Below are 125,424 nucleotides of genomic sequence, written 5' to 3' on the forward strand. Positions count from 1 at the left end.
GAAAGAAATTCAAAGCAAATGTGTTTTCAGTTGTTTCAATCACTTATCTTATGAGATTGGAAATGCATTACATTAGACAAAGGGTTCCCAAACTTTCGTTACTCATGACAGTAGACATCCTGCAGTGACTGAAGATCCCCACCCAATGAGTCCCTAAAAAGTTTTTTTTGTGTAACAGTACTTACTGTTAGCTAATGATGGAACAATTGATACTACTATAGAATCTGATGGGATTAAACTGCCTTTCATATATATATATATATATATTGTAAGAAAGAAGTAACGTCGCCTTTAAGGAATGGCGGCGCTACTACAGAAAATGAAGCAAACAGCACCCAGGAACCGGAGCACTAATTTGTAGGGCGGGGTTCCTGGGGTATATAAGGAAGTAGGGTAGGACAGGACGGGGGTGATCTTGGGGAGCACCGCCGGATTGTCCTGCAGGAAATACCCAGAGAGTAGAGAGTGTTGTAAAACTTCGCAAGGTAAAGCGAACGTGTTTTGTTTGGCGAACAAGAGTTTTGTTTTGTGTAAATTGTGAGCGTTTTTCCTCTTGGTGAGGTAGCCTTTTGTTTTACTAGGATAATTTGTTTGATTTAAATGTTTGTACGAATGCCGCTCGTCAGTATTAATTAAAACAGTTCCGCAGCTTCCGTGTCGGTTGAGAACCGTCACGGCGGCCGTCTGTGTGTTTGTGTGAAGTATCTGGGACCTGGAAAGGGATTGTATGAGTACGCGCTGCAGGAGCAGCGGGTAGAAATAAAGGAAAAGAAAGCGGACTGAAACAACAGTTTGGTTTGCAGGACACAGTTTATTGTAACAGGAAATCAGCACGTTTTACACAGGGGTGCTCTGGAACCTCCCAGGACACTGGCTGCCGGGGTTCTTCCCCACAGTCTGGATATAGTCATCAACGCCGTTGGGCACGTCTTGCTCGGGAGGTGGGACACAGGAGTGTTCATCCAGGAGCTCTTATTCAGGGCCCATTACATACTCCAGCCAAGAGTCTTCCCGGTGTTCGTTACCTGTGTTACAGCGAGATTCCAGCAGAGGGAGTCGGTGCTGTACTTATCTGTTACCTGTGTTACAGCGAGATCCCAGCAGAGGGGGTTCGGCGAAGTACTTAACCACGTTAGACCTCACAAAGGGGTATTGGCAAATTCCCCTCAGCCCTAAGTCTAGGGAAAAAACTGCATTTGCCACACCCCTAGGACTATTCCAATATAAGGTAATGCCGTTTGGATTGCATGGCGCACCCGCCACCTTCCAACGGCTTATGGACATCATATTAAGACCTCATGCACAGTATGCTTCGGCTTACATCGACGACATTGTGATATATACCGATTCGTGGGAGACACATCTCGAGAAAGTGAATGCTGTATTACAGTCTTTACGGGAAGCAGCATTAACTGCAAACCCGGAGAAATGTTTTGTGGGCTTACAGGAAGCGCAATACTTGGGGTTTGTCGTAGGGGGCGGTAAAGTCAAACCCCAAACGAGCAAGGTAGAGGCAATTACAAATTGGCCGATACCAAGAGATAAGAAACAAGTACGAGCCTTCTTGGGGTTAGCAGGATAATATAGACGGTTTGTGCCGGAGTTTTCCTCCATTGCCACACCCCTTACAGATTTGATAAAAAAATCGGCCCCGGTCCGTGTTAAGTGGAGCCCCGAGGCTGATAAAGCGTTTAAAGCTATTAAACAGGTACTGTGTAACAGCCCGGTGTTGAAGGTACCCGATTTTTCCCAGCCTTTCATATTACAGACAGATGCATCGGAAGTAGGTTTGGGGGCAGTGTTGTCGCAGATAGTTGAGGGAGAGGAACACCCCATAGGGTACTTGAGCCGAAAACTTCTACCACGAGAAAGAAGGTATGCCGTGGTTGGAAAAGAATGCTTGGCAGTGAAGTGGGCAATTGAGGCGTTGAAATATTATCTGTTAGGCAGAGAATTTACCCTAGTGACAGATCATGCACCCCTAAAATTCATGAAAGAGAATAAGGAGAAAAATGCTAGGGTAACCCGCTGGTTTTTAGCTTTGCAGCCATATAAGTTCAGGATTGAACATAGACGGGGGATTCAAAATGCAAACGCGGATGGGCTGTCGAGAAAACACGGGGTTAGTTGGGCCGCTCTAACCGATAGGTTGGAGCTGGGGAAGAGGATATGTAAGAAAGAAGTAACGTCGCCTTTAAGGAATGGCGGCGCTACTACAGAAAATGAAGCAAACAGCACCCAGGAACCGGAGCACTAATTGGTAGGGCGGGGTTCCTGGGGTATATAAGGAAGTAGGGTAGGACAGGACGGGGGTGATCGTGGGGAGCACCGCCGGATTGTCCTGCAGGAAATACCCAGAGAGTAGAGAGTGTTGTAAAACTTCGCAAGGTAAAGCGAACGGGTTTTGTTTGGTGAACAAGAGTTTTGTTTTGTGTAAATTGTGAGCGTTTTTCCTCTTGGTGAGGTAGCCTTTTGTTTTACTAGGATAATTTGTTTGATTTAAATGTTTGTATGAATGCCGCTCGTCAGTATTAAGTAAAACAGTTCCGCAGCTTCCGTGTCGGTTGAGAACCGTCACGGCGGCCGTCTGTGTGTCTGAGTGAAGTATCTGGGACCTGGAAAGGGATTGTATGAGTACGCGCTGCAGGAGCAGCGGGTAGAAATAAAAGGAAAAGAAAGCGGACTGAAACAACAGTTTGGTTTGCAGGACACAGTTTATTGTAACAGGAAATCAGCACGTTTTACACAGGGGTGCTCTGGAACCTCCCAGGACACTGGCTGCCGGGGTTCTTCCCCACAGTCTGGATATAGTCATCAACGCCGTTGGGCACGTCTTGCTCGGGAGGTGGGACACAGGAGTGTTCATCCAGGAGCTCTTATTCAGGGCCCCGTTACATACTCCAGCCAAGAGTCTTCCCGGTGTTTGTTACCTGTGTTGCAGCGAGATTCCAGCAGAGGGAGTCGGCGCTGTACTTACCTGTTACCTGTGTTACAGCGTGACTCCAGCAGAGGGAGTCGGCGCTGTACTTACCTGTTACCTGTGTTACAGCGAGATTCCAGCAGAGGGAGTCGGCGCTGTACTTACCTGTTTCCTGGGTTGCAGCGAGACTCCAGCAGAGGGAGTCGGCGCGGTACTTGTCTGTTACCTGTGTTGCAGCGAGACTCCAGCAGAGGGAGTCGGCGCTGTCCTTACCTGTTCCTGTGTTGCAGCGAGGCTCCAGCAGAGGGAGTCGGCGCTGTCCTTGCCTGTGCTGCAGCGAGACTCCAGCAGAGGGAGTCGGTGCGGTCCTTACCTCTGTGTCAGAGAGACAGCAGCGAGTGAGGAGTCTGTGGATACTTACCCGTGTTGCAGGACTACCCCAGCAGAGGTAGCGGGTGGACTACGTGGATTACAAAGCTCATACCACAGGGAGAGTCTACGCGGACCCTTCCTCGGGAGCGGACTTCTACAGGCTCCGACCTGTAGGACTTGGTATTCTATACTAGATAGAGAGGGGCGAAGAAGTGAGACAGTTAGTGTCCCGTACAGGGCATTCAGTGATTTAAAGAGTCTCTTGTGTGTGAATATTGTAAATAAAAGTTACTTGCCTGCAATCTCTACGTGTCTGTGCTCGTCGGTGGAAGCCGTGGAAAGGAGTATCCCGCAGGGTACCCCTCCAGTTTGTTACAATATATATATATATATATATAACAGTATTAAAATAGGTAAAATGAAGAAGGACCAGAATGCATTGTACAGATAACGTTGACATTTAACAAAAACAATGTTATTTTGATTCTTGCACCCTTGCATGTATAGATGTTATCCTTTGGGCACCCTCTGCTGCAGCAAACCGCAACTCAACTGTCGCTATTTATTTGAATAATGTTGCATGACTCTAGCAATGTATGCTAGAGATCTCGCTAAGAAGATGCAACAAATATTTAAATTAGTATATTGTGTCTCTTTTCATTAACATATTTTCTCTTAGTACATACAACAAAATGTATACTTTACGAATTGTCACAAAGAAAATGCATATTACAGTATGTTTGCGCTGCGACTGGCCCATCTTAATACATCTATCCCAATATGTCAAAAGGAAATTCTTTTAACACTACATCTGGAAATAATGTGTACAGTCTGTTCTTGATGCCATCATATTTAACCAAAACAGGAATTGACAAATCTCAGTCACCTTCTAAGAAAAGAAAGCCTCTGTGTCATAAATACAATCCAGAATATTTAACACTAGTATTTACATTTACTGGATCCGAGGACGACCCAAAGCCCCGGTGCGTTATTTGTCAGGAGGCTTTTGTCAAACGAAGCTCTTAAGCTTGCAAAATTGAGATGCTATTTCTCTACAAAGCATTAAGAATGTGAACGTAAGCAAAAGAACGGGAACTTTGCCATCAGCAGCTTTCAAAATGCAACATGACATCATTGCTTGATGAACTGCAAACATGAATACGTGAATACTTTACTCTCTATATGTACTTATACATATGCACATAAAAATGAGTTTACAAATGCATGGCAAGTGCTCCATGGGAAAAAAACACCAAGGTGATCCCTACATTGAAAAAGGTTGGGAACCACTGGCCAAGTTTATTGAAACATACTTCTGTTGATTTAGATTTAAGTCATGAGTTGTTTTATTATATGTGTTCACGGGTATGTATCCTTTTATTCACTTTATATATGTATTGTTATTTCTTTATATGTTTTGATTCTATTTTATTAGTTCTATTCTGTAGTTTGGATTGAATCTATAATAGCTTAATTGAGTTCCATTGTATAAAACCAAGTGTGTAAAACTGTGTTGTGACAACTGTTATACCAGTGAAACATTTTAAACTGCATTTATGGATTAAAACACTTTTATTTGTTTCTGATTTTATTTAAAGAAAAGTACATGATATAATTCTGTAAAAAGGCTGTGACATGACAAGCAGAAAGGTAAAGACAAAACACCAGGACATATATCCAGCACATTCAGATTTGCTGAATATATTCAGTATTAAATTCAGTATTAACGCTCTTAAATAAAATATCAGGCTAGTTAACAAATCTTCCAAACATGGCTTATTTTCATTAATGATTCATATTGGACCTGGAAATAGCCATTCTTGGATACTGTAACATTAGCGTTTTGACGGTTAATGGCTAGCACCATGTATCAGATGTGTTAGTACCTCAATTGGACAGGTATAAAGTTGTTAATGCATTCATATTGATTGTGGATTCAATATTTGCATTTGTCATTACTGCTATTTTTCTATTGTTTTAAGCCATCCGGTAGAGAAGCTCTACTTTTAGTATTATGCATTTCAGCATTGTAGATTGTTTTTTATTAATTCCATTCCCCCTTAATACCTGAGCCATCTGTTCATATGATATTAAGTATAAACCAACGTCAGTTGTATATCTGGATTAACATGTTAATCATTTTCCATGGGTAAACATCATCAGTATAATCCAGCATGATTACATACTTCCTGCCTTTATAGACTGTTTAATCTCATTACTAGAAATATTTTATCAACATTATATTTTCTGCATGTTTGGCCAAATTGTAAAAATAACTTAAAAAAAAAAAAAAAAAACATTAACACACATCCTTAACATCAAACTATACAGTTTTGAGAACTAGATTGGAGAGTGAAAATTATAATGGAGATCTTAAAAGGCATTGTAGGGAGTCATGCTATGCGGACCTTGATGTAGCAGAAAACTGGAAAATCCCAACATGCTGGCCCCTGCGTATGAACTCCATAACCAGATGAATGCAAGGAGGTTAGTCTGAGAGAAGGTAGTGTGCTGCATCTCACAGGAATGACTCGACACACATGATACGTTTTTAGGGCATTTGGCCCATCAATGCTCATTTGGTTCCTTGTAGCTGATTGATCCCAACATGCCTAGATAACCCCAGGTAGGAATCCAACTGAGCACTGCTCCAAGTGTTAGCAATTGAAACTGACCATTTGAGAACAGATGCAAAATACATCATTAGAAGCAACAACTGAGCCAAAATGAAGGCATATTGATAAACAGTACATTGTGATTGAGGTGATTATTGTTAACTGTTGGTAAAGATATATATGAATGAGCATTGTCTTTATTTATTTGTTCAATTAAGAACATAAGATCATGTCAAATTTCTGAATGAGAGAAGGCTATTCGGCTCATCTACTGTAGGCTCATCCAATGTCTAGGGAATGCTTGATCTCTGTCAAGTTAGGTCTTAGAGGATCCAAGTGATTCAGCTTCAACAACATGGCTAGGTAACCCATTCCATACCCTCACCACTCTCTATCTCCACTTAATTTCCAGCTGTGTCCTCTGGTCCTGGTTTCTGTGCTGTGCTTAATGTATTGGTTAGGGTAAACTATGTCAACTCCTTTTAAGATTTTAAAGACTTCAATCAATAATTACTTAAATGGTATACACCGGTACGTAATGTTTACAAAAGCCTAGAGTATGTATAAGCTACAGTATGCGCTGTATAGCTACAGTATGTACAGTATATACAATAGTTTTATTTAGATTGTATTTCCTCATTCTATTCATGTAAAACTTCTCAATTTAAATAACAATTTAAATGTTTGTTCTTAAACTTTCAGGGCTTAAACATTGTTAGATTTTTTTTATACCGGCAGCATTTTACTTATTTTGGTTTAACTATTTCTTTTTTTTTTTTTTTTTAATCTTTTTACTTATATGAAAAACAAGAATCTGCCTTTGTATAATGAGTGTTTTTTTTCTGGAAACTGACTGTTCTTTAAGCATTTGTCGATTGTCTTTCTGCATGAACATTAAGGTTAAATAAGGTTAAATAAAGATGATCTTTATCTCAGAGGTCTGCAAAGAGTATAGCGTCACATTTCAGTTGAGGTTGCTAAAGATATGGCACAAAAGCATCACTGCTCAGTGTAATGTAACTCCTAGAAATATATACAAGGTTATGAACCTTAACTGATGTTTCATACACACTAACCCCCTAAAATTCTTAGATAAGTGTAACATTTTTGCATTAGAAGTATTAAACCCAAGCACACAACTTGCACTGAAATAAAGTAAGCACTCTGTGTGGTGAAATAGTAAGGGCAAACATGCTTGTTTGCAATGCAATTACCAACTTAAACACATTAATTGTAAAAGATGCTGTAGTTGGCACAGCTCCATATCCCTCATTGGAATAGATCTGCTCTCACATGGTTTTCCTTGGTCTCATCTAGCTCCAGGTACTCGATACTGGCTTCCGCTATAATTGTTTTCAAAAAACAATGTGGAAAATATTTTGCTGGCTAACCTGAAAAGATGCATTTCCAATGAAGAAAAGAACTCTAAACTTTCAGTGTCTTTGGCTACATTTACAAAAACCTTTGGCACCTAGTGGAACATTGTTTTTCTAGATTTGTGATATCATCATACCATCGTTGTACCCTACTTTTCTAGATTTTGGAAATGCTCGTTCCGAACGTGGAATGCATCGAAATGTGACAGATTCAAGGAACAAATTGCAGAATCTTCATCTTACTGAAACAGAAATACACCTCCTTATCTCCTGTAATACTGTTCTTGTGATAAGAAAGGCATATCATCAAAACAAATAATGCAAGGGCCAACCAGGGACACGGTACAGAGCTACATCAGAGGAGCCTTTCCCCAATACTGGGACATTCATAACCATTATCGGTTAACTTCAGTGTGTAAAGAGAACTCCCTTGAAATACTCAAAACTGTATTTGGTATAGATCACCACTGCCTTGTATGATTAATACTAGTTAATCAATATACTTCTTGGGTCTAATGAGGCACTGACTGCATCAAAGCAGCAGTTTGTTCATTTTCACTATTCTTAGAATGTGAAGTATGGTCATGTGACCCTCTGACCCACAGAACGTGCTAACAGCTCAACATCCCTCGACTCAGAATAGACACCTTTTTTCCTCTTGTGTTCCTGGCTTTTACTTATTGTGATTATGACCTGAATTATATTTATATATTTTATTCTATAATTTACTTCTTTGCACTACAAACACCAGCCTTGTTGTAAAAATGATTATTATTTTATGTTTTCAGTAGATAAACAACACCTGAACTGAACAAATACAGAAGTAATTAACAAAACAATTTGACATCTTTTAAACTTGTTATATATTCATTGTAAAAAAAAAAAAAAAAAAAAAAATTCTAACGTCAGATTCTTGAGCTCATTACATTTATGTGATGCTTTAAGCAAGCTAATTGTGTCTGAGCATTTAAAACTGCCCATATTTTGCCTATTTTCACATAAGCCCCCATTAGACACCTTTGTTTATTACAGGTGAATCAATCCTTAAAACAATTACAGTGTGTGAGGGAAATAAAATACATTTTAATTAAGTACAACAGCATCTTTAAATCAAATATAATTCATAGTGATATTACTGTCACATTTTATGTATATGTTGTATTTCGAGAAGTGAGACTATGCCTTTAAGCCAGCATCAATTAACAGGCACAGTTCAGAGAAAAAATACAAAATGATTCCTGACATATAGCAGCATGGTGAATGAATGTGGAAGGACCTGTCGAGATTCCACCCCTGTGGTGAATAAAGGATGGTGTGATCCAGGAAGCTGAGCTCCTACTGAATTAAATCAGCTGACAGACTCTATCTCCCTCTATTCAGATGGAATGAGCCTTTGGAGGTGGTTGCCCAGGCATTGATACTTGAGCAGGCATTCTGAGGGCTGGAGTGCCAGAGTGGCTTAAGAAAGACTCTCAGCAGAAAAAGGGGACTTATCTTGGCAGTGAAGGATAGCACTGACTATGGCCTCCAACTTTAATGATATAGTGAAGCAAGGATATGTGAAAATCCGCAGCAGAAAGCTGGGGGTGAGTAGCACTTGCTGTCAGTTTGGCAAGTAATTGCTTAAACAGTTGGATTAAAACGATTGTAATTGCTCTGTAGCGTGCTGTTCTGCTGGGTGTGCTGAGAACTAGATAGGAATTGAGGAATGGGTAAACTTTTTAGAAGAACAATCTTATGTACTGTGTTGTTTTTTTTCATTGTGGTTTTGGACATTTCATGTTGAAAAACATTAAACAAAAAGGTTTATTCATATATTGAAAATGTATGGTTTGGTGAGTTAGGTATGGCATTTAAGATCTATAAATGTAGTTATAATATATATTAGGGCCCAATTGAAGCTATGTATTAAGCATCACAATATAAAGATAGTAATGTACTGTATGCGTATCCTGTGTACTGTTTCAGGAGTATGCATTTTGATACCACTTTTCCATTTTCCATCCAGGTCAATGCAAAATGTTATTGGCCTGAAGCATACTGTATGTAAATTTTCAGTTAGCTGTCTCCAGAGATTTGTAAAGCTAAAAGTTCTGAAACTAAAACTGCTTCTGTCTGTCTTCACCCAGTCAGAACTGCAGTTAAGGTCTAACAATACATTCACTTCAAGAAACAGAAAAGCACAAACCCATCTGTGCATTAAAACAGTTGGCTTTTAAATTGAATTAACTGATTGCAGCAGAGGCTTGATAAAACTGCTGCTCTGTGGTGTGTTGTAAATTTTTATGTGAGGCAGGCTCAATAGAAATGAGGCACTTGAAATAGCTATTTGGCTAGATAGCAAGCTTTTTGTGTGTTTGTGGATTGTGTTAAGTGCAGTGATGCATAATGCAATCCTGCAGGTGTAAAAACTGGAAAAAAATATATATGATACTGTGCTGAGTATACTGTTGTATTCAGGCTTCCCGCTACAGTAATACTTATTATGACCCTCATTATAACATGCACCTTATTATAGTACACAAAATGCTTGGATCCCAAGGACATTGTTTTAATGAGCATTCAGTATGTGTTTAAATGTGTGCTTTTTGTATATCGTCAAACTAGCTTTTCCTTCATAAGACCCTTTTAAAGTGAATTCTGAGCTTAATTTTTGATAATCAATATTCATACATGGCTGGAAAATGAATGTAAAGTAGAGAATTCAAAACAATGAAACAGCTAAATACAGAAACTAGGCTGTTGTCCCAGAAGCCCGAGAATGTACCACACCAATGCACAAAGCAATCTATATTGTGGTTCAAGGAGAGCGGTCTAATAAAAATTCAAAAACACTGAAGGAGCTGTCAGAAATGGCTAATGTGATGTAAAAGACATGTTAATTTAGACTTAGTTATATATACCAGTTTTACAGTAACAATCTACAATGCATTTGATTGTAATTACTAATTGATTAACATAGTATTTACACTGTTACTGTTGTTAATGATAAAACCAATAAGAATAATCATGATAGAAGCTGTAATGAAATAGCATTGTGAGCTGCATATCACATGCAGCACAGTACAGAAGTACTTTTTTTAACACCTCCTCAGGGAATTCTCTGTTTATAAGACTGCAGGTAAGAGTTCACACTGCACTGCCTCTAGCCTTAGGCAAGAGGGAGGATGAACCACCATGGAATAAACAGGTAGAGATAGGATCTTTCCCATCCAGTAAGCATTAATGCTAGTCTTTCAGTGTACTGATATGTGCGATTTCTATCAGGCTGGAAACACAAATCCATTTAATATAAAGTGTTGTGTATGTACTGTACTACTATTGTTGCAATGCAAATGTATTTGAACCATCGAAGACAGGCATGAACCCTATCACACTTAAGCCTTTCTTGCTGTTAACATATTGCGTGTTGTATTTGGGTAACGGTGTACAGTTGGTAAAGTAATACTATTAAAATGGTGTCTAATAAGGCATAATTTTGAATTAATCTGAGCCAAGCAAAGTCCTTTTGTTACTTTATGGGATATTACGTTTCATTGAGTTATTAAGCAAAAGTGCATCAGATTAGGAAACTAATGTGCAGGATTGGTAATCACAGTGACATTACACCATGAGAATAAGGTCAATTATATATTGCTTTTTTGCACTATACAATTAATACAAGCCCTATTCAGATCTAAATAAATAAAACTGATTATCCATAGTTCCTGTACTCTAGTGTAATTAAGAGGCTGACATTAGGAACTTTTAAAATTAATTTTATTTCTGAATTAGCAGCACTTAAGACTGTAGTCCTCATGTATACATCAGATGTGCTCTGGAGAAACTGTGAAGATGCAATTCAGTACATACCCATCCAATCATTGACCTGCTAGTACCAGCGATGACCAATGAAGAGCACCTGGCTAATCCCAAGGCCTAAAGGAATGAGCTGTGAAGAAAGGCTGAGGGAACTTCATTTATCTGATCTAAAACAAAGAAGAATTAGGGGGGACTTGATTACAGCTTGTAAAGGCTAAAAGGAGTTTACAAAGTTAACTCTATCCCACACTTTAAGTGCAGTACTTTAAGTGCAGTAAGAGGACACAAACATTAAGTGGAGATGCAGAGGGTGGTGACAGTATGGAATGAGTTATCTAGCCATGTTGTGGGTGTTGAATCATTGCAATCCTTTCAGACCCACCTTGACAAAGTATTAAGATCAATCAGATGGCCTTCTCCCTTTCAGAAACCAGCTTATGTTCTTATGGTGTTTTGTCCACTCAGGGCCAAGTTAATTTGATTCTGAACCAGGCTTCCATTAGTGAAGAACTAACCTTTTCAATTAATATAGGCTACTTCAGTTGTATTACTACGTATTTGAAGCATCATCAAACAGTATTACACATGCAGAAGGCTTAGCTTGCCTACAGATTCTAATGAAAATATGCAATTGCAAAACCACACTGTGACTCAAATCTCTAGAGATTTGACTGTCTGTTCTAGGAACTCACACTATCACTGTTGTGATGCAGTTTATATCTATAATAGCACATGAAAGACAAAGCTTGCTTGAGAGCTGTTATGTTTGACACAGGTAACCTTTATTTGAAAGAAATGAGATTGTAATTGAATCTTGTGTTTGGTACATTGTAGTTATTTAAAGCAATCAGCATATGCTTCCTTTTATTGGCTTATGTAAGATATAATTGCACAAATTGTGACTTTCTGTTTCAAAAGGCATCTATTAATTAAATGTTGGATTTGAAAACATGGTTGTCAGTCAGTCCCAGTAAATAGTTTAAACATTTGAGACATTCCACCCTTAATTGCATTTTAACATTTTGTCAAGCATATTCTTTCTTGTTTTCCTTTGTTCTGGGCAGCAAGGTAGGCATCTTTTAAAATACTTATATCTACCCATATACCACCTGCATAAACAGCAGAAAATAAGTTGAATGCTAAGCTGTATGTGTTCAAAAGGATGGATGTCCTACACTTTATAAGGTAATATGTGTAAGGCAGGATTTGGAGATACAGTAAGTGTAATGTGTTTTATATTACTTTTTGCATAGATAATTCTAGAGTAAAAGTATCCATAACATAAAAAAAACATAAATTATAAGGTAAAACAATACATTTTATTACACAAATGTTTAGATTATACAGTTCTCTGATCAAGGCATTCGCTGAAACATTTGTCTACTTGACTTACATTTGACACCGTCATTTTGGAAAACAAATAGCCACTTCTGAATACAGCTATTCATAATGATGTGTTCTTGCTTGATGTGGGTGAAAACTAGCCACCATTATTTTAAGTTAAAAAAAAACAAAAAACAAACATAGGTATCATAAACACAAAAGTGTTTTATCTAATAGGTGTTTTTGTAAAAGGGAAGTAATAAGAAATGAGAGAAATGGTGTAAAAAGTAAACCAGGTTGTATTTGTTTGTTATTTTCAGCTATTTTCTTAGTATTTTTGCTATCTAAACAAGCTTACTTTGATCTACTTGTAAAAACTAGTTGTAAAAACCCATACTAAATTGGTATAAAAATAACCAATTGGACATTTCTGAAATGTCCTACAGCGTGAAGAGGCAATACCATACAGTATAGATTTAAGATGAGTTTTGATTAGTTTTTACCATTTTTGCCAGGTCTCTGATGACTGGATGCGAGTGAAATCGGAGCATTATTACTGTAATGTCTGTATGGTGCTGGGAAGAGTCAGCCATCTCAGCTCAGCCTGTTGTATTAAAGATATAACTAATTAACTAATTTTTCTATCTGCAAATTATGAGAGGCCTGGAGGGGGTATTACCACTAACAAGCTCCGACTGTTTTTCTATATATTGTCCTTTTGACCTGCAAAATTGAGAAGACAAATTGTGCATGCATTTCAAACATTTCATTAACTAAATAATGTGGTCTTTGTTCATCCTCTAAGATGAGAAACTATCATCTAAGAGTAGAAACCAAACACAGAGAGACAGGTAAAGAAAATTAGGAATCCAGTTCTACAAATGTCAGTTAAGTTCAGCCTGGGTGAGTTCCGATCTGACTCCACCATTGTTGATCGGGGGTGTCCCTCAGGGCTCTGTTCTGGGTCCAATGCTTTTCTCCATTTACATGCTGCCTCTAGATCCATTTTCAGAAGGTTTGAGATTGACTTTGCCTTCTCCGCAGATGATACTCAGATTTATTTCTATGCGGACCCAAAGCTTGGACTTTCCAGGATAAATGACTTCAGTCATGGATGTCAAGTAACTTTTTGAAGCTCAGCTCGGACAAGACTGAAATCTTTCTTCTCTGTACTCAACAGATGCTTCAGTCAATTTCTCCTCTTGCAATTTGAAAGAGACCTCCATTTTAAATAGAACAGTAATAATACTGTAAAAATGTCCAATTACCATCTTAAAAATACAGCAAGACATCAACCTATGCTGTCACAAGGAGATGTTGAAATGCTTGTCCATGCATTCATCATGTCAAGAGTGGATTATTGCAATTCTCTCTTTTACGGTGTTAGCGACTGCACCTTGAAAACAATTCAACTGCTTCAAAACGCTGCAGCTAGAGTTCTTACAAGGACAAAATCAGCTGAGCACATCACCCCTGTCCTGAAGTCTCTACACTAGCTCCCTGTGAAGTCCTAAGTGACTATAAAATTATTCTACAGGTGTATAAATCATTGCATGATCTGACCCCAAACTATGTCCGACCTAATTGTTCCTCATGCTCCAAATCACACTTTGCGATCGTCTAGCGCAGGAATGTTACAGATGTTACAGGAGGCTGTGTGGTCCAGTGGTTAAAGAAAAGAGCTTATAACCAGAAGGTCCCCAGTTCAAATCCCACCTCAGCCACTGACTCATTGTGTGACCCTGAGCAAGTCACTTAACCTCCTTGTGCTCCGTCTTTCACATGAGATGTAGTTGTAAGTGACTCTGCAGCTGATGCACAGTTCACACACCTGAGTCTCTGTAAGTTGCCTTGGATAAAGGCATCTGCTAAATAAACAAATAATAATAAATAAACAAATAATAATAATCCCTCAAGCTAATCCCAAAACATTCAGCTCAACAGCTTTCTGCTGTTATGCCCCAAATGCCCTCCCAGATGAAATCCGACATGCACTCAACTTTTTCTTTTGGACGGTGTAGCAGGGCAAGGTTTGTGCTGGCTGTCTAACGCATGCATGATCCTGCGGGGCGGGGGCGGGGTTGTCTGGAGCCCTGTGGGATCCGCCTGTCAATCATGGCAATGACACAGAGAGGTTGGGTGAGGGTGTGTCGTCTCTCTCTTTCTTTCTGAGTGGTCAGGAGGCGGGTCTTGGTGGGGGGGAGGGGGTCGCTCGACCAATAAAAGTGAAGCTTTGCTGTTCCCTTGGTTTTGCCCTTTCTAGGAGAAACAACAGTGGGAGCTCTGTTTGGAAATCTGGATTGCAAATAATAACAGTGTCAGTGTCTGGAGAAAGAGAGAGGGTGGAACAAGCATTTGAGAAGCATTTTGATAGCTTAATCCAGAGCTTTTCAACCAGAATAGCACTTGGGCAGTAACCAAATTCAAAATCCCTTCAAAACACTGTCCTAATTGTTTTTTTTTTTAATCTTCTGAAACAAGACCTGTTATTTCTTGTTTCAGAAGTTACTACTTTTCTGATACTGACCCTCAGAGAACAGTTTTTAACTTGCAGTTCTGTTCTGGAATTATTTGTATGTATTTATATACCCCATTATCAGGAAAGCCTCAGACTAATTCACCTAAAAAGGTCCACTGAATGTAGCTCAGATCTGAAATATTCCTCCAAAGGAAAGGTTCTTGATAAGCCTAATTTGTTACTAAAGCCAAAAGGTTTGTGTAACCATGAAACTGTTTTATTATGTGATAGTCACTGGCTTGTCTTACATATAGCAAATAATAATAATAATAATATCTTTATTTTTATATAGCGCCTTTCATAGTGGACCACCACCACAAAGCGCTTTACAGACGGTAGATTGTGAACTGTGCATTAAATGCAGAGTCACTTAAAATAGGACATTGTTTTAACATCTCATCCGCAGGATGGAGCACAAAGAGGTTACGTGACTTGCTCAGGGTCACACAGTGAGTCAGTCAGTGGCAGAGGTGGGATTTGAACTGGTGACCTTGTGGTTACAGCCCTGGACTTTAACCACTGGACCACACTGCCTCCTATAAGGTCCTAAATGTAATCACCGTTGAAAATGTACCCGTACTTACTTCTACCATGGTATGTTGTACCTGTAAACTTGTGGGGTCTGATAATTTTAGAAACAAACTATCGTATTTGGAATTTTGTTTTTCAACTTCAGAATTCAGCACTACATGGCAAAGTCTAGAAATTGGAATAATGGCAGGATGCACCATTTCTCCACTGGCTTTTACCATGGCAATGGAAGTAATTATTAGGACGTCAAAATGGGTAGTGGGAGGAGAGCGCTTGGCTTCTGGAATGTGACTGCCACCAATTAGAGCATACATGGATGACATGACAATCATGACTACAACAGTAGCCTGCACTAATCGGTTATTGAGCAAACTAATCAATAACTGTGAGGCGTGTGAGTAATAATGGAATTTCCAGACAGTAATTTACGTGTAAAATAAAAATTTTATTAATATTTACACGCAAAAACAAGTAAACAAACGAAGGATGTGAGGGAGGGAGTGCTGGAAAAACAAAACGAAAGGAACGGAAGCTTCTCAGTCCTCTTCTTGATATGCTGAACAAAAACAAAAGATCAGAACAAAAAGAACGTTAGTAAAGCTTCCGTCCGTGATAATAAAAACAAAGAGAACCTGGCACTGCTTCTCTCCCTCCAGCCTTTCCTCCGCCTTTACTTTGTTGGACCAACCCGGGACACAGTAGCACGTTCCCTTTAGTATGCAAAGCCCCGCCCCGGTAGTCAGTGGAACACCAATTCCAAACTAACAAGTGTCCTTGAACCTCACTTGACTGCAGTGGCTGGAATTTACATACTCGTACTTCCGCCCCTCACCAAGGTGCCGCCACTCATAAAGATGACTTTCGTCATGGTCACGAGATCTTGGTAAGGGAAGTCCCGAGTTGGTTTGATGCCTTCTACTGTTGGGAGGCTGAATTACAGACCGAAACCCCTTCGACTCATCACAATAACATTGAATGGGCACGAATGCAATTCAAGCCCACTAAGTCAAGGAGCAGCTCTATAATTAAAGGTAAAGTAGTGAATAAGAGGTTCTACATTAACGGTGAGGCAATACCAACTATGTCTGAGAAGCCTGTGAAGAGTCTTGGGAGATGGTATGATGGGGACCTTAAGGGCATAGTTTGTGTGGTAGAACTGAGACAACAAGCAGTGCAAGGGTTGAAGAGCATAGACAGCAGCGCTTTACCAGGCAAACTTAAACTCTGGTGATTTCAGTTTGGTCTACTGCCAAGACTTCTGTGGCCACTCACTGTGTATGAGGATCAACAGTAGAGAAGCTGGAAGTGTTAATCAGTTCATATGTCAGGAAATGGTTAGGAGTACCATGCTGCCTCGGCAGAGTGGAACTGTATGGTAAAGGGATACTGCAGCTGCCAGTCTCAGCTCTAACCGAGGAGTTTGAGAGCGCCAAGGTTCGATTGGAAATGACATTGGTAGAGTCACACAACGAATGTGCGAGGGAGGCAGCACCTGTGTTGAAAACTGGAAGAAAGTGGGCTGCAAATGAAGCTGTAGAAGATGCAAAGGCTGCCCTTCGTATCGGTGATATCATGGGTCAAGAACAGCATGGAAGAGGAGTCTCAGTTCAGCTCCTCCTACATGGCACAAAGTAGCCCCAGCTCAATGAAGCTGGTAGTCAATGAGGTGCAAAAGCAGGAGGAGAGGACGCAGGGAGAATGGACAAGATGGGAGAGTGTGGAACAACGCAAGATCAGCTGGCGAAATCTATGGACAATGGAACAGAGCAGGATCAGTTTCCTCATCAGGTCAACATATGATGTTCTCCCATTACCACAGAACCTTAAACTATGGGTAGGAGAGGATCCGTGGTGTCCTTTGTGTTCATCGGCAGCTACATTAAGACACATTTTGATAGGTCTTAACCAAGGACGGTTTACTTGGCGTCATGACCAGGTGCTGCGATGTTTGGCCTTAGCATTGGAAGACAAGTGCAGCATGACCAACAGGTTGCCACCGATGCCAGCAATATATGACACACAAAGAACAACATTCTTCCATTTAGGGGAACAACCTCAAGAAAAGATATTAAAACCAAATCTTGTCCAGGACAACTGGAAGCTGCTAGTGTCTGGAAAATGCTGGCAGATGTTGGACAATGGCTTATTTTCCCACCTGAGATTGCCATCACTAACCTTCGACCAGATATTGTCTTGTGGTCTGGATCAGCACGCCTTGTTCACCTGGTAGAGCTAACAGTGCCATGGCAGGATGCTGTGGATGAGTCGTATAAAAGGAAGAAACTTCTGTACGCTCAACTAGCTGCTGAAGAGGAACAGTGAGGATGGAGAGTCCAGGTTTACCCAGTGGAGGTGGGTTGTCTAGGATTTGTGGCACGCTCCACAACCTGGTTTCTTAGAGACATCGAATTCAGTGGTCAAGAGTTGCGATGCATAGTGAAGAACTTATCTGAAGCAGCAGAGAGAAGCAGCAGCTGGCTCTGGTTGAGACGTAAAGATTCTGGTTGGGGATCTCAAGCACAGTAGAAAAAAAATGTTGGTGTAAAGGAAGGTAAGTAAACTGAGCTTAGCTGAGTGGGAGATGGGGGGGGGGGGTGATGCTGGGATGCCAGAATGACTGTCAAGCCCTCTTAAGGAGTCATGGGCTAGTCAACGAAACACCAAGGTGCCCATTTGAAGACCCCAGAGAAGTACCCTACTCAGCTCAGTCCAAACGGTTGCCAGGGAGGCAAAATAGGCTGATCCCTGGAGGCAGCATTACACTTCAGCATTCAATACTAGGCAGAAGGATATTTACATCATCAGATGGAATGAAATACAGATGGATCATATTCGTTTACAGTAAAAGAAGCTATGTCTTAGTTGGTGCTTAACTTGGCAAGGGCTGAGTTCTATATCAGCATGAAGTTTTAAAACCTACTCTCATGTAATGGAAATCCATGATTTTGTCTTTAAAAGTTATTGATACCATACTGGTAGTTATATGTAATTGTAAATATATTATTCAGTGTTTGTGTAAATATTTTAAAAACAAATGGGCGTTAAATAGGCACTATCAGTTAATAGTTCATTCAGTTTACTTAGTTGTAATGGCTACTCATCAATGTAACATATTACAAATTATTCATTTGGTTTGTGTTGAAATATCAATGCAGTGATGTGATCTTGTTTGAAAACCTCAATTTTGTATAGAACTGTGTGGCAAGAACTGAAATGATTTACTTTTGTTTAGTAGGGCACAGATATTAAAAACTCCACTGGTATTATTACTATTATTATTATTATTTATTTATTAGCAGACGCCCTTATCCAGGGCAACTTACAATTGTTACAAGATATCACATTATTTTTACATACAATTACCCATTTATACAGTTGGGTTTTTACTAGAGCAATCTAGGTAAAGTACCTTGTTCAAGGGTACAGCAGCAGTGTCACCCACCAGGGATTGAACCCACGACCCTCTGGTCAAGAGTCCAGAGCCCTAACCACTACTCCACACTGCTATCCAGAGCCCTAACCACTTCTCCACACTGGTATATTTCACTGTTGGTCAGGCTTTGGTACTGTAAAAACCTTGTACACCTATACATATGTATGAGATGTCTAGATTTTGCAATATTCATTAACATGGAACACTATCCTTTTTTTATTAATTATGGAAAGCCAGTGTGTTTTCATACCTGTACCAGTTATATGCCCAAATAATGTAAAACACACTACAATAAAAATATTCAATTTCTATGACAGCCGACAGACAGCTCTAAAACTCAGCAGTTGAATGCATAAAGAATTACTGAAATGCCTTTCTACTGTTAAGAAGTGTCTTAAGTCTCTGTCTATTTAACAGCTTGAATTGCTTTTTAATGGCTGACACCTTGGTTGAGCTTTCAGAGGAAACACAGCATACAGATGAGTCTCCGGAGGACTGGAATGATCAGATATAAAATACTGAGTGTTTATCACTGTTATAAACCATTTTTAAAAATTGTTAAGTTGATTGTAACGTTTGTTAGACATGCATTTTTTTAAAAGTATACTGTATACATAACCCCCTAATAAATAATGGAGTAACGAAGAATGAAAACAAAAACTGGAATGTGTTGTATAATGTGGGTCTGTTTCAAACGGACTCGGTCTGGATCGTTTCATTTGAAACAATGTATCAATGTGCTTGCTGTTTACACATATTTGCATGCAAAGGGAAAGTGTTCGTTTGGATGCGAACTAAAGTTGTTGTTTTTTTTGGTCTTTTCCATTTTTTTTCAGGACCGATTGCGTTTGTGTTCACAATGCAGTTTTCAAGCGAACTCGGTTCGTTTATATGGTGTGTGAATCAGATGTTTACAATATCCTGCAAGGCATATTGAAAGATGGCAGCTATTGATGTATAGCTCCAGTTTTTAATATAGCCTGTTTTAGATTCTTACATATTGCTGTGGAAGAAAGCACTGGGGGAGCACTTCTTGAATTTAATTAATACATGTTGAATGCCTACAGTAGGAGATAATGCACTTTACGCAATTCTGCACGGTTCTTCTAACGTCTGCATTAAACAAAGTCATTTAAGAAAAGACTGAATATATTTTACAATTTGTGTTAGTTTTGTCCAATTCAGCTTGGATTTTGGTGTCAGACCTTCAGTTTCTCCCACTGTCCAGATTTCCACGTGAAAAACGGGGACGTTTTTTTTCTTCTTCAATTCACCGATGCCTAGCAACTCTGAAGCCGTTAAAATAACAGTATATAATAACACAATAACGAGCACCAAATGAGCAAGATGGGCTGAATGGCCTCCTCTCGTTTGTAAACTTTCTTATGTTCTTATGTTCTTAATAATAGTTTAGAAATTAAACATCGGGTGAATTCATTGTAGATCATAACACAATCATCTAGTCAACACATGTTAAATGTACAAAAAGACAGATTTAAAAAATAGATCATCTATTACCATTTAAACATATGCACATAATCAGAATGAATAAACAAATAATCCATATAATTGTTTTATTTTTGAATGGCACTAACACAACCTAACACATTGCTCTGTTATTAATCTGTAGAGCACACTGATGCAGTTTTGTACTTAATAATAAAAAAAATACAATAGCAAAACCGGGACGATAAACAATTTTACTGTTTTCTGACCGGGACAACAAATAAGGCTCAAAACTCTGACAATCCAGTTTTCACGGGTAAGTAGCTTAACCCTAATGTAGTTCTGTGGCAATGTGCCCCGCCCCTGTGTGCATATTATGTGTTGTATGGTGCGTGCGTGTGTTAATGTTGGTGTATAGTCATTGGTACACGGGATATAAACGGGTCTGTGTTTCACATGTATTTAAAAAGTGTAGATTTGTATTTAGGCACGAGGAGGGCACAAATCACTTCACGTGCTGGTTAAATGTAATATGTGAGCACGGGGTTGCACAGAATTAATTCACGTGCAGGGATTCAAGTGAATAATTAATTAGTAATTGAATCCCAGCACAACAGTATATATAGACACACGTTTCTTTCACTCGAGGTTGGGTGTTCGGTGAGTGGAGAACGGGATTGGAGATGGAGGTAATTGTGAATTATATAAAAGTGAATAGTTAAAGTTTCACTCACCGTGTTTGTTTTGTTTGTCTATTTATTTTGGCCTCAAGTGCCGTGCCCTGTGTTTTGTCTGTTCAAACCTTTTATTTTCTGTTCTGTTTATTAAATGCTGAGCGAAAGCATTCGCTCAGCTTCACCAAACCACACCTCTCTGTCTGTTTATTTCCTGCTTCTGGTCTGACGCCACCCACTCCTGCCGTCTTTGTGACACGTGGTGTCCTGCGTGGGATCTACAGCGCCGCCAGGACTCAGGCCAGAGCAGGAACCGCATTTTTGGATTAAAAAAAAGAGGAAAAAAAAATGCCAGAAGACGCCATCAAAGTGCGGGACTGGATCCTGGAAAATGCTGGGCTGGAGGCCCAGTCTATACCAGTAGCCGTCCGGTTCCTGCGGTTGATGGACAGCGAGCGATGGGAGGCGTATGCAAGGGAACACACTCTAAGCACCTGGGAGGAAGGTGTGGAGTTGGTCCTCAGCTACCTGGAGGCAGTTATAAGTGGAACAGCAGCCCAGGTAGCAGGTCCACCAGCAGAGGAAGAATGCCTGCTGTCCCCGTCTCCACCAGCAGAGGAAGAATGCCTGCTGGTTTTGCCTCCACAGCCCAAGCGGGAGGAGCCAGAGCGTCCACAGCCCGAGCGGGAGGAGCCAGAGCATCCACAGCCCGAGCGGGAGGAGCCAGAGCGTCCACAGCCCAAGCGGGAGGAGCCTGAGCGTCCACAGCCCAAGCAGGAGGAGCCTGAGCGTCCACAGCCCAAGCGGGAGGAGCCTGAGCATCCACAGCCCAAGCGGGAGGAGCCAGAGCGTCCACAGCCCAAGCCGGAGGAGCCCGAACGTCCTACGTCTGAGTGGGAGGAGCCCGAACGTCCTACGCCTGAGTGGGGGGAGCCCGAACGTCCTACGCCTGAGTGGGAGGAGCCCGAACGTCCTACGCCTGAGTGGGGGGAGCCCGAACGTCCTACGCCTGAGTGGGGGGAGCTCGAACGTCCTACGCCTGAGTGGGGGAAGCCCGAACGTCCACAGCCCAAGAGGGGGGAGTCGTGCATCCACAGCCCAAAAGGGAGGAGTCGGTGCGTCCACAGCCCAAAAGGGAGGAGTCGGTGCGTCCACAGCCCAAAAGGGAGGAGTCGGTGCGTCCACAGCCCAAAAGGGAGGAGTCGGTGCGTCCACAGCCCGAAGAGAGGGAAGTCGGGGCTTCCACAGCCCTAGGACCCAAGCTGCCAGCAGAGGGAGAATACCTGCTGGTTCCACCTCCACCAGCAGAAGAACAATGCCTGCTGTCCCCATCTACACCAGCAGAGGAAGCATGCCTGTTGGTTCACCTGCTGCTGCCATCCCGAGAGCTAAAGGGGGAGGAGCCATCGCTGCCGTCCCAAGAGCCAGAAGGGGAGGAATTACAGGCTCAACCCCCTGAATTTTTCTGGGGGGGAGAAGGGCAGGATGCTGGTGTCCCCCAGCAGCCTCTATTTATGCTGCTGAAGGGAGCACGACACACACCAGCCCAGCCGCCACAGCAGAGGGAGCCAGCACCGCCACAGCCTCCCTCTGAGTGGCCAGTCATTGGTACACGGGATATAAACGGGTCTATGTTTCACATGTATTTAAAAAGTGTAGATTTGTATTTAGGCACGAGGAGGGCACAAATCACTTCACGTGCTGGTTAAATGTAATATGTGAGCATGGGGTTGCACAGAATTAATTCACGTGCTGGGATTCAAGTGAATAATTAATTAGTAATTGAATCCCAGCACAACAGTATATATAGATGCACGTTTCTTTCACTCGAGGTTGGGTGTTCGGTGAGTGGAGAACGGGATTGGAGATGGAGGTAATTGTGAATTATATAAAAGTGAATAGTTAAAGTTTCACTCACCGTGTTTGTTTTGTTTGTCTATTTATTTTGGCCTCAAGTGCCGTGCCCTGTGTTTTGTCTGTTCAAACCTTTTATTTTCTGTTCTGTTTATTAAATGCTGAGCGAAAGCATTCGCTCAGCTTCACCAAACCACACCTCTCTGTCTGTTTATTTCCTGCTTCTGGTCTGACGCCACCCACTCCGGCCGTCTTTGTGACAAGTTCCCAAAGACATTTTTAGTTTTTTGCTCAACTTGTTTCCTCAGAATATGAACTAAACTACATGCAAAATGTTTACTTCCTAGTCAGGTTACCTTGTATAGTTTGTTTCCTATGTGCAAAAGGACCGAGTCCAGCAGTTGTTCACATTGACGTTTAACAAGCGAACCAGACTCTTTAGGTGGACTCGGTACGGTTAGTTTTCCAAGCAGACTTTGTTGTTCACACTTCACAGCAAACGGACCCGGTGTGAACACAGCCTTAGTCACCTTTGAAAATGTACTTGTTTCACAGTGCATCACTTCACTTACTGCTACTGGCACTGCTACAGTATACTTTATCATGGTATTCAGTACCACTGTAAACTTCATTACATTATTTTGAAGAAACATATGTAAAAGAACTTTAAAGTTTATTTATTCGTATCTTTTGTGTTTTAAAGTTATGGATACTATACCTGTATGTCATTGTAAATATATTATTCTCTATGACCATTTCTCTGTGTTTTTATTTGTTGACTCCTCAGTATCAGCGATACAACCTGGGCACCACTGCAAAATATTTATTTATGCATTTTTTTATCATGTTAAGCTAGCAAGACGTACAAGTGATTTTGCTTACCAAATTTTTTCCAATAGCTATCAGATGGTTCTGTGCTAATGCGCAATTGGAAGAGACATTTTTAGAGCCCATTTTTATTACAATAATAATGCATGGACCTGCACACACTGCTAATTCAATCGCAATTGCTACCTGCGTTGTTCCAGCTAACACACTGGCAATACACTAATATTACAAATGTATATCTTTTTTAACTTTTAGAACAGGTTATACTCCCCAAGAACATTTAAAGCACTGAAACTGAATAATAAAAAAAAGGTTTCTAGTTGGAGGGCCCTGGATTCATGTTTTGGTTGCTAAGAGCCTAGGGGCATAATTTAATTCTCATAAATTCTTACAAAGCTATCAAGGCGGCATTTAGATGCACAAGTCATGACAGTTTTCTTCACAATCTGTTTGCCGTACTTTTTAGGAAATGCGTTGCTATGCAGTTCTGAGTCAGGAAAAAAAATTGGCCATACCAATGCAGATTACTGAATTCATAGTCATTTAGGGGAGGGGATATTTAAATGCATGTGTCTTCTTACTAGTAGAAAAAGAACTACTCTGAATATCATGAGGAGAGCTTCATGCGTTGCCATGAAGATAAAAACATTTAACAAGAGAAATGAATCCACGTGTTGTCACGCATTCTGAATTATGCCGCACATTAGCTACTTGTTTGTCTGGTTACCTTTCCAACACACACACACACACACACACACAATTATATAAAATATAATTTCTACTAAGTACAAGTTTTACTACTTAGAATTTATATTTGTGTGTGTGTGTGTGTGTTTGTGGAACATCTAAAAGTTACATTTCATTAACACTAGAACTGCCTTTTACAATACATGTTTTTATTTTGAATATAAACTACAATATTCTTTATATATATATATATATATATATATGCAAGTCTGTTGTTATCTCTACTGGACCTGGCAGCCATCAGTTCCTTCGTTGTGTACAAGGAATTAATTGGGGAAAATATCAGTGGAGACATTTCGATCATGAAACTGCAAAGCTGCAGGCTGCAGCAGCTCAACCTAGATTCTGTGCTGCGAGCGACACGCACGCAAGAGAAATCATATGTTACTTTTGTTTTAGATTAAAAACTACTTTTGTTTTTACAGTTTTGTATGTACATAAACCTGTTTACACACTAGTTTTTTTTAAAATGTTTATTTTATTATAGTTTTTCATTTTTTGAAGTAGTGCTTTATATGTGGTAAGTTAAAAAATAAACCCTTTTATGTTTGATTGTTCATTTAAATACTGTGTTTCGGCTGTGCAGATGTTTGATATGATGTGCTAAAATAAAACTTTTGAGTTTTATCTGATAGTTTGTCTTTCATTTTAATGTTGATGTTGTTTAAAATGTACTGTCATAATGACTGCCGTCGGTGGTTGTAGGTAGGAGTATAACTGCAGCGGTTCTAGTGTTAAAGTAGTCCATAAATGCACATTTTGTGTGAGTGTGTGTGTGTGTGTGTGTGTGTGTGTGTGTTGGGGGGGGGGGGTATGTTTTGTACGGCCTTTCTGATGGAGATTACGTGAGATTAAGTCAGTAGAACGGGATCTTGACTGCTGAAATCTTGTGAGCCACAAGCACGTGTCCTGCTCCGATTTACATGGGTTTTTACAGCTATTTTTATAGTGGAAAGCGATTGACCCTGCCCTTAAAGTTGCACTGCCAAAAGGACGTTCTTTTGCTGTTTCACCATGTATTCGCATGACAACGTCATACAGTCATGACTGTAGAGTAGATTTTCATATGCATGTAAACCATGCCGTTGTCTCCTTTTTTATCTGTCTGATTGTAACCCCATCAGGTGAAATTATAAAGGGAGTCTAATGTATTCTAATTAATTAAATAGTGCCACTGGGAGCCTCTGTTCAATTAAATAGATAGTGTTTTTTTTATTATTATTTAATTGTTTGTGTTAGGGTTCAGAGGAATAAGTAGAAAAAAATACTGACTGTAAAACTGTTTATGAAATGTTAATTTAATAATGGATTTAAATCAAAGCAAGGCATTAACAGAATAATCCCATCTCCCTGCAAGATTATACAACCGCAAAATCGGGGCAAAATTAATCCAATCCAGATTAGAAGCTTTTAGGATTTTGGAAGTGGAAATATCAAGTAGTTTCGGAAATTGGTCTGACCAAAATCAAAGATGTGAATAGATTAAATCTTACTACTGCCCCACAGTTTTCAGTGTATTATTAGTGTGTACACTTGCTGTTATACTTCAAAAAATAACGTGTATTGTTTTTGTTTTAGTGGACAGAAAATGAGAACATGTAAAAACACATTAAATACGTTTTTAATTGTCCTTTTATCTGGTGTGTTATTCAGTTATCTTACTGTTTTCTTTCAGAATTTTGATTTAGCTAGCAATATGTGTGCTGTCAATTTACTAAACAGTACTATGTGTGTTGGGGCTAAATCGATCGAAATCAGTCAGATGTACTCCTTTGTTCTGATTCACTATATGCCAGCAACACAGCTTGATATGTTATTGTGATGGTTGCCATTATTTGGTGGGTATATCATTCCATGAGGAAGGGAAGTATAATAATAATAATAATAATAATAATAATAATAATAATAATAATAATAATAATAATAATAATAATAAAAGAACAACATATTGAGGGGTTGTTGAATTTTTGGGACTAAATTCATATTGACTGATGTTTTGTCTTGGGGGGGGGTTGAAGCTGCTGGTCCATAATGCATATTGGATGAATATTTTATGTCCTTTTTGAACTTTGCTATATTCATTTAAATTTAGCTGACAGGCATTTTCTTTTAGGATACATTTTTAAGCTGCTGGTACAGTATAGCATTTATATTAAGTTCATCAGTGTCATAGATTGTCAAGACTGTGGCAGGTCATTCGTGAGCCATTATGGGAATACATTTTGTCATTTGGCGGCGAAACTTTAGAACTTACTGGGTGGTATTTTTTTTCTTACAATTAAACTTTAATTTTCTTTTCTTCTATAACAAGAACACAAGCATATCTTGAGCAAGTCAGAACTAATATGTGTTTTCCCCAAAAGTTTTACATCTGTTTGTATCTGTGCCCAATAACAAGAAGGAAAACATAGAAGCAGGGAAATATTGCATTACTGCATGGGCAGAAGCAGATGGTTTTTGTTAAAAACAGGTTTTGTAATGGAGACTTTAGAGCAAATGTGAGTAGTTCTTATAATCAATAGGGCATGGGGAGAGATTAGGGGCCCCGATTTTCGGAAGGGGTTTCATTTTCAGTGGAAATGGCAAAATTGGCATTGGCAAAATTTTTCCTCCTGTTAATCTGTTAAAAAATATCTGCCTATTTTCTATGGTTCTAAATGAATAAGCAATGAGCATTTAAGCGATTTTATCCCCCAAAATAATACTTACTGTTTAGTTGTGTTAGGAAATGCTATATAAACACAATAAAAAAGTGTACCAAACCATGGCAAAATTAGTCAAAACGCAAATGCAAACATGAGGGCAAACTCTTATTTCCATTCAGTCTTACCAATCACTTGTTTAATTAGTACAACATGAAACAAACAAACATGATCGGAAAGCAAATTATGGGAGTTGTAGATTTGAAAGGAGGTATAATTGCAGTGTACAAAAATGAAAATAAATGAAAACTTTTTTGGATGTACACAAAAGGTTTAAATTAATCATTTATTGGGGCTCCCGAGTGGCGCATCCAGTAAAGGCGCTCCACATGGAGTGCAGGATGCGCTCTATAGTCTGGACGTCGCGAGTTCGAGTCCAGGCAGTGTGAAAAAAAGCGGTCGGCTGACGGCACACGCTTCCGAGGACAGTGTGTGTTTGTCTTCGCCCTCCCGAGTCAGCGCAGGGGTGGTAGCAGTGAGTTGAGCTTAAAAAATAATTGGCCATTCTGAATTGGGAGAAAATAATAAAAATAATTGGCAACAACTAAATTTATAAAAAAAAAAAAAAAAAAAATCATTTTTTTCAGGGCGCTTAATTTTTTTCTCTCTACACAGGTGAAGACGGGCTTTAGTCTAATATGTCCTGAAGTAAATATTTTTTTAAGTGTGTAAACTAGACAAGATAACAAAGGAAAGCAAATTCCATGTTAGACAGGGAAGAATACATATGGATCACACACAGGGTTTCCATTTCTGGATCCCTACTTTGAAATGCTGCACTAAACCCGATGTCAATATTGCTAAGTGTGCCATGTTTGCCCGCTGTTCTTGTACCAAAATCTGTTTTACGCCAGAATAAATACAAAATCTGTTTTACGCCAGAATAAATACATATAGATGACGTAGAGGGGTTCTGCTGTGTTTGTATTAAGTTTGAAATGAGCAGCCCGAGGAGATTTATCCCCTGAAATACTCCAGTTACTTATTCAATTATAGTTACATTTGTGCATATTAGCGAATAAGAAGCTGTGATGTGCATAAGAAGCTGGCATAATAAGAAGCCAACTTCAGCATTGTCGCAATGTGGATCTAAAATAGGATCCACGTTGAATTTCATGGAGACTCGATGTGACTTGCTGTCAATGTTTTTTACTGGAGGAGAGTCGTATTGGTGGTGCTGAAGCAGGCAGAAAGCTAACTGGTGAAAGTTTAAATTATCCACCACACAGATTCTTAGATTGTTACGTATTCAACCAAAAGAACCGTCAGAATAACAAATGAACCAAACTAGCGGATGGAGTCCCGCTGTGTCTTCCGCAGCTTTAGAAAATACTGAATTTGTGGGAAAACCAGGGTGCAGAAAAAAACGGTCGAAATAATGTGATCCTCCAGCAGATCTCCTTTGAAAATAACCCCCTAAGTGTCACACCCTGGTATACCTGGCATACAGTAGTACATATTTCAGACATGATTCTGAGAGATCTATGGGTCTTTTATTGTTTTTAAAAAGCAGTTCAAAACACCAAACTTTCTTGTCCACTCAACAGGAAAGCTTCTGTGCAAGTTCTATGCATTTTATTCATGGTGTTCAAATGACTGTGCCCTTTTGCACCAACCAACTACTCATTTCTTACTTCTCTACCTTATCTGGTAGCCTGGGTATATTTTTGGTTTATTTAAGTTTGGGATATGTATCACGGGGGAGTTAATGTATATTGGTATGTGAGCACAGGGATGTGGGTTTGTGTGTGTGTGTGTGTGTGTGGGGGGGGGGGGGGGGGGGGGGTGTGCGGGTGTGTGGAATAGTGTTGACAGGGAGGCAGTTATAATACTCCCTGTAAAAACACGTGGGAATGTGGCTGGAACGTGTCCATGAATTGAATAAATGATTAAATGATTAATTAAGGCTCCAGCCACAAGTATATAAATAGGGTGATCACGGGTGAGAAAGGGGTAGAGTGTTCAGAGGTGGAATGCGAAAGCGAAACAGTAAAAAATAGAAACAAATATAAGCAATTGCTACTCGTGCTGGCTTTAAACCAGCATGATACTTGTTTTATTTAGTGCTCGCTTTATTTTGTGTTTTGTCTGTTTGTAATGGCCAACATGCCTTTTATTTTGTGAACTGTTTTGTTTAAAATTTGTATTTATTAATTAAACCGTGCAAGCAGCGCATTCATACCCCAGTCTGCTGTTGTTTTTCATTCATTTCCTGGTGTGACGTCATCCACAAAGCCACATTTCCTTGCCATCAGTTGTTTCCGACAGCCACACTTGATAGAATTGGTAGCAAACATTACACCTCCCTGACCTTCACTGATAACGTCTCTGCCAGCTGTCTGTGTCTCTGCTTGAGCTCTCACTCAATTGAAATACATATGAAGCCACTCTGTTCTTATTTTCTAAACCACATTGCTTGTTTGTTTAGCTTCTTTAAAGTATCTAAATGCTTTCTAATTACATCATGCCACAGGTCCTTTGCAGCGATAAGCATGTTGAAATCACTCAGTATTCTGTAATTGCATTATTTCTCAAGAGAGACCCCAGTAGAATTTCACTTGGACAAAGGCACTTTGACAAATGCCCTGGCAATGTGAATCATCCCCCAAGCACATGCCTGCAGTTTCATGATGACATTATGAATTCCATAAATTGAACAAAATGTAAAATGTCAGCAGGGAGTTCTCAGTGCTAATGAAAATGAGCTGAGTCAATTAAAATTTGACATGGAAGACTGTGAATACCGTTGCAGGAATTAGGAACGCTATTTTGAAAAAAATTGATTGAGACACCTTTTATGTGTTGCAGTACACTGTACCAATGCATAGCGCCAGGACAAAGATTCTAGGCAGGAACAAAAATGCTCCTATGCTCTGAAATATTGAAGTGGTTCAAGGAGAGCAGACTTTATACTTGGATGGGTCTCATGCCAGGCAGTACTAGAAAGCAATGTATAAGGGAATATCTACTTTTCATGTGTGTATTCACATACTATAGAATATCTATCCATTGACTATTTGTGATTAACTACTGGAATCAGAATGCTGTATGTCTTTATGCTCAGTACATGTACACTCATTAATTCCTCGTTATCTACAGTAAGTTGTCCAGCTATGGACAGAGGTTTTGCATCACCTAGAAATTTAGGATTGAGACAATAACTAAATAAAAAAAATAATAATCTGAACATAATTGAGATCTTTTATTTAACATCATGTAGTCAATGATATCACAAAAGTCTACCAGAAGCCACAATAGTAGTATATTATTTCATGTTGAAATGACACTGTGACAGGAATGGCTGAGGGGTCTGACGTCACGGCAGAAGAAGGGACAACCAAAAACAAAAAGGTAAGGTGCAGTGGCGCGGGCGCCATTTTATTTAAATAATCCAAAAATAAAATATTTAAACAAAAATAAACACTCGCTCACAGAGCAAAATAAATAGTTAACCAAAACAAAATCACAAACACAAAAATAATAAACAAAACCCAGGTCAGGCTGAGCAGTCGCTGTCACTGTTCCTGTATTTTATAAATTTAGTTTCTCGCTCTCGCTCTCTCCTTCCAACACCCCACCCTGAGTTGGCGAGCTGCAGGCTTTTTATAGCAGGTGACCATCTCCCGATTAGCAACAAATTAAATCACCTAATTAATTCGGGAGATGGCCACCTTCTGCACGAGTTTTATTTATTACTCCTGGCAGAGGACGAGCACCGATCTCGCCTCTGCCAGGACACGTTTTAAATAAACAAAACAATAACACATACGGCGCTCGCCGTCATGTATACAATAATACAATAAAAATAATACAAAATAAAAACACACTGCACAGGGGCGGAGGGGGAGACCCCGATCTAAAAATAAATAAACAATGTACAGGGCTGCTCGCCCTGTTACAGACACATTTTTCAATTGGTCAGTTTTTTGTTAAGTATATGGAAAACTACAATGTGGTATGTAGTTCAGTATATGTTAACGTAACACTATTCAGCATGTTTCATTCGACTTTATGAAGCAAAATGAGTTAATTATGTCGGGTGATGCAAAACTTTTGGCCATAGCTGTATATGTACTATAGTTTACTAATGTAAGGACTCCTTAATATTCTTTTTTTTTTTGTGAAATATTTTCTTGTGAAATTCATAAACACTGTAATATGTAATATTTAAAATATAACTTGTATCTATGCTTCATATTTTTAGAGCCTTCTGTTAACATAATCTTAACTAAAAAAAACACTCTGGGGTAGATTCAAGTAGACTGAAGTGTTGCTGCTATCGCAAGAGTCGCAAACAAGTCGGAAGTCTAGGGTGAAATGTACTAAACAAGCGCAGTGCTGTTATTATTAGTTTATTTAGCAGACGCCTTTATCCAAGGCGACTTACAGAGACTAGGGTGTGTGAACTATGCATCAGCTGCAGAGTCACTTACAATTACGTCTCACCTGAAAGACGGAGCACAAGGAGGTTAAGTGACTTGCTCAGGGTCACACAATGAGTCAGTGGCTGAACTGGGATTTGAACCGGGGACCTCCTAGTTATAAGCCCGTTTTTTTAACCACTGGACCACACAGCCTCCTAATGTTAGCAACATTTTAGGGAATGCTTTGCGGCAGCAGTTTTTCTTTGCGTTTCAGCCTTTGATGAATATGTAATTATGGGCGTTCTTGCATAAATTCACAAAAATTGGGTGGAGATAGTGGAAATGAGTGTTCTAAAATATTGTAATGAGATGTACTAAAGCTGCCGGCAAGTGCGACACTTACAATTGCATCAATTTGTTGCAAAGAACTTTTGACAGCACGTTTTAAATAATCGCAATTAGCAAACCTTTAAAAGGCAGTATGAAAAACACTATCCCCTAACCATGGCCACTGTGATTGCAGCAGGAAGGGGATATGCCATACAGTGATTTGTAGGATTAGAAGAGAAAGGTTATTTCGTATCCACATGTGGCAATGTGCCCCGCCCCTGTGTGCATTTCTGTCTTATATGTTGCGTGTGGTGTGTTAATGTTGGTGTGCTGCATGGGATATAAATGGGTGTGTGTAGCACGAGTTATTTAAAATGTATAATTGTATTTAGGCACGGGGATTGCACTTCACTTCACGTGCATTTGAAGTAGTTAATAATATGTGAGCACAGGGTTGCACAGATTTAGTTCACGTGCTGGGATTCAAGTGAATAATTAACTGGTAATTGAATCCCAGCACAATTGTATATATAGATGCACGTTTCACTCACTCGGGGTTGTGTTTTCAGTGAGTGGAGAACGGGTGTGGAGAGGAGAGAAAGTAAAGTAAAGTAAAATAAACTAAAATAATAATTGTTATAAGTATTTGTACTCACCATGTTTGTTTGTCTGTTAGTCCACGGTTTGTTTAAGTGTTAATCCGTTTTGTTTGTCTATTTATTTTGGCCTCAAGTGCCATGTCCTGTTTTCTCTTTAAACCTTTTATTTTGCAATAAACGTACTGAGTGCAGCCATTGCGGCTCAGTTTCACTCATCACTACTGCCTGTCTGTGTTCTCCTTTCTGGTCTGACGTCACCACTACAGCCTGCTTGTCACACCGCATTACCCTCTTCAATTTTAATGAAGACCAAATTAGGGACAGGTACAGGCTCGGCAGCCACATAATTCTTGAGCTGCTGTCTGATTTAAAAGTTGACTTGGATCCTGTCACCCAGAGAAGCCATGCTATCCCTGCAGGGATAAAATTATTGTCCACCCTGCAGTATTTTGCCTATTGGTCTTGCCAGGGGACTGGGGCAGCTGTTGCTGGCATTTCCCAGTCCACTTTTTCTCGTGCGTTGCCACTTGTGCTCAATGCATTTAAGGCAAACACCCAAATACCTATTTTTCCCTAAAAGCAGGGTGTATCTACAAGCCTTGAAAACAAATTTCTATGACATTACTGGTTTCCCCAACGTGTTGGGAGCAATAGACTGCACACATGTGCTGCTAACCCCTCCAGCTCATTACGAGCATCTGTATAGGAATAGGAAACACACCCATTCTATTAATGTGCAGGTGGTTTGTAATTGTGCATAATTTAGTGCTGCACCACTGACTAACTTGAATAAAAACTGACAGTATATATTTGGCTTATAGGCCAATGATAATACGAATTAGTGGTATATAATTTGTTGCTGGTCCCTTGAAATTCGTATTAACAAGAATTGACTGTCCTCCTGTAAGTAGCATAACTTGTCAATGCGGCACCATTATCTACTTTGTGTATTTTATAGACTACTAAGTAGGCCAAATTAAAAATAATATTAGTAAGATTTGCAGACAGAACATTTTTATATTTCTGAATGTAATGTATCATGTGTGTGTTTATATGAGAAGCAATGTGCTGCCAAATACACCCTGCTTTGGCAGCAATACTCAGCAATGTATAACTAGCTTTACATTACAGTTATACAGTGTTTACCTTTTGCTTGTATCCCAGTGATATATTCCTACATCATGTCTTTTATTATATTTTTATTCAAACAAAACACATGCCACTAATTATTCTTGGAAGTGCTTGTGAAAAGATACCAAGATACAATCTGTAAGGATACCTGTAATATTCTGCAAAAATTAAACAGAGCCTAGTATGTGCAGAAGGTAATAAATAGAATTCTGTTTTTGTCCCCTGTTTCCCATGCCATTTTTCACCTGGAATTTCCACAAGGGATTATAAACTGAATGTCAATTGCAGCCTCTGGGACCAAAATGAAATTCATTCGGATTTTGAATCTTAATACCTCATCCCATAATGAAAAGAGTTTAAAACAAAGTATTCTACCCATGGGGCATTGATCAGGTAATGATGGAGAAGAATTCTGCTTTATCATTGTCATCAGTTCACCTTACCTGAGCACTCCAGTCTGAGATCCCAAGGACTAAAAGCACACACAAACTGGTGCCCTACTTAAGTAGAACAAATTTAACTTGCATTGGATGTATTTTTCAACTCATGCAATATGTTTGAGAGTTGATAGCACTAATGAAATGGACCACTAGTGCATTTTAGTGCTTTTGCATCAAATTGCATGGTATTAACGAAGAATGGAATGACATTGCTTGAGACATCTGTCTGCATCATGTGGAGTCTATGCTACACTGTGTCAAGGCTGTAATCAGGGAAAATGGTTGGCAAAGTAATCCAAGCTCAGTGATTGGTATTTACTGTATTGTTGTGAACTATGTATTATTGTAATATTTCATTGGTATTAGAAAATTCCAGAATTACAATGCATTATGTATTATAATGTATTATGTATTTTCATTATTTTAGCATTTCTATGTAATAAATGTATGCAATACACTATGGGATACGTTTTCAAAGGTGACTCAGTTTTGGATAGGCTTTGCTGAGGCTTCTATAGACCAGGGCCCGTTTCATAAAAGTTCTGTGATTGCGATGTGCTTGCGAGGACGCTGAGGTCGTTGCTATGTGTGTTTCATAAAACACATAGCAAGTGCTGTTGCTTGCGACCACTGTTTTGTGGTCTGCATTGAGAAAAATAAATGAATACAATTATTGAAATGTTTGGTCAACACAAATCCATTATATTCGGCAAGTTGTCAGGAAGTTTAGTCACAAACAAAAGAAAAAAGTGGCAGATGATAACGGATGCAGTAAACATTGTCGGGGTGGAGCAGAGAGCATAGATCCAATGAGCAGAATGAAATGAAAAGATGAAGGGAGATGAAAAATACCTCAATGAGGAAGAAAACAATGTCTAAATAGAATTGGTGAAGTAGCTGTTGCTGGTAATTGGTATTGAGAGAGGGTGGAATAAGCAAAAAAAGACAAGCAAGACAAGTAAGTAAACACGTCTTTTGTTATCCATCTAAGTAAGCAATAATGAAAATAGATAAATAGTTAAAAGTTACACAACTTGTTAATGCACATTATTATTATTATTATTATTATTATTATTATTATTATTATTATTATTATTATTATTACTATTATCTTACTCACTGTCTCCCAAAAGCCATCCATCAACAATATCTCCACTGGCAAAGCGATCAGCAATATCACAATTTGTCCAAATGACAGCATCTAACAGACAAGATGGCTTGAATATTAACAGAATTAATACCTTTCCTGTATTTGCTTACGATTGTAAGTTGCCCTGGATAAGGGCGTCTGCTAAGAAATAAATAATAATAATAATAATAATAATAATAATAATAATAATAATAATTTCCTGCATATGTACAGCTGCTCATTCAAAGCAGGGCGACAACATTGGTATTTTAGATCCATCTATGGCAAATGGCTTGATCTAATAAATCGCACAGATTACAAAGTGCAGCACTGCAAGTGGTGTGGGGAACAAAGTGAATGTCCAGACAGTAATTTCTCCCAAAACAATCTGTGTTTTTATTAAATAAACAAAAGAATCCGCCCCTCTACCAGCAATGGTATTGAGGGGGAGGGGGTACATGGCGGGCTTGCAAACCCCAAATAATAATAACAAAATGACTTTGTCCGTCCTGCGTCCTCCGTGCACAAAAGTGTGCATGTTCAACTCCGGGGGATCGTGGTGCGCGTGTGTGTTGTGCTGTGAAAGGAAGTGCTCAGGGTTGACTGCTGGCTCTGAAGCGACAGCTCCTGGGTGCTCACTCCTCTTCTACGAAACACAAAAAGAACACACATAACAAAACAACAAACAATACACTCAAACAACAATACTCACACAGCTGCGTCCCCTTTGTACTGCCCAACTCCTCCCTGCAATCAGCTTGGCGCCCCGGTGTAACCAGTCACTGCCTGGCCCGCAGCTGATCGCATGGGAATCGTTTTGAGTATGCACAGCTACGTGCTTCCTCCAGATGGGGAAATGCACTACCAACCTTACACAACACCCTTTCTGGTCGGGAGGGAGATTTACAGCATCGATTCTTTCTCTCTTTATCACATACCTCACCCCTCAGAGTGATGCCGAAGGAACACTCGGCCAACTCTACATTACCCAATGGTCCCCCCTCCCTTTAAAAAAAATCAGCGTTTTGATGCGCCTTACCCGCACGATGTTCCACTGTGTAATGGAAGGGTTGCAATGCCAGGTACCACTGAATTATCCGGGTGTTGTTGTCCTTCATCGTGTGTAACCATCTTAAAAGAGCATAATCAGTGACGAGAGAGAAAGAACACCCCAAAAAGTAATAGCGAAGAGCGTGAGTAGCCCATTTGATGGCTAAACACTCCTTCTCAATGACGGAGTAGTTAATCTCCCTAGGAGCCATTTCTTTTCTCAAATAAATGATAAGGTGTTCTACCCTGTCAGCTTGTTGGGTCAGGACTGCTCCCAGACCAATCTGGGAGGCATCAGTCTGAAGGATGAACTCTTTGCTGAAATCTGGTGAAATCAGTGCCGGTGATTTCACCAGATGCATGTTTTAATTTGACACCTTCAAAGATTGGTAATATGCTTTAGCTATGCATTATAACAGTTTTAGTAACTACCGGTAGTTCAGAGTTGATAACTATTAATAACTGTTGAAAACTTATCAGTCGTGCATTCCATTGATGATACAGTCGACTCCCATTTATCCAACCCCTCCCATCACAGGTTCTCCTGATGGATACATGAGAGTGACAGTTTTATTTAACGTCACCATTTTACCAGAAATAATGAGAATGTAACTTCCAAACATACAGTTTGCATACCCCACTCAAACACAACCACACACTTCATTATCACTAGTAGACACTCTAGTTGACAACATGAAAAATTATAGGACTGTGTTTGATTTTGTGTAGAAATTGGTAAACCAGGGGCTCCTGAATGGCACATCCGGTAAAAGTGGCTCGACGTGGAGTGCAGGATGCGCCCTGTAGCCTGGAGGTCGCCGATTCGAGTCTATTCCACTGCCGACCGTGGATGGCAGCTCCCAGGGGGTGCACACAATTGGCCGACCGCCGCCCGGTGGGGGGAGGGCTTAGGTCAGCCAGGGTGTCCTCAGCTCACCGTGCACCAGCGACCCCTGTAGTCTGGCCGGGTACCTGCGGGCTTGCCTGTAAGCTGCCCAGAGCTGCATTGCCCTCCGACGCTGTAGCTCTGGGTTGGCTGCATGGCGGGCCTGCAGATGTTAAAGTAAGCAGTCGGCTGATGGCACACGTTTCGGAGGACAGCGTGTGTCCGTCTTCTTCTCTCCCGAGTCAGTGCAGGGGTGGTAGCGATGAGCTGAGCTTAAAATACAATTGGATATGTCAAATTGGGAGAAAAGCGGGGTAAAATTAATTGGCGACTACTAAATTAAAAAAAAAAAGAAAGAAATTGGTACACCATTAGGCAGTATTTGTGAGCTGATGGCTGTCTTAAAAAAACTCTTCCAATGTTGTCGCTTATTAAATCCTAGGAGCCTGCATGTTAGGGTGGAGTGTTTTTTAATTGCTGACACTAATTGCACTAAAGATTTTCTTTGAAGGCAAACATTTGGCATACAGTGATGTTCTGAATGCAAATCATAAAAACGGGCCTTCTTTGAAGTATTTAAAATACGAATAACTAGGGACGTGTTCATTTATTGTCCTTGTTGTGTTTGTGTGCGTGTGTTCAATTTACCAGTAATCAGGGGATATGGTAATGGGGTTTAACCTTTTCAGTGTCACGGCACAAATACCACATTTTTATTGTTCTATATTAGAGTATTACAATCACTGTTAAAGCTTTACAAGCACTCATTGTCAATTTGTTGATACCGTACATATGTAAGAGAAAAAAACTTGGGTTCAGTGATATTATAAAGATTTGAATGGGAGTGTTCTTCAATCAGTCAATTAAATCATTTGTAGATAGCAGCTTTCATGGCAAGCCATCGCAAAGTGCTTCAGTCAAATAAAGTCTTCACTGCTTTGTATCGGTAGTTTCAGAAGCAGTATAAGAAATTACAACTAAGATTACATTTTATAGATGTACATGGGTTATACTTATTTTAGTTTATATAGTTTATTTTAAGCCTGCATCCATTCACCTCTTACAAGACAGTTTTCATTTAGGATACAGAGAAGCAGGTAGGCGTTTTTGTAACCATTTCCTGACCAACTGTAACTTATAGTTGACTACGATATTATGTGATATTATTGTAAGGATGCATTACTCCTCACCAGCTACAATAATTCACAAAAGACAAAGCCTCAAGTAAAAAAAAATATATTATAATAATAATCTTTACCACTTTTCACCCAGCTGCAAAACATTCAATTTGTACTGTAATAGTAACTAAGAACGAAAGAAATCACTCACGTTCTATGGCAGGCTGGAAGTACATTTTAGAAATAAAATCCATTATTACTGTAGGATAGCTAATCAGTAAGCAGAAGAGATCTCATGAAAACAATTATTGACTTTCAGATTCTGTTATTATTATTATTATTTATTTCTTAGCAGATGCCCTCATCCAGAGCGACTTACAATTGTTACAAGATATCACGTTATTTTTACATACAATTACCCATTTATACAGTTGGGTTTTTACTAGGGCAATCTAGGTAAAGTACCTTGCTCAAGGGTACAGCAGCAGTGTCTCCCACCTGGGACTGAACCCACGACCCTCCGGTCAAGAGTCCAGAGCCCTAACCACTACTCCACACTGTTGCTATGGAAGCACATATGACACAATATTGTGTCCTTTTCAGGACTTGATATATTTTTTTAATCATATTTTACCAAATTCGAATGTCGCCTCACCACTGTGATCCACTTACCAATCAATGGTCAACCATTTTTTCCTGCTGTCCAGCCAATCAACTTTTTGCACCCGCTGAACCTAAGAATCAGATTCTGGAGTCTCTGACTTTCCTCCCAAACCCATCTCCTTGTGCCAAAGCCAGTATTTAAAGCATTCCCACACAACCCACCCTGAACTCAAACAGTGTTTTAATTGCTCATTTGCAATTTATCAACCCATTTTTGAATAGGTTAACAGCATCAAGTGGTGGTAATCATTAAACTCTGTATGACTGTTTTTTTTTTTTTTCATTAACTTAGATTTCATATAAAGAAAGTACTGTTCAACAGCATTGCTGCCCACAATACATTTCATATAAAGAAAGTACTGTTCAACAGCATTGCTGCCCACAATACATTTCATATAAAGAAAGTACTGTTTAACAGCATTGCTGCCCACAATACATTTCATATAAAGAAAGTACTATTCAACAGCATTGCTGCCCACAATACATTTCATATAAAGAAAGTACTGTTCAACAGCATTGCTGCCCACAATACATTTCATATAAAGAAAGTACTGTTTAACAGCATTGCTGCCCACAATACATTTCATATAAAGAAAATACTGTTCAACAGCATTGCTGCCCACAATACATTTCATATAAAGAAAGTACTGTTCAACAGCATTGCTGCCCACAATACATTTCATATAAAGAAAGTACTGTTCAACAGCATTGCTGCCCACAATACATTTCATATAAAGAAAGTACTGTTTAACAGCATTGCTGCGCACAATACATTTCATATAAAGAAAGTACTGTTCAACAGCATTGCTGCCCACAATACATTTCATATAAAGAAAGTACTGTTTAACAGCATTGCTGCCCACAATACATTTCATATAAAGAAAATACTGTTCAACAGCATTGCTGCCCACAATACATTTCATATAAAGAAAATACTGTTTAATAGCATTGCTGCCCACAATACATTTCATATAAAGAAAATACTGTTCAACAGCATTGCTGCCCACAATACATTTCATATAAAGAAAGTACTGTTCAACAGCATTGCTGCCCACAATACATTTCATATAAAGAAAGTACTGTTTAACAGCATTGCTGCCCACAATACATTTCATATAAAGAAAGTACTGTTCAACAGCATTGCTGCCCACAATACATTTCATATAAAGAAAGTACTGTTCAACAGCATTGCTGCCCACAATACATTTCATATAAAGAAAGTACTGTTTAACAGCATTGCTGCCCACAATACATTTCATATAAAGAAAGTACTGTTTAACAGCATTGCTGCCCACAATACATTTCATATAAAGAAAGTACTGTTCAACAGCATTGCTGCCCACAATACATTTCATATAAAGAAAATACTGTTTAATAGCATTGCTGCCCACAACAGATTTGTTGTACTGCTTGTTCTATATTTCTCTGTCTCCTCCCGCAACACATACAGCTCTTCCTTTATCTCTTTCATCTGCTTTTGGAACCGGAACCCTCTGGACTTCTTCTATCCCTCACTGAAACTTTTACCTCCTGCTGGATCACCTTCCCCAAACTTTGCCTTATTTCATGATTGAACTGCCTTTGGCGGCTTTGATGGCTTTCCAGAAACTTTCTATCAAGATTTAATTGATTTTCTTTCATCTTCCTTCAATTTTCCTGAAGCTCCTTTCGATTTACTTAAAACTTCTTTTTGAGACTCCCCTGACACTCGAGCATGGTTTATTTGAGCAAACGTAACATCTCCAAAGCTGGATTCCAAATCTTCGGTTTAGTTGAAATTGTGTTATGATAAATAAGTGTTCAATGGACTATATAAAGTGCCCCCGGTACTCTTTGGTACATCATGTAAACATTGTCTAAAATAGCAAGGCGATCAATAAGTGGAGCGCTGAGTCTATGTAAAATATTTTTTTAAATAACACAAAAATGCTAGTTGCATTATGACAATGTTATGATTTTATAATTATTAAAAATAGATAGTACTACTGCTTACCCAGTTCTTCTAAGAAAGAAAGTAATACGGAACATGAAAGTAGTTTCACTGTTCTCTCTGTGTTCTGTATTTGTGAGTACAATAAATAACTTCCAGGAGTGCAGAAAGGCTAATTAATACATTAATGATGCTGCATAGTTCAGGGGGATTGGAAACCTTTGATAAAATACACCAGAAACAGGTGCTATCCTAAGCATGCATTAGCTTGTCGCAGAGAGCAAATAAATCCATGTTTGATAAATTGGGCCCATTGAAATACAGTAATGGGATAGCTAGAGTGGGGCCATGAATACTGGAAAATTGTGATTGCAGACCATCTTGTACACAAACCAATTCAATTGTAGGTGACATTTTCTATAATTCTCTACAAAGCTTTGCTATTGTAATAAAACTATAACAATATGGATAAAAAAAAAAACGTTTTACCCTATAGTAGTTCATTTAAAATATAAAGCCATTGTAAACTAACACACTGCTGCTGTGTTGATTAAATACAATTTATAGTAGAAAACAATAATAGCAATAGCTCCATACCAGAAAAATATTACTGTCCATGCTGATTATTTTATGACATACTTGACATGCATACCCAATATTGTAGATGTATTACATTACCAATATCAAGACCTTGTGACCTGCCAGGTGAATCTGTTTATCATTTCTTGTTTGATATCAAAGGTCTGATTAATTCTTCTCCAGCAAAATAATGGGTCTTGGTTTGGCTTTGTATCTGGAGGGTATTGTTGATAATGTGCTATAATGATCTCTTGAATATACTCGTGCCCTGTATGTTCCCATTTCCGTGATATTTTGCCATGAAAGAAAAACATAACGATTTAATAAAATAGATGCCAAAGTGATATACCGTATATCTGAAAACATCATTACAAATACACATTGATAATTCTTTAAAAAATACCATTTAAATAATTTATGATTTTAAGTATTGTACTTGACTTAGATTTTACAGAAAGTATTTCATGAAAGCAATTGATGGGACCATAGTAAACTTTTAGATGCAGCTTAACATTTGACTTTAGCAGTGTATTTCCATAGAGGATTGAGGGTATGCATCCTATTTTAATGAACTTATATTTTCAGGAATCAAGTACATTTTATGCAATCAATAAAGGAAGTTGATGGGGTTCCCGAGTGGCGTATCTGGTAAACGCACTCTGCCCGGAGTGAAGGATGCACCCTATAGCTTGGAGATCACCAATTCAAATCCAAGCTATGCCACTGCTAACCATGGACGGGAGTTCCCAGGGGGCGGCGCACAATTGGCCTCTGTTGGTTCCACCTTCTCTGTATTGTTTGCTATGCTGTAGCCTACTAAATACTATACCATGGAGACGACAGTGTCAAAAGAATCACAGAAGCACAAATGATAAGGTAACAATAATAAATTTAAGTTTATAAATAATATTAAACTGATAAAGGCACTAGCCCAAGCTAGGTTTTAATTAAGTTGTATTTGGTGAAAGGCATTTTAGGGAAATGTAAACTGGGTTTTATGAAAAAGTTCTCTCATATTTATACAATTTGGAATATTCAAGGCAACATTATAAATTAAAATATTGTGCTACTTCCTGATTACTAATCACTTCATAGTTCAAACTCACAGCATTGGACAATTTGTTTCTGGAATGATACTATATTTGTCATCTTTTTGTCCTTCAGCATCGTTGGTCTGTTCATTGTAATAGTAAGGGTAAGACAGCAGGGGTGTAGTGGCAAATACTGGAGCTGTTTAAATTGAATACCAACTGTCAACTGAGTGCAAGTTTGTCCCGTCATCAAAATTGTGCCCCTTGTGTTGATTAGAGTACATAAAAGGGCAGCAGTGTGGAATAGTGGTTAGGGGCTCTGGACTCTTGACTGGAGGGTCGTGGGTTCAATCCCAGGTGGGGGACATTGCTGCTGTACCCTTGAGCAAGGTACTTTACCTAGATTGCTCCAGTAAAAACCCAACTGTATAAATGGGTAATTGTATGTAAAAATAATGTGTAAAAAAAATAATGTAATTGTATATAAAAATAATGTGATATCTTGTGACAATTGTAAGTTGCCCTGGATAAGGGCATCTGCTAAGAAAATAAATAATAATAAAGATTGATTTTTAGATGAAAAACATCAATTTCATACGATTTAACCAGTTATTTTCCAAAAGCCTAGCTGCATTTGTACTTCCATTTAATCAGTTAATTAGTCAGTGATCATATCTTCACCCTCACTCCACCTCCTTCTCATTGTGATGTAGTATGTAAATATTCTTGTTGTGTTGTATGTTGTATTATCTAGGATTTTTAGATGGCCGACCCAAGTTATAGGACTGGAATATTGTTAACGTTTTAAAGACTGCTGCTGTCAGGCTGGGTTTTTGGAGGATAACATCACATTACCAGCTGAAGATTCTTAAGGTCTGAGTATTGTTGAATAGGCTGACTTTTGTTGCCAGATTAAGGTTTTTTTGGTGTAAGTGTGTACTCAGCATAGCATTTGGGGAAGGCTGTCTAGTATTATCAGGCAGATGTGCTAGATGTATGACTGGTGTTATCTGTATGAGACTTCAGGAAAGTATGGTGAATCACACCATTTGAGAAGAACTGACTCAATGCTGAACTGCAGGACTGATAAGTGTTGCTAGAATGTCATTTTTGAGAGGGAGTGGTGCACTATACAGACTGCAAGATAGCTGAGAAATGCAGTATTGGCAATGGATTGATGTGTCATAGCCAATCAAGCCAAGTAATAGAAGGACAACAGAGGATACAAAGTTGCACAGTCCATATAAAGCCCATGCAAATGTGGGATAGATAAAGATGTGTTTCACAGGAGTTGTGCAGGAAAGATAATAGGACTTTTCTTTCAACCTTTTTTCAAGAGCAAGGTTTTATTCAGGTAAATAAACTTTATAAAGTGAATGTCAGTGACATGCATGTTTAAAATATAGAACGTGGTAATAGAATTATAATGGAAACTTTAGCTGAATCGTAATTGCTGCTTCAGTTGTGAGGTTAAGGGGAAATAAGGGGAAAACGAAAACATGCATTTTTTCCCCAGAGGTAGCGCGTTGTTTGGACATTTGTGGATTGGGTTTTATTTTATATTTCTGGTAATACAGAGTAGATTTTAAAGGGCTGGTGTATACTTACATAAAGACACATCGGTTGATTCAGCACATGTTACATATAGTATTACTCTGGCTAGTAACTGAAACTGAAAAGTAACTCATGAACTAATTTATATACACTTTAACACATCAAAATTAAATTGGTATAATAAAGAACAAAAAAATTAGGAATTGCTTAGGACCAATCAATATGGGTTATATCAGCTATAAATAAAAAAGGCTTTGAAGATATTACGCTGTTATAGTAACATAAATTTCCTGCAGCTAACGTGAGACAAAAATACAATTATTACACTCCTAGGTTTGTGAGAGAATTGTCTTTGGTACTTGTGCAATAGCTTTATGCAGAATGCATTTCTTCTGTGATATCTATATTTTTTATTTATCATGACAAGCAGCCCCTAAATCAGTAATTACGCTCAGTGAACAAGGGCTGTTTTTCCTGCATGCTGGAGCACTGATAACCTTCCTGCTGCTGAGGTGGCTTGTAAAACATGCTGCAGTCTTTCTGGTGTGAAAGTAAATCTGATTGTTGAAGGCAGTGGGGTGTCGGCTAGCGTCTTATGGAAGTAATGAGATAACCTTCACCCCCAGCAGGCAGGGATGATTTTTTTTCAGCAGAAAATGAATTTAAGAGGTGAAGAATCAGTCTTTGTGCCTACTTTGGATTCATATTGAAAATAATATGCCTAGAACAAGAAACTAGGCAGGGAATAAGAAAGCAATAACCAAGAACAGGGCATTCAAATATGGTCCAATTTCCTTGTTAAACAGCCTAGGTCTTTGGATATTAGACCATATTTGAATATCCTGGAATCTGTTATTACACCTTCATCATAATAATACTAATAAAATAATATTAATGGATTATAATAATATAGTATATTTCATACAGCTTTTTTAGTTTATAGTGTGAAAGATATTGGCCATTTTTATGGGAGACTGCAGACTGCAATGGGATTAGTTGCACTTTGTACATTGTGAATGGCTTGCAAGTTTGTGTTTGATGTGCTGTGAAACAGGCACACCAACCTGTGGTGCTCCCTGGGTGTTCTTCCTGTATTAACACGCACAAGGAATCTTGTGAAATCGATGCATTCAAAGCTTGAAGCGTTACTGAACAGGTTGTAGGGTTTATAATAAAATGCATTACTTGCCGTTGAGGCCTGCCGTTTTGTATGTTTTCCTACAACATTATTTTATGTTTACATTCTGTTTATTTTTATATTCATCTCAATTTGGGTCGCTGCAATTAAAATGTCTTTTGAAAGAACTGACCTTGTCTGGTCCATGCACTCTAATATTCATTTCAGTTTGCATGTTATTGTGCCTGACTCATGTTTTTTTTTTTTTTTTTTTTTACTATATGTCCTAACACAAAATGTAGTGTTATAAAGTGTTTTTAACACTTATTGTTGTTTCAAATAGGCTCCTTACCATGAAAATGTCTTGATACATGTGCCCTTGGTTACTGACCTTATTATAAACGACAGACTGGCAGGTACCTTCATATAATGAAACAAACACTCAAGATACATGTTCAAATATATAGCATACAGACATACAGCTGGACAGACAGCTGCCATATTCCACAACAGTATGAGCACTGGATCATTTGTGCTGAAGTCCTAACAAGATTTGTCTCATGTATACCCGCTTACACAAAATTCAGTAGAGGAAAATATACTAAAGAAGCTAGGATAAGCAAGTAAAAACAACAAAAACAGCTATAGGAGAAACTGACAAAAACATTATGAATCACCAGTTCCTAATAAAACATTATATTGAGTTACCACAATTAGTTATTTTCAAAGAAAACTATTCATGTTATTTTTTATTAAGTAGCTGATTGAATTATATTATATTAAAAAAAAAGCTAATGAAAAGCAGTTCTGGTTCCAAGCAATTGCAAAGAACATTGTGTTCAGACTATTAATTAACTAGTCGGCTGCAAAAATAAGCAACATTCTCTCCATTAATCAGGCCTGGAGTTTTAGTCTTACTAAAGCAATCAGGTTGCATTAGGCACTGCAGCAGTCCATCTCCATCACTCACTTCCCTCTTGATGAATAATACCCATTTAGTAAATAAAATAAACCGTCATTGTTCAGCAGCAGAGGCTCTACAATAGTGCACTGCACTGCACCCATGAACCACATATAAAGTGGTGTCCATCAGTATTTGCACCTTATAGTTTCAGATACTTAATCAATGATTTAGTTGTCTCAATGTACTGATACTATTTAATGAAACGTCAGCACCTAACTGACTTTTAAAAGATATTGTTTTTTAATATTTTGGAGTGGTCAAAACCTATTGAATTTTGCTGGCATCAGCCTGAACCCTCAAAAAAATATGATCTTTTTCACATCTTTGGGTTCTGAAGAAAGTTTGAGTGTTATGACTAACATGGGACTTACAATTGCTAATCTAATGCTGTACTTTTCTTTGTTAACCGTCTGAACCCGTTCCGGAATGCTACAACCTAGGAAGGCTGAGGTGATGGACCAGATTTTTTAAACACTATCATGGAATTTACTTCAGTGATAATAAGTTCTTGTCCTTCCACTACAGTAGCACATATTCATTGGTTACTATGTTTTCATAATGAGTTTACTTCAGTGGTGTAGAGGTGAGTAAAAATGTGGCTAAAGGCCTGTTTGGTGGAGTTGAACAGATAGATTGAACAGATAAACATGAGCAGGTACCAGAGCCCTCACATACAGTCATGTCCCCTCTCAGGTGCTGTTCACGTGTGAACATTCACAGACCCGACGGCACTTAAATAGTTCTATGAGCGTCCTTTCACGGGCTAGGATGAAGGCTACTATTACCGCCCTGCAGGTCCAGTGTGCCTAACAAAACATAAACAACCAATCACAGAACACGTGCACACACACACAAACACACACAAAGATAACACACAGTCCAGTGGCCACGCCCCCTTTCTCGTGCCACAGTTCTCACTGAGAGCTCTCAGCTGTCAGTCTCACACGCAGCAACACAACACAGACCCTCACTGTTAAAATATCTTGTCTTTAACGCAGGATTTGCATATCACAGAGTAGAAACGAGTAAACTCTGTATCCCTTATATGAGAAGTGGGTAAACGCTATATTGCCCAAATTAAAAGTGGGTAAACGCTGTTTACCTGCATATACCATCGACTACACCACTGGTTTACTTTTATTTTCCATAGTGTGTTATTTCTGTGTCTTTTCACTAGTCCCATCAGATAGAGAAAAGATAGTTACAGGACTGTATTGATCAATTAGTGTAAACCATGGATTATACCACATGGTATTACCCTTGTGTTAATATATAGATCATGTCACATAATCACACCATCACTTACAAGAATAAGGGGCTTAGATTGGCTTTAATAAAAGTATTATGTGACATGCAGGCATTGCACCTAATATACAGGATGAAAACTAATGCTGCTCCATTAAACAGCTCCCATTAGTAAACACACATGTTCTTGGAATCCATATTGAGAGGAACTCAGCAAAATAGCACTCAGTCAGAGCATCAGTTTTGCACAGCCCCACAATCCATTTGCTGGGATTATTAGTCACATTCTGCTCTTTAAAAGCTAAATAGTATGTTCTCTCAAAGCCCACCCACATGTTGTATTCCTTTTCAGATTTGATGAGTCCTAGGTTGCTAACCAGAAATATAATAATTTTTTTTTTCTTTTTTGTATTGTACACTACAAGATTCAGCAAGTGCAAAGGCAAACAAATCCATTTCCGTGGTATGCAGTAAAACTAGCTAAAGAAACAACTTTATGACAGCTTGGAGAACGGAAATATTGCTCTGAGCAATTTCTGGCTAGTTTGATACTGTTATAATTGTGCAGTTCCTTTCAGAAGCCTTGCCTTTGCCCTTGCACTTCTTAAAAAGGTTTCATGTTGTTATATTTACTGACGCAGGATGCATTTGTTGAAACAGAAATAAAAGGTTGGTTGATTTTATATCTATCTATCTATCTATATATATATATATATATATATATATATATATATATATATATATATATATATATATAGTAGTTGATTTCAACAATAGGCTGGAGACATCAGTAATGGAGAGAGGAGAGAAGGAAGAGAGAGCAGGAGGGGCAATCGAAGGGGAGTCAAGGTGGTCAAGTATTATACTGGGTTTGTGGCAGGAGAATAAATGGTGTCGATTTTGTTTCGAAGGAAAGAGGAGAAATCATGGCAGGTAAAAGAGGAGGATGGATGGGAGGTGGATTTATCGATGCTGGATGCAGGATTTGTTCAATGGTCTTGAAGTGAATAACAGTATCAGTAGTAGCTGAAGGTGCAGGAAGATTAATATTAGCAGTGATTAAGGAATGGTCAAAGAGAGAGAGATCTGAGAGACTCAGAGATTGGAGATATCAAGACCCCTGGTGATGAGCAGATCCAGGGTATGTCCACGGGTGTGAATGGAAACGTTGACAAATCCAGGAGCGTGACAAAGTCGGTCACTAGAGGGGAAGAAGGAAAATCGACATGGATGTTGAAATCACTTAGGAGTAGAATTTTGTCAGTTGAAGAGCAGATTAGGGAGAGGAATTGTGAGAACTCTGCAATAAAAGCAGTTATTCTTTGGTGGACGATAGATAACAGCAAGGGTGAGGGGAGCTTGATAGCGAGATGCTCAAACGAAGAGAAGGCTGGCATAGAAAGAGTTCAGGTGGCAAGCACAGAGTTAGCAATAACAGCAGTGCCCCCACCTCTACCCATGACGCGTGGCTTGTCAAAGAGTGAGTAGCCATTTGGGGTGGATAGATGTAGTGAGTGCCTATCATTTACAGAGTGCCAGGTTTCTGCTAGACAGAGAAGATTAAGATCAGTATCAGTTATAAGTTTGTAGAGAATCAGGAGATTTGTTAGTCAGAGAACAGCAATTTAGGAAGGCTAATCTACAGTCTGTTTATACACTTGCTATTGAACTCAATGCACTCTTGTTAAAGTAGCACTGTACTGCAATCATATATATACTGTATATATATACACTTCATTGGTGGTGCTTGATTATAGATTAATCAGAGTCACTGTCTGTGTCAAAGATCACTTGTGGTCTGCGACAATGCTTGATTGTAGATTTGGACCGTAACTGCCTGGTTGAAAGTACAATTGGGCCCGAAGATGGTTTGCATGCTGTGTGTAGAATATTTTATCGCAGTCCTGGATACGTTGTGAGGCACAAGACCATTTGAATTGCATACGGTTATATTTAATTTGTTAGTGTTTGACTAATAATAATTAGAAAATGCTGACTATTTAAGGGTCCTGAAGTTCTTAACTGTCAGTATGGCGGCAACCCAGATGTGCTTTGTTCTTCAGAGGTGATTAGCCCTTTGCTGTGCAGTAAGACCATTGTTACTGCATGGGCATGTGATCTTATTCAGCCAATCTTGATGTTTTATTTACCGAAGCCAGACTTATTTTATACTAAATAATGAATATTTAATATTTTTCAGGAACTAATTTACTGCCACTGTGACACAGAGATTTCTTTTAAAGGCTGGTAAAATGGGTTACATAAGTAACGTCATGTGTTTATACATCAATTGGTAGTGGTTAGTGGTGGGCTGAAGGGTCTAAAGTATTGATATATATGTTTAAGTTTGTCGTTGGAATTTTTATCATAGGCAGCAGTGATCTATAACGCTTTTGATGAATTTTGTTTTTTGATTTTGCATTTCAAGTATACAATCTCTAAAATGTCTACTGCAGGCTTTAATGGAATGTAATATTGTAAAGATTTTACACTAAAGTAAGCCTGCTTGAAACCTCAATAATTGCATTTTTAGTTGTAAGACATTTCGCTTTGCTGTAACAAGAAAGGAGGAATGCGAGTATGGGATAAAATCAGATTCACGTTTGCAATTATGATGCAACATTGACATCATTAAACGCCTGTTCTGAGATAAGCTCTATAAGCAGTAGCAATAATGTGACATTTTATATCAAACTGTTACATCGAAGGGATAATTAGGTTATGCCCCCATTATAAGTAATGTAAAAACTAGTATTGGCTCAATTATACACCATGTTGAAACATTGCCAGTGATTCATTCTAGTCTATTTTTATCTGATATCAAGGGGAACAGCATCTCCTCATACTCTGTGACTAAGAACTGACACACAGCTATACTGCTAAGTTAGCTTCAGCATTCAACAAAGGTTTAAGAAAGTAAAAAAAAATCTGTGCAGTTTCAATTGAATATAAGATGTCTTGTAAACAAGGTTAAAGGTTAACTGTTACATCAAGAAGAATAGCAGGGACAGCAGAAACGATCATGAATCAGTTATTGAAATGCCACCTTTTTATGTTTTGCATTTTTCTAGGCTATGAAGGGTTTCAGCTGAGTAAACAACATCTATCTTGTCTGTGGAAAGGAAACCAATTGAATAGCTTCAGTCATTAAATATACATCATACAAATGGAGGCACACAGAGGAAGCGATTGTGGTTTCTAAAATGCATATTACATTTTTTGTATTAAATCACGCACTGGTTGTTCAAGAATCCACACGTTTATAATTGCCTTGACAAACAATTCTGACTGGAACCTCAGATTATTTTTAAACTGTAAATGGAATATGGGCTCTTTCAGCTGATTAAGTCCAGTAAGTATGCTGAATAGATTGGCAGGTTTCAGGTACAACACAAATGAAAATAGGGTGCCCCAGGAAATTTCACAGAGGATGTTTTAAAGTCAAACTTTATTAAAATAAGAATACACAAGTACATTGTCAACACTGAAGCTACTTATACTTACAGTATTCATTATAATGATACATACAATTCAATCATATGTTTGGGGGGATAACTTAAATACATTCTGTTAATGTATAGAGTTCCATCTTCACATTACTTAATTGTGTGCTGTAGTAAACACATGTAGTAAATGTTAGTAAACGGTAGGTAAAGTGTACTGTAACTACACCTGTTCTTAGATTAATTTAGTGTGTCAGTTTATCTACCCCAAAAATGTTTTGTAAAAAAAAATGTTTCAAGTATGATACACACAAAATTGGGAAGACTATAATAAATGATTACTTTCAAGTACACTGTGAAATGTATTGATCAGTCATTCATTCAAATAAATACTCTCATGAAACACACATTAATATACTGGAGTTCATGTAGGCCGTAATCAATTTCTTAATGATCATTTCTTAGTAAAGATTTCTTAATTATATTTACTAGGAAATGTTATGTTGGGTGATCCCAAAAACACTCTACGGTTATGAATCAAAAACCATAGTCAAACTGTGTTTAGGTAAAAACATGCCATTGATTGCCTTGACATTGCTCGATACACTATTGTGCAGTGTCAGCTCAACACAGCATATAAAACAGGATCTGAGACATATTACAAAAACTAAAGCTTCTCTCAGTGGCATGCCCACATTTTGTGTAATGCAGTTTCACTGGGAAAAACTACATTAGAATCGCAATCTGAGGCCAGTCCAGCCTGATGGACTATGCCAGAACTTTCACTGAGAAAATTAATCCTTTATATACCAGGAACCAATACATAGAAACAAACTGGATTTTACAATGTTGTAATGCATATTGCTCTTTCCTTTTTATTTCATTACAGTTCTGATGACCATGCTGAAACATTTCTAATGGCATTTTTTCATTCCATTGACAGATTTTTAGACGTTGCTGGTTGGTGTTTAAGAAGGCATCCAGTAAAGGTCCACGACGGTTAGAGAAATTTCCAGACGAGAAGGCAGCATACTTCAGAAACTTTCACAAGGTGTGTGGGATGCATCCAAGTTATATATATATATATATATATATATATATATATATATATATATATATATATATATATATATTTCTGAAGTACGTCCACATGCACTCCTGATGAAATGAGTGGTGAATTTTATTTTTCCTCCAGACACACTTTATTTATGTTAAATAAATTTTAAAAAAATAAAAATAAAATGAAAATCCATAATTTATAAGGCAGTTTCACTGATGTTTTCATCCTGAATTTGCTTCCTGTATGTATGTCGCTGGGGCTTCTGAGTCAATCCATTTGGATAATTCAGAGCATTTAGACTGAAGGATACCCAAATTAAGTCCACAGGAGACTTGTTAGCCTTTAAGATCCAAGCGTATTATAATATACTGCTTGGTGTGCTCAAGAGGAATCCTGCCAAGAAACACTCTATGTGGAAACATGTCCTGAACTCAACCACACTTAGGTTCTGTGTTATCTGTCAGTGCTCTGAGATAAAAACAAATAAGTTTGCTTTGTTTGTTAAAGCATAAATTAAATCAGCATTTATTCATTAGTATTATCGTTATTATTAACCAGGGAAATAATTTGATACTTTTCCCTAGAAAGCCAATTTCTTGAATTTCTGGTGCTTATATTTCTTTAGCCCTTTGCAGTCCATTTATTAAGTGCGTGACAGGCGCGTCAGGTCCAATTTATTTTCACACGCGTAGTTAATTTTAGACGCGCTGTTTAAAAGTATTTTTTTTTCCCCAGTCAAACGGGTTTAAAAGGCCCTGCATATCAACAAAGCACTCACTAGGCATCTCCAGCCCCGCCCCACCCTTTCGTTCGCTGTTGCTTTCACATATGCTGAGAAATAAATAATAATATTAATAGTCGTACATACCGATCAATCATCTCCTGATCATTCGTTTTATCACCAAACACCTCAATAATGCGATCCAAGTCATTATTTTATTACTATAACATCTGAAAAAAGCTCTGCAAATGTCCATGATGATCTCAGAGCGCTGATGCAGTCACAGCCAGCTTGTTTCCTTATGGCCGCCGTTATCAGATGCCAGGGGCAAGTATGACTATTCAGGGCCACAAAGGGTTAGACATGATTGGCTTTGTGACAGTTTTGCCAGGCTGGCTTGAAAAGCTACAACAGCTTGTTCTGCAGATCGGTAATAAAAGCAGCAGGTGTTCAGGAGATAGCAGTAGATGCTGGGTTTGAACTGATGGTCAGCCAGCGTACTGTAAATCAAGCCTCCCTAATGTTTATTAGAAAAATCGACGTATATATTTAGTACTGCTGTGAACCAGGGCCGGATTAATGCATAGGCAAACTGTGCCTAGAGCCCGAACTCAGGGGGGCGGGGCCCAAAACGGAATGTGTTTTTTTTTTTTTTGGCTTGTTTTGTTTTTTGTTGTTTTGTTTTTTTACATATACAGATTTGACTGGAAAAACTTCACTCACTGACATTCGAACCGAGGCGCGTATCTCAAAAGCAAATTGTTCTGACAGGTGTTACACGGATTTCTGTAATGTTACCCCATAGAATTGTGTATCCCCTCATTATTCCATGCTTGTGCATGTGCAGTTTTTAAAAGATCACTAGACGTGCACACGCGATATTCCTGTGCCCGAGCCCCATTGTGTTCTCCATGAGTTCTGCTGCAGCTTGCAACAAATATTGTAAGCAAGACAAAACTAATTCTGTGGCAAAATAAAACAGCACATTTAACACCACTGCTTTTCTAGATATACAGTAAGTTCAGCCTCCTGAGTTGCTCAGTACACAAAACCCTTGATTAAGGTAACCTTATACAACTTTGTTTTTCTTTTTAAACACATTTTCATTGTATTACATGTGAATACTGTTCAGAAACATCAAGCGTTCACGTCCAGCGGTCTTTAAAAAAATACAGCTGTGTCGGTGTGGAATCATCAAGGGTACAGAATTCTATAGGGTACCGACATCTACCATATGTAACACCTGCACTTACTTGTATGACAAAACATTGGCGATTTCTGTGCTCTTGAGAAAAGGACATTTTCTTTAATGAAGCAAGTCAAAACCCACCCAATCAATAAAAAAAAACAAGGAAACACTGATGATTTTGCGTGCAGTAAACTGTAACATATTTGATTACACAACAATGTACAGGCATGTTTGTTTTTTACTATTTATTTTCGTGGACTATTGTGGAGCTACTGTTAGCGAAAAAAACTTTGAGCACCCTTCTATATATTACCTTTTTCAACTTCATATGGTGTTCCTTGTTTGTTTGAACTGTTGCCTTTTTATTCAGTAAATTAGGAAAAGTCCTTGTCGAGTTGTGCTACAGGATTTAACGTAGGCTTCAGTTTCTTCCAGTTTTATTTTGAAATGTATTTAGCACACCCCCTACAGTTTAATTTTCTGTCAGATTCATTCATAATAACTTCAAACTGTTGTAAAAGGGTGGAGGGCTAGTTATAAAGGCTGTAATGTATATAGAGGTGTGTGTGTGTGTGTGTGTGTGTATGTGTGTGTGTGTGTGTGGCTGTTTGTTCAGCGTTAGGGGGCCCACAAGTGTATGCTTGCCTAGGGTCCAATGATGGGTTAATCCGGCCCTGACACAAACTGCACTTATGCAAGGCGCTTGTCCAATTCACTCCCTCTGGTGGGCAGCAATGTTCACAAGTTGGCCCTTTAGCGTTTAGTTAAAGCGTTCAACCATACCATCGTCTTGAGGAGGAGATGGTGAGGTCTTGGTCTACTTAACCATCAGAATGCACAGCTGCTGGATCAGGTCTGATTCAAGCTGCTGTCCCTGGTCAGTGTGGATAGCTTCAGGGAGGCTGTGTTCTTACACATACAGTAGTTCTTAAATAAGCATCAGACACCTGTTATGTCTCTCTGTACTTGAACAGTGAATAAGCTAACACATTAGTAGTCCAGCACTACTAATACGTACCGGTTGCCCCTGGTAGTCACAGGCAGCTCTTAGAAGCTCTTTGACCCCAAGTCAGATTACTCCATCAAGCCTGCAAGCAGCTGTGCTATAGCTGGAACTGTTCTTTTCTCCCCTGAAAACACGTGGTTGCCCTGATGGGAGTGGTAAGCATAATAAGAGTGCCTTCTTGAACGTGCATATTCACCCTCTGCATAATAAGGGTCAGCAGGTCACCCTGCATTCGCTCATAAGAGGGGCTGTGCTGGTACTATACTCCCTCAACTCGTTCCACGTCTGTACAAAGCTTGGCCACCCGGTCTGTTAACTCCTCCATTTTATCCAACAATATTTGTGGCACAGGTGTGTCATCAATGTGCCGTGTTTGACAGAGATTGTTGCAGGCATAGCCTGTGGATGTGCTGTAGGGGATAGTGGTAAACTGACATCACTAATTGTGGCTGCTATCAACTTGGACTGCTATGCTCTTTCATACTGGTTTGCTATTCGCACTGCATCTTCACCAGTCTCTGCCCCCAATTCTTGCTTTTTAAATTGCAGTGTAGGGCTGAGCCCTGAAATAAAATGGAAGAAGATTGCCCCTGTACAGCTTCTATTACCTTAGTTTCAATATTAATTGTAATAGTAATAAAATAATCCCCTTCCAACTCTAACAAAAACACACACAATTGAACTCAGCACACAGATAGAGGCATCAGTAAACATGTGTTTACTTAGCTTGGTTTTTAATAGCTTTACCTCTGAAATGATGATTCGGTGTATAAAGTCATTGTTAAAATGTAATCAGTAAGGATATTTATTAAGTGCATGATACAATATGTGGACATTTCACCTCAAGGTTGAATCGATGAGTGATGAAAGTCTCATAAGCCTTAAGATAAATGAAATAACTTCAATTTTAATACTATTAATTACCAGATTGGTTCTTTTGGTTAAAAAAATGTCTCTGACATTTTTGCCATTAGTATTTGATCAGTATGTATATGTGCAGTTTTTGTGACCTAAGATTTCATATTTTAAAGTGACTTTTGGATTCCTGATGATAAAGATGGAGAGATACAGTATTGACTTTATATTAGTTGCAAGATGTATTACATGATTCGATGGTTTGATGGTACCATTTTCTCAATTGTTTTCTTACTTTTACTTCATGATTATAAATTACAATATTCCATCAGAGATGCCATTCCCCTTACAGTATGCCTCAGGATTGCTTTGATTTTTGTTCACAAAAACCCTCAATTTAATTTTTTTGACTTTAATAGTAACAATATGAACAATTAAGTCTTATAAGCAATGTTTGGAAAACACACAATAATCTATTTTTTTTATTGCTGTGTAAAATAAAAAAATTTGGCTCAGTAAAGCTGTAATTTGACACAGGACTGAGTGAGTGAGTTGCGATTCCCAGGCTTTACAACATTCCCAGGGCCTTTGATTAGGAATAGATGGAGGCCAATATTAGCATTTCTAAAGAGTACAGATTCTCAAAACATAGGCCAAGACAGAAAAATTAACTACATGGTAAATAGTTTCACTAATTTCAAGCCATTTTAAGACAAATACGTAATACACAGAATAATAAAGAAATTAGTGTCAAGAATACATCTGGAAAATGTGTAATCCTCTATGTTCATGCGGACAGATTCCTGTTTTTTAATAGTTATATATTTTGTTGATTATTTGATTTTTTTATCAGTCAACCCAAATGAATAATGAATAAACAACAAGCTAATCCAATTAACCAATGTAATAATTTGTTTCTAAATGTACCTTGCATTTACTTAAAGAGGTTCTGCCTTAACCCCAGCATGTTTAAAATCTCATAACTCTTTGAAGATTGTGGGATATCTCTACATGTGATCAAATGTTAATCGATTACCTTTATTTTGATGCAAAGCATGTCCTTATCTGACCTAGGAAATGGGAGTAATCCTTCTTAAAGTGCACATGGTACATTTCTGGGGTACATTTGCACCCCTTTCCACCTTCTGAGGGTTGCAAAAAATTTACATTTTCACATCCAACAATCACAGGTCCTTCTTACTTGCAGAGTAGATTGTTGAGAGCTGCGGGAGAGCTGCGGGAGAGCTGCGGGAGATGTAGAAATGGTGTATCACTTGTAAAATTATTGATTTATCCTTAAATACTGATTTATTTGAGCCTATGGTCACTTTCATGAAACTGTGTGCCAATATGTGTATAAAACATATGTTTTCAGCACTGTATTTGATTGCTGCAGTCTTTACAGTAGCCTGCTTAATGCCTCCTAGAGTACATCTTTAAAAAAATACGATTTTATTCCGTCAGTTGCAAAAAAAAAGGTTTTATATTTAAACTAAGCTACCACTAATGCACCGTCCCTGTTGACTTAGAACCGATGCCTGTGAGACTTGACAGGCAATTCACAGTAAACGTGCCCCCATTTACAGGACTTTGAAACTTTGATGACGGCGCTATTTGGATTGGCATTTTTTTCCAGGGATGAAGACTATCTTTCTTTTTTGTTATGTACTATGCAAACTGCTTTTTTATGCACAATGTGACATCATATTGAAGCACATGTATGTTTTGGCAAATGTTTTTTTTTTTTTTACTGTATTTTGTACATGTTGAGCTTCCAAGTATAATATAATATTTATGTTTGTAGTTTATATTTGTGTTTGTGGCATTTAAAACTGGAATAGGGGTTGAGGTTCAGGCTTCAATGGTATGCACACCTGACCTTGGTGTCTGGACCTCCCATCGCTGGGCCTGGGTCCCAGGTTGCAGCATCAGCAGGCACGGTTGTTCGCCTAGACTCCTGTTTTGCTCCCCCTGGTGAAGCAGACATCGCTGCACTGTTGCCGAGGCTCTCACCTCCCGGTCACCAGCCTGCGCTCCGGTCGCCCTGTCAATGCCGGTCGCTGACCCACCCGCTGACCCCCCAAACAAAAGAGGAACCAGCCGGAGATATATCAAATGGACCGGTGGTGCCGTTCTGATGGGGAGGATATGTGACAGGGAGCCCTATCGCTGGTTCCTGCGCAAGTGTGTGTAGCTGAGACACGTTGTTAGGCAACCAATTGGGCAGTTAGGCTCGCCAGCGCTGAGCAGATCAGGAGGTCCGAATTGGCGAGACGGGCCCAAGTAAGCTGCACGGTGTTAAAAAAAAGCATGTGCACCACAGTTCAAGGCTGCTGCAAAGCCAAAGCCGACGGGCTGAAGATTGTCCATGCTACCCAGACATAAAGACCGAAATACCTCTGATCGCTGCGATGGTGAACTGGGATCGGCGTCAAAAGAAGAAGCCAAAACCGCCGACGGCTGGAGTCAGTTTGTGTTAATAAATTAAAGATTAGTTCAGGGATGGTAGATCCCCATAAAGTATAGCTAGGTGTGCAAGCGGGACCTCCATGCATTAGGGAGTAGCACACACTGTTTTCACGCACCTTTTATTTTATAGTTTTTGTACAGTGTTTTTGTTTTGCTTTATGTACATTCTTCTGTATGTCCTCATTGTGTTACCTTTGTGTAGTGTCACGTGATCTGTTCACTGTCTAGGATGCTGTGTAGTCCAGTGGTTAAAGGAAATGGCTTGTAACCAGGAGGTCCCTGGTTCAAATCCCACCTCAGCCACTGACTCATTGTGTGACCCTGAGCAAGTCACTTAACCTCCTTGTGCTCTGTCTTTCAGGTGAGACGTTGTTGTAAGTGACTTTGCAGCTCATGCATAGTTCACACACCCTAGTCTCTGTAAGTCGCCTTGGATAAAGGCGTCTGCTAAATAAACAAATAATAAAAAATAATAATAAATAAATCCTGCTCGCCTGTGGGGCGTATCAGTTTCAATCTCGATCTCCTGCCTGTCAACAGAGAATGCACGCACCCACACGCCAGCAGCCTGTCACAGGGGTGTTTGACTGTTTTTCATCAGTTAAAACCGAAAATCAGAAGCCCTAAATATACCTTACAATCATGGCCGTAACTAACTATGAGGACACTGAGGTTGATTTTTTGCATCATCAACACTGATGCTCATTTAAAATTCTGGTAAAATACACCTTCATTTTCTCTGTTGGTTTCCAGTGTAACAGATTTGGAGGTTGTATAGTAAATACCAAGCAGTCATATAAATACTGCCAGCTATAGCTTGAAACCTAAGTTTGACCTCGGTAGAATGTCAGTTCTGGTGACGACACTGCTTACAATAGATCATTATGCACATTATTGTGCAACAGATTCATGGTACAGTTGTATATTCTGCTTTAGAACATGCAACACTGGTGGTGTTTAAGCTAGGGGGTTGAATTGGTGTTACAAGCTGGTACAACCAACCAAAGTCAGCTACTGTGGGCAAGCTGGCACATTAGAACTGAAAAGCAAGTGCATTAATCTAGAGACCTTGCTTTTAAATTTGTCTCAAAAGAGGTTGGTGATAATTAGAGTTTAGCAATCTGGAGATCTAAAACAACCTAATGCTATCTGTTTCGGGAGGTTATTAGCCCTGTGGTTTATTCATGGGATGAGTCTCGGTACACAATGACGATTCCGTACATAACCTCTATGTCTCCTTTGCTTGATTGTCTTTATATCTTTAAATGAAAGCCAACTGTTGTCAAATTATTGAAAATATGAGACCTGCACATATATACAGTAGGCCAGAAAACACTTTAGCATCAGCATACTATACATTTAAAAACACCAACAGTAACAAAGGACATAATCTGCAAACCTTCAACCTTGAAGTTAATAACAGATCGACGAAACTGACAAATAGCTTACAACCCTCGAGAAAATGGGATTGGTTTGCTTAGATCTCTTCTCGGGGAAATTGCTTGACAGTTTCAATTTTGTTTAATTATCTTAGACCACAAAATGTAAACAGCAAGGACAATTTGTTGATCTATTTAGGTGTTTAGCATATTTTAAAACAACTGAAGCATGGTTTGTAAATGAACAACATGTCATGACAATTCTTGGAATAAACTGTGATTTAATATATTAGTGTGACAAGTTAGATGTGGTTTTGTTTCTGGAGTGAACGATACAATTAAATTTGATTTTTTTATTGTTAAATGTCAAGCTACATTCTTTTGACATTAACTGACTATGCATTAAATATATTGCATTATTTTTAATAGATGCTGTAGTGCTGCCAATGATTACAAAATAACAAACACTGCAGCATCAATTACAATAAACCGAGAGATACAACGGAGGACAACGGAAAGATTCATCACATTGTAGGTGTTAATCTCATTAATCTGTAGTTGGTCACCTATTTAATATCCTAGGATGTGTGTTCATACCATTCTCTACTGCAGCGTATGTTTAAATCAATATTTTTCATGTTTAAAGTAAGGTGTTATTGTGTTTACAATTGTTTTAATGTTTGCATTCACGTGATGTTAGTCATAAATCATTTTCGAATACTTATTGCTGTTTCGCATCAGGTTCTTACCAAGAAAATGTCTTGAGGTATCCCAGTTTGATTGGTTTGTCTGTCAGCCATCTTTGCCAGGACTCATTTGCTGGTTTTATCATATAGTAAGATGTATGTTGATTGAGTCAGTTTTACAACTGAGGAGTAGAATTTCCCAATGGTTACAAACTTAAAAGAGTGGTCATTTTTCATTTAGCACATTTTAGCATCTGTCTTTTTGTAGTAGGACAATGTGCAAACTACAAACTGCTAACTAGCATGACAGTACATGGTAACTGCAAAATAATGTTATCCATGAAATGTTTTTATATAGTGCCTTTCATGGCAGAGCCATCGCAAAGTTCTTCACAATAAAAAAAGGCCAGTAAACTAAGACCAAACTACAAAAGAACTAAAAGTAAAATAAAACAAAAAATAAAAACACATGATCCCTGGCAAAGCATTCCAAAAAGCTGGGGCATGATGGGAAGACCTGCTATCTAAATACCTAGTCATTGGTATGTCACAATAGTTAGATTTAATCTGCCCCCCAAGTGTCTTTACAGTTGGTACATGGCTATTTTCTATGATTCTTTCAGTCAAATTCCTATACCTCTGTTGTCCAGTGAACATTAACCATTGCATTTTTTAAACCTGTGGTCGAAGACCACCTCTTTTAGATACACCATGCTTTTAGATACTCTACTGACTTTATAGCTGGTACACAGCTGTTTTCTATTATTTAAGTCGGGTTCCACGACTAAAATCGTGTGGTATAAGCTTGTAGAGGTTTCTCATCAATTGAGTGCCCCATCTGGGCAGGTCTGTCTCAGTCTGTGAGCATTTTGACTGATTAAAAAAAAATATGAAAATCTAATTATTTTTAATATATAGACTATAGTAACTGAGTAATTGTGTGCTATAGTTTTTAAGATATCTGGTTATTTTTATATATGTCCAGTATATTAAACTAAGGCTTTCAGTTAGATTATACTTGTATTTCAGTAGTAATCTGTAATAAATCCATTTCTAATCAGATAATGCCATCTATACTAAACTTCATATCCTATTGACCTCAATTTTATTGTGAAGCATATCGCGCCATACTTCGCCATTTTTAGAGCTCGCCATAGCAACCACTGTATGTCACACTTACATTTTTGCATATATATGGATTTCAAGAGCTTTCTTTGAAATTCAATACTACATATGAATAAAACAAGTATCGCAACCATCACATCACAACACAATTATCAGCAGGGAAGCTCAGACAGTTGTTAATGGTCATCATAAAATCTCTTTCTCTCACATGGTCCAGAATCAAATGTACAAAAAGCCCTTGTGGGGTACTGAGGTTTCTTGAAATGGTCTTCCACAGGGAAGCATGTTGCTATAAGCTGTGCTGATCTTAAATGGAAACAAGAGAACAATTGGAAATCAAATAGCATGAGACATTTTATAAACCTTTGGCTGCATGAATGAGGATGCTCAATAACCCAAACGGTAGATGCATCTTTGTTTGGTTTCCAATTCTTGTTTTGTTTTGCATCACATCATTGAAACTTTTTACATTTTATTTAGTTTCATAGTAAAATACTTTATTGCTAAAGACCATTTCGAGAAGCCTTAGCTCACTTTAGCTTTGTTGATCCAGATGGACAATGTAAGAGTAGTTAATTGTATTCTGTTTAGGCTGTAATAAACATGATGTATGCATTGTTGTAGTTTATGATATAAAAGTTACAGAAGTTATGTGCCACCTTGCAAAACAGAATAGCTTAACCCCAACACCTGCAATATTAAAAAAAGACAATGCATGTAGCAAACAATCTGTATAGACCAGTGGGACATCTCCCTAAATGTATTTTACTAATATTGTGATCAAATCTAAAATATTTTAGATACCTCCATCAGGTGAACATACTGTACTCACACACACACACACACACACACACACACACACACACACATCCGCAGGGAGCAACTGTGTTGATTCATGTTTCTCAAACAATATTGCCTGTGATAATTGAAAACCAAATGATCCTTACAAAAATGTCTGAATAAATAAACTGAGGCTTGTTGTAAACGCACTTGAAGATTAATCAGAACTGGTTGCACCTAACTCGAATAATAATCTTGTTATCAGGAAAGGGCCCCCTGAACATCATGCAGGGAGATATGGATGATGGATTTTAACCAAGGAACAACCCCTTCCTAATAAAGTGGCCAGATCCAGTACAGTATTTCACATGGACAAATGATCATAAAAGACATGATTTGTCCTAAAACCTACAAAAAAGAAAGCCGTTAATGAAGACATGGTTATAGTAATTTTCCGAGTTTAAAAAACTATTAAAATTGTTTACTTTGAAAATAAAATAAAATAAAATAACGATATTGTATGGTTTCTTTTTTGTAAAACACACATCACCTGAGAGAATATGTTTCCAATGCCATTCGGTATTATTCAAATTCTTTAACTGAAATGTTAAAATAAGAAGAAACGTACTGGTAGTCTTGCAGTCAACAATTTGGCTAACATCTGCATGGTTTTTACTACTCCTCCACTAACAATTTATTTGTCTTCGTGCTGAATTTAATTGACATTCCTATCACCTCTTTCAGTTCACTACTTTGTGTTCAATCTGGCCACTTTATGCTTCTGTGTGCTTCATGCAACTTTACCTTTATTGTCAACACACACAGAATCACCTTATTTGCATATCACTTACTAATGAGAGTTCTGTCTGGGGATGATGGCTGTTATCCAAGTTTTCTTTTGTTTTGCAACACTAAAGCTGAAAAAAAAGCAAAGCTGTAAAGCTTGGCACGACACATTTGGAATTAAACAAGTTTACAAAAGTTATAGCAGTCATATATTTATACTCATGCCCTAAAGATATGTCTACAGATATGTACATGTACTAGCAGCGGCTTAGCTTTTATAACTGCATTCACTGATATGTTTTACAGGCTTACAATATTTTACCACAACTTATGCTTATTGGCACTGTGGTTCTAAACAACATTGAGGAAGTGAATGTTTTCCCCAGATAACAGCCATCAACCAAAATGTTTTTTGTTTTGTTTTCCCCTCCCCAATATCTTTATAAGAAAAAACATAATTGAAAGGTTTAGCGAAAATCTAAAGAGTTCACCTTGGAGTGTTGCTTTGCTCTTGAAACAATTCACTCTGCTGTTCAGACACAAACACAGCTGGCTGTCACAGACAGAGGCCCAACCTGTCAGTAAACAGGCTTTGACAGTGCCATTTGCACAATTTACCTTTAACATTAGATTGTACTTTTCCAGATCTTTCCAAAAAAAATGGTGTCACTGGCAACACAAAAGTTACGTAAAACATTAAAAGATCTATAGAGTCAGTCAGATGTTTCTGAATATGGAGGAAGAGGAGGTGGTTTGAATGCTGTTCAGTTATGGATAGGAAAGTATTTCTTTCATGGTTTATTTCACGGTCCAAAAATAGGCATTTCACGATGAAACACACTGTAAATGATAACTCCAGCTAATTAACAAATCGGCATGTAGCACTGATTTTGATTTTTTTTCAAGCGGTCGTTATGCCTATTTTGTTATTAAATAATCGTGCTGATGTGATTTCTGAAATGATGTTGATATCTTAACGAGCAGAGCTTCTTGCGACTATTTCTTTTGTTTGCGTGGGAATTTAAACACAGGTGAGCAACTGAAAGGTCATCTTTCTCAGTTTCTATCAACTTTTAAGACCACAGTTGAAGACCTCCAAAACAACAAAACTGGTTTTCTATCACTTTCTGGTGTAAGGTAATGTGCTGTATGTCAATAAAATCAATCCCAATAATTGTTAAGTATGGTTTATTGGCTAGGTTCAGAAGAACATTAGAACATTTTCAAATGAGAGGAGACACATTCATGAGTGTTTAAATACAAGGCTTAAATCACCCATGGGGGAAACAGCAACACGATTTATAAAGAGTTAAAGGGCAGTGGCATTTAGATCCCTCATTGTTTAGATCAAGGCTGTCAAACGCCAGTCCTCGAGGGCTGCAGGATATTTTGGTTTCCAACGTAATCTCTCAATTAACTTCATTGATCTAATTATTTGTTCAATTGGACATATTTAATAGATTTTCAAGGCCTTTTAGAGTTGATGATTTTAAAAAATGCACTTGATTCAAGGTACACGACTTATGAAACATTCTGAGGCCTGGAGAGAAGTTAAAGCTGTCCAATTAATCAAATAATTAGACCAATTAAGTAATTGAGAGCTAGGATGGAATGAAAGCCAGACGGCACTGTGGCCCTCCAGGAACTGAGTTTGACACCCCTGGTTTAGATCATTAAAATAGACCATATATATATATATATATATATATATATATATATATATATATATATATATATATATTGTTCTTACTGTTAGTTATAACATTTAGCTATTTCTTAAGATTAAGACTACTTCCAAGCTTTATTTGTAAATCATTTTCTAATGTGTTACTAAGGAACCCGATTATAAACCATCAAACTTATTCTGTGTAGTGAGTCTGAATAATTGTCAATCATTAAGTAATTATTTTGGTCTGTTCAGCTGATATTAATGACTGGGCTGAAACAATAGAGTCCTTCAATCAGCTGTTCTCAATAAAGCCGTAAAAAATAACAAATACATGCTATTCACTGAATGTGCTGAAATTCAATTAAATGTATATCTCCAGTTGAAGAAGGACTGAAACATTATTATTTATTTCTTAGCAGACACCCTTATCCAGGGTGACTTACAATTGTTACAAGATATCACATTATTTTTTATATACAATTACATTATATTTTTTTTACATACAATTACCCATTTATACAGTTGGGTTTTTACTGGAACAATCTAGGTAAAGTACCTTGCTCAAGGGTGCAGCAGCAGTGTCCCCCAGCTGGGATTGAACCCACAACCCTCTGGGCAAGAGCCCAGAGCCCTAACCACTACTCTACACTGCTGCCTGATATAACTCATTTTTTTAAAAGCATCCTGGTTATTTATATTGAATGAAAATTATACTCAGAAATTATGACAACACAGATTTCCTTTTAAATGAGGTTCTTGGCACAGAAATAGTATTACATGATGATTCCGATATTCTGTCTAACAGTTTAATTATAATGTCTGCACCATTCAAGACATAAAAATGATTGTTTAAAAATTAACCTGTTTAACAGGTAAAGTTTTAGATAGCATTTGTTTTAGTTTTAGTTGTAAGTTTTGGTTATTGTGTAAAGCCTAACATCCAACAACAGCCTACACTAAATATGTTACTGTACAATGATAGCCCTTAATGGAAAAACAAAGTAATGCTTTATTGCCAAGGTAAATATTTAAACAGTATTTTACTTTTGGCCAAGGTCTTTACAAAAATGAGTTTTTCTTTCTCTCACAAAAATAATGCAAGTTGCTTTGTATGCACACCACTTCATATAGAAGAGGCACTTTTTTTTTTAGAACCTAAATAGAAATTATATTTTTGAGAAACATCACAGTTAATGTATACAACACCATTTGTTATCTTAATTTCTAGATAACTGAGCTTCATACCACCAAGAACATTACCAGGCTGCCCCGGGAGACAAAGAAACATGCCGTGGCAATCATCTTCTATGACGAGACGTCAAAGACATTTGCCTGTGAGTCAGGTAAGCAGTTACTATAGTCTATAGTTCTTTAGGAGCTTTAGGGTATATATGAGGGGCGCCAATTGGGGGGGGGGGCTGGGTTGGGCAACCGCCCCCCCATGCCTCGAAGCATTTAAAAAAAAAATACACATGAGTTATTTACGAGGTTTGCAACCGCCCCAAACCCCTCCCCCCCCAACCCCCCCTGCCGCCAAGCCTCGAAGCGTTAAAAAAATAATAATACAAGAGTTATTTACGAGGTTTAAATTCCTATGTTTATGGGAAACTAATAATAATATATGCAATTGCTTTTTTGTTTGTTTTTTTTTGTTTTTTATGACCCTCGAGCGATACCATAGTTAAGTTATGCCAGGAGCAAGCAACGTCAAAGCATTCAGTGAACTTAATGCGCCACAGCCGAGGTAAAACTTCACTGCCGTTAAAAGAAAATATATAATTATAATTTTTGCTTATAATAATTATAAGTCTTTATGATCTTGCATAAATTGTTTTGTTTGAGAAGACTTGGATCGGATTTATTTTTGTTCGTTTTATTAAACATTGGTGTTCGTGCGGTGTATTGGGGATTTGTTGTTACTGTTTTGTTATTCGCGTGTCTTGTCTGAAGTGTTTACCGTATTTAGGTGCTTAAGATGAACACAACATGAGTTAGCACTGATAAAACCCAACCAGTTTCATGACAATGAACACCAGTAATTAATTAATCAGGTTTCAGGTTTCAGCTTTGCCCCCCCCCCCCCCCCCCCCCCAGGTTTTGCTGAATCGGTGCCACCGGTATATATTAGGGTTATGTGCTGGAAATCAAGCAAGAAAGAGGGTTTTGTAAAACGTCTATATAAAGAACTGTTTATAATGCAGCTCAGCCCAATTCTACCTCCTAGCAATTGAAATCACTTGAGATTTACATACAGGTTTTCCAAAATTGTTTAAATTGGGCATTTGGGATGAACATGATTGGATTGCAGCTTTAGCTAGATATAACCAAAGGCACTTGGTACTGTGCAAACAGTATTATGAAAAAAGTAAATGCTACTCATAGTGTTAAATGTGAAACTGAAGGCCAGTTCTGTGGAGAATGCACTATAGCAGCGTATATTACAGCTACCTTTTGATATTTGTTTTGTTTCCCGAGGGATCTATAAGTACCAAGAGAAATTTAATTATTATCAAATAATACTCTTAAACTTCTCCAGGCATGTCAATCCTTAGAAAACGAAAATGTATCATAATCCCTGTGAAGCATCTTTAGCACCTCTTAGTGCTCCTTTATTTGTCCATAGTAGATCCATAAGGGAAAACAAAGCATAATCTGCATCAAGGTAGAGGTGGCAAAACAGCACAGATTTCCCCCTTAAAGTCTTAAGGAACACCCTGAAAAGTTTACAAGAAACACATTATGTTGTGCTGTGTCTCGCATTGTCTGTATTGCAGTGTTATATTTGTAAGCATATTGCCGGCTCTTCTGAAATATTTGATTGCACATTGTGGTTCATAAATCAACTGGGCATGATATTTCTCAACATTTACTTGGAAGTGTTCTCACCAGGAGAAATAAAAAAAAGTCTAAGGATTGTACTGTATCCAGATCACGCTCTCCCAACAACTATTCTGGTTTTCTGTTTCCACACACTACACCACTCATTTCAATCAGCATGAACTGGATACACTGCTATGTTTAGAAGAAAAAGTTGAGTAAAAGTTAAAAAAAAAAAAAATCTAATGTATTTACCTACGATATGTGAATACAAAATATTAAAACAATCTGGAATAGTTTGAAAACAAATACTTCAATATGCAATATGGACAACACGGGACACAGCAGGGTAATGTGTTTTACACTGCCAAGGGGTTCTGTAAGACATTAATACTGACGACATTTGACCTTTGATCATTGGGCAATTATGACTCCTAACAACAGACAAAATATTCATTAGAGAAAGGCTCTGTCAGCATGTTTGAACGTGGCTAGCTTGCAATTAAGGTGACCACCTTTTCAAAATGCAAAAACAGGACACCTGCCATTTTTTATAATAACAGTATTTCAAAATTAAATATCAACTTACCAAGTTTGAATGCTTCTTAACAACGTTTTCACCTCAGTATCCAATTCTAAAATATTTTCTACATAATGTATAAAAAAAAACTCTTGTTGAGTCATTTCCACTTCTCCTAATCCACGTGTGACCGTTCTAACCCATTCCTCTCTGAATTTGCACAGGTGCTTACTTTTTTTTCTTTGGTGGAGTAGGCCTTCCTTTACTGATGTATCCCTATCAGTATCACTTCAGCTTTTAGAGTCAGTCAGTTCACATAAACACAGAAAACATTTTAATTCAAATATTCTACTAATTGCATTTTGTTTGCTATCGCCAATGCAGATCAGTGTCAGGCTGTTGGGGAACACGTGATGTGAGTGTAAAAAGTCACAGGATAGTGGGATTGTATAGTTGTATGTCTTAGATTGGCTATCCATTGTGTGAATCATTCTGTGTAAGGCATTGCAAAATGATACTGTGGTTTGACTGTGGCGCTAAACTGTAAGATTGCACTGTGTCTAGGAATTTGGGACAAATTCCATCCTGGAGGCATTTAGTCTGGGACTGGGATTTGATCTTCACATTTAGGGACTGTTCCGTCCCGTTAGGGACGGGTGGTCACCGGGAGTGTTCTGTCCCGTTAGGGATGGGTGGTCACCCTACTTGTTCAAATATCTGCTCTGTAGCTGTTGCAGTGTCTTTAAAATGTGAACCTTGGAAATCAATACATTTCTGTCAGCATATTTGTGTAAGATATTGAGGTACATAGGACTACAATTTTGAACAACTCCCATCACATACACTGTAATCTGTTTTGATCCACCAATGTTTATGTTAACAAAATGTTTATAGAGCTACACATAGATTTTAAAATAATCTTCAAAATGATTCAGCAATTTTCCTTGAGAAGAATTGCAGAAACAGCTGGCAGAAATCTATGTCGTGCGCTTACTACAGCACTGATCCATTTTTCATTTCTGTTTTTATTGCTACTCGCAGTTATTATTATATATATATAGGCCTATATATTTTTTGTACAGCATAAAAAAAAGATTAACCACTTTTTCTGACATGCAGCATCTGTCATGAAAGCCATGGCCTATTTTAACAGACATTTGTTCAGGATAAAACCACGTGATAGCTGGATTAATGGGATATTTTTAAAATCCTAGAATAGTTTGATTTTAAAGATTAAATGTGTAAAAGCACCATTTTCAAAAATACATTTAAAAGCATTATATAAAAGATACATGGCAGTCATTGGGATTGCTATGAAAAATGTTTTTGCTGAGAACCAGTTTTAAAATATAGTAGCGTGCACGAGGGAAAGCAGCAGTAGGTGACGTAATCACACACAAAGACATAAGCCCGATATACGCTCCTTGCAAGGGAGCCGGCTCTCTTGTACAGCGGTATTGGCGCTATGCTTTAGTGCGAGAGGTCCCGGGTTCGAGCCCACCCTCTGCCTGTGTGTGGATTGCTGCGCCTGCCTGCGGGAACCAAGATCGCTACAATATAGTTTGTGTATGATCTTTTTAAACGCACCCTCTAGTGCTCACAGATGTCAGGGTGAGAACTCACAAGGACAAGCCTGTGGTTAAACAGTCCTTTTGCTAGCCGTGGGAGGATCCAAGTCATTACAATATTGGTTTACTAATGCTGCAAACTCACAGGACGGTGCAGGACTGACAAACAAAAGTTGCATTTCAATGAATCTGGGGAGAGGAGAGCTCTTTAATTTTTCATAACAGAAACTCTTCTTAATAAACTGTAATAATATTACGAAAAATCTTTGTCAATAGTATGCCGAAAAAAGTTCCAGATGAATGTAGCATAGGTGTGTAAAATAATACAGTGTTTCCGCCCGTCACATATCCGCCCTAACCGTTTATCCGTCATGATCAACCTCTTCAGCAACGTTAGTTTATTATGGAACAGAGAAGATTAGTTCAGAGACTGGAGATCCTACCAAAGTTTTCGTACACTGTGTTGTATGTGCTCCGTGCGCTGCCATTGCTGGTAGTGGCACGTGAGCTGATCAGTGTGTTGATATGTAAATAAATCCTATCAACTTCAGCCTCCATCTCGATCTCCTGCCTGTCACTCAGCAGTGAATGAACGCATCCACATGGCAGACGGCTACCCTGTCACAAGCATTCATACCCTGTATCTTTCTAAACAAGGGATTTAGGGGAGCTCCTTAATAAAAGCTGCATCTCAAAACAATAATTGTGTGAATATAGTAATTGTTACAGCTGTGCATAATGGTATTTAAAACAGGATTCATTCATCCGACTTTTTACATATCCGCCCTGACTCTGGTCCCACCGCAGTCAGATACACGACTGATTACTGTATTACATTTCACTGCAATATCGAACTCATATTTCTAACACAACCCACACATGTGCTTCCCAGAGTTATAGCACAGTGTCTGTTTTGTACCTTTCACAATTACAGATTTAAGTTTGCAGATATTTCCATTGTGGTTGTGTAAAAGCATAAATACATCAAGCATATTAACACAGGTAAATGCAGGTACACTATATACTGATTTTGAAAATTAATGTGTCTTTTCCACTTCTAGCACTAAAATAACCACTCACGTGCAGTCCAGTAGTTTTCTTGAAATGATGCCGCTAGGTACATGGTTAATTGAATGCTGTACTTTTACATTAAATAGGAAAAATAAAGACACCCTCTCTGTTTATCTCTCTGTTTAGATTATGTTTATAACTTTTACATACCGTTATCCAGCATTGCCCATCTTGTAACTCACATCAGATTGCAGTAGGCTAGGGTTTACAGCACTAATTTACTGTATCATGGTTCATGTGCTTAAGAAAGCAAAATGTTGGCATTACGTTTAGAGCATGAGAAGGACTTAGATCTCTAAAAACAGGCTTGGGGGGAGAACATGCAGCTGTCAATTGTAATTGTCTCTGTTCTATACTACTGTGAGAAACTGCACATGTTTCATATCTACCTACATTTTTTGTTTAGTAAGTTTGTTATAGCCATGGCCCGAGATCCCAATACATGTTAATTTAATATAATAATGAATATGCAGAATGAAAGCAGCACCTACTGAAGTAAGCACACAAAATGATTTTCCCAAAATGAATACTTAAACTACCTTGCTTGTTTAGAAGCAGGCTGACCTGCTCACAGAAAAACACAGTATGTCAGCCTAGATAACAAAAACAAGCAACACAAAATCCTACCAAAATAACCTGAACTTTCTCTTTAATAGTCATTCCTGCAACACAGTTTTGATGCATCCTACAGTACGTGTCCAGGCTTATACTGTAGCCTTGTACTGTACATATAGCTCTGTAGTGTGACAAGCCATATAAACAGTGCTGTTCTGGAAAGGAAACATTGTTTATTGAACGATTTAAAGCTCATTCTTAATACCTGTGTGAAGTAATTCATTAAACTGACTTATTTTATTATAACATATGCATTTTAATATGCTTGGCAGTCTCAAAAAAATGGACATTAAAATAATAACAGCATTAACAAAATTAAACTGCTTAGCAATAAACTATTCTAGTAATTATGAAGTATGTTTTTGTTTCATAAAAAAACCCATAATAATTAAAGAAATAATAAAGTTTATTAGGTCATGTTCCATAGCATATAGCTATAAGATCTCGAAGTGGAATATTTACTATAATGGAAATACAATCACAGAAAACGCTTGCACAGTAAGTAATATATAATGCTAATATAATCTTATATATTTAAATAAATGCATTACGTTTTATTAAAAATATTTAACAGGTCTGTTCTATGACCGTTTGAATCAGGCTTGCAAAATAATGTCACAACAACCAGTCATGTCAATACGGCTGAACCGTCATATGGATAAAATCAAACTGTAAAGAAGAACAAATACACTTTGAATTAATGTAAATTGGAATTGATGTATTTTATGTTAACTCAGATAAATTGTTATGTTACCCTTACTGTATGTAGCTTCTCTAACATTAGCTGTACAGACTGCATCAAGCTTTTCAAAAATAATCTTTAATGTAATGTGCCTTGTCACCATTGATACTAAATCCTTTTAACTTTTGAAATTATAGTCTGTTTTAATTATGTATAACATTTATACAAGTTGTGTTACATTTTGCATTTCATTTACAGCTAACGTACCCTTGCTGTACAAAAATGACCTGACGTTTATTCTCTGTCATATACCGGTATGTTCATTCTCTGTGATTGATCGCAGCAGTTCTTATACAGTCTCCACTGTGTTCCACTTAAATGTTATAAAGGTTTTCTTGGCTTTGTCTACAGTTATAACTAGAAGGCAGACACATTTCTGACCTTAATACAGATTTGAAGTTAATATTATAAGGCATATAAAAATGTAGTTGCTGATGGAAAACTGATTGCTGACCTTAATACATCAATGTCCTTGATTACAAGGAATGTTACTTGTATTTTAAAAAGAAAAAAAAAACCTGTTTAGTTTAGTTTAGTATAGCTGCTTCATGCTGGTAAGGTTAAACAAAGCAATGTAAGAAATGAGAGGTGGAAATCACAGGCTGGACAAAGTGAACGTCCGCACTTGCTGTTGTTATGTCATTATTTTCAATGTGACTTTCAAAATGTGGGTTTACAAAATACAGAACCCCCCTCCCACTGTTACATTTGAAAACACAGTGATATGGTTCTGTCCATGATATTTGTTATGTCCCCACACCAAGCATACTTTGTTTATTTATTCACTTCCCTCAGTTCCATGCACAGTACTGCTGTGGTGCTTTGTTTGTCATCTTTTCATTACTAATTTAGTATGCATGGTCTACAGATCTCATAAACCCCAGGCTTTTCATCTGCTGTAACAATTCAAATGGATGTTGGGAAATTTCATTTATAAATTATGAACTATACATTTTTTGGTGCTGAGAACAAGAAGGCACAGTGGCTCCTCTTAAAATTCCATTTCTGATTTATAATAAAAACTCCAATATTAGTACCAGGCCAAGCAGGGAGAATGAATGCAATGGGAGAGTGTGGAACAATGCAAGATCGGCTGGCAAGACCTATGGACAATGGAACAGAGCAGGATCAGTTTCCTCATCAGGTCAACATATGATGTTCTCCCATCACCACAGAACCTAAACCTCTGGGTAGGAGAGGATCCCTCATGTCCTTTGTGTTCATCACCTGCAACATTAAGGCACATTTTGACAGGATGTAAGGTTGGTCTTAGCCAAGGATGGTTTACTTGGTGCCATGACCAGATGCTGCGATGCTTGGCCTTAGCATTGGAAGACAATCATAACATGACCAATAAGTTGCCACCTGTTCCATCAAAATATTATGCACAAGAGACAACATTCCTCCGCCTAGGAGAGCAACCGCCAAGAAAAGGTGTTAAAACCAAACCTCGCCCAGGACAACTGGAAGCTGCTAGATTGGAAAATGCTGGCAGATGTTGGTCAACGGCTTATTTTTCCATCTGAGATTGCCACCACTAACCTTCGACCAGATATTGTCTTTTTGGTCTGGATCAGCACGCCTTGTTCACCTGGTAGAGTTAACAGTGCCATGGGAGGATTCTGGAAATGAGGCGTATGAGAGGAAGAAACTTCGGTACGCTTAACTAGCCGCTGAAGCAGAACAACCAGGATGGAGAGTCTGGGTTTACCCAGTGGAGGTGGGTTGTCGAGGATTTGTGGCACACTCTACAACCTGGTTTCTCAGAGACGTCAAATTCAGTGGCCAAGAGTTGCATTGCACAGTGAAGAACATATCTGAAGCAGCAGAGAGGAGCAGCAACTGGCTGTGGTCGAGACAGAAATATTCTGGTTGGGGGGCTCAAGCACAATAGAAAGAAAGAAACGCTGATGTACAGGTAAGTAAGCTGGGCTGAGTTGAGTGGGGGACGGAGGGGGGTGATGCTGGGACGCCAGAATCACCATTGAGCCCTCTTGTGTGTCATGGGCTAGTCGACGAAACACTGAAGATGGAAGGTGCCCACTTGAAGACCCCAGAGATGTACCCTACTTAGCTCAATCCAGACAGTTGTCATGCTGATACGCTGGGGAGACCGCACTATGGTTGATCCCTGGAGCCAGCATCGCAGTCGTTGTGTGTGCTGATGCGCTAGGGAGGCAAAATAAGCTGATCCCTGGAGCCAGCATTACACTTCAGCCATCAACACCAGACAGAAGGATATCTACATCATCATATGGAAGGAAACGCAAATGGATGGAGGCACATATGGATCACATTAGTTTACTGTAAAGCTATGTCTTAGTTGGGGCTTATCTTGGAGAGAGCCGAGTTCAAATCAGCATGAAGTTTTAGCATCTACTCTCATGTAATGGAAATCAGGGATTTACCCTAGATTTGCTGTAGTGAAACAAGGGGGTGCTATGAGTTGCACATATGTAGCTCATTGATCAATCAAACCTTCATTGGGGAGCCAGCCTTTTTATTTTAAGCAGGGTCTGCTTATAAATGTCCCCCCCATGATCCCTTGTACTGAACCATTTTCATATCAGGGGCACAGGCTAAACAGTTTCGAGGTGCCCTTTTCGAGGTGCATTTCCCAGTTTCAATCTTGCTTGATATTGAAAAGGAAAGAGGAAATTACTGACTTAATAAAATACATTTTTTGCTTTTATCCTTCAATATTAATTTAAGTCACCACCAACCTCACATTTACAGTGGCACTGAAAAGGTTGAAGGTATACTTATCATCATCAACATTTTCTTAACGGGTTCTGAAACAAGCGCTCGGCCTTTAGGGATCTAGCCATTGTCTCTGAGCATTCATGAGCTAAGTAATCACATGACGCGTCATGTCAAATTAGTGACTGAAGTGGTCCATAGGGATGTGTTTCATTTGTGCTTATCTTTGCACACAGCGCTCTACATAAATAAATCTGTGAAGCAAGTTTTATCATATGTCTGACTCTAGCGAACCTGGGGTTGGTGTTGCCAACTTGAAGTAAGCACGATAAAGTATTTGACATATCTATTTACAAGTGTAGTATAGCCTGAGGCTCAGCATTTATGAATATTGCGCTGGCGTTTCTAAACTGTCTTTTTTTTTTTTTTTTTAACTGCGTTTCAATGTAAGTTTAACGATACTTCCTGTACTAAAAACATTAAAAGTTAGGAATTTCATGAAAATTAATGTCTGCAAGTTCTTATCCTATATAATTTCTTACAAATATAATAAGCTAAATTAATAATAATAAAAAAAAAAACCACAACACTATCAATAGCAATAAGCCAGTCGTTATGGACCATGTATACATTGTGCTGCTCTCAATAGAAGCAGAAGACTGTATAAATGACTGAATAGTCTTCCAAACAGTAATAAATTAGCAATGCTAATATGTTTATAATGGGTTTTTCTGAGAGGCATTATTAAAAAAAAAATAACACCCTAAATGGAAATTGCTTCCCCATATTATTATAACTCATTGTTCTTCTGTCTACAAAATATTGCTTCAGGGTTGCTCGATCACCAGATAGCACCATGCTGTGCTATGGAAGATAATGAGCATTTGTAATTAAAAGCAATTGTGGTGATTCATAAATTGTTATAAGATGATGTTGTTTGTGCCATATTGTGCTTCAGAAAAGATATATTAATATATTTTGCAGTAAGTGTGTATGTTGCTAAAAACATAAGTATGTCAGCCCATTTTAAAAAGATTTATATTGGTGTTTGAAAGTAACATAAAACAATTTATTTTCTGTTGTTCAGGGAATCTACTCTTCTGGCTCTAATTTACAGAATACACTTAAAGGGAACCAGACAAGGACGTAACAGGTCAATTGCAGCGCAGCAGTGATCTAATCCACATAAAGTGGACTAAAATGTGGACTATAAAACCCTGCAAATCTTTACTAGCTTAATCCTGATTGCAGCGTACCAAACAGATGATTGGTTTAACTGATCAGAACAAGTGGAACAAGTTAGACTGATAATAGGGACTAACCTATAGCTATGGACAAAAGTTTTGCATCACCTTATAGAATTAACACATTTTGTTTCATAAAGTCGAGTGAATTTTGTTAAAATAGATTACGTTAATATATTAAATGACATACCGCTTTGTAGTTTTCCATATACTTAAAAAACTGACAAATTGAAAAATGTGGCATTTTGAAATCTACCATGAAACACTGTATTACTATTATGGCTTCCGGTAGACTTTTGCCATATCATTTTGTAGTTTCTTTGACGACATGATGTTAAATAAAAGATCTAAATTATGTTCATATATATATATATTTTTAATTATGTCTCAAACGTAAATTTCTAGGTGATGCAAAACATTTGGTCATAGCTGTATAAACCCTTCTTTTTCAAGTTTTTATTACATCAAACATATTTAATAAAAATAAATGTCATGTCTTTTTCGTGCTGCCCGAACGTGATGGACATAAGAAATGTACAGAATAAAGTTTTCAATGTACTGGTCATTTCAGAAGAAAAATGCAGCTGTGTCTGCAAAAAAAAGTGTAAGCAGTAAATGCTTCGGACTAGCAAGCGTACTAAGATAGTCTTATCCTTCACAGTACTATAAATGAATCCACTTGAACAGGATCATCACGAATCTGATTTGGTTCACTACAATCAGGATCTTGTTTAGTCTGATTTAGCAGGTGATCTTCCTGTGATTAACTTCTGCTACGCAGCAATCAGGATTAGCAGGTGTACTAACTTTAGTCCAATAAAGTGGACTAAACCTGCTTAATCCACTAGTTAGACACATCAAGTGGACTACATTTCAAATCAAATCAAAGTGTATTTATATAGCGCCCTTCATACAGGTGTATCTCAAAGCACTTTATTTGGTACGCTGCAATTCACCCAATTTGATATCCAGTCCCACTATGTGTCAATGCACTCAACTTGCACCTGCTCTTCTGGGATATCCAGAATTTGATATTCGCAAAATTCTGCATCACTAGTTCCACAATATTATCAATGTCACAAAAATTTGCCTTTGGTTAGGATCCAAGAACACAGCATCTTTTGATTATTTTGTCATTCAAGGGCAAGTTATTTTTAACATGTTACACTGTGGGAGGGTGTGGGTGATTCACTGAACACACGGGAGTCTTTGAACGCGTCTTTGAAAACGCTGCGCATGGGCACAGGTTTTATTTATACCCCGGCGGGGTGGCATCAGGGATATACTCAGGGTTGCTACCGGCTGTTGTGTCATCCTGAGTTCATGGTACACATTTATTTACAGAAATAATCAAAAGGGGAAATAAAAAGAGAAAAATAAACACTGTAATAACTACAAAGAAAGGTTCTGCTTCCAGCAGAGTCTTGCAGCCTCCGCTATTCTGTGAGGCGCACAAATTCATTTCAAGTACATTTCAGTTGTGGGGTTACAAAGAAGGTCCCTCGGTGTCTTTGCATTTCCGTCACAGCCTTCTGAAGTAAAAAATGACTTCAGAAGAGGCCGTTTCTGAAGCAAACGATCAAGGGCTCTCCCCAATGACAGCCACCTTGTTGGTACGTGTTTTAAGATCTTTCTGTATTTCACTTCTGCTTCCTTTCTTTACGCTTTGAGCTGCAGGTGGAATACATGTATGTTAAACTGACTAGTCTGTCAATGTCAGCACTTTGTCACCTGTATCTTGTCCTGATGCATTGCTGAATGTTAGCCGATGCTGAGAAGGATAATTTAACACTTTTGAAGCTGAAACATGCTTTGAAGTATTCACGTGTGCTGTACATTTTCCAAGTCCTTTAGGTGTATGTCGGCATTTGTAAGCACATTTTGCCTACACATTTTGGCAAAAGCTAAGTTACAATCTGCAACAGGTAGAGTCTTTAAAGAAATTGCCACAAAAATCAACCCCATTCTACTGACTTCCAAATACTGCACTGTAATGCAAAAACTGTTGCCAAAAACAAAAATTGGTGGCTACCTTTTTAGCAAAACCCTGAAATCAGCATTAGCATTGTTTAGTAAATGTTGAAGCAGGTGAAATTTGTTCTGAGTTTTTTAACCTAACAGAAATATCTGAATGTTGTAATGCAGAAAACCTGAGTGTAGCCATATTCAATTGTTTGGAAAATAATTATCTATTATAAAAAATTGTGGGCTTTACATTGGACGTAATGCTAGCACAGATATGTTTATTTTATATTTATAATGAAATGTATGTAATATTATATAGAAAGGTATACTTTTCTTCCCTTTTTCTTCCCTTTCAAATCTGTATGGAAATGTATGTTTTACTATTAACTTTACATCTGCTACATCTGTTTGTAAAATATTAGGTCACTAGACAAAACCCTGGCTTGCCATGGCCCAGTTAAGAATATTGCCTTTCCTTATTACATTTCCAAAGCATGCACTTGTATTTCTCTCCATTATTGCTTTATTAGCCATAAAAAAAATTACTTCAATAAAGTACACTGCATCCAAATAATAAGACGTATAGTTATGCCACTCTTTTTAAGGGCACTATTTCATGGTGGTATTGAATCCTCCTTAAAACCAAATTTATTAACCTTCATTTATTATAACTAGGGCTTCTGTTTTTCAGGTTTTATTAATTGTATTTTTCGGTGCTTATTTTTAGCTATTTTTGAGTTTTATGCAAATCGTTTTTTTCGGGGTTTCGATTTTTGATATACTGTATACTGATATACTGAAATTAGTGTTTTCGGTTACTTTCCAAAATGCTTGAGCACTTTTTTTTGTGTGTGTATCAAAATATGTATAGTAACTCGACAGTACTTGCACACTTAAGTTGTACCTTCTTTCCTTTGCTGTCTTCCACAACGAAATCCCTATGGTCATGGGCACATTCTTCTAGGGTTTTTGTGTGTACACATTTTTGTACGTTTCGCCACAATTCTGTTTTAAATCCTCTGTGTTTTAACTATAATACAGCTTTAAATCCAGCTAACAAGCCTCTATCCTGATTGTAATCTCGTTTTAAATCTTGCAAGCTGAGTTTAAGAAAAAGGGCCAAAACTTCTTAGATAATGGGATATTTGTATTTTAAATACTGTAAATTATATTTTCATTTGGAACCTGCTGCAAACAGCCAGCGGATCATCAAGTGTAGATATTTCTTGCAATTTCAGCTTGAGGCAAGCTCTGTTTGCCTGTTGTATTAACTCCTGGGACAAATTCATTATCGAGAGAACTGTAGTAAAATAAATAATTTAAATCCACCCACTTATTGCCATTAAATTTTATATATGAATACGCTAGTTGCAAAACATCCTATGATTTAACATCGCTTACTGTTGTTCCCTCTTTATAACCACAGTTGTGCTTAACCCATCAGGGGGTTGTGTTACTTTAGAGAACAAACTGTCTTCAGTATATTCTTTGTCTAAAACTAGCAGCAGGAGGTTATGGATGTCATGTTTTTGTTACACTGATTACGTTTTTGCAGGAAATACATACAAATGTAAAATGTTTACCGTGAATTAATATTAGTGAAACGTGTAAAAACAATTTTTAAACTATATATGCATCTTCAAAAATGACTTTGTGAGCTTGAGGTTGTATAAATGTTAAATATTACACATAAAAGACAATCTTAAGCCAATGATAAGTACAACAAAATTAGGAAAACATAAATGTACTTCAACAGTACTTATGCCCTTAATATCGAAGGTTTTGTAGCGTCCCATTCGGCTCAGTGTTTCTGTCTTCATTATACAGACATTTAGACAAATGGAGCTTTCTAGAATAATAAACTGTGCATGTCATCAACAGAAATGCATTTATTTGTTCATTGTATTAAGATACTCATCCACGGATTAAACACATTTCAGGCATGGATTTACAGTACTCATGAACTCGTGTAAAATTAATTTACTTAAATGCCTTGCTGCATTAGTTTTGATCCGAGAGGATTAAAGAAAATTAATATAACTTTATTATGATAGAGCATATTTCTGCATTAAGTTATTGTAAGCGTGTATTATTTTTGAATACCAGTGTTGATCTTCATGCAAAACAAGGCATCACTTCATTACAGCAATGCAAACCAGAATATCTGAAATTTTTTAGACATTTTTTAATCAGTTGAAATAAGTGCATCATCATATTTACAGGTTAAGCAGGGATAGAAACTAACAATTTTGAAACTTGCTAGCCCTGATGTAAATTTACTAGTCCTTATGTTGGAATCAACAACAACAGTTGGGGTCCTTAAAAACAGCCTTCAATTTTATTTTCCTAAAAAATAAACATTGTTAAAAATATAGATTTTTTTAACAAGGGCACCTTAGTAAATGTTTAAACTGACACTGACAGCATCTGACGGGATGACAGAGGAAAAATATTCTCTCAGCCGTGATACCTTGCTGACCACGAAGATCCACCTGAGATACTTTGCTGACCACGAAGCTCCACCTGATATTGTCACCGATGACACAAATAAAATGTTTATTTTATTGTTCATTACATGTGTTGCTATTTACAAAATGTTGGCTGATTTGTGGAGTTGGGGGTTACAGCCTGTGAGTGATTAAATAACTATGAATTACTACCTACAATAATTAATGTACTCACATACTAGTAGGAAATAACCGCTTCAACAAGTACAGTAGAATCTGCCAGAACTGAACGCCAGTGACTGTTTTACTTTTTAAACGCTGCAATAACAGTTCTGATTGTGAAGCATCCACACTATAATTTGACAGAACAGGTGAATTATTTGTACTATGTGGGACCTTTTTTTTTTCCGCATTGGTGCTTGAGTCCCGGAGCACCGATGGAATTGCCGCCAATGCACCTATTATCAGCAATTAAAGCCTGGTTTTCAACTAATTATCACCAGTACTGTACTGGTATAAGAAAAGTCTGTTTTAAAAAAGTAATTTCAGCTTCCAATCTTAACATTTTCTCGTTACAGTACAACCTCAGAGCTATGAACCCCTTGGGAGTAGAGGTTGTTTGTAAGTCTGAAATGCCCGTAACTCTGAAAATGAGTTTTCAATGGTTTTAATAAATGTGTAAACCTGCTATCTACACCCTCAATCTGAAGAATAATACAAGGATACAGCACAGTAATGCAATACTCATATTGTTATGGTTCTAAAGTCTTTAAAACAGTACTTTAAATGGAAAATGGCTAAATTGAAGTTACCATTGAAATTGTAACTGTAGCAAAAACAGTTTTAAACATCCAGGAAAACCTGGGTTAACATTGTGCTTGTTTTTAAACAAAATGCATTCATGCAGCTTGCTCTGTCATTCAGCCTCCTTTGGCTTGAAAATAAACCCTGTGTTTTGTTTAAAACTAAAATGTCCCACTAAAATTGCCCGTACTTGCTTTGCAATCTGCCTCCCCTTTCTGAATGCATTTGTTGCTACAGTAATTTTGCCTTCTCCATGACCAACACACCACTTATATAGGAGCGCCTATCTGGTTGCATTGCACGCATGAGTGAGTGATTGCATGCTTCTGTTTGAAAGTGGAGGTTTGGTAGACCAATCAGTTCATAAGTTTGGTGTTCCTAACTCTGGGGTTCTACTGTATTTAGTAAGCGTAATTATCCAAATGTTGTTAAAAGTGTGTCAATTATAGAAAGTTAAGGACCTGTCTATTTTTTGAGAGGGTATTCTGATTTTATGTTCAGTGAGGGCCCAACTGAGTTAACTTTTTAGCTATGGGAGAAATTAAAAGTTAATCCAATAAGCAAAGCAAACATGGATAACTATTTGTTTTGGTTCTTACTGCTTGCGATTGTAAGTCGCCCTGGATAAGGGCGTCTGCTAAGAAATAAATAATAATAATAATAATAATAACACAATATTGATGGTGTGTTAATTGAATACAAACATCATGTAATAGATTGTGTTTGACTTGGGATTTAGACCCAGGATGTCCTAGTTTTTAAATATTTACTCTAACAATTAGACTGTTTCAAAGAGGATATTAATTTATATATCTAGATATGTCTGATGTCACATGGAGGGTTACCACGCTGACTAACACAATTATGTCTGAAGTCACGAGGAGGGTATGTGGTCCAGTGGTTAAAGAAAAGTGCTTGTAACCAAGAGGTCCCCGGTTCAAATCCCACCTCAGCCACTGACTCATTGTGTGACCCTGAGCAAGTCACTTAACCCCCTTGTGCTCCGTCTTTCGGGTGAGACGTAGTTGTAAGTGACTGCAGCTGATGCATAGTTCACACACCCTAGTCTCTGTAAGTCGCCTTGGATAAAGGCGTCTGCTAAATAAACTAATAATAATTCCCTAGAAGGTCCCAAAGGTGTTCTATGGGATTAAGGTCTAGACTTCTTGCTGGCCACTCCATAAACTCTATAGTCCCCTGCTCAAGATAACCCATGACAATCCTAATATGACAACAGGCATTATTTTGCATCAGAACAATCTCAGTTGCAACAGTAAATGGTCTTTTAGATCAGGACCTAAGACTGTAGAGCTATAAATCTGCCCATTGGAAGCACAATAAAATCCAGGCCACCACAAATGCAGATGCCTCCCTACACCATAACTGAGCTTCCTCAAATGGTCATATTCAACAATGTTGCATTGAGCAAACCATTCTCCTTAAGCTCTCCATACTCAAACACGTTGTTAATTTGTAGACAGATAAAATCTTGTGAACAGAACAGTTGCCCACAGATGATGGCTGCCAGTTCTGGTGATCAAGGCAGTAATCAGCGGCCTCTTCGGTGTTGTGGGTTCAGATGAGGATTTATAGCTGGTCTTCTTGACTTCAAACTTGACTCATGCAATCTGTTTCTCAAAGTTTGGTCGCTTATAGTCAGTTCAATTGCTGTCCTGAAGTGCATTTCAATAGCTGTTGCAATTTATTGAAGAACACTTAAAATATCTACCTGACGAATGTCTTAACAATTTTTTTGACTATGTGTTCATGTCAGCTCATTTAAATGTTTTTGTTCAGAGCTGGAGGCAGAGGAATGGTGCAAACTGCTCTGCATGGAGTGTCTCGGCACCAGACTAAATGATATCAGTCTTGGAGAGCCTGACCTACTTGCAGCTGGTGTGCAGAGAGAACAAAAGGGTAAGTGCAAATTGAGTTTATCCTCTACAATATTACTGCATATGGACTTTATCGTTATATAACATTATAATAATAAAAACAAATGTATAATCCTGTTCTCAAAGATCTTACAAATCTTAAATTATTGCCATTGTCTGTATATAGTTTCCAGAATTTGAAATGAAGATATGATGCTTTTTATTCAATATTAACATGTGTCAGTGAAATGATGTCCCCATGCTGTATAAGTGGTATCAATGGCTTGGTTTACATGCAGTTTAGAAATTCTCTCTCCATTGTCGTGACAAAGTGACGTAGCACACACATATCATGCACATTCCTCACGCTATAGCAAGAGCTCTGCCAAAACATGGTAAGGCTAAAAAAGGTGGATAAATCACCTTCTCACACTAAAAAGCCATGCAAATTGACTAAAAAGTAAGGTTTGTTTGCATGGCAATAAGTTTGAAAGCCATACCATATGTTCACAAGACCGAAGCAGTGAAGATCCCATTTGCGACGAAATCTCACACAACTTTTTACTATAAAGGCTGTATCAAGGAATTCTTCAATAACCACTGAGATCCGCTGAAAGTAGCCCTGGCAAGCTTCTTTGACCCAACAGAAAAACAAGGATACAGTACAATGGGTTTAGAGACCTCTTCATTCAATATTATTTTTATGTGATACCATTTATTAATTGTTTCAAATTATTGCCATTTGCAGGTGACTCATAAAATATGAGTTCTTTATAATTTAGTTGTTTTGTAACAAGTTTTGCAAAAAAAATAAAAAAATAACTCGTCCCTTTGCAAAGCATAGAAATATATTTTTATCCTTTAATACGTTTGTTATATTCATGTCTGGTGATTGGATTGCTGATTGCTTTAGGTTTAGACTTTTCTGCCCCTTAGATAAGATGCAATTCATGTTGTTAGTCTTAAGGGTACGAAGAACAAAAAATTCACATTTGTACCCCAAAATGTATTAAATTAGCATAGTTTGGAATTAGTGCTAGTGGTCTCCTATATTATTGCTTTGGGCTATCCACCATCAAGACACGTTGGTAAAGTATAACTGATTTATTCAACAAGTCGATAACACTCGCGGTACCAGCTCTTACTCTGTACTGTGTATATCTTTCCTCTTTTTCCCTACATCCCCTGCTTATATCACTACAGCACAAGCCTAGTCACAGCGACATCTGTTGACACTTTTAAGGTAGAACACCACACAAGAACAAAAACATGAAAAAAAAAAGTTGAATTTGTTCAAAAAGACAAATAAGGGGCTTAACATCAAGACACATAATTAGTTTAGAAAAATGCCCCGGTGGATTAGCATCTACTGAGGAATTTGTTGCATGTATACTGGATCCCCAATTAAAGAAAAAGCCTAGCACTGTCCCTGCGGAATTCGGATTGAGGTATATATGTATGTATGTATGTATGTATGTATGTATGTATGTATTATTATTATTATTATTATTATTATTATTATTATAAGAACATTATGTAGTGGAAGATAGGGTAGCCTATTGTAGATTTACTACCAGTATTTTGAAAATGTACTGTTGGTATTTAGTTTTTTGTATTTGTGTAACACTATGTCTGGGTTTTTGTTTTGTTTCCCTCGTTTCTTTCATTATTTTTGGAGGCAGGCTGCACTTGTGATTCTTCAACACAACACAATTTAAGAAAGCTGCACAGTATCAGTCCTTGTTAAATATCTGTATGGGACTCAAAAAGAGGGTGCTAACAAAGACAGATATTTAACACATTTTAAAGAAAAAACGTTTAAAAAAGCACTGTAAATTTAATATTTAATTTTAAAAGTGAATCAAAAAGGACAGTACGGAGGACGCCATTTAGAGCCCATTAGCTGACAATGTCCATCATGTAACCAGCGGACTCTGTATTGGTGTCCTCCAAAATAACCCTGGATTGGACCAGGGCCCTGAACATGGTTCCAAAGTCAAAGAGACCTTCCCCAGTAATCTTGCACTTCCTGGTCTTGTAAATGGCCAATTTACCAGGACCCAGGAGCAGATTTACCAGGAGGTCTCTCGCCTTTGTGGCACCATGAACAGGGTGCTCGAAAATAAACAGGATGGGGTGATGACCACTGTGGAGGATAGTAATTCTATCATAAACCAAGTTTTTGTGTTTGAAGACCTCAGCACACATGTCGATTTAGTGAGACAAAAGCAGACTTGGATGTGATTTCCCCGCCTGAAGATCTGTCTTATTTAGAGTGCTTTAATGGTGTTAGTGTTTCGCCTTATACTTGCATACCAAATGTGGACGTTGGAATTAGAAAACGACTACATAAATCAGGATGCTTGATTTAGCAACTTTCCATGGTTTGAGATAATTAATAAGCCTAAGCTAATCTGCTGACTTTTAGAAATGGAAGTGCTACAAAGGACTCCTCCTGTACTTTGTAATTTTCAATGTTTATCCATAAACTTTTATAAACCCTACAATGAATTGCCATGAAAACCCAATGTCCATTCGAATTCAGTAATCTGGTCCCATGGTAAAGAAACAGACTGATCCTCATTCATTCAGCTGTGAAATTTACCATAGAAACAGAAAAAAGAGTGCTACTTCTCTTAATGGCTGTATTAGTCACCAAGGACTGAAGCAGTGAATAAGAGGTGAACTGAGACAAACTCCTCTTTACGAACATCAGATTCCTGCATCACAATTCCAGCGTGCTTGTTGGCCACAATAAATAAGTCATTAGATACAAAAATCACCCAAGCTCCTTGTAACTTCACCATTACAACTAGGCCAGTGGGCAGTTACCTAGCATGGTGATGAGCACTGTGGAGGATAATAATGCTATTGTAAAATGGGGATCCTTATGCAGTGATCGTGTCTGTTCATCTGTCTGTCACACTCTACATGGTGAGCATAACTTACAGTTTGTGCACCAATCTTCACCATACTCCTATAGATGCTTCAGATTGCATTGGCTATATACATATACCAATAAACGAATGTGCATCAAGGTACTGTGCAATAATTATGCATTCATGAGGGCCCTCTGGGCAGGATTTTCAAAAGGTCGTAAATGATAACTCCAGCGTTAATCAAGAAATTGGTATGTAGCATTGATTTTGGCATTTCCAAGCGGTTGTTATGCCTATTCCGTTATTAAATAATCATCCTAATGTGATTTCTGAAATGATGTTGATTTACGAAATAATGTTAATATCTTAACGAGCCGTGCTTCTTGCAACTGTTTATTTTGTTTGCGTGGGAATTTATCCAGAGATAATTTGCACTTGGAAAAGGAGGGTTTTAATTAACAAAACAGTATATAACTCACCTTGAAACAGAAATGTAACAGAGAAAGAGTGTATAGGACCAGAGTCCATTTCTTACAGACAACCTAGATAATTCAATATTTGTAGTTGAGCCTTTTCTATATTTGTTTTAACCATTTGTAACCTTATGGAATGTTTGTTGTATTGCTAAAATGATACACTGTTATTTGCAAGAAACTACCAAGAACTTATCAATGCAACTGTAGCCTATTTGAATTTTGCATATGTACATTATATGACAGCTGACCTCTACCGTAGATTTTATTTGAATTATACAACTGAAATCTTGGTATAGATTCGAAGAACAAGCATACAAGGGCACACAGATCCACAATGATGCAGATCATTGATATGGAATTTGCCTAAACTTATTTAATGTTATCAGACTCCCTCCCCCCCAAATTATGTACAATGTATATTTTCAACGTTTGTATGCATATAGCGGACGCCCTTACCCAGGGCGAATGGGCGGCCTATTTATAACTTGACAAAAAAAAGTGTCAGTAACTTTACATTACAAAAATATAGTAGTAGTAATTACATTTAAAACAATGCATGCCAAAATTGCAAAACTCACTTAAAGTGATTTCTTGCCTGCTACTGTGAAATTCTGCATTAGAGGCTCGGAGAGACGAGCTGGTGAATGGGCTGCCATAGGCTGGAGAATGGGCTGCCATAGGTTGCCGACCCCTGAGCTGGGGAATGGGCTGCCATTGGGTCCTAATACTTGATTAATTAACTGGTACAAAGGCCATCCTGTTATTAAGGCAGATTTTATGTTACAGATTTCAGCTCCCATTTGCGGTCTCAAACAAATCAGCCGTGTTAAATTATAACAGAAATGAGACTATTATACTGTGGTAATGTCTATAAATTATTATTTATTTATTTATTTATTTATTTATTTATTTATTTATTTTTAATTGTTTGCAATATATACTGGTAGCCAATCTTCATATTTGATTTAGAAAAAAAAAACTGCACTGGAGAACTTGTTTTCAAATTGGCTTATCACAACATGATAAAAATATGTTTTTTTCTTTCTTTGATTAACATTTAAAAACGCTGTGTATATATACAAATCTTAAATTACAAACACCAACGTACAGGCGTCAAATGATTACACACCACAATGTACTGTAAACAAAATAAAGCACAAAAGACAACCTACGCCAAGTATGCTCGGGCCAAAGAGGATCTGTGCTGAGCAGTATGGCAAGTATAACGTTTATTGAAGATGAACCTCTAAAGTGTGTTCTTCATGAAAGGCGCATTCCAGAGGTAGTGCAATAGTCGTATTTATGTTGAACCTTATTATTACTCCCTGAGACTGCAAGTATGATTAACAAGGGGTGGTAAGTTTAGTGCGTCACTGTAACACTCTGAACAATCAGTTGCTTTTGTGTCATCATTACAGTAATTCAACGTCACAAATATGAGTGATAAAAACATATATGAGAAAAAACCTATAAGGAAAAATGTGTATTAGTTTAAAAAAGCAGACATTTGTCAGATGGCATCCTATTTCTCTAAGTATAAGAGAATTAACTCTAACTTAAGTGGTCATTAAATTAAATGAATGTCATTTACAACCTTTGTGCATGCAGTAAAAAAAGATCTACTTCATTGTATTTGTGTATTTCAGAACGGTTCAATGTTTACTTGATGCCTACACCAAACCTTGACATCTACGGGGAATGCACTATGCAAATCACACACGAGAACATTTACCTCTGGGACATTCATAACGCCAGGGTAAAGCTGGTCATGTGGCCACTCAGCTCCCTTCGAAGATATGGAAGAGACTCAACGTGGTTCACGTTTGAATCTGGCAGGTATGATTTTGGAGAATAATACAGAGATGTTATGGTTTAAAGAACTGAGCAAGTAAGGCATGGATATATTTTACTATTTGCAACATACCTGTTTTAAATACAAATAGTATTTTCAATTTTTATTTTAAATAAAGTTTTCCAAGACTATTTATATTTCAAATGCTTTTTTTAGAATGGCAAACTATTTTGTATTTTTTTTGTTATTGTAAAAAAAGGAAAGTTATTTTAATACTAATGTACTATTGCACCTGACAGGAGGAGGGGGGTTTAACAAGAAACAGTTACAAAAAGGATGAATTCCCGCTCAAATAACTGGTTATTGTGGGATGATACAATAATTTAGATACAGCTGTACATTCGTTCACCATTATGCATACCCTCTTAGCCCCTCTGAGTGCAGGAATTATCCCCATTGTGTTCTGCTCTTCCTGGGTTATAACATTTCTACAGACATTTTTTTTTTGCATACTTGGAAAACTGCTTACCAATTGTCATGAAACGTGGTATTAACATTATATTTAGCATACGTTATTGAGATTGTCAGCTTCTGGGTATATATGGAGTTCATGTATCAAATATGGGCAGTTGCCTGTGAGTGAATAATGCAACAATGTAATGGAGAAGGTATTCAAATAAGGGTCTTATTTGAAAGATATATAAAAAGTGAAATAGTACAATGCATTAAATCAGCTTCAAGGACAGAGCATAGGTCTGGGCTGTAAAGCATAATGAAGAGTCAACATGCAGAAAGGTTTTACTAAATGCAGAAAAATACTGATCCCTCTGCCCCCTTAATAAGGTTTTCTGTAACACTGCTTTGTCAGATAGTCAGACGTGACCCCAGCTGCCACGCTTGAGAAAGTGTACTGAGGCATCATTGTTAATATTTACTAAAGCAATCAAATAGCTATCACTGATATCGCTGATACTGGGACTTTCATGCTGTGTTTCTGGTTAGTACCTTTTTTTTCTAAATTAACATATACTTTAAAACAGAATTGTTTTACGGCAACTTAATTTCGCTAATGCCCCTGAAGGGATTTATTGGCATATCAAAGTCAAGTACAGTGCCTGGCTATTTTGGCTCATGTTGAAGGGTCATACACATTATTATGTCCTTTTTATTTTTATGTGGTCGTTCAGTGGCCTTTCTTCACTGGCAGATACTACTGCTCTTGCTTCAGATGCTTTTTCTTCTGCATTTGGGTCAGGAGTTCCTGGGTTGTTTTTAAACCCAGTGGAGAAGCATGATTACCAGTAATTTAACTCAACCAAGTAGCACAGTACTGTATTCAAAAACTATTAACGGTTCTATTCTACCCAGTAATCTTTGCGACCAACACCATAGCAACTGAGAGCTAGCACGTGACCAAAAATAATGTACTGTAGAACTGCTGTTGCAATTGCCCATTACCCATTTTTTTTCTTTTAATATACAGTACATATATTTTATGAATATTATATTCCACGGCACATTCGTTTTGCAGATTTTTAATAAACGTAAAATCCCTTGCTCGTAAAATGTTCTTGTTTTACAGTATAGTGATATAAAGGTTTGATAAAGATAGAGTGCAGTTTTCTCTTGACACTTTCCTATAATGATAAACAATCATGGACTATAATCACGATACTGGCATGTTCACTGCACAGATTCTCAGTATTAAGATTTACCAGTATTTAGTGTAGTGTGCTGGCACATTTATTTCAATATCCAATATCCATGTTTTTTGTAAGTTTAGGCTAATCAAGATGATTTGCCACATTCCTTGGTTTTGAAGACCAATATAACATGCCTATGATATTTTCACCTTATCTTTCTGACAAAATCAAATGTATGAATGGATAATTCAATCTGAAAAGACTAGGCCATTATGAAATAAATGTGCGACATAATGTAGTTATAAATTTAGAATCCAGTAATTGCATCACTGGGATTATAATAGTGTGCAGTCCTCAGTTAATTGCAGTTAATTTGTTTTACGCATAAAAATGAAATACAGGTGCTAAGGCTCAGCATCACTCACAACAATTGGCCATATTCACAAAAGCTTTCCTCATATAAAAATATTTCACAATTCTTCTGTCAGTAAGTCATGGCTTAATTAAACTGTCATTCATGGGGAGAAAAGGCCCATGCAACTCAAATTAATAAATTGCTCCTGTGCTATACCCATTTTTTTTATTCATTGCATTTCATTGTCATGTCAGTGAGACTCATTTAAATACAGTGAGGACATTTTAGAAAGCTCTGCTTCTGTTTGTATATGAGTCATTCCATGGTGTTTGTTTTTTTACAAATCAAAGCATATGTTACTAACAGTGTACACTACACCATATAATATTGTGTGTGTTGTGTTGCATGTGGTGTGTTAATGTTGGTGTATAGGTATTGGTGCACAGGATATAAATGGGTCTGTGTAGCACAAGTGATTTAAAATATATAGTTGTATTTAGGCACAAAATGTATTTCAGTGTGGAGAGAACGGGAGAGGAAGTCGGGAGTAAGCTTTAAAATAATAATTCCAATTGCTAGACATGCTGAATTAGATCAGCACGATACTTGTTTGTTTAGCGTTCATCCACCCTGTATGTTAGTTTCTGTTCGTTTTGTTTGTCTGTTTATTTTGGCCTCAAGTGCCGTGTGCTGTTCTTGTTCAACATTTTATTTTCTGTGTGTTATTAAACACATTGAGCACCGCTGCGTCTCAGTTTCACCTGCCAGTACTGTCCATCTGTGTGTTTCTTTCTGGCCTAACGTCACCCCTACAGCCAGCCTGTTTACAAATATATGCCGTTTACTAGCCTGAACCAGTTGCAAAACTGCCGCCACCCTCACACACACCATAAAAGGAAACGTATATACATGATTCCCATGCCATTGTTTGCATAGTTACCCCATAGTGACAAATGCATAAAGTATATTCAAACAACATTTACTATTTCCTCTTGCTTTCTTAATTGCTGGGAGCAGGTGGTAAATCTGAGACCCAGAGAGGTTTTCAAAGTTATTTTTTATTTATTTATTTGCTACTGACTGTATAATGTGTACAGGTGAATCTCTCTGATGACTTACTGTAGCAGTTTGTGACCGAGCTGTTGTTGAGTAGCGTGTGGGTAGTAATGTCACGGACCAGAAACAGAAACCAAAACAATGAATGGCGGGTGAAACTGAATGCAACGGCGCTCAGTGTTTTATTAAATAAATCAAACAAAAGGTTTAAACAAACACACAACAAAAAGGCGCGTTTTTAGCCAGCACGTCTAGCAATTGTTTTTATCCTCACTCTCCCACAGCCTTACGTCTCTCCTCTGACACTCTCCGCTTTAGCGCGGAAAGCTGGGGGCTTTTATATTCTGGCTGAGGGGTTAACTAGCTGTTAATGATCTTATTACCCCTCGGCCACAGTCTGCATGAGTTTAATAAGGATGCGTGACTGTCAGCTAGTTAAATAATTAGTAGCTGATCAGTCACGCATCCTCACGAGGTTTTTTAAAATATAAATATAAAACAATAACAAATAACAAATCGGCTTTCGTCGTAATATAAACATAAATCATAATATAAATAAATAATAAACAAAGGGGCGGGACACTCCACCACACAGTTACACACAAGCTTCATGCTATTTATTATAGGTACGTAGTGCCTTCAATACAGGGCCAAATTATACTGGTATTGTTTTTATCTCAATGTTATTGATATTTCAGAATGTGTGACACAGGAGAGGGTCTATTCACATTTCAGACGAGGGAGGGAGAAATGATCTACCAGCGAGTCCATTCAGCAACCTTGGCAATTGCTGAGCAGCACGAAAGGCTAATGCTGGAGATGGAGAAAAAGGCAGGTGTACGTTTACATCATATACGTACAGCATTTTATAAGTGTGCATTTTCACTTAGTTCAGTTTTGAGTTATTAGGAGTTCCTGTTTCCCCTGCAAAGCACTCTACTGCATTTTAGCATGAACCTCACTATTTATGTTGGATGTGCTATGTATGTTTCACCCCAGCTTAGCAGCTGCTGTAAACTTTTTCACCCAGGGCATAGCAGTTAGAAAGAATTCTCATAAATGAAAACCAATACCAACACTATTGAACTTAAATGGAATTTGATATTAGTGCCAAAAATATTTGAAACAATCACTGATTATTATTATTATTATTATTATTATTATTATTTATTTGCAGATGCCCTTACCCAGGGTGACTTATAGTTGTATACAAAATAAAATACATATCAAGAATTACAGTACAATTAAGAGCAAGAAACAAAATACAATGACTTCATTCCTAATAATAACACAGGACCCATATTCTTAGAGAAAACTGAATGCAAGACTGGTTCCATTTAGTCAAAAGCCGTGTGTTCTGAGTGATTAACAAGAGCTAATTCTTCACAGAAATTGCACAAATCTAATCACCAAATATTGTGTTTCCTGTTGCAGATACAATCCAATTCAAATGAAACTACAACATTATCTAGATCAATATCACTTCCTCGCAGTGCATACTGGCATCACATCACCCGACAAAACAGTGTAGGTGAAATCTACAGTTTACAAGGTAAGTAGTGATTCTAACCCTGACAGCAGTCCTTATTGTATACAGGATGCACCTGAAATAACTTATTAAACAAAGTTCTGCTGATACAAATACTATTTAAATGTATATATATACATAAATAAAGAAATACATAAATAAATAAAGGGAGTTGTAAATTTGTTTTGGAAAGGCATGCTAAAATCTAAAATCTAGACCAGTGTTTCCCAGGCAACTGGGGCACCGCAGAATTTTTTGAAAAACTACAGGTGAGGGAAAAAAAAAAACCTTCCCTTGTATTAGTGTCGGAAGCGGATGGCATTGTGTAGTGTTGCTCTCCAGGTGTACATGACAGACGCATTATAATGCGACGCTCTGGAAGCAAGCTATGTGGTCGCTGAGCAAAGGCAAAAAAAGCCACATACGCAGAGACATTCATTTTACCAGCATGCAAATAAATCATGAGGGTAATGTTAGGAGCACATGCAGTCAAGGAAATTGAAAAAGTTCCCCTTTCAGATAAAATTAGAATAAAGCAGAAAATTTGCATTGCAGCTTATGAAATCGACAGATACCACTGGCCAGGCTCAACTCTTGGCTAATGTAAGGTACGTTGACGGAGATAGTATCAAAGGATATTTTGCAAAGAACTGCCAGGTCACACGACTGGACTACCTTGGGGAAGGAGTACATCACTGGAAAAATTGTATCAGTGTTTTCACTGATGGGGCAGCCTGCATGACTGGCAAAGTGTAGGGGTTTGTATGCAATAATATCATTAGGTGATGTTTCTTGATTGGTTCAACTTTTATATTATTTGTTCTATTAATTAGCATCTTATTGGTGTGAAGTATGACTCAACTGAAAACACTTGTCACAGTTTGAACAATAAAGTCAATGATGTTAGAGGAACGGCAAAGGTGGTAAACAGCTTAAACCGAGGCGGTTAGAGGGCGGGTTCATTTGGAGACAATATGGTGGTGTGCCTCAGAAAATAATTAAAGGTATCAAGGTGTGCCGTGGCAGAGAAAAGGTGGGGAACCACTGATCTAGACTACGCAACCCCTTAGTTTAACCAGGAGCAAAGTGGAGCTCCGAATTTTGTAAACATACCTTTGGTTCCCCACTCAAGCCCTTATCAAATTAATGATAACCATCAAGTAAACAGATTACAAGAAAAATATATTTATTAATGTCACAGGTGTAAAAGAATTGTTGGCAATGGGTACAATAAGGGTAGGTAGAGTCTAGATTTTAGCTCATAGGGGGCACTACATATAGAAATGTGTTGCCTACTGCGTGCATCTGTTTTGAAAGCAATCAGGATGAAAGGTCGTAGATCATTTAGTTTAAAAAAATGGCATGTTTCTTTTAGCAACAACTCACCTTCCCCCACTCACCCTACTTTCTACAACAAACACCATGCCCCTCCCCCCAAAGTGTGAAGCGCTGTGTCGGTCATGATAAAGGTAAGCATAAAGTAAAGCAACATGCCCAGTTCACAACCTTTCACGGCTTCTGCAATTGAACTTTGTCCAATATATTTATTTTGTCTTTATCACATCAGCTAGGATACATCTCACTTTAATGTATATATAATTTATTTGTTGATTTATTTATTTGTTTGTTTATTTTAAATTTAGTCATTGCCAATGGTTTTTTCCCCGGTTTTCTCCCCAATTTGGAATGCCAGGACAGGCATTGTATTATAATTCAGCAGTGTGGAGTAGTGGTTAGGGCTCTGGACTCTTGACCAGAGGGTCGTGAGTTCAATCCCAGGTGGGAGACACTGCTGCTGTACCCTTGAGCAAGGTGCTTTACCTAGATTGCTCCAGTAAAAACCCAGCTGTATAAATTAAATTGTATGTAAAAATAATGTGCAAAAAATAATGTAATTGTATGTAAAAATAATGTGATATCTTGTAACAATTGTAAGTCACCCTGGATAAGGGCATCTACTAAGAAATAAATAATAATCATCATCATAATAATAAATACAGCAAACCCCACTTAATGTCATACTCTGCATATTATCCCCACATTGAAATGTCCTAGGCAGAATATAATGGAAGTCAATGAAAACAAGCCCCTGATAATATCACTTTAGTTATTGGCACACTTTGCTTAACATCAATCACATGTATATTTGCACCCCAGGTAATATCATTCCAAACTGCGTGCAGGATCACGTTTCTTGCTGTGCAGGGTCTGTCCCCACTTCGGTGTTTAGTTTCAAATTAAATTGGAATTAGATAGTAACAAACTGAAATAAATTACATTTTACAATAACTTTATATTCATGGAAAACTGTGCATAATAAACCACAGTCAAAACAAAAAAAAGTAATCTTAACTCTGATGTCGTTTTTTAATGATTTTATAAATTATTGTTATTGGTAGCCAGAAATGCTTTTTTTGCCAGATTATTAGTAAACACCTGATAATGTTAACTCCGATTGTCACCATTTCTGCCCAGTCCCTCTGAAGTGATATTAAGCAGATTTAGCTGTCTTAATATTGTAGCGACTTGCCGTCGCTATGAGACTTATTTTAAAATAAATAATAAAGAAGTGGTTCCAGAAGCCGTGTCAAGGATAATAAAGCAGACAGTAGTTTATTTTCTTTTTTGCTATACACTTATACCGGACTTTGTCGGCCCAGCCCCACGCCAAAATAATAAACCCTACTAGCATCTATGCCTACCCACTTCACTTTCACAGCAACAGCGGATACCTCTCACACACAACATGGGTGCTCTGTATCTCAGCGTAATCGGCTATCTATCTAAACTGGTGAATTTATCTCTAACAGGAACAGGTTTTTGATCACCCTCCGCTCCGTCTAAATCCACTTGAAGAGTTCACGGAGGCTGCTGACGTCAGCTCCCATCGTCCTCATCCCTCAGGGCTAAACCAACCCTCGAAGACGAGGAGGGGAGGGGGGAAAGAAACTGGCTAATTCCCCGTAACAAAAGAACCTTCTCAATTAACTTCAATAAACAATGACACAACCTCCCTATACACCCACTCACTCACACCCTAAACTACGGTCCCCAAACGAACTTCCCACCCTGCTCCCCGTATACATTCTCTTCATGGCGTGGTCGGGCACACGTCACAGGGAATGAACAGATAACAACACATTTACAATACTTCATCCCAGCGACTCTAGTCCAGTTCTCACGAAAGCCAGGATCACTACACTGCCCCCCCCCCCCCTCAGTCCTTCATCCCCGAGGGAGGACGAAATGTCTATAGCGATCTGGCAATCGCCGCTGCCGGGAGGGAAGTGAGGGGGCACTCGGGACAGTGTCTTGCTCCCCCTGGTCGTAGGATTGGACCCCCCTGGCTCGTGAATCCAGTCCATGGGGCGACCGGGGGGAACTCTCCGGTGATAGGGCTGGTGGTGAAGGGCGAGAGGCAGAGGGCACAGGACACCGGGGTCCTCAGCTCCCACCCCAACATAAGGAGCGCTGGGGTGCAAGCGGTGGGGTCTTGTACAGCAGTGCGGCAAGCCATGAGTACCAGGGGAAGCTGGAGGTCCCAGTCTCGCTGATCATCGGCAACCGCCAGGGCCAACTGAGCACCCAGGGTGCGGTTAAACCGCTCAACCAAGCTATCGCTCTGAGGACGCAGAGGGGTGGTCCTGGTTTTGTGAATCCCGAGCCGGGCACACATCTCAGTGAAGACCCAGGACTCAAAGTTCCTGCCCTGGGACCCCAAACGACTGACAAAGCCCTCCACCAGCGCCTCTGCCACCGTCTCGGCTTCCTGGTCCAGCAACGCGTAGGCCTGTGGCCACTTTGTAAAATAGTCCAGCGCCACCAGCACGAACCTGTTACCCCGTGTAATGCAGGGAAAGGGGCCCAGAATGTCCACGGCAATTTGGTCCATGGGTGCACCGACAGGGCACTGCTGGAGAGGGGCATGGGACTGGTTCTGGGGTCCTTTGCGGCGACTGCTGGAGAGGGGCATGGGACTGGTTCTGGGGTCCTTTGCGGCGACAGTGGTCCTCCACATCCCAGTGGCACTGGCCCCAGTAGAAGGCCTGGCAGAGGAGGGGGAGGGTCTTAGTGACTCCAAAGTGACCAACGCCCGGAGTGCCGTGGTTCTGTTCCAGCATCTCTTCCCTGTAGGCCCTGGGGACAACAATCTGCCACTGTGCCTCTCCCGTAGCAGGCTCAAGTCAGCGTCTCTTCAGCAGCCCGTCTTGGATGGCCAGTCCAGGCCACTGTGACCACAGGCCACGGAGCAGGGCGGATTGGACGACCACCTCCTCCCAGGCAGGTCTTCGGCCTTCGGTGACTCACTGTCTGACCGTGCTCACCTCCTGGTCCTGCTCTTGACATGCCTGCCAGTCTGGTCCCTCTCCGGAGAACACTGCTCGGCACCGTGGCGTAGACTCTGCGGTAAGCTCTCACTCCCTGTCTTCCTTCCGAGCACATCCGGCACAGTGGTCTGCTGCACAAGGCCTCCTGGACAGCCCATCCGCGTTCTGGTGAGCCGTTCCCCCCCGGTGTTGGATGGTGTAGTTGTAGGACTGGAGCTGCTCAATCCAGCGAGCCACCTGCCCCTCTGGCTCCCGGAATGACATGAGCCAGCAGAGGGCAGCGGACAGTGAAGGGCAGCCCACACAGGTAGTGCTTAAAGTGGCGGATGGCGTCCACCACTGCCAACAGCTCCCGACGTGTGACATAGTAATTCCGCTCTGGTTTGCTGAGCATCCTGCTGAAGTAAGCCACTACCTTCTCCCCCTCCTGGGTCTGCTGAGCCAGTACCGCACCGATGGCCTCGTCACTGGCGTCTGTGTCCAGCACAAAGGGTTGCTGGGGGTCAGGTGCGGTGAGCACTGGGGCAGTGCACAGGGCTTATTTGAGAGCGTTGAAGGCCTCTTGGTGGGCAGGGGTCCAGTCGAAGGGAGCACCCTTCCGGGTCAGGCCATGGAGGGGGGCAGCTACGGTGGCAAAACCGGCAACAAACCGCCGGTAGTAAGAGGCAAGGCCGAGGAAGGCCAGCAGCTGGTGCAAATTGGCTGGTGGGGGCCAGTCTCGCACAGCGGCGACCTTGTCCGCTTCAGTGGAGATGCCAGCAGCGCTGACCTGGTGGCCCAGGAAGGACACTTCCAGGCGGAGCAGCCGGCACATCTCTGGGTGCAGTTTGAGACCCGCCCGCCGTAGCCGTGTCAGCACTTCCCTTAGAGCTGCCAAGGCTTCCTCAAAGTCCTTTCCGTGAACCAGGAGGTCATCAAAATAGACAAGGCACCAGGTTGGTGGTACCCCAGACAGGACCCTCTCAATGAGCCTCTCGAAAGTCGCGGGTGCGTTGCAGAAGCTAAAGGGCATGGCGCGGAACTGCCACAACCCCCGGCCAGTGGAGAAGGCCGTCTTGGGACACGCTTCAGGGGTAAAGGCCATCTGCCAGTAGCCGCTCTTGAGGTCGAGGGAGGAGAACCAGGAGGAGCCGGCAACTAGATCCAGGGACTCGTCTATCCGAAGCAGTGGGTAGGAATCCTTGAGTGTGACATCGTTCAGCCGCCGGTAATCGATGCAGAACCTCCACGTCCCATCTTTCTTTGGAACTAAGACCACGGGCGAGGCCCAGGGGCTGCCAGACGGCTCAATGATGCCACCTGTTCTCATCTCCTCCAGGGCTTGGTCAGCGGCAGCTTGGTGGGCCGGTGGGATCCGGCGGGGTCGTTGCTTGATGGGGCGTGCATCCCCCGTATCAATGTGATGCTGGACGACGTGCGTCCTTCCAGTGCCGGCAGGGGCAGTGGCAAAACTGTGGCGGAATTCCTGTAGCAAGGCCCAGCGTCTTTGGCGTTGCCCTTCCTCCAGGCCTTCACAATTCGCAGTCCACACTTGCCGGGCAATGGTGTTGGCAGCTTCCTCAGCAGTGGGTAGGCTCTCTGGGGGCCGCACTGGGGACAGGACCTGGGCACGCTGGGCTAGCGCACCGGGGTCCCCAGGCAGTGGTTTTCGGGCCTGGAGTGGAATGACTGGCCCTTCACCAAACTGTACAGAGCTGGTCTGGAAGTTGAGCAGCCCGCCGGCAAACTGGAGGAAATCCAGCCCCAGAATGAAAGGTTCCTGGATCTCAGCCACCCACACCACATGAAAGAAGGTGCGACCGCCCACGTCGATGCGCATCCGGGTACAGCCTTTCATGGCAGCCTGTTCACCACTGGCTGTGGTCAGATCTGCTTTTGCTGGTTCTAAGCGCACGCCCTCTTGGAGCCGGTTGGGGTATGCCAGGGTGACGGTGGACCCAGTATCCAGCAGGGCATAGCAGGGGGCGCCGTCCACTTGTAGCGCCATGTAGTAGTCATTGCGCCCGAGGTGGCCTTGTGTCAGTTGAGCCGTGGGCCGGCAGGGGCGGATGCTGTTGACCTTGGAGGTGGCATGGTCAGGGGCAGAGGGTAGAGGTCGGCGTTTAGTGCGGCGAGAGGACGATGGAAGGGGCAGTGCAGGATGCAGTGAAGAGGGCGACGAAGTGGATGAGGAAGAGCGTGGGACGTTATTTGGGGCCGGTGGTGTCCCTTCTACATCGGTCCCATGTCGTTTCCCGGCTGTAGGGAAGGAGAGGTAGGAGGGTGCCGCAGTTGTGCCGGAGGTGTCCCCGCTGTCCACACCGCCAGCAGATGCAGGTCTCAGGCTTCCCGGGTAGGCTCAGATCGTTCCTGGCATCTGGTGACGGCTCCAGTCCCATGGAGCGTATTGGGGTGCTTTGGATGCGACGGGTGCTGGCACGAGGAGGATGTTTGGAAGTGCGACTTCAGCTAGCTTGGCCCGGGCGAGGGCAGCATCGAGGCGGACCTGGTTGCGTACAGCGCCGGTGGTGAGCCCATGGAGGAAGGCATCAGTGGCAAGCTCTTCCTGTATGGCTGTGGGGAACTCAGGGTAAGCTTGGCGGGCCAGGTAGCGGACATCGGCGGCGACCTGGCCCAATGGCTCTCCGGGGAGGCGGAAACGGTCTTTAAGCTGCTGGCGCAGGGTGAGGGGGTTTTCAGTCCCATCAAACCGACAGTCCAGGGCCTGGACAACAGCCTCATAACTGCGTCTTTCCGGTTTACTAACCTCCAGCAAGGTGTGGAGAGCCTCGCCTTCTAAGGCCGCGATGAACATAAAAACATAAGAAAGTTTACAAACGAGAGGATGCCATTCAGCCCATCTTGCTCGTTTGGTTGTTAGTAGCTTATTGATCCCAGAATCTCATCAAGCAGCTTCTTGAAGGATCCCAGGGTGTCAGCTTCAACAACATTACTGGGGAGTTGGTTCCAGACCAGATGAGTCGATCAGCTTTACGCTTTGTATCAAATTTAGCCCGGTAGGCCTCCCAGGACGCTTTCCCATAAAACCCTCCAATTTTCAATTCTTTCTGGCCCTGGGCCTTGTCTGTTTGTGCCTGCACTGTCTCCTTTTGTGCTACAGCCTGATCAGGGGAATGTGGGGACGGCGCCTGAGCCATAGCAGGTTGCACATTATAACTGTCTTCCCCCCTACCGCTATCAGAGCGGTGCACATACCAGAGCCTATCTAACCTTTTCCCCAATACAGTCATACATTCATTAACAGTCTCGTGGCTCACAGGTTGGGCTTTAATTATTGGCAGCACAGTGCTTTATTCTTCTAGGCTCAGTTCTTTGATACGGTGTAACATTTGAGCTGCAGGCTTACCCGTATCTCCGCTTCCAGTGTAGGCCGCGTTGTCCTGGTCGCCTTGTGTCTCGAAATGGCTGACCTTCTGCCCCCCTATGTCCGGTTGCGTACACGTGGCATGCGCTGGTCTAGCTGCTGTGCCTGCAGCGGTCTCCTCCCACGTGGCGTATTCCCGTCTCCACAACGTCCTGCATCAGGCCCCTCTTTTCCAATTCCTGTCTCACTGTGGCTTTCCTCTGTAGCTCGTCCAGTGTCTTTTCCCCTCCAGGAGGATCCTTGGAATAGCCCCCAGCCATTGCTCATCCGTCCTGGTCGGTGACGATGTCATTTTTTTTTTTTTTTAGCGAGTGGGTTCTAATCCCTTTATTCTGACACCAGTGTAGTGACTTGCCATCGCTATGAGACTTATTTTAAAATAAATAATAAAGAAGCGCTTCCAGAAGCTGTGTCAAGGATAATAAAAGAGCCAGTAGTTTATTTTCTTTTTTGCTATACACTTATACCGGACTTTGTCGGCCCAGCCCCACGCCAAAATAATAAACCCTACTAGCGTCTATGCCTACCCACTTCACTTTCACAGCAACAGCGGATACCTCTCACACACAACAGGGGTACTCAGTATCTCAGCGTAATCGGCTATCTATCTAAACTGGTGAATTTATCTCTAACAGGAACAGGTTTTTGATCACCCTCCGCTCCGTCTAAATCCACGTGAAGAGTTCACGGAGGCTGCTGACGTCAGCTCCCATCGTCCTCATCCCTCAGGGCTAAACCAACCCTCGAAGACGAAGCAGGGAGGGGGGAAAGAAACTGGCTAATTCCCCGTAGCAAAAGAACCTTCTCAATTAACTTCAATAAACAATGACACAGCCTCCCTATACACCTACACACTCACACCCTAAACTACAGTCCCCAAACGACCTTCCCACCCTGCATTCACACCCTTATACCCTCCCCGTATACATTCTCTTAATGGCGTGATCGGGCACACAACACAGGGAATGAACAGATAACAACACATTTACAATACTTCGTCCCAGCGACTCCAATCCAGTTCTTGCAAAAGCCAGGATCTCTACAATATGAATAATAATGATAATAATGTTTTAATCATAATGATGATAATAATGTTTTAAAAGAAAAAAGAAAAAGACCTAAACAGTTTTAGCAAACAGTCCCACCCCCTTTGATTCCACTACAATAGAAGTATCAATATTTATTTATTTCTGTTTTACTGATCTGCACGGTACAGAAAAGCATTAAGCTATAGTATATTGAACATACGTCGTTCGCCACAAATAAGCTTAAAATATTAAGTCTGTTGTATGTTTTTGATTACGATCAGGATTTGGAAAATGTAACATTGAACTTCCTGTGCATTGGTCCACACTTACTGTACTGCATTTCTTTGGATTTCGTTTAATTTCCAGTTTGATCAAATAATAGCGTGTAGTATTTCGATTTAGAAGATGGCCTTCTTTAGTGGCCTGATCTTCAGCATGTGACACCTGCTGGTGAAACACTATTTCAGTAGTAATCTGTGACAAATCACTTTCTAGTCAGATATCACCCTCTAGAGTGCAGAAGATGTAGGACAGGTTAACTAAACTGCATATCGCATTGACATCAATTCTGTTGTGGAGCATAACATGCAATACGTCGCAATTTGTATAATTGTCCATAGCTACCTCTGTAATTGTCCCCCAACTTGAAGTGTCTAAAAAAATTGATTTAGAATATTGAGAAAATACAAGAGAAAAAAATAAAATAAAAAAGATCACTGCTCAGTGCTTAGAAAAACCGCTGCACGTATGGATGGTGCACAATTTAAGGAATGAAGGAAACTGAAGCCCAAGAAGAACAAAATAAAACATCAAATGCAAATGCCCTTTAAAAAGAATAAATGTACAAAACTGTAAATTATGCATATTCAGTGATCCATTTTTGTATATGGATGTAATAAAATTTTGCATTGATGCACATTTAATCAGCATCTTACCACAGCCCTGTCATTCATATTTACTATGTTTATATATTGTAGCGTTTTCTGGGGTGGGTTCTTTGTAATGCGGGGTTTACACATAAAGCCACACAACACAAGTCCAAGTAAAGGTTAAAACCTGTTTATTATTTCCAGGCTTTGGCAGCATTCTTGATAAATAAACATCAAAACAAACAAAGTAAATAATCCGCCACCAGTGGGAGGTCCTTCAAGCGCTGTCTTTTCAGGCCGGGGTTTGTTACCGAGGGTCCACGTGCCGTTCGGGTTCTCCAGTTCAGTCCTAGTTGGTCGTTGAGTGTTCAATCCTTGTTGTAATTTTATTTACCTCTCTGTAAAACCTCCTTCTCCACAGTACACGCTCTCTCTCTCCAAATACCTCCCACTCCTTCACCTGCCAGGATCAAAAAGACAAAGAAAGAAATCCAGGGCGCGGTTAAATAGAGCAACTGATTAGTATCACCTGTCTGCAGTTTGGCTCTGATTACAACTGGAGACAGGTGTGGCTGTTCTGTTGCAGTCTAGAAGTTTCCTCTGAGCTGTCCGTGGTCCTGCCTCTGTGGAATACTTCACATTGCTGGTCCTGGCAGCCAAAAAACAAAGAAACCTCGCAGGCACATAACGTCCATCCACAACACAACCCCTGAAACCGCTACAATATATATATATATATATATATATATATAATGAAAGCTGGAGTTCTAAGCTTTTTATTTGTGTTTTCATCTATTTCTCCCTGTTCCTTTGGGTATTGTAGAACCGTGCCTCTGCAACCCAATATAAATTAAAGTATGTAAAGAAGTATTTCAGCACATACATCATTTTGGCATTTCCATTGTTGGTTTCACATCTGTAATGGCCCAGTGTAAACACATTTGTCCCTCTCATCCAGCTGCCCAAGAAATTCAAATGCTACAGAAGGTTTTATCTGCAAACTAATTTAGACATTTCACCGTGGTGAGTCTGCCTGTAACCTCTGACACTAACTGCAGATTCTAAGTTCAGAATAAAAACAACAGTTCTACCCTTAGTTGATGCACAATAAAGGGAGTTTTTATGGTATGTTAAGTTATTTTTATTGTAAGTTATGTTAAAAAGGGAGAAAATATCAACCTTATGGGGTAATTATTTATGGCTAAAGTGTCAAAATACCAAAAACTATGATAACAATGTAATGATGTGCTATTATTTAAGTTATCATTTCCTGAAATGCAAAAAAATAAAATAAATAATCTTTATCACAATTGTTTTGTGTGTGTGCTAGTGGCACCATAATAAAAAAAAATCAATCCCGGGGTTTTCTTGTAGGTGTTTACCTATCAGGTGCCGGTAACATATCAAATGTTTTTCTTTGACCAACTTGCAACTTTGTAGGACCCTTTTGATATTTGTGGTGTGTAAAGCTGTCGAGCTTCATAAGATTACTAGACAAAAGGAAATTAGACATTTCTTTAAAAATACTTTATCAAAGACTTTAATTTTATAACCGTGGCACTGCAACATTCAGGTTTATTCTGAAATAACCATGGATGTTGGTCACACATAACTAGTACAGTTTACACATAACCCTTTCCTGGGAGCGTTTTTGAAAACAAAGTAAAGTTTATCATAGTGACCCATTCAGATCATTCAGATCCTGCAGCGTAATCAGAGGGATTCATTGAAAACTCTAAAAATACTGTGATTGTCTGTACTTCTTGGGAGAACGGTTTTCAATGCCCGACAAGATCTTAATTTGAACAGCAGATTCTGCATGCAATCATAATGCGTGTTGGATTCTAGAGTGAGCTAACCTCATGGAGATTGTAATAAGCCCAAGACCTTTGTACAACCACATGTTTTCATTTTTATTGATTTGCCTGGTATTGTTCTGTGCTGTGTTCCTTCTGTTAGTACTAGAATGTTAAGAAATATGATTCAAAAGCTGAACAACATCTTCGTGTAGTCAGCAAATATAAAACAAACATCCAACTACGTCAATCTAATGGTGCCTTACTGCAGCTGGGGCCATTAAAATGATCCCCTTTCAAATGCTCAGCATTTTGTGTAATATGGTATAACAATGCTAGAAAATGCTGAATAATATTTTTTTGACAGAGAAAAGCCAATCCATTAATAAAGGTAAATTGAAAACAATGTATCAATGAAGATGGTGGTTCTGTATTTCCTTAAATGTTGAACCTTTTAAAAATGTGTTCTAAACAAATAATGCAAATATATAAGTATATAAAGAGTTATCTATTTTCCGATATTTGTTGGAGGGTAGTGTAAATAAAACAAACAAAAAAAAAAAGGTCTGATAATTAGTGATTTGTTTTTTCTTTGGTACAGTCATAAAATCGTAGGATGGAATTTACAGTGTACTTTGTAATAACTTTTTATATACTTATTATATATGCACCGTGTATTTAAGTGAATTATTATATCTTTGACAACAGAACCTTTTTATTTCATTACTACAGTATTTGATTTTCTATATGGGAGATACATGTAAATCTGGGCCACTAGAGTTTAAAGACTGGGGCTCTAGATCAAAATGTGGCCTAATATCTGATTTTCCAGGAGATAAATTTGCCATCGGTTTGCTCAGGCTGCTGAGTCATGTTCACTGTCAGTTTTTTCAGTCTGAATACACACGTGGTGCTAGATACAATTAAAATACTTTCATTACATTTTCCAATTGCTTTGCCTTTCCGTTATTAAGTGTTACAGCTCTGTGTCACAGAATTAGGCAGTTACTGAACCATAGCCATAATCTTGTATTGTAGCATTTCTCTGGTAGACTGTACTTACTGTCTCAGAAACTAGATGAAATGTCACCAATTGCTGGAGCTTTGGACAGTGCACTTGAATATTGCTTGTAGGTCCTGAGCTGAGTCCTAATTATTGCGTAAGAGATCTCTGACACCGGTGTCTATACTCTGTTTGCTTTTTTCCAATACCAGTGCACTTAAAGATGACTCAGGTAACCACTAAGACAGACATATGCATTTTATTGGGACAGTAATAAGAGTTGAAGCCTTGAAAAAATATAGTTGTCATTTGTGTTGCTCTGTTTAATCAGCTAGAATATATAAAAGATAATCCAGATGCTGTCTTGAGTCCAAGTTGATGGCACAAGCTGGGTAGCAGAAATCTACTGCACTACACTGGCTAGATCGTTGTCTGACATGTGAATAAAAATAGAATGGATCCAACAGGGATCCGAGCACTCTGGTGTGGAACACATTTTTGTAGAAGGTTGGAATGACATACAAACCTGTTGTGGAAATATACTGGATTTGTCCAGATTAGCATGCATATTTAACTTGTCGTTTTAAATGCGTCTTGGAAAAATCCAAAAGCGTGATTGATTAAATTGTGTCACATGACTGTGCTGGAAATATAGCATTACCACTGCCACTGTGAATGACTGTGCCAGAATATTCCCTACATCACTGTGATCTTCAGCTCTTACTGATAAAAAATGAACAGTATCGTATAAGACGGCTATTGTTATCTTTCTGTTTGTTTCTTTTGTTTTAAACATTTCAGTCTTAAACTGTCCAGCAGAGACCAAACTGTGTGTGATTAAGCCCCAGACAACAAATGCTGCCAGAATGCATGATATCATGGTTGAGAGATGCTGGCTGGTGTTGGATCTAAAGACAAAGGACTCCATTTGAGAAAAAAATATAACAGCAATAATAATAATAGTATAACAGAGCTAACAAACGATTATGGTACATCTTACCTCATATAATGACCATAGCTCTATGTACATTAAGGATGTAATAAAAGAGAATGAATGAGTGGTAATAATAATAATAATAATAATAATAATAATAATAATAATAATAAAACCAGTCTTACTCTTGTGAAAAGCACAAGAGTAATAACAGGCCAGTGCATTCAGTCTCATCACTAACTACTCATTTGTACACTGAAAATACTTTGAGCGATTCTGTAAATATGAGTCAAGTTAATGACAACACATGCCTTTGCCTTGCAAGAATCACATTCCTAATTTTGGGTTAAGCATTATTGAAATAAAAATCTCTTTAGCATTGCTTTAACTTGCCAGTAGCTTGCTTCAATGTACTCCATGTAATATCATACTCTTGATACTTTCCAATACTTAAGTAACGTACTTGCGCCTCAAGACTTGTAACTTCATCTTCTCATTCCTATCCAAATGCAAGTGTAAACCTAAATGAAAAAATGAGATTTGTCATTACAGCCAACCTGTCCTCTGATTAACTTTATTAAAAAATGAGATTTGTCATTACAGCCAACCTGTCCTGTAATTAACTTTTATTAAAAAAAGGCTGTTTATTAAAATAAAATACTGCAAGTCTTGCCTTCCTAGCAATATTATTATTATTAAAGTATTTAGAAGACGCTTTTATGCAAAGTGACTTACAGAAATCAAACACAATATTACAGGCAATATTACAGATTGAAAAATATTATTTTATTTAGCGACGCCTTTATCCAAGGCGACTTACAGAGACTAGGGTGTGTGAACTATGCATCAGCTGCAGAGTCACTTACAATTACATATCACCCGAAAGACAGAGCACAAGGAGGTTAAGTGACTTGCTCAGGGTCACACAATGAGTTGGTGGTTGAAGTGGGATTTGAACTGGGGACCTCCTGGTTACAAGCCCTTTTCTTTAACCACTGGACCACACAGCCTCCACAATATTAAAGGCAAATAAAATGCAAAACAAACACATACAATATATACAAAAATATAAATAAAGGAAAACAGAAAGGTACAGTATATAAATAGGAATTTACAGTTAAAGGTTGAATAAGTGGGTTTTGAGAAGACAGCAGAAAGCAGTAAAAGACTGGACAGTCTTGTGGATAACTGGCAGCTGGTTCAATGAAATACATGAAATACGCTTTTAAAAAAATCAAGAAAAAGGAAGATTGCAAATCATGGCGGTGAAAGATTTTCTTCTACAGTGCAAATATATACATTCAGTATAGATGGAATTCATGTAGATGAGATACTCTAAATGAGATGACTCATGCTGAAATATGCCCAGAAACATTGTATACAATTTTAATTTAACATGATTTGATTGTTTTTCCAACCTCACCAGCAGGTTTTGTCAACCGTTTATGACATTTTCTGATATGGTTTTCTTCAGAATATTGTCCTCAGTGTTTTTTTTTGTTGCGTGATACAGATTGTGAAGCTTACATTCTTCTGCATACATGCAAAACTGCTGTGAGTGCTGTGAGTCAGAGTGTGTTTACTTATTTACTTGTGAATGTGTGTGTATGTGTGCATATATAAGGTCCTATGATGATAGACGAACATTAGTAGATTATATCTGGTGAAGGTACGTTTTATGTTTATGCATTGGTGCTTTCAGCAATGTGACAGGTGTTTTAGAAGACAGGGTGGCTTGACCTTCATTTTTAATGAAAATTTAATGAAAACCCATTACTTTCTTCTTCCCAGGTGGCAGCGTAGTAGCAAGTCTTTTTTTGTGATCAGATATTTTTTATTGGGGATAGTACAAAAATACAAACAAAAACATGAACAAATGAACTCCCCATTTCTTTTTTTACCCTCCCACAACCCCCCACAAGGACCTCAGGGACCTAAATTAATTTGGATTTAACAAAGGCTTAATAAGATCTGCTATGCATTCCCTGACGTGGTTCGTTTTCTCTCTGGCACCATGGATCCGAGTGGTAGAATGTTCTAAGTAAAGAATATCAGAACCATTAGGGTCCATTGGCACCAGGGAAGAGAGTGTGACGGCTGCCAACGCAGAGCCGCCATCTTTTTCGCTGCAGTAAGGCCAGCTAACCAAAAGCGTATCTGTTGTGGTGTTAAGTCAAGGGATGTATCGTTGTTCAATAAGAAAACCAGAGCGGAGCAAGGGATTATCTTTCCAAATATTGAAGAAAAAGTAGATGATACCTGCTCCCAAAATGAAGCTATGGCCGGGCACTCCCAAAACTTATGCAAAAAGGTGCCAAGGGCGCCCTAGGGGCAAAGTAAGCAGATAGGGGTAGGGGCAAGCTTCATTCGAAAGCGTCTACGAGGGGTTAAGTATGTCCTATGAAGAAAATTAAAATGAATCAACCAATGGTTAGGGTTCTTAGAAGCTGAGCCTAACTTACTCCAGATAGTTTCCCAGCTAATCTCTATATCTAAGGAAGCTAAGTCGTTATTCCAGATAGTGTAAGCTGCTAAAGGTTTGTATGAGGCTTTTAAAAGATAAAAATATAAACATTTCCCCCTGTGTGCACTATATCATGGAGTGGATGTACTGGTAATGCAGTCCCCCAGGGAACCCCATAGGCACACATTGCTGATCAGAGTCGAAGATAGGAAAAAAAAGAAGAGCCCGGTAAATTGTATAGTAACTGTAAATCCTGGAATGTGCGAAGACAGCCAGTATCAGAAATATCAGTAATAGTATGGACACCTCTAAGCTGGGAAAGAAATGGGTCGACCCCCCAACAGGAGCGCACATTTAAGAAAGATAGGTGTGTGGGAATGCCATTTTAGTTTAAGTTTTGTGTGTCTTTCAACAGAACGCCAAACAGTAATTAACTGTGCAGGGCCGAAGCGTAATCTGCAGTGCTTGAGAGGAATGTTTGAGTGAATCAAGTAATCTATGTATTTTTCTTGTAGTAATCGCCACGAGACAGAAACACCAGGTTCAAGCCAGACTGTAAGTGGACGTAATATAAATGACCAAAAATATAGCTTAAAGTTAAAAACCTAACTGAGCTATATATTTGGTTGTCTTGTAAAACTGATACATTATCTTATTCTTAGCAGTGCAAAAGTACTTTAAATTCAGGAGAACCACTCAGCTGAACACAGCTTACCAAACCAGATTCCCCGAACTCTTCAAGACCTCTTGCCACTTAGGACTAAAGATCATAAAGCCTCTCGGCTTGTCATTGCTGACTTAGTTAGTGCGCACACAGGTTACTGACAGCGGTCACGAACAGCGTAAGTAAGCAGGAATCAAAAAGTCCCATTCCCACCATGCTCAAACTGCACAGCCACGTCTGCTCCGGAGAGCTAGGTCTGCTTCTAGCTTTCAATAGTAAACTTTATTTACAACCAAAATAAGGTACAGGGACGCAGTGTCTGTCACGGGCGTACTAATGGGGCGATGCTTCTAAAAATTCTCATAAAAGCTGAATTTCTCGAGTGAGAGAATTGTCAGCATATGACTAAGGCCAGGATTCTGACCTGATAGTGCCGCTAACAGAGCACCTGAGTGGTAACCATAGCGCTTTGCATTCAATCTCTATTCGTTACATACTGTTCATGTTTTACCCATAGAAATAATATTAGAAAACCAGATTATTCTGTTGTTTAACACACATACAAAAGTGCTAAAACTACCCAAATACTCGTACTTCTAAAAATTTAAATCACCTGGCTGGGATGGATTATTTAAAGAGGAAACCAAATAACCTATAATGAAATGAGCGCAGGAAACTATTTGTTAAAGTAGGCTTTCTATGACTGCTGAGTTGCCCAGGATAATGAATCTTAGCAAAAAGAGCCTGATGAAGTAAATTACTTTTGGTTAATGTAAAGGGTTAATGTAGATTTGAAAAGTCTGGGGAATTGTAGATGTGCTTTTTGTTGTTGTTGTTGTTCATATATAACATGGACATGATTGCAAAACAATGAACATTTTACTTTGATTTTGCTAGTCATTTATCATTATGTTTGTTCATATGAAACTTAATATCCTTATTTCTATTCATGGTCATGTGGATACACAGTACCACATATCGTGCATGCCAAAATTGAGATTCACATCATTCTTCTTCTTAATGTAAATGAGAAAATTCAATGCATGTAAAGAAAATCCATTTAGAGGTAATGTAAGTGTTAAGAAATTAACATTTTCTGTAAGTCGCCCTGGATAAGAGTGTCTGCTAAGAAATAAATAATAATAATAACTAGATGGTAACTTTACAAGTAAAGTTGTGGGGCTTGCTTTATTGGGAAAGTGGTCAAAGAAGCTGATTTGTGTCAAAAGTCACATTGTTTACTAATTGTCTCATGCTTAGAATGTGCTAGAATTTGAAATTTCTCAAAGTCCTATGACAGTTAATTCAACAGTGGGAAGTAGTCCACTGAAAGAAGTTGATGCGGTTACTAAAACAGCTGTACCTCTTGATTGGTAGACGCCATTCCTGTTTTGATTTCATATTTGAATAGCTGAGAAGTAGAGGAAGATTTCATTTGCTCTAAGTATTTGTCTAACTTGTTGGGAAAGTGTTGGTGCGGTTACAAAAACAGCTGTACCTCTTGATTGGTAAAAGTTATTTATGTTTTGATTTCAGATTTGAATAGCAGAGAAGTAGAGGAAGATAATATATACTCTAACTTTTTGTCATACTTGTTGGGAAAGTGGTCAAAGTAGCTGATTTGTGTCAAAAGTTACATCGTTTACAGTAAATAGAATGTTGGAAGTCTGGGAGTTTTTAAACAGTGGGGAGCTTTAGAATGTTGAAAAAGTCCCATTAAAGTGAATGAAGATGGACAAAAAAAGGACAAAAAACTTAATAGTTTAAAAAGTATACAATATATAAAAAAGTTGTATATAAGCACACTATTCCAGACCGGTCTACACGTTTTAAAGTTTGAACGGCGTTTGTAGCGTAAATGGTGTAAGAGGAGTAGCGTGCCAAAGAATAAGAAGAAGAAGAAGTTTGTCGAAGATTTAAAGCGGGGACTCTTGCTTCGCAAGCCCCACTAATTAATTTTCATTAAAAAAAAAAACATAAAGATATACAGAATGACCTGCAAGAAGTTAACTATAATTTTTCAACATTAACTATTTCTGTAGAAAGCTGTTAAATAATAGAATGTTCTGTTTTTTCCCTTCATCTTGTACAAATGTCTGATCTCAAGCCCTTAAATGCCTCACATATATTGTAACATGATTTGTAGCACACCATTTTGGTATGAAAATGTTAAAAGCTGCATTTCATGAGTCTCAAAATCAGAGATCAGACTGGTAAAGGTTTTCACCAACAGTTTTGCTGAAGGAATTAGTTGAGGTAATCATTGAGGATTGATAAGCAATTTAAATACCTTGAACATCACATTGAATCAAAGCTGGCCTGGCTGTCCATGATGGCCTTGAAGCCTATTGACATTATTATTGCAAATGTTTGAATTTAATAGGATCAGTACCCTTCTCAGCAGAGTTTACCTGTTATATAACTGAACTTTCAATAAAAGTGTGGGACACTTTACCAAGCTATCTTGACTTGTGCTTTAATATGTTATTGTTAGATATAACATGAATGTGTTTATTTTCTCTAGGTTGGTGTTGTTTCCTGATGCTCTACTAATAATTATCTTATCTTACTTAATAAAGGACATGTTGACCTACTAGCTTTTAAAATAATCCCTTTTTAATGCAATATATACCAGATGTACTGTAATACTATATATTATTGACTTGTAAACTCAAAATGAAAAGAGAACATTCAGAAGCTGAACTATCTCAACATTAACACTTTCCATTGATTATTGCTGGTGATAATATCCCTGGATCCTCTTTTCTTCTGATGAACGTGGTTCTTTGCTTTTATTTTATATATCTGGAACATAAAGATGCAAAAGCAATGGTTAACATAGTTCTTTTCGAGGGACCTTTAGTTTCCAGCTATGTATGCAGTCCATATTTGTTTTATGAATCAGTCAAGAAAGTGATGTTTTTCAAGTCCATTCAAGTTTTTTTGGCATCGAACTGTCCGTCTGACTTTCTCATAGAATTCCCGGAGGAGCCCGTTGAGTTTGTGAAGGTCTTATTTACATCGTCGAGTTGGATTTGTTTGAATTTTAGGAAGTATGAAACACTGAAAGCAACGTTTCTATGACGATTTTAGTGTTTGCAGCATCATTATTTTCAAGTATATTTTGTAATTCATTTTCTGTTGTCCGCCATTTTGCTTTGTTGTGTGAAGAGAGGAAGGACGTTCAGCGTGATAACATCATTTAAGGGAATTTATAAAAAAAAAAAAAAAAACAACTATTGACCATAAACAGCGTCACAGGGCAATAGTTGGATCTATTTTTGGTCATGATGAGGTTTTAACCAATCACATGCCAGCATTTCTAAGGACTGATTGATATATGACATGTTTTCTTTCATTCTTTAACCAGTGTTACCTTCCCAGCTTCATATCACTGTTTTTGTTTCAGCACAACTTAACCCCCGAAGGCTTTATTCTTTTTCATGTAACAATTATTCCTCTTTTCATTTTTGTAGGTATCAGCTTAAGTATGATATTGGTTCCCCGTGCACAGACCTTCCCTGGTTACATATCAGAGCTGTGTGATGATGAGCAGCAGCAGCAGCAGCAGCAGCAGCAGACCCAGCATCGTGAGCAGCCACTGTCTCCTTCTAGTGTCTATGGATCAAGCTACAGCTCAGGACCGGTCCAATGACATGCACTGTCTGGCTGATTGTTTCAGTCAGTCCAAGCCAGGACATACCAAATAGTTCATAGTGGTGGTAAAAGCCATTTGTATTTTTTAAAACGACTAGCTTTAGAGCAGAGAGGCATTTACCAATTCAGTGGGGAGCATCTGAGTGGCCACCTTTTGCTATCACTTGGTTACTAGTGGCAAATCCAAATGGTCAATTAAATGATCAATTCAATTGCTTTCTATGAGGTGCAAGGTTTGAAGTCCCAGGGAAACAAGTTTGACTGGTACGAAGTTGATCTTGTCATGGCATCTGTGCACTACTAATTGCATACTCTCCAAATTGATTAACGTTCTTTTGTATCTGAAGCCAGACAGATAACTCTTTACATAAATACTGTTACACTGTCATCCAAAATGTCATTAAATAATTTACTTACATTATACCATAGTTACATTTAACCAGTTTATTTGAATCACATTCCCCACAAAACAAAACAATGTGTGGGGATGAAGTTCAAGGGATACTTACTTACACTTACTTTTATATTTATTTTCTTACCTGTGTAGTTATGAGTGTTCTCAATCGTTCACTATTGTTGTTTCTTCTTTGATAATCATTGACCGTACTTACTATGTCAAACTGAATTTCTAAAGTGACTAGGGGTATGCAGGTGTTCTGCATGGTAAATAATAATAAAGAAACACAATAATAAAGAAACACAAACAATATAATATTAGACAGGTAAGAATAAAACCTGAAAACCTTGATTCGTGTTATTGATTGCAGGGCATGCATAGCAATACCTTGTACAGGTCATCAATTTCAAAGTAAATCAGTGTATACCATGTCCTATTATTACCCATTAAATTAACAGTCCAGGACATAAGACATGGATTAACTGAATTCTTTACATTATTGTTACTCAATAAAATTATTTATTTTAAAAAAATCCTTCATTACGCTTTCATGCCATATTATATTTTAAAATGTACTTTTTTACTGAAAATATGGGAATATTGTTTTTGTACTACAAAGAATAATTTTACTTGCCCAGTTTATGTGTAATTTGGCATGCTACAAAATCCAAACGATACCAGTTATTTAGTAGCAGGTTTAAGGAAAAAAAAAAGTTTCTTAGCCAGCTAAGAAACTGTTTGTGGAAGAACTCAACAATAAATGGGTAGCATCTATCTGGAAAAAAACATTGCTGTGCTGTGTCAGATACATCATTCCCTACAAATACCATATTTAGACCCGTTCCTTGTGTGATTCAAAAACAAAAAAACTTATATTGCAACATTTCAACTTTTTTTTCCTGGAAAATAACCTTCTGTTTAGGCTTTTTTGTTCATTTAAAACACATTTTCAAGGCAGTAATCATGTTTTTAATAGTAATTTTTTTAACGCCTCAGTTAGACTTGTTTACCTTTTGGAATTTGAAATTCCAAGTGATAGTCCAAAGATTACAAGGAGATGTATGGATAACAGAATCTATATGATTTAGAAAATTCAATATGATTTGGCAAATAGCCAATCTGGTATCAAAGTGCATTCTGAAATGCATTTGCCTTATTATTCAACCCTTTTGTTGTTATCCATTGATAGATGAAATGGTAGCCGTAGCAGTCCAGTGATGAAAGACAAACTAAACAATCATTAATCACTTTTCACCTGAAGAAGAGACCTTTAAGGTCTTGAAAGCTTGTGATTAATTATTTAGCTAGTCCAGTAAAAGATATATCCAAGGAATATAACATCAGAACAAGGTAGTGCCGTATTTATTAAATGTAATTTGCTCATAGTTAAATTGCAATACTTTGTAATTAGAAATCAAGGTTTATGTGAGTAATACAGTTTTGTAATATCCACTTTTTTCTTTACTGGTGATAGTTATTAATATCTTTCCGTGGCAGAGTTCTGTAGGGATGTGTTAACTCCCCCATACATGTTTAAGATGACTCACTTACAGTAATTGACTGAATCTATCTGTGTCAGCATCTAGGTGGGACTCAAAAGTCCAAGTGATTTCAAACCAGACATGAGAGGTTGGTTGTGGAGAGTGTCAGGTATGAAAACAATAAGTGTGTATATTTGAGAATAGTCTTTAGTTTTTGTATTCCCCTTTCCACCCAGTATATTTAAACAGTAACAAAAAACACCCATTAAAATGTTCTGTAGCTGAGATTAAAGTTGATAATGAAGAATGAAATTTTGTTTGGATTCAAATAAAAAGTTAAACTAAACAGGATGCCACAAAATATAAATGATACCGATTTGTTAGTAGCAGTCTTATAGAACACAATCTTATATTTGCAGCCTAACATATTATAACTGCATATTTACATTTCATGGTTTACTTTCAGAACAACAGCAAACGTGTTGTATTTTTATGTGCTTACCAGCAAAAGAAATGACACCAGGTGCAGGGCCTCCTTTTAGGTTGAATTATGAGCGTTGAATTCCTTATTAATAAAGGCATGTTTTATCCGGTTCAGTATTCCAGTGAGCTCTGTAGTTGGGAGAGGTCAATGACTGGCTCAGTCGTTTTACTTCAATCATGCCACAGTTGGATCTGTAGATGTCAGACCCAGAACAGTTGACTACTGCAGTTAGGTAATATGTTTAAGCTTTTGGCAATGCATAATGATTTAATTGCAACAGGATACTTCCTGTCCTTATGCTGCCATGAAAGACAGGATTTATTCTGCAATGAAACATAGTCTGCCCTAATTGCCCAGGATTAATAAAGACGGAGACTCATCACCAACAAACAATTCCAAAGATTGATTGGTTCCATGAAGCAATATTAGATGGACAAGGTAGACATGCCTTGCATTTCATAGGAAAATAAATCTGATTACATGGCAATTTGTTGACATACAGTATGTCATCATCTAAGGTTGTATTAGCAGTGCATTTCTGTGGTTGCTGCAGTAAATTTATGTATGATTCTAAGCCAATAAAAGTCAGTACAGATTCAAAAGTAGTCTTTGCGATTGTACCCAAAGTTTATTTTGCACGTAACACATTAAAGCATATTTGGACATAGTGCAGAAAGTAAAAAGGTGTATTAATGTATTATTTTAATTTAAAAATATTTTCTTTATAAAGGAGATCATCTAGATCAGGGGTTCTCAACCGGGGGTCCGCAGCCCCCTTGGGATCCTCCAAAAATAAACCAGAGAATGTGTTATTTTCCCTGCATGCTTATGATACACTTCAGCCATCAGCATCAAAACAACAAAACCCACAGAATGATGATACAGAACTTCCTTCAATAAGTTCAACTGTAAGTGCTGAAGAACAGTGAGGAGGTGGTGTTGAGTGAAAAACATAAAACCGTTATTAACCCAGCAAAATTAAGAAAATACGAAGACAGCTACTTGAATTTCGGCTTTATTTGTACTGGAAGTGGAGATATACCTCAACCGCAGCGTGTAATTTGTGCAGAAGTACTGTCCAATGAATGATTGAAACCCTCCAAACTACAGAGACAGTTACCAAGCACGAAATATATAAAAACAAGCAACATTCATTTTTTGAGTGAAAGGCTAAGGAATTGCTTGGTGGAAAAGCCGGAATGAAATCCACAACTACCGCGGATAAAAAGCTTGTAGTGTCAGCCTACATAGTGTGGAAAATTGCTAAAGCAAAAAAATCGCATATGATTGCTGAGGAGTTGATAATGCCGTGTGCCATTGAAATTGTAAAGGAATGTTTGGAGAGCAGAAGGCCAAGGAACTGGCAAAAATACCAATGTCACATGACACTGTCACATGACACTGTCAAACGACGGATCGCTTTTATGTCAGAAGACATAAAAGCGATCCGTCTGCTAAATAAACAAATAACAAAGACATAGTTTCGCAGTGCATTGATCGGCTGCATGTAATGATTTTGCTATACAACTCGAATCCACAGACAAATGTCCCATTTACTCACCTATGTTCGGTATGTGTGGAATAAGGGAATAAAGGAAGACTTTTTGTTTTGCAAGGAGCTCAAGACAACAACAACGTCTGACGATATTTTCAAACTGTTAGATGATTTTATGACTTCAGAAGAAATCAGCTGGACTAATTGCATTGGGGTCTGCACTGCTGGAGCTGCAGCAATGACCGGAAAGCATTCTGCTCTTGTGCAAAAAATAAAGCCGCTGCACCTATTATTTGGACACTTTGCTTTTTACACCGAGAAGCACTTGCTGCGAAAGATACTGAACCAGATCTTCACAGTGTTCTGAACACAGCGGTAACGCTCGTTAATTTGATTAAATCCAGAGCAACAAGCTCCAGGTGTTTTGCTTCACTTTGTGAGGAAGTGGGTGCAGAGCAACATTCCTTACTCATGCATACAGAGGTGAGATGGCTATCTGGAGGCAGAATGCTTACCCGTATATTTAATCTCAAGGAAGAGTTACGTACTTTATTAGCTTATAAGAAACCTGAGTTTGCTGGGGGCTCCCGAGTAGCGCATCCGGTAAAAGGCACTCCGCGTGGAGCCCTATAGCCTAGAGGTCACCTGTTGAGTCCAGGCTATTCCACTGCCGTCCTTGGACAGGAGTTCCCAGGGGACAGCGCACAATTGGCCGAGCGCCGCCCTGGGGGGGTGTCCTCGGCTCACTGCGCACCAGTGACCCCTGTAGAGTAGCTGTGTGCCTGCGGGCCTGTCTGTAATTTGCCCAGAGTTGCGTGGTCCTCCGATGCTGTAGCTCTGAGGTGGCTGCATGGCGGGCCTGCAGAGTGAAAAGAAGCAGATGGCTGATGGCACATGTTTCAGAGGACGCGTGTGTCCGTCTTCGTCCCTCCTGTGTCAGTGCTGGGGTGGCAGCGGTGAGCCGGGCTCAAATAAACAATAATTGGGCTTACCAAATTGGGGAGAAAATAAGAAAAATAATTGGAGATTCCAAATAAAAAAAAAAAACAAGAAACCGAGCTTGCTTGAAGAAACCGAAGTGCTGAAAGATGACGTTTGGCTGGCAAAACTGTGTTACCTCACAGAGATATTTGGCAAAAAGGTTGAAAACCCCTCATCTAGATCATTAGTTGTATTTTCTCTTGTGTAATAAAGATATAAGATGTAATAGAGATATATTCATTTGGTTCTGTAATTCTTCTGGTGAGTATATATGTTTAATGTTGTTGCTTTGAGAAGATAAAAAGTGTTGTTTAAAAAATATACAGGTATATAAATATATATATATACATTGGTATATTCTTCAGTATTCCGACAGTACATTGACAATTTCATTTTTTGTGTACATTTTCTGGTTGATTGTTTGGACAATCCATCAGACAGTGTTTTTTTTTTTTTTTTTTTTTTTTTAAAGAGTGTTTTGTAAAGTTTTAAATAAAATTTAAAAAAATAATTATGTGCATTTGTAATAATTATCAGCAATGTATAAATACAGCTATATGAATTAGCTGAATCTATGTCCCCCTCCAAATTAGCAGATATTGTTCCATCTCCCAATAAAAATCCTTTGGCTCATAATTATTTTAGCAGTCTGCCAGCCTTTCCCTCTGCAAGGTAAAATGAACAACCTTGTCTTGCTTTCAAATGTGGTACAGTGATAAGAAAAAGTACAGGGCATGTATGCTTGTGTGCTAGATTCTGTTGTTCAGAGATAATTGGCCCCTATTGATTTTTTTTTTTTTTTTGTGAGAAATCTGAGAAAGGCTATTCAAGCTGCGTCTGTTTTTGTTTTACTTTACTTTGTTTGTCTTGTAGGCTAGAATGAAAAAAAAAAAAGATTTGGGCACGTTACTTTCTAAAAAATATTTTCTGTTCTGTAGAAGTGAGTTATCTATTAAGAGGAAAGGCTGTTTTAATAGTCCTCCAATACATTCAGAACACAGTGCTCCAATACTCTATTTTAGCACTTCATTGAATGAAAAAAGCCCTCACAAGATTTTGCTTGACTATCATTGTTTTTTCTTTCTTTTAAAGAACATGTGCGCAATATTATTCTTGTGTAAAAAAAATAATCTTACAAAATTGATCGTTTGTGTTACAATGCAACGTACAGCACTACAGTACTAGTTATATTGTGATTTTTTTTTTTTACTCAATCCTGTGCCTTTCTTTTTCACTGTTCCGTTATGTAAATGAAGAGGTTAATAAGCAAACTGAATAGACAACATAATATTGTGTCAAGATAATCCATGCTGTTTCTACTAAGAAACCCCACTTTTTTGGCCCCAATCATATTTTTTCTGCTGTCCTGTTCTTGGTCAGACCAGTGAATGTGCATTTTATTTAATTTGTGGTTACATACCAATATAAAGCACCAAGATACAAGTAGAAGTTATGAAGTGCCTTCCCAAGCAGAGCTGCAGTACCACCAAAATAAAATAGAAAAGTACTTCATGTAACATCTCCAAAACAGTGTGAAATATATTGTAGAAATAAAAAATAAAAAAATGATATCAAAACCAGGGTTCCTCCTTCACTCCGTCAGGTGGAAACTAGTGTTACAAAATAGGAGGCGCTTTTTTACACAGAGAATTGTGAGGGTCTGGAACCAACTCCCCAGTAATGCTGTTGAAGCTGACACCCTGGGATCCTTCAAGAAGCTGCTTGAGATTCTGGGATCAATAAGCTACTAACAACCAAACGAGCAAGATGGGCCGAATGGCCTCGTCTCGTTTGTAAACTTTCTTATGTTCTAAGTATAAAGACCTGCAGTTAAGGAGTCAATGGTAACACCTCCTTCATTGCACTTGAAGACAGGTTTTTTATTGGACAAGTATTGCAGACTCTCGAGACTTAAGCCAAGAGTCATTTCTAGTGTATCCAAATTGTAGTTTCCCCAATGGAAACATGCAGTCTCCTGGAACAACATAGGTTATTGAGAATGATTTATGGGTGTCAAGATACACATCTGATGCTGTATTCACTTCTAATGAATTATGTTTGACGCAATATATTATATGCCTCTATATAGTTTATCTGTTCTTTTGCTTGTGATGGAAAATCTCTTCCTGAAAACACCATGGTTTTCTTGATTCAGTTATTAGTCATACTTGAACATTGGTTTTATTTAGGAAGAACCTCAAGTATAAGAGTTGGCCTTTATTTCAGAATAGTATGTTCAGTATCAGGCTGATCCAGAAGAAATCATAATTTTTTTACTTGAAATGTATCTATCTTCTTCTCACTGTCATATACATGAAAGCCAACAATTCACACCATTATGGTAGTTTTACTAAATGTTTCTTAATGAACTAAAATGTATTGATGTAAAGCAGATTTCAGTCAATGTTTTTAAACAATGGTTATTATTACAGTAATGTGGTGTGAGAGCATTCAGTCTAGATGCACTTGACTCCTTAATAATAATTACCAAATTATTATTATTTGTTTATTTAGCAGATGCCTTTATCCAAGGTGACTTACAGAGACTAGGGCATGTGAACTATGCATCAGCTGCAGAGTCACTTACAGCTACGTCTCACCCGAAAGACGGAGCACAAGGAGGTTAAGTGACTGGGCTTGTAACTGGGCTTGTAACCTCCTGGTTAAAAGCCCTTTTCTTTAACCACTGGACCACACAGCCTCCTACCACAAATCATACAGTAATGATAAAGAATTTTTTATTTTTTTCCAGAGTAAAAAAACAAGACTACAGTGCTCCCTCGATATACAGCCTTTTATACCAAAACAGTTTATAAGGTCATGGCTCCTGTTTTCTCTATAATGCCATTAAACTAGTACTTGAGTTCTATAGGCACAAATAGCATAGTCTCTTAGTGTATGGCTTACAATTAAACTTTCATATGAATAAATGAAGGGATGAAAATGTAATCATTAACCTGGAGGTTCTAAGTTCAATCCCAGCCACTGACTCATTGTGTGACCCTGAACAAGTCACTTAACCTCCTTGTGCTCCGTCCTTCGGATGAGACGTAAAACCTGGGTCCTGAGGTCCTGTTTTAAGTGACTCTGCAGCAGCAGTTGTGATGCATAGTTCACACCAAAGTCTTTGTAAGTCGTTTTGAATAAAAGTGTCTGCTAAATGACTGAATAATAATAATAATAGAAGTGCATGGCGAAGTGAGGAGTGTTTGCACATCATCTAGTTGATAAATAAGCCTACCACATTAAAACTATTGTGGTAAAAGGTATATACAATCCTTTATATACCTAATATAAACATAATGGTTACCCATAATATAAATACATAGGTAAACCATAAGATTTTTTATACAAACAATTTTTTGTGAAACACCTTTGTTCTACTCTCTATTGATACAAAATTATCAGAATTTATGATGAGTGAGTGTATGAAGTTATAGGTGAGGTATAAATTTAGTGGGACCTTTCTGATTTTACTAAATTGTTACACCTTCCCATACCATCCACTACTTTTTTTTCGTTTGTTTGCTTTTATTAATTCATGCTTGTTTATTGTTATGGAAATCAGTTTGATCACAGAAACCGGCAGTACTTTGAAGTAAAAGATGTTGGCTTAAAACCAATTATTATTTGTGTGTAACCTTGTCCTGTTATACTATTTTCACCAACAGCAATTGTTTTATGTAATGTCTGTCTGGCACTGTTTTTTTCTTACTTAATCTTTTCAATTGAATGCATTGTTTATATAGATTAACTTTTAATTAGGTTTAATTCAGTTAGGTTAATGTGTTTGTTTAATTGTGTTTTGTTTAATTTAATTTATTTTTGGTACAATTAGATATTGAAATAAATTATTGAATGTATGAATTCTTGTTTGATTTATTAAAAATACAATGGGCTGGGTTTGCTTTTTTTTTGCTCTAAATTGTAATTAGCACACTTTTAATGTAAAAGCACCAATTACAATTTTGAAACTAATAAAAAAAAGTTGTTTATATCTAGTTTGTTGTTTTATTTATTTATTTTTTCTTTCTTGAAAAATCAGTGTGAAACAATCTAGTTTATTATTAACACATTATAGATTATAGTTAAGCAAATTGTCCTGTTTGCAGCACATATACAGTATTTACATTATTTGTTTATTGCATACAGAGGATTAATATGACAGGAAACTTGTTTATCTCCCACTGCCAACCTCAAAAATACTGTAACACTACAGTGAGGGCTGAACCCATATAAGGCACTCATCAGAGACACTAAGACTCCTGATTCAGACCATTATGAACCACAGCTCCACTAGGTGGCCGATATTTGTCTCAGGCTGAAGACAGTACAGTATCTACATCTTTTACAAGCCTATAAATAGGGAGCTCAAAGAGGGAAGGTTCTATCCTCGGCACTTATCTATACTGTATTGTTATGCATCACTTATTAGCTTGTCTGAGATGAATATCAGAATACAAACAACCTGTAGTGTCCAATTACTGCCACGCAGCCAATAAATGACAGTCCTAACAGCAAATAAAAAGCATTGTTTCTGCTGAATTTCCATGTCATAGCTTTTACACAATACAGAACACCATTTGTTTTAAATGTCACAAGTGACCCTAATACCCCTTCTCTTTTGTACAAGGTGCTAGCTACTTTTGAGTGGAAGGCTTGTGCTGCGGAAGTATATGACCCTTCAATAGAACCAGCTTCATTGCTTGGCTTGGGAGCCCATTGATATGAAAAATAGGGAATTCTGGCCACATCAGATATTTTGGATGGAAGGAATACCTAGTAAAATAGCCATCTGTGATCAAATTGAAATGCATGAACATAGTTATTGGTCCAGAATCATTGCTCCCTGTGGGAGAGTCAGGCACATACCCAGCTTAAAGTGTGGATGTCACAAGCAGAACTGAAAACCTGCCCTGCTTGCACGCACATGGTAAAGCATTGTGAAATCATGTTTGAATACAATGATGTACAAGGTTTATCATTTTCTAATTTAAATGTTGAACCAGACAATGTGAAGAGAATTGAATGTATGGGGTGTGATGTAGATCACCCAGTTAAGTGGGCTCATCTGGGAAAATTACAATGTAAAGATGGCAGTCCGGTTAGCAGGGTTCACGTTTTTGCAGATATCAGTTGTTTAAAACTGTGACCCACAAATGCAATGCTGAGCACTGGATTCCAGAACCCGTAGTGGGATTTACCGACCCACTGAGAGCAGAACCAGACAGACTTTCATTCCTGCTGGGAGCAGTCTGATATCCTGGATGCAAACTGGACACTGGGATTGAAAGACCATTCTTACAAGTAACTGTTAAGAGCAATAATATTATAATATTGTAAAACTCTGTACTGGTTTAGAAATTGTTAAACAAGCAGAAATATTATAGCAGAAATCTGTGTAAGCCTAAATGAAGTTTCAGTAAAACTAAAAATCTATGACCTAATTTAATAACCATAAGAGTGCCCCTTAGGAATGTGATTGTAGCTAAAGTCTCTTATCAGCACAAAGCAGCTTAACCCAGACAGGGGCTACTTGCCTGTAAACTTTATCTAAGAATGTACCAAGCAAGGCGACATTTACTGACACACATAGATGTTTAACTTAAAGACAGGTTGGCTGTTCATTCCTATCTATAGGGGGTGATAGAACGCCATAGTACCAGAACAATATATTTTAAACCAAGGCAGGACTAACTGACAGAACAAGTACTTTAAATCTGTGGCACCTCGTCTTTATAATCTTTATCTTAACAAAGTGATAGAACTCCATGGTACCAGAGACATATGTTATCAGTGTTAGAGATGGCCTCAGTGTTAGAGATGGGTTAGAAAAATAGAGAAAGCATGATACTGCATATTATTCATTTTAAGGAGTAGCCTGACATTAGAAAGTATATTATTAATTTTAATATCTAAAAAGCCAGATGTTTTAGGTTTAATTAAGTCCTATAAGTATCAGGGCAAAACTGCAGTTTATTCATCAGTTGAGTTTGGTAACACAGACAGCTGGTCCGCTTACTGGCGATCTCCTTGTGAAGCTGACTGCTGGTGTTGTATTCAGAGCCTTTTAGTTTAGTAAGCATAATCTTGCATTTGTATCTCACCTCTTTTGAAGCATAAGGCCATAAGGATAGGTTTATTATATTTAGTTTTAGAAAGGTTTTTATATTGTATGCTTTAGGCTAGTTTTGGGTGCTTTTGGCTGTTATGCGTTCAATCAATCAATCAATCTATTTTATATAGCGCTTTTCATAGTGGACCACCATCACAAAGCGTTTTACAAGATAGTGAGGAACAATGCATAATACATTAAATACAGTGAGATACAGGGCATAGTACATTAAATACAGTGCAAAAACAATGCAAATACATTAACTATCGGCATAATACATTAAATAAAAGGCTAGGATGTGAATTCTAAACATTGTGGATGCATGTGTCAAACCTGAAAGAGCAATTTAGACAACAGCTAATAACCATATTGCTTTATAGTATTAATGCTGTTAGTCTGTGCAGACACCAGACTGCCCGGATTGTCTATGGGCTATTCAATGTTGATCTGCGATGACTTGATCCATTTATTTTTAATTTAGAGTGACCAATTATTATTTGTATTTATTTTCCCCCCAATTTGGAATATCCAATTATGTTTTTTCTCCTCATCGCAGCGAGTCCCCACACAGCACAGACATTCTAAGGGCGTGTGAGTGTCCTCCGATCTCACAAGCCTAAAGCCAGAATCGCTTTTATGCAGAGCAGAGGTGGGCGAGCTACCGATCCGGGAGAACAGAGATCAGCCCTGCTTTTTATCCACTGAATCTGCTCGGTGTCTGGCCAGTAGGGTTCCCTGTTGCATGATGATGAGAAGGAGTCCCTGCCGGTTTCCCATCCCCCACCCCGGAAGCTTCAGAGGCAATGTGACGCCCCCTTCGGAGTCCCCAGCAAAGTTTGGCCTCAGTACTGAAAGGAAAGATGCCAGTGGTAGACGTGGCCGTATTCTTACTGCAGAGCAGGAGATGGCCACAGTGGACATGGTGCTGGCAAAAAATGACATTCGCCTAAAGGACATTCAGCAAAACATCATTGCAGACGTTGAAATGTTTGAAGGGGTTGATGCCAAAAGTACAACCACTATTGGACACATATTGAAAAGGCACCAAATAACTATGAAATAGATTTATTTGTTGTCTTTTCAAAGAAATGAGGAGAGAGTGAAAAAGAATTGTGACGCGAATACATTCAGGGATGTGTACAGTAATTTTGCTAGTACTACAGTGATGATATGAACAGTGAGATGCTTTGTGGCTGAGAAGTGTGGCCTATGTTCTACAGTACAGTAGGAGGGCTGTCAGCATTGTTCTGTGAATTGTGAAATGACAGTAAATCACATGAATGAATCTTGTTTTTCAGAGAAGGGTGGAGTTGGATGCAGGAGTCAACCACCATAAGTTCCTCTATGTTGACGAAGCAGGCTTCAATCTGGCAAACGTCTGTGCCGTGGTCGGAACGTTATTGGCCAGCGTGCCACAGTCGATATGCCGGGGCAGCGGGGCAGGATTATAACAATGTGTGAGGCCATATCACAAAATGGAGTTGTGGCACAAAATCCTGTGCTAGGGCCATACAATTCAGCCCATCTGCTGAATTTTGTGGATGTTCTGCATAATCATCTTGTGCATCCAAATGCTGGAGTTACATTTGTCGTAGTCTGGGACAATGTGAATTTCCATCATGCACTGGTAGTACGAGCGTGGTTTGCAGCTCTTCCAGACTTCAGCATGATGTTTCTGCCACCATATTCCCCATTTCTCAACCCTATAGAGGAATTTTTCAGCCTGGAGGTGGAAAGTGTATGATCGCCACCCTTACGAGCAAGCCACCCTCGTCCAGGCCATGGATGAGGCGTGTGGTGACATAACAGTGCAACAGTGCAGCAGTGCCA

At 38.6% G+C, this 125,424-nt stretch overlaps 1 protein-coding gene across 2 annotated transcripts; it reads left to right on the plus strand.

Annotated features, from left to right (window-relative positions):
• The first annotated feature begins 8,695 nt into the window (after positions 1 to 8,695).
• On the plus strand, positions 8,696 to 121,428 carry LOC117394246 (docking protein 6). 2 transcript variants are annotated; one of them, XM_033992348.3, is made up of 8 exons: positions 8,696 to 8,869; positions 51,657 to 51,764; positions 65,667 to 65,781; positions 82,729 to 82,848; positions 87,807 to 87,996; positions 91,705 to 91,843; positions 92,441 to 92,558; positions 112,461 to 121,428. In XM_033992348.3, the coding sequence occupies exons 1-8, from the start codon at positions 8,804 to 8,806 to the stop codon at positions 112,637 to 112,639; spliced, it is 1,035 nt and encodes a 344-aa protein (XP_033848239.1). In that variant the 5' UTR covers positions 8,696 to 8,803; the 3' UTR covers positions 112,640 to 121,428. The 2 variants fall into 2 exon arrangements, with proteins under 2 accessions (XP_033848239.1, XP_033848241.1); XM_033992350.3 differs by having other exon boundaries at positions 91,705 to 91,837.
• The last annotated feature ends 3,996 nt before the right edge of the window (positions 121,429 to 125,424 follow it).

This window comes from Acipenser ruthenus, chromosome 3, assembly GCF_902713425.1.
Source record: "Acipenser ruthenus chromosome 3, fAciRut3.2 maternal haplotype, whole genome shotgun sequence".
Classification (NCBI taxonomy): domain Eukaryota; kingdom Metazoa; phylum Chordata; class Actinopteri; order Acipenseriformes; family Acipenseridae; genus Acipenser; species Acipenser ruthenus.

Coding starts and splice junctions, on each gene's coding strand:
- LOC117394246 (XM_033992348.3), top strand. CDS start 8,804: ATGGCCTCCAACTTTAATGATATAGTGAAGCAAGGATATGTGAAAATC. Junction 82,849..87,806: donor TGTGCAGAGAGAACAAAAGG/GTAAGTGCAAAT, acceptor TGTGTATTTCAG/AACGGTTCAATGTTTACTTG. Junction 87,997..91,704: donor TTCACGTTTGAATCTGGCAG/GTATGATTTTGG, acceptor TTGATATTTCAG/AATGTGTGACACAGGAGAGG.